The sequence below is a fragment of the Phocoena phocoena genome, chromosome 3, assembly GCF_963924675.1.
Source record: "Phocoena phocoena chromosome 3, mPhoPho1.1, whole genome shotgun sequence".
NCBI classification, from domain to species: domain Eukaryota; kingdom Metazoa; phylum Chordata; class Mammalia; order Artiodactyla; family Phocoenidae; genus Phocoena; species Phocoena phocoena.
The window spans coordinates 4,922,320-5,066,498 of NC_089221.1; positions in this window are offsets into that span (position 1 = coordinate 4,922,320).

Below are 144,179 nucleotides of genomic sequence, written 5' to 3' on the forward strand. Positions count from 1 at the left end.
ATCATCGTGGTGCATTTCTTTGAATAATTTGAAAAGGCAATCTGAGCAAACTTGGTTTATGTGTTGGAATAATTCAAAGCAGATGATATGTTTTACTAAACACCATTCTGATCTAATCTGACGTGTGCATATATATTTATACACAATGTGGTTGCTCCTGGGGTGCATGCATGCTCTCAGCAGCTCTCTTGCATGTTGATTACCCAGGAGAGTCCCGATCAAACCTGGCTTCACAGGTAGCTTATGCAGAGGTTTCCAGAATGACAAACTCAACCTCAAGATCAGCTGATCACAAGCTCTGTCAGACCCTCCCAGGAAAACCCTGAGAATTTCAGAGTGGAGGAGCTATGCACAGCAAGACCCGAACACACTTCTTAGCTGCTGTTAAAAAGGCATGTAACTGTCTATGTTTAGTCAAGTGCCATCAGCTTAGCTCTCCTAAAGGCAGTCCACCTGAGGATGCTCCTTTGCAATCTTACACCATAAAGTTGGAGGTAGAATGAAGATCTACTCACTGAGGTCAGAACATGTGTCAGATCTCACCATCATGAGACCAGGGGTAAGATAATTAGTGTCTTCTGCCAACTGTATAAATAAATTTTACCCAAGTTTGCAAATAAAAAAGCAGATTTATTCCATAAAAATACCACATTCCTCCAGTATTATCAAGAAATGAAAAGTTTCATATGAATCAATTCTTCAGTTAACTGAAGTACATGCTTTCCTAAACTAATATTTCTTTTCATGTCTTTTGCTATTTCTCTCCAAAAATGTAATATGCATTTTCCTGTGTCTTAGGCAGAGCTGTTGAACTGGTTTTAATCTTCCCCTGATGTTCAAAGTCATTATAATGAAAATGTTAATGCAGAGCCATGTTTGCTATTGGGCCCCTTGGCCTCTCCAATTCATGTCAGGTTGTCAGTTATCACTTCCCTACCTGTCATCATACCTCCCTCTAATTGCCTCCCAATTTCCACTGATTTGGTGCTTCCAGTCTGCTCTGAGCCAGGATTCCAGACCACACTGCATGTTAAGCATGGCATACTAAATAAGATTTGATTAGAATCTGGGTGAGGGCTCAGGCTTTGGGGAGCTGTTTTAGGGAGATCAGAGGTCTCTTCGATTATTTGTTGAGGAATGAGGCTTGCAAGACCTCCAATAGACAGTGTTGACTCTAAACTACTGGCCATCAACCTTGACTATGCATTTGAGAAGTTTTAAGAAATACTAGTGCCTGACCCCACATTGCCTGATTATAATTTAATTGGTTTAGGAGGCCAGCTGAGCATAAGGACTTCTTAAAGCCTACCAGGCAAATATAAGATGCAGCCAACTTTGAGAACCTTGGTGGTAAAACATCTTAAAAAATGTTTATTGATATGGGTCAGTTTTGTCTGGGGTAGTGATTGTTCTTCATAGGTATTATGAGCTGAATTGTGTCCTTCTCTCCAAAATTCATATGTAGAAATCCTAACCCCCAGTGCTTCAGAATGTGACCTTATTTAGAAATAGAGTTGTTGCAGATGTAATTAGCTAACATGAGGTCATATTGGAGTAGGGTAGACCCCTAGTGCAATATGACTGGTGATTTTATAAGAAGAAAAAATTTGGACACAGAGACATACCCATGGAGAATACAAGCTGGAGATGGAGACAGAGATCAGGGTGAAGCTTCTACAAGCTGAGGAAAGCCAAGGATTGCCAGCAAACCACCAGGAGCCAGGCGAGAGGCCTGGAGCAGATCCTCTCTCACAGCCTCAGAAGAACCCAACCCTGCCAACACCTTGATCTCGGACTTCCAGCCTCCAGAACTGAGACAATACATTTATGATGATTAGGCCCCTCAGTTGTAGGACTTTGTTATGGAAACCTTAAAAGCTAATACAATAGGCATGGCTATAAGTTCTCAGAATTTACATCTTAAATGTGCATGAGACATACTTTCCTATTGAGCATCTGCTATAGACGAGACCTAATGGAGGCACTAAGAGAAGATGCTGGAGATTCAAGAATAAGAGAGGGAGATTTGTTCTTAAACTTACCTGGTGATATTTGTCTCCCAGAATCAAATCAGATTGCTTTGCAGACAGGCAATGCACGCTGAGGGTGAGGGCTCCAAACACAAGATCACAGTAACACTTCTTTCTTGTATTTGCATGTGCAAATAGCATGAAGAGATCTGTTTTTAATAAATTCAATTCATAAGTGTAAGATGTACAAAAATTTGCATTGCAAAATATTCTTGCTCCAGATGCTGAGTTTGAAAGAATTTCTGTTGCTTTTTAAATTATTATCTTATCAATATTTTATAAGATCAAATACTACTGAATCAATTTTATTTTAGGATCCACTCAAAATAGTATTTTAGACTACTTATCTATGAGAGAAAGATAACTTGTGTCATTCCTAATATAACCACTGATCTTTTGTAAAATGTATTTTGCTTGGATACCTCTACTTGTTCATGTTTTGTGGAAGTTAGTACTGGGTTGGCCAAAAAGTGCCTTCAGTTTTTAAGTAAAAGACACATTTTACATTTTCACCAAGAACTTTATTGAACAATGTATTGACTCTTTTGTTCCACTACCTTCTACCATTTTTCAGGCAACTTCATAGTTCCACCTTCCCAAAATTTTTATCTTTTTAAAGGTAAAATTTTTATCTTTTTAAAGATAAAGTTTTTATCTTTTTAAAGACAAAATTTTTACTGTTCCAGGTGTCTTTTACAGTCTTCCAGGGAATTGGATTTTTTTTTTCCATTAAGAGAATTTGGTAGAAACTGAAATAAATGGAAATCTGAAGGTGCAATGTCTGGTGAATACGGCAGATGAATCAGAACTTCCCAGCCAAGCTGTAACAGTTTTTGCTTGGCCATCAAAGAAACATGTGGTCTTGCATTATCCTGATGGAAGATTATGCATTTTCTGTTGACTAATTCTGGACGCTTTTCATCAAGTGCTGCTTTCAGTTGGTCTAATTAGGAGCAGTACCTGTTGGAATTAATTGTTTGGTTTTCTGGAAGGAGTTCATAATAGAGGACTCCTTTCCATTCCCACCATATACACAGCATCACCTTCTTTGGATGAAGACCGGTCTTTAGTGTGGTTGGTGGTGGTTCATTTCCCTCGCCCCACAACTCTTCCATTCCACATTGTTATAAAGTATCCACTTTTCATCACCCATCACAATTTGTTTTAAAATTGGAACATTTTCATTACACTTCAATAGAGAATTTCATATGGAAATAAGATGAAGCAGGTTTTTTTCCACTTAAATTATGTGGAAACAAAACATCAAAGCTATGAACATAACCAAGCTGGTGCAAATGATTTTCAATGCTTGATTTGGATATTTTGAGTATGTTGGCTATCTCCCATGTGGTATAACATAGATTGTTTTCAATTAATGTCTCAATTTGATCGCTATCAACTTCAACTGGTCTACCTGACTGTGGAGCATCGTCCAGTGAGAAATGTCCAGCAAGAAACTTTGCAAACCACTTTTGATCAGTCACAGCACCTTCTCCATACACTGCACAAATCATTTTTTTGTACTTTAGTTGCGTTTTTACCTTTCTTGAAATAATAAAGCATAATATACAAAAAATGTTGCTTTTTTTCTTCCATCTTCAGTATTAAAATGGCTAAACAAAAATTCACCAACATTGATGTTTTTTTAATGCATGCTGATATGACAACTGTCACAATTCAATCTAGCAACACTGTTTCAAATAAAGTTAAAGACAACTAAGAGCTACTAGAGCCATCTTACAGAAAAAAATGAATGAACCTTTTGGTCCACCCAATATGTAGATGCAATTTTCAATTGTCTTTGAATAAAACAGGAACTGCTTTGGAGAAATTAAAATGAGATATTTTTTCCCAAGAGAAAAAAGAGAAAAACTGACATTTCATAAGGAGCAATTTTTTTTTACTATTTTCTCTAGATATTTTATCATATTACTGATATATAATAAACAATGGACACTAACGGCTGCCTCCCAAGCATCCATTTCTCTTTTCTCTTACACAGGAGACTCTGGCATTTGTTGGAGAACCTGATTCCACCTTCAGGGCTCTGGGGATGAGCACATGTACAGATCAAGCCATGCTGCCCTTCCCTGTGGACACAGGAGTTGGTTGAGGTGTGGGTGTGCTGGGAGGTTGTGGAAGTTATTTCCCCAAGGTTAACCAGTTTGAGAAAATATCAGTAGTTTTCTGGGAGGCTGAGACAAAGCCATTTATTTCCTGTACATTGGAAATGAAGAACAGGTAGCTCCAATCTGCAGGCAGTTATCTTAAGAATGTGGGAGAACTTTAAGGATGGATCATAGAATCAAAGAGAAAGAAACTGAGTCCTATGCTCAGCTGAGTTCTGGGTGAAGTTGTGCATGACTCTGTTTGTCTCCTGGACTGCTCATCTGCTCAGCTATTTAATCCAGGGTTAGGAAAACTTTTTCTAAAATGCTTCAGATAATAAATATTTTGGGTTTTGTATGTCTTGTGGTATCTATTGCAACTACTCACTTCTGCTGTTGTGTTGGGAAAGCAGCCATAGAAAATATATAAAAGAATGCACCTCTCTGTATCTTCAATAAAACTTTATTTATGAGCACTGAAATTGTAATTTCAAATAATTTTCATAAATTATAAAAGATTCTCTTTTTGATTTTTTTAACCCCCTAAAAATGTAAAATCCAGCCTTAGTTCTTACAAAAGCAAGCAATGGGCCAGATGTCCTGAGGACCACAGTTTGCTGACCCTTGATTTAAACCAATCAATTCGTATTTTCAGGGGGAAAGTTATGTTTTTCCTTATTTACAACCTAAAACTTCTTTATAGATAATAAAGATTGCATGGAAAAGGGAACATATAAATAGAGGTTTTAAGAGTTAGGAGGAATTGGATACAAATTGTAATGATGAAAATAAACAACTTGAAAAAATTAAAAATAAGAAAATGTTTGGTCAGAAGAGTATGTTTTCTGGGGCTATAAATGCATATACCCACTAACACACAATGAAAGCGTATGACCACGTAATTTAAGAAATCTTTAAATCCTGGAAATTCAGTGTGCTTTAATATATTAAATACTTTGAGAAGTCCTGGACTAAAGAAACAGTTTATTAATCTTTGTTTAATCCAGCACTTCTCAAGTGTCTTTGTTCATAAAACAACTTTATCATGGCTTGGCTATTAGCATTACTTAAAGCAACACCAATTTGAGTAACATGCAGATATGTGATGTGTTTGGACAAGTCACAAAGGACCATTGATGATTTTCCTTTAAATGGGAGAGATGAATGACCTGCACACCAGCAGAACAGTAAGTGTGAGCACCCTGGTCAGACAGGGGATAATTACAAAACTCCATATGGGAGGTAATGAGAGCTTGAATTAGAAATATCTGCATTTGAACCAGAAAGGAAAAGATCAAGATCAGATTTGGAGGACAAGGGGAGAGAGTGATCAGGACAATGAGACTCTCAGCCTGGAAGACTGAGAAGGGGAAGAGAAGCATATTTTAGGAGATTACTTAGATTCAGCTGTATTGACTCTGAGGCATTTATCAGGCATGTGGGCATTCCCTACTGACTTTTGGAAGAAAACCATGAAGAATATCACAGATTCAACCATTACTGGTATCAAATCTAACCTGGACCCATTTTCCCACCTTGCAGCAAAGCCAATCAACTGACACTAAGTTGTGATAAAGGAAAGTACAGTGTTTATTGCAGAGCACCAAGCAAGGAGAATGGACAGCTCATGTTCAGAAGACCCAAACCCCCCGATGACTTTCAGGGAAGGGCTTTTAAAGGCAACATTTGGGGTGAGGGTTGCACCCCAAAAGACTGTGACTTTTATAAATTTAATAATGAAAGTAAGGAATGCAATCCCTGGACCTTTGTGGGAAAAGACGCTTAAGGGGAAAACCTATTTAAGAAAAGGGAGATGTGAATAGTAGATGAAGATAAAGTATTAAGTAGAAGGAAAGAGAGAGATGGGAGGACATGAAATATCCAGGAGGGATGGAGGGAAGAGGTTGGAGGCACAGCAGAGTGATCACTTTGTCAGTGAGAAGAAAGAAAAGAGAGGAGAGAGTCAGGTTGGGATGGCAATGGGGGCACTGCAGAAGGTTATGTGGAATTGTCCTTCCCTCCTCATGAAATGGAGAGAAGAGGAATCCTTGGAAATGGAATCAAGTATCAGAGTGAGGTTGGTCATGTGGTGCCCTGGAGAGGAAACAGACTCCGAGGTCATACACACCTGCCTTCTACTACCATCTACGATGTAATTTTGAGTATGAATCTCTACTTGCTTATCTGGTTAATGGGGAGAATAACTCAAATAACCAAAAATACATATCCCATTAGAGATGAGAGATAATAAATGTCAGCATGTTTGCTATGGAGTCACTGTAAATATTAGTTTCTAATTTTCCACCCATCTTTGTTTCTTTCTTCCTTCCTACATTCATTTTCTCTCCCTTCCCATCTTCCTCCTTTCCTCTTTTCTTCCTTATATCCTTACATAGAAAGGAAAAGGTCTGGATTAGCCACTGTTAGGAATATTACAGTGAATTGGTGTTCTCCTTCATAAATCTGCCCCATGCCATACCCTCCCAACCAAAGCCGCATGGCTACTGAGATGTCCCACTTGCCTTCCCCTTATATTTCCCATTTATTTATACACAGCCTTCCTGCTAGTTCAGCTTCATAAATGAAATTCCAGAATCTAAAGGGTACAAGTATGCTTAACCATGACTTGCAGCTACCTTGTTGCTTTTGGGAAGAATTCCAATAAAATGTTCCAGGCAAATTAAAACCCATGTTCCTTTTAAAGACTTCCAGGAAAGGTTGATTAATGATTCATTCTGGTGTTTAATAACTATATATGTCAAGAAATCTTTCCTACAGATCCTCTAAATGCGTGTGCTAAAGAGGGAGTGGGTCCTTTTTAGGAGCTATGGTTAATTACCTGGGGCATCAATTTCTACTGAGCTCACTTTTGCCAATTATTATATATCAAATGTGTGGCCAAGGCACACATATCAAGTTAATGAGTTCTCTTCTACCCTTTTTTCTCCTCTCTCCACAAAGATAATTGACTCAGATTTATCATGCAAGTCAGCTAAGTTCCACATAAGTCTGCATGAAATTCTCATACACAGCTCACCCTCTCCATGCTGCAGAAGAAAGCTCCCTGGTTTGCTGAGAGTGGCTGTCTCACTGACATCATACTACATGAAGAAAAGGAAAAAACAAGTTTTTTCAGATTTTCTCAATTTCTACCACTTACTAAGTCCTTCACTATTCACTAGAGTCACACTGAAGTCCTTCTCCAAGTTTATTAGGCAATGAGTTAAACAAGGAAATAAATTGTTCTGCAAAATGCTGCCCAGCTTGAGATGGTATCAATTCTTATTCCTGAAGGTGAAGATTTAGAGATGTGTTTCCTTAACTTTGTTAATTCTCTCAAGATACATTTGCAGATACATTTGCAGACTACAGGCAGGACAGATCATGTTCCAGTCTGTGATGTGAGAGTCAGGATAAACTCCCTCCAAGTCCTGGGTATCTGCATGGTCCTGTACAGTGAACACTTGTTTTTAGTTGACCAAAGTCTGGCATCCATGTTTTTTGAAACACTAGCCGCACTTTTCATTTGTTTGCTCTACTCGGCAATGTTCTTGGAATGAATGGCCTTGGAAACCAAGTCCAAGGACAGAATCCCCTCGACATTCTTCTAGACATGGCTCATCAACTTGTGCCCCAAGGAATCTTACAGGTAAGACTCTCCATGCTGTCTGAGTGCACCACACCACTACCATCATGTTCACCTGTTTGTTCAGATTCTGCATTTCTAATGAGCTCTCCGGTGTGGCAATGTTGCTGGACCATGGTCCACAGATTGAATATCAAGGTTCCAGATGCTCCAGTCTGCCTGTATAAAGTGAAATATGCATTTTCAACAAGGGCCCTTGAATCATGTTTCTAAGGGATACCAAACATGTTTCCGTAAATTTCGACCTTCATGTGCAGAATTAGCATCAAATAAGCCATCTATTTTTTTTGTTTTCTCTTTTAGAAAGAGCACCCGAGATACCCTAGGACAGTGGTGTTCAATGCTTGCTGCACATTACAGTCAGTGGGGGCAGGGAACGTGGAGAGGAAAGGGAGATTTTAAAAATTACAAATGTCTCAGCCACATCCTTAGAAATTAAAGTAGAATATCTGGGGGTGGGGTGAAGGCTCTGCCTAGGTAGAAGGCCCTTGGGTAACTTCAGAGTACAATGAAGGTGGTGCTCCACAACTTTTAACCTTTGGCACTACATGACAGGTGTTATTACTACTACACACAGCACATGAGTTATTTAAATCAAAGTAATTTCCTAATATTAGTTACCTCAAACACCAAGTAATTGGTAAACATTTTCTTTATTAATTCCCAGTAGGTGTTCCTTCTTAAAATTTTCCTTCCACTGACAGTTGAGCAAAGGAAAATTTTACCTCCTAACATCTAGTTTTGCCACTATAAGGTTGTATAAAATAATTAAATTAAATTGCAATTTGCAGGCTTGCGGCTTTGTCTTAATCTTCCAATTTTCTATTTCTTAACATTAGTTGAATATTCTTTCCTCTCTTCAGAAGAGAGATACCATGCCACTCTCTCACTTCATCCCAGCTTACCCTTCCCCCTCCCAGTGTCCACATACTATATGTGTTAGCATATAGTATTTTTTTTCTCTTTCTGACTTACTTCACTCTGTATGACAGTCTCTAGGTCCACCCACCTCATTACAAATAACTCAATTTCATTTCTTTTTCTGGCTGAGTAGTATTCAATTGTATATATGTGCCACACCTTCTTTATCCATTCATCTCTCAATGGACATTTAACATGACTAAGTATTTATTTATTTATTTATTTATTTTGTGGTATGTGGGCCTCTCACTACTGTGGCCTCTCCCGTTGTGGAGCACAGGCTCTGGACGCACAGGCTCAGTGACCATGTCTCACGGGCCCAGCCACTCCACGGCATGTGAGATCTTGCCAGACCAGGGCACAAACCTGCGTCCCCTGCATCGGCAGGCGGACTCCCAACTACTGCGCCACCAGGGAAACCCAACATAACTAACTTTTAAAATAAAGTTATGAGATTTCTGGTCTGTCTGTATTTATGTAAAGATTAATTTTGTAAATGAATTCAATTTAATTGGCTTAAAGAAAAGTAAGGACTTACAAATCAAATATTTCCAAATACAACAGAAACTAACCCAAATGAATTCCAGGTTCACAAGATGTGAGAAATATTCAGTGTTAAATTAATATCTCATATTAAAGCTAGCTTAAGTTTGTTGGTTTAATTAATACAGACATGTCTTTAGAGTTATTAACATTCAGTATAATACTTTTATTGTACCTAGGTTTACTAAAAGTCAAATAGGATCATATTTTATATGTTGCAAAATTTGTCAGCAATAAAAAATTAACTTGGTACCATGATACTGTCATAAGTAATAAAAAATAGATAAAGAAGATAGAAGCTTTTAGGTGAACTTTTTAGGAATAGTTATGTTTTAGTTTTTCCAGATTTTTGGTAACTTGACCCTTTAGGGTTTTGTTTAATTAAGTGATGAGAATTAATTAAATATCTAGATCTTTTTAAAGTACTGAAACATTGATTGCTAGACAAGTTTAAATTTACCTATTTTTGTCTTCTTATGAAAGAAAAATTAAACATTTTGGGTTTATTAGACACATGTCTTGTACCACATTAAAAAATAAATTATGCTGCAAGAAAGTACATGTTTTTAGAGGGTATAAAATATATCCATAAGTTTGTCAATAAAAAAATGCTGGTATGCAAAACAGTTCACAATTGATTGCTTCTGGTGTTTTGCTAGAAATTAAGGTTTTTAAGGGTTACAAATTGTAATATATGTGTAATTAAAGCTACCAGAAATAATAAGGGAAACATTTCAGTGTGTAAAAAAAAGTAAGATATATGTTCTCAGTAAGAAAATGTACAAAAAATGCAGATATTTTTGTTAAGAAAAAAATAAAGTAGTTTTGTCCTAGAGGTGGTGGTTTCTGGGCAGGAAAAAATAAGGGTCACCCCTGGAGCAGGCAACCATGAGCACCATGGTCTTTTCTATTTTTTTTGGTGATCTGATGAGATTCTTCTAGCTGATGGCTGTGGTCATCCTGGGCTTTGCCTCAGGTACATCATCTGAGATGGCGGTCCTGGGCTGGAGGGAGAAAGTTGTGGGAGATTTGTAAGAAAGGAACCCTGAGAAAAAGTTTTATACATGGTCAAGATTGGATAAGATTAGATTGCATTTAATTAAATAAATATATTTTCTTATTTAAAGTAAGATGGTATAAGACTAGAGTTTGTTTTTTTCTCTCTCTGTCAAGAGAACAAGTTTTTCTTAGAATATTGAGCTGCTTTAGAACAAATTCTAATTGAAGTTTTCTGACCTCTGACTAACTTTGAGACATTTCAAAGGGCCCCTGAGGCATCTCAGAGAAAAATATTAAACTAATTAGGATTATTTTGTATGTTAAATTACATAAACATTGTCAAATGAGTGATAATAAACCTGCTTATGCTATACTTTATAGGTAAATGTCATTAATATGAATGTTCTAGAAATCATATAGAGTTCTTAAAATTTGAGTATGTCCTGATATTATGTTATCAGTAATAATTCTAGTTATTATCTTAATTTGTTGTATGTCACACAAGTTTCCCTGTCAATTGCATTGTAATCAGATCTCTAACCCTGCCTATTTAAGTCTTTTGTCATTCATAGACAGTTATTGTTTCACTCTGATGCTTTTGCAAAAATGCTTCATCTGTCAAAAGATTCATAGAAAGAACTTTTTGACAAGTACATGTTTCTGATACTTTTAGATCATACAGCTAAACTGGGTAAAACATTTTAAAATTCTAATGAAAACCCTGATGGTTTCATAAAACTGTTAACAAAAGATTAAGGATTAGTTATATAAGACTAAGTAAACTGATAAATATGGTTATAATTTTTATGGCTTTTGTCTGAAATGTTATTGACTTTTAATCTGTGTTTTCTAGATATAAGGAAATCTTTCCCTTTAAGCTAATTATGACTTACAGAAACTTGGTAAATTATACCTTTGTAAGCAAAATTGAAACATTTCTCTTTTCTCTCTATTGGATCCCTCCAGAAATTGGAAACTCTTACATTCCCAACACTTTATCAGGTGAATAAGAAAAGTCACCTCCTGACAAGTGCAGGAATCTCAAGATATTTTGAAGACCTTGAAAAGAGAGGAATTTACTGAAATTAATAGATATTGAAGGTGGAATCTGTGACTAGCCCTTGGTGTGGATTTTCTGTCCTTGAGAGGCTATTTATTTATTTATTTGGTTGCACTGCATGACTTGTGGGCTTTTAGTTCCCTAACCAGGGATTGAACCCATTCCCTTGGCAGTGAAAGCATGGAGTCCTAAACACTGGACCACAAGGGAATTCCAGAGAGGCCTTTTAAAAATTCAAGCTGAGATTCCCCATGAAAAGTTCTGGCACAGCCAATTTAAAAGAACCTATGTGATCAGTTAACCAGACTTATGGTCTTAATTTTGCTATGTTTGGGAAAATGAGGGTAATTTTAGAGAGAAAAAGATTATGTTTCAGTGGATACTAAATTCTAGTTTTGTTAATTGAGGTCTGTATTTACTGCCTAAAACTCACTTCCCAGATAGCTCCTTGTTGCTGTGTTATATTATTGTAAATTTTAATTGAGCTATTAAAAGGATATTCTAAGCTTGTTTCTGAAGCTAATCACAGTTAGCTATCTTTAGATGACCTCCAATCAGGGAATTATGCATACTGGAAAAGACATCATTTAAAGGATTCTTTCTCCAACCTAGGTTAAAAATCCTTATCAGGTATCCTTAATTGTGTCAGACACAGTGAAACTGAAGGAACTCTTAAATTCATATTTCCCACTTAAGAAGGGCATCTGCATTAAATTTGTCTATAGAAAGGACTGCTGATCCCAAATAACACCCACATCAGGAGAAGAAGAAGATAACAATAGTGATAGATAGCTGACCCAAGAATACAGACCAGGCCCATAAGACTCAGCCAACTAATACAATTGAACTGATTACCAAATGTTTGTCTTCAATGTTTGTTCCTACCAAAATGGAAAGTCATTGCTTTGCTTCTAACAATATTTTTGACCCCAGCGTTCAGAAAAGAAAAAAAAAAAAAAACTCCTTTGAAGTTGTCACAGAGTATTACTATTCATGACACGTATCCCTGCTTGCTTTAAGTCAACTGCTAAAAGCATATGTACAATGTTTGTGTGGCAATTTGGTAAAATTGATAAAATGTATAGCCTATAAAATATTTCCCTGTCAACATACCTCTGAACTTATTCACTATGTCTGATTAGTTTTCCCCAATGTGAATAACTAGACAAATATATAGATATATATATGTATATATATATAAACAAAATTTTGTATATATATATATATATATATATATATATATATATATAAACAAAAAAGAGGTCTAGCACCAAGTGAAATATGGACCCAGAGAAGGTAGAGAAAGTAATAACCACCTGGAATTGAAAGACAAATATTTTGATTATCAGTGCTTTTTACTGAAAGATTTGTAATCAAAGGGGAAATAGTGGGAGGAAATTTTCATATATTGAATTATGGGGATGTCATTCTGGCTTATACATGATTTAACTTAAATCAGAACAGCCTGTTTTGTGGCCTATATAATGTACATTGTACATCTGCTTTAACCATTGGGAAAAAATACATTTAAAAATAAAAATAGAGTGACTATAGTTAAGGTATCCAAAATAGATCTGGATAGCCATTGTGGACATGATTTTAGACACGTTCCTGTATTACTGAGGACTTAAATTTTCTGAACTGTATCCACTGCATTAAAGCAACCACCAGCTGCTCTCAAAACAATATCTGCTAGTAGCTGCCAGTAGCAAAGTTATGGTCTCAAGATGTCCTCTTATACCTATTAAATCTTTATTTTACTTTAGAAATAGTAGTAACAAATGAGACAGCTCAAGCAGTAGCCTCCCAACAGAAGGCACTAGATTCTTTAGCCAGAATAGTACTAGACAATAAAATTTCTTTAAATTACATTTTAGCAAAACAAGGAGACATATGTATAGTGATCAATAGTTTCTGTTATGTGTGTATTAATACCCCTGGAGAAGTTAAAACCCAAATAAATTAAATACTTCAAAAGGTTACTTAGTTACAAAATGTATGTAAAGAGGACAGACTCCAAAATTTATTTGCCTAGTTGCCATCAGGAATAGGAGGACTCTTTCAGAGAATACTACAAGTGTACATTTTGATCATTATCCTCATTGTAACATGTCCACTAATTTTGAAATGTTTGTCCAAGTTCTATGACAAAGCAATCAAAGGAAGAGGTAATGTTTTCATAATACTGGGTTGGACAAAAAGTTCATTTGGGTTTTTCTGTAAATGTTATGGAAAAACCTGAAAGAACTTTTGACCAGCCCAATACAAATAATTGGTGTAAGGCCTGGTACTCAAGAATTCTCTAAAATGAAAGTCAATGACTTTCCTCTAACCCTGAAAAATTGTCTTTGACCCCATTCAGCAAGAAGTAGCCAGAGCAGTCCTTGCCCCTGTTCCCCTCAGGATTGAGGAATATCAAAGAAAAGAGGGGATTTAAACTGAGCAGGACCCTGACGGGTCTTCCCAGGGACAGACACCCACCTCCACGATGTTCTATGCCTCTTGTTTATAAAAAAGCTTTAGCCTCCTAGGCTCTCCCCAAGTTCCAAAGAACAAATTTAATCAGAGAAGTGAGAAAATGAAGAAACAAAGAAAAGCAGTCAAGCAAGACAAAATAATAATAGTTTAGTCATAAAACAAAGTCAAGGACCTTTAGTTTCTCCTCAAGGGCTACAGATAATATCCTGAGCCATATCTTTGAGTTGTTTTGCAGGTACTAAAATCCCCACCAGGTGGAGAAAGTTAACTGCACGCTGACCACCAACACATAGACCCCAGACCAGTTGGAGTCAGAAAATTGGTAATTGAGATTCCTGAAATACCACTCTGTTCCCTCACCATCAACCAGTCAGAGAATCATGCATAAGGTGATCATACATCTCCCAACCTTCTCCCTCACTCTGTCTTTAAAAACCCTTCCCCAAAAGCCATCAGGGAGTTTAGGTATTTTGAGCACAAGCTGTCCATTCTCTAAGCTTGATGCTGTGCAATAAATGCTGTACTTTCCTTCACCACAATGTGGTGTCAGTACGTTGGCTTTGTTGCACATAGGGCTAGCTGACTCAAGTTCAGTTCAGTAACAAATAGTGGGGAAATGAGAAATACACAAAATTATGTGTAAAGGATTGAATTTAAGTGTTGTTCTAGATTGGGTTACAACGCTTTACAGCTTGATTAAAACTTTTTATGTGTTTTAATAATGACCTAATAATTATAGAAACAGCATAATTGAACAAAAAGCATTTTAATACATGTTGTTACTTTACCAAGTTTATTGGCAGTCAATCACTTCGGGCCAAAAGCCATAGCCTAGGCCTCATGGATACCCTTTTGGCCAGTGACCAAAGGGAGCCCTGGGCATTGACAGCCACACAGTAGACCCTGGAAGATTGAATAAGCCCCGCTCTAAGAGTGATGGCACAATGTTGAATCTTAGGAATTTTGTTAGTCAGGTTTCTTTAGAAGAGGCAGGAGCAGGTTCTCAGAGGGAGGGCCATGGACTTTGGAGCCAAGAGACCTGAGCTCAACAACAGGGTACAATGTCCACCACCTGTGTGACCTTGGGCAGGAAGTCACACCTCACTGAGCCCCAGACTCCTTACCTGAAAAATAAAACCATGATAAACTACACACACAAGTGCACACACATGTACTATGTGCACCCCACAGTACGCCCCAGTGAATGTTGAGTATCATTCTTCTCTCACCTGCTCCAACCTGCCTGTCCATCCCAGCTCCCTGTTTATGTCAGCCTGTTTCCACAGTCATCCCTCTCCATGTTTCCAACACTTGTCCCAACCCTTCCAGCTTACTTCTCTCCCCTGCTCCTCTCCAGGTCCCCCAACCCATCTCCTCCCCCAGCACACAGCACACTCACCCTGAAGCTGGTATTCTTCTCTCCCTGTTGCCAGCCTTTCTGCCATGAACCCTCCTGTCTTTACCCTGCTTCTCCCTCTGTCAGCAGCTCTTTCAGATCTGACTCTGGATGGAAGCAACTCTCCAGCCTTCATTCTCCTTTGCAAACTCAGAGTAGCAGGCAGTATTGGTACCTGAGAAGCTGGGAAGGACCTAGAGCTGACTGACTCAATCCCAGAAGGTCCATAGAGGTGATGGGATTTATTTAGGGCATGGCTATGTTCAAGACAGTTTTAAAAACTAAAAACTAATATTTTATTTAAAAAACAAACCAACAAAAAACTGATTACATGATAATCCACACTGTTAGCTAGATGTTTTTGTCTTGTTTTATTTTGTTTTAATTATTTGTCACTTTGCATACCTCTTCCAGAGCAGAGTTGAGATGATAAGTTGTCTAAGCTCTGTGCCCACTTAGCCTGGATGCACAAGGGATTTACAGCAGCTGATGTCCAGCACCTGGGGCTGCCCTTGTGGGGCTTAGCCTGGGAAGGGTGGACCAAAGGTGGAACCTGCTGGCCTTCCCAGGCAGACTGTGTTTTGGCCCCAAATCCTAATCACAGTCTTGATCACTGGGGTTTGGTTACACAGAGAACAGTCCAATGAACCTTGTAGAAACTTACTCTTTGTGACAACAGCAACATCATAGAGAAACATGCAGGAAGTGTCACTATCCCTGAACACAGTCACACAGACCACACCTGCAGTGGAGTATGCTGAGATGGAGGGATAGCAGGGGGATGACCCCTGGACTAAGCAGTTTGTAGACGTGAGGGCTGCGATTTGCCATGACATCTGGCAGTATCCTCACTGAAACAAAAAGTTCTTTGGGTCACCTCTGAACTACAACAGATTGAGGGAAGTCAACACTCAGAGGCCTGGAAAAACAGAGGTTAAATTTCAAACACCATAAAACTTACAACTCCCATGATCAATGCATTTGACACCAAAAAAAAAGGCTGCTAGGAAATTTACATCTCTTCCATTTTCAACCACAGAACAGATCATCCAAATGGCTCATGGTTATTTTTATGCCCATTGAGATACAACAGACCTTATTTTCCCCCAACTAGGAAATGAGGAATTTTTTTGTCCCTCAAGCAGATGAAACATTGGCTGCCAAGAGCTCTGTTTGGGGGTCATTGAAGCCACCCCTTTCAGCACCTAAGGCTGAATTTCCATTATAGCCCCGTGTCCGGAATGTTAGATCAAGTACTTCATTTAATGTCTTCTCCATACCCCAAAATGTGGCTCTCGATTCTTTACACATTCCTTTGAATCAAAATAGATCTCAGCTTGAATATTTCCCATTGATGTAAAAATACATTATGTATTATTATAAATGTCATCATCATCATCATTATTCAATGGTTACCGGTGCTGGGCACACTGACTTTAACATGTTTAATCCTTACAAAATCTCCATAAGGCAGGGCCAACTGTTATCTTCAATATGCTGATGAGGATGCACTTAAATGTATTTAGAAAATCTTAGCGGACAAAACCATGATTAACAAGATTAAAAGGAACATGTCTGTACTCAGGTATGATCTGCCCATGCTGGTTCACCTTTAACTACTGGTGCTAAATCCAGGAAAATAACGGCCGGCCTGGCCTCAGTCCCACCTCCCTGCAGAACTTGTCATACCCAGACTGCCGTGAAGGTTCCCGCAACACCTCTCTATCTGCTATGACTGACATAATCTGCCAGGACTCTCTGTCAGCCCCTGATTATCAAGGCCAGACAAACGCAGACCTCCACCTTCCCTACTTCTTTTACCATTTGCCTCCTGGCTCACTCCACCCTCAAAGGTGACCAGCACCCTCCAGTTTCCTGCTGAGTCCACTGCCTGGAACGCTCTTCTCACACAGGTCCCCATGGCTCATCCCTCACTGTCCTCAGGGCTCATCAGAAACAACCCCGGATGGAATTTTCCCCACCCTGCACTTCCTGCCACTCTGACCTGGCCTTGCTCAGAGCATAACACTCATCACCACCTGACACGCCTCTTCATGGATATCTGTGTATATCTACACCTGTGTCTCCGTCTGAGTCATCTATACACATACCTGTACATGGACTGCACTATACACACCTATAAGTTTATATATATATATATACACACACACATATATGTACATGTGCTATACTATATACACTATATGCTATATATATTATATATGTAACCTACATATACACAAACTTTTACTGTGCTATACATACCTATATGCTATATAAGATACATTATATATGTCATCTATATGCATATGTGTACATCTCTTATACTGTATACATCACTATGTCTCGATATATGATATACATTTGTCATCTACATGCATATACGTACATTTATGCTGTACAAGTATGTTTTATATATATATATATATATATATATATATTTGCTTATTGCTTTTCTCCCTCCTTTAAAATGCAAGCTCCATGAAGAAACTTCTTTTGTTTTGTTCTCTGCTATATTCTCCATGCTTATAATAGGCTCTGAGACACAACAGACTCTCAATCAATATTTGAAGAAAGGAGGAAATAGAGTAAAAGGAAGAAAGGATGGGAGGGGAAGAGAGAAGAGGGGAGAGAAAGAGAGAGAGGTTGATTCTTGTTTCCAGCCTATAGTTACTTAGGCACCTCCATGATTATCACTAAAACTGGTTATTTCTGCGATGTCAGAAAAAGGTATTCACAGGGCTTCCCTGGTGGCACAGTGGTTGAGAGTCTGCCTGCCGATGCAGGGGACACGGGTTCGTGCCCCGGTTCGGGAAGATCCCACATGCCGCGGAGTGGCTGGGCCCATGAGCCATGGCCGCTGAGCCTGCGCGTCCGGAGCCTGTGCTCCTCAACGGGAGAGGCCACAACAGTGAGAGGCCCACGTACCGCAAAAAAAAAAAAAAAAAAAGGTATTCACAGATAGCCAAGATAAAAAGATATTTCAAATGGGTAACCAGGTTTCTAAAGACTGGTAATTAGGGGAAGTGTTAGGAAATCATTTGGAGAGGCTTTCAATTTGATGAGCGAGATTCTAGTTAGAACAGATGGATATGAAATGTCTGGAACTACAAAGCACAGGAGACTGAGGACCAACCAGCATACATGTGAGCAGCAAATGGCTTGAAAGCCCATGAGAGACGTGCATAAATGGGAAACATGAAAAACAAAGAACCCTGGTGAAAAGGGTGAAAACAGTTCCTCACATCACTCCTGTCAAAGGCCATCACCCACGCTTGGGTGGTGCCTCTTTGTTAAGACGGGCAGCTGTAATTGCATTATTCTACACAGCCCATCAAAGAGCTTCCAGGGCAGAGGCAGGAGGCTAATTTGGGGGAGCAAGTGGGTTAGCATTTACTTCAGAAAGTCTTCTCCCAGCCACACACACTAGCCTTGTTCTAGCATAACTGTTCTCCTAGATTAATTGCATTTGCATGTGTGCCTTTTGATTCCAGTCAGGGAAATAGTTGGAGTTATCACCTCGTGCCCTGAAAAACATGCCCTGTCTTCTATACCTCACAAATTGTTTATTTTCTTTGCTTCCAAGTTCAAATAAAACACTTTATTCAGTGAGTTTTCCTTGATTTACTATAATATATGCCTAAAACTCAGCCAGGGCAGGACTGATCTCTAAAGCACTGGTGAAAAAGAAAAAACGTCACAAATAACTGTCAAGTTTTGTTGGCAGATCATTTTGCTCATGTCATGAGAGACTTTTTAAAAAAAATTCTCCCTGTGTCTCTTCAAGATTGCTGGCATTGTGGTATAATCCATTATATAACATGTGCCTTCAAAAGAATCAGGGAGAAATGCATCCTTCTGAAAATCACATTGAAATTTAACATGCAATGCAGTTTTCCTTCAAGGAAACTAGAACCTCTACTTTTCCAAGATGCAGTGAGTTTAGCAAGCTGCAAACAGATGTGGTCATATCAATGAGAACATCAGTGTTCCCTTCCCTTGACCCAAGGACAGAGGGAACCTAGATTCCAGTGAGCCGTGAACCCTGGCAGTCGAGAAGGTGACCCGAGATGGGCACTTCCAGCCCCCAGGATTACATCCATCACAGACCCCAAACCAGGCGTTTGTGGAGGACCTGATGGTCAGTACGCTACAGGGCATTCCAACCAGCTGATGATGGAAGATATTTTTTTTTCTTGCTTCCTTTAAAGAAATCAGAAGGTCAGAAGACTTTCAGGACAAACACTGAACCACATGCATTCTGAGAGCTCTGTTAGGTAGCCTTACTTGCATGTTTGTTTTTGATAAGCACACAGAGACACCAGCCTTACAGAAAGGCCAGGATTCAGCAATTCAAACTCCCCGCCTCACTTTACCCTTGACATCTGTCAGAATCACATATGCCGTCCTGTCTCAGATGCTCTCAGCTGACCTGCTCTGTGGCCTCTGCACACACATCCTCACACCTCTTCGCACCAGGGTTCCCCTGACTGTCTGTGGTTCTCCTGGCTTCTTTCTCATTCTCCTGTATAAACCTAGTTGGATTGAGCTTGCTCTAACTAAGTCCCAGGTAAGACATAATACTCAAGCACTTAAAAGTTCTGCGTCATAGATTAAAAAAAAAAAAAAATCAAATCAAAGCAAGCAAATAAAAATATCAAAACAGCCATAATACTTGCCCTTGTGATCTTTTAGTGGGTGAGGGGACCTGCTTTCACAAATCTGGTTGGACCCTGTGGGCCAAAGTCACATTGGACCCTTTCTTACACTTTTGAGGATACCAAAAGGTCTTTCTGTTAGAATCACATTAGGAAAAATATTCATTATTATTAATGTATTATGTTATTTCATTCATAACCATTTATATTAATGACATTTTAATAGGTTATGTTATATTTAGCTATAGATCTCACCTATTGAGAACTTATGAAATATCCCTCTCCTTGTCCAAAGTCCTTGGTACATTCTACTCTTCTCGCCTTGTTTTATCTCCACCTGAGCACACCCTTCCCTGGTCATGTGAACCTCTTGTTCTCAAGAAGTGAATCAGCTGAGATGGTGTGCCTATATGGAGCCTCGCTAAGAAGGTGGAGGTGACTTTGAAGAAAAACCGTGACCACCAATCATGTGATCCTTAAAAGAACCGAGGCAGAACAATGACGACTCGGCACAAGACTTAATGGAGGATAAAATTCCAACTCAGACACAATCCAGGAATTAATAGAGGAGTAGCTCAATCTGAACTTTCTATGAAGAAAGGATAATCATTTGGAAAACAGGGAACTGGAAAGACCACTGAGAAGCCTGCCCAGGAAATGATGCTCCATATTGAGAATCCCAGGGGCTGGAGGACATACTCCACTGGGGGGAGGGGTATCACTCACCACCTCCAAGATGAGATACAGATGGGCCAGGACAGCATGAACTGTCCAGAGGAACTCACTGCTCCAGAATCAACATGACAGGGAAGGAACTGGATGAGTCCTGTCCTGTAGATGATCCCCATCCCGGGCTGCCTGGGGTGATTCCACATGTGATCCATCATGTCAAGAGAGCCATAACCTTTGTATTTGAAGTCCTTAGCAGCCATGACTGTATAGAAAGACCCTAATGAATATGTCTCACAAGTCAGACTCTGCATTTAAAATACGAAGTGCCTTTTATTTCATGATTTTTTGAACTACATGACAAAAGGGTTACAGTGAGTAAATTTTAAATCACACGCCTAACTCTTGAATATACAGCAGAATTTGAAAGGTAACCTATTTCCACATGGACTCAGCTATTCTGTGGGTGAACCTATGACCTCATAGCATAATAATTAAAAACTTTTATAACACTTTTTGCTTAATCTTTTTCCCCAATGCTAGCATTATAAAGTGTTTGATGGTAAAAGATGTTTAACAAAACCTGATATCTATGGAAATATTCTATTGCAACTAAGACAGAACATACATTTCCTGAATATGGGCTGTACGATCTATAAGAAAATAGAATATTTTCTTATAGATGAAAATAGTTGGGAACCGTTTTTTCAGCCCAGCTCCAAGTTTAGAAATCACAAATGGGAGCTAAAATTTGGAAACTGTCCCCCTGTTAACACTTCTGCCCTCCGTGACTGGGATTCTGAGCATCTTCAGGTAATGACAGTGCAGTTGTCTGATCACAGGAAGCGACATTTGGGGCTTTATTTCACCTATTGTTACAGTGGACTGTTCTGCTCACATCTCCCCAACTGGGTGTGAAGTGAAGGAAGGAGAGACCTCTCTCAAGAAACTAGGCTCTGGTGGGAACTGTCAATGATTGAGAATCTTGAGAATCATTAACAAAATACTAATTACCCCCTTTCTTCCAGGTACAGAGGAAGAGAACTCATTCTTCTTTCTCACTCTCCATCCCTTCACTTCTCTGTGAAAAACAGGTGGCTAATTGGGAAAGGTCATTGCAATGTCTAGCCCTTTCACAGACTCTTCCAGAGCTGCCTGTCCAAGAGAAGCCAGCATTCTCCCCTGGTCTTCAGGGACTGCAGGGCCTGCCCTGTCACATCTGAGAGCCATGCTTCCTCTCACTGCTCTGCCCAAAGCTGATTTGGCCAAAGAGATTGAGAGCAAAGGGGAAGAGAGCAAACTCTGACCTTTATACCCAGTGTCATTCTGCAGTGCAGCTCTCCCAGTTCCACCTGTGTGGCCTTATGTGACAGTCACTCACCTGTCCCTACCTGGGCATCCATATTGGCAATGTGGGTTGCATAACAGCATCTGCTCCATGGGGTCAGTGACTTCTCCATGCCTTGCTGGTCTCAGGGTCAAATGGGGACAGTGACCGTGTTTAATCTGTGGAATTGCTATGATGTATAAATGAGTCTGTAAAGCTCTTAGAAGCATGTCTGGCCTTTGCAAGCATCGCATCAGGGTTTGCAATTATTATTATCTTCAATAATGTTTGATTCCTTTCTGGCTTCTGTGACTATTTCTCAATAAGTTCAGAACCCAGAGGGGAAAGGACATTGTTGCTTAACCCTCTCACACCTAACTGGCAGGCTAGGCCAGCAGTCAAAGGGTATTTCAGCTATGCTGGGCAAGAAAGCCAGTGAGAGAAGGCTGTAGTGTGCAGAGAAAGAGGGAGGGACCAGGGAACAAGAGGCCAAAACCTGCACTAATTATGCAATACCTTGCAGGCCCCAGTCCTCTCCTAGGACACTCTGCTCCCTGCTTCCCTGTCCAGGTGTGCTGCCCCTGCAAAGCCCAGGCTGACAGCCACCTGCTCTCTGAAACCTGGCCCCATCTGTACCCAGCACAGTGTCTGCCTGACCTCTACCAGGTCACAGGAAATATCTACTAGCTGCAGAAAATAAATAAAGGAATGTAACATATTGGGACGATTAGTTCAGATCTTTATTCAAGTGGAACCTTCTGAAAGGTAATAGCACTGTTATTAATGATCTAATTCTGCCCAGCATTTCATTTCAGAATATGCCAACTCTTCCCTAAACAGGAAGACTGATCACTCTTGGTGGGTGAACTGCCAGCAGTGTATACATGGGCAACGCTGGTACGCATGTGCATAAAAGGTGTGCCCTTCAGCTGGACAGTAGAAGGGTGCATCTGGGGCTTCTAGAACCTTCCTCAGTACCTCTATACTCAATAGATCTGCTCTCCGAGAAGAATACTATGTGGATTCCCATATCTACCCAAAGAGGACTATAGCTTACACAAATAAAGCTGAATTAACTGCTTATCTGTCTCAACCTTATCTGCAATCCACAGATAAACTAAAAGCTAGCAGGTAGAATCAGACACAAGCCAAAAATGGAGGAATCCTTAACAACAACAAAACAATGAATCACTCTGGGCACATTTCAAAGCGTTCACGAATCAGTGGGTGATAAAGATTAACCCAGCCACAGAAGATGTTAACAAGAATTATCTGTTTTCTGCTATTTGTGACCTAAACACCAAAAGCTTCTGGAAGTGACAGAGGATATTCCAAGACAACCTTAGTTTGCCTTAAATCATTTTCTGCTTTGATCATTAAAATATGGTATTTAGTTACACATAATTGTGCCTCAACTCAGAAGCCATATTTTAAATGATTATATATAGCACAGATATACCTGTCATTTTACCTCCCATAAAACATACACTGGTCTGTCCCAGAAGCTGGATTTATCACTGTTTTCCTAAATCCAAAAGATAACAAGTTGTGATAGGTAATCTCCAAAGCTGACCCAAGATAAACTACTTTCCTGATATTCACACCCCTGAGTAGTCCTCCCACTATGAATCTGAGCTGGCCTGTGATTCATTTTATCTAAAATAAATTTTGGAAATGACATTGTACCAGTTTCATGTCTAAACCTTAGGGAAGCCTGGTAGCTTCTGTTTTTGTGCTCTTGGGAGACTTGAGCAACCATATTGGAAGTTCAGCTACCTGGCTGGAGGGACCTAGAGCTATTAGGAGGGACCCTAGGGCTGCATGGAGGCCTAAAGAGGCCTATAAGTCCCAGCATCTGAAGTAAGCCTCCCTAGGACTCCAGCCCCAGCCACCATCAAATTACAACTACTTGGAAGACCAGCAGGAAGACCAGCAGAACAACCCACTAGTCTAGTCAACACATGGAGCCACAAAAGATAAAAAAAAAACAGCTAAAAAAAAAGAAAACAAAAAACCTGTGTTTTTCAGTTCAGATTTGTTACACAGCAATAGGGACCAAACCAGCAACAGCTGGCCACAACAGTGCAATCACTGGCTTACACCTGATGAAATATTTTATTCTGGATTCTCCAGAAAAGAATGCCCTTGGGATGCTCCAAGATAGCATGGAATTACTAATTGCAGACTCTCTTCTGCATGGGAGAAGTTTAAAAATGCATTTAATGACAGAAGGTAAGATAAATTGTCTACATAAACTGGTGCTGCAGAGGTGAGAGGGGTCTGCTCATTTTCTCAAGCCAGCCCCTTCTCAGGGCAGGTCCCTCTGCAGGACCACAGCAGTTCAGAGTGTGGTCTTCAGCTTTCGGAGGGCTTTCTTCCCAACATCAAGATACAAGTGAAAATCCCAAATGTACTGGTAAAGAAAGGATCAGAAAACAAATTTAATGATGCAGTTGAATGCTTTCTCGGGACTGTGTATCTGCAACGTCTGGATCACATTCCACACTGATACATTTCTGACTGTGTATCACTAATGTATGTGTGTGTTGTAGTTGTACATACCTAAGGTATTAATGTGTTACACATACAATAAGATAAATGCTAAAATAAAACCTACCAATACGAATGTCAGCATAAGTTCCATATGCTTTCTCCCACACCCAGCATATTGTTGTGTGCCCCCGCTTTGGAGACCTGCATGAGACTAGAGGGTGATGCTGCTCCATGGTCAAACACTGCACATGCTTCAAGTGGCCGAGACACCCATTAATGTCACAAGTAGCCTCTCTCTAGCTTGATAAAAACTGACAGTTTGACTTTGCTAATCCTTTCTCCTTCTTTGTTGACATCAGAATGTTCAGCCCTTTATATGGGCTTTGCTCCAGGTAAGCTGATAACATTTCTTCCCTGCCCATGACTGGCTCCATGCCAGAGCACCTTTGCTCAGTCTCGGCTTTGTGGAGCCCTGACTCACACTCCCTACATGAGTACTGGGATTGAGACAGGAGGGGTGGGTACAGCATGCATAGGGTGGGACCCTGCTCCCTGCGTCTCACGCATTGCCTCAGAAAGTGGCTTGGAATATACTCAAAGCTTCCTACCTTTGAGAATCAGGATGAATACAGGATCTGAACTGGATTCCTTTTTGTCCACTGTACTATTCTACTCCCATCTGTTATTGCTCCACTCCCATCTCCTTGTTTACTTGGACCATGACAACCAGATGCAGTACAAGTAAAGCAAAGAGAGACTTTTCTTTCAAGAAACTGTGCTCTGATCTGAACAGTTATCGAGACTTGTCAGAAGAATGCTAGTTAACCCTATTCCTTCTATTTCCAAGGGGACAGATCTCACTTCCCCTTCTCAAAAACATCAAGATTTGCCATCCTGAAAAAATATTTTTATAAAGAAAAGATTGAAAAAGCTAACAAACCAGTAAAAATTAATTATCCAACAACATAAAATGATCTTGTCTTTAGAAAGTCTTAATAAATCTACATGCTAAGGCTGCAGGATACAATGACAATATTTTTAAAAATCAGTTGCATTTTGTATACTAGCCATGAAAACTTAGATATGGAAATTAATACAATACCATTTACAAGGTCATCAAAATATGAAATGCTTAAAGATAAATTCAATAAAACATATACAAGATCTGTACACTGAAAAGTATAAGATATAACTAAGATAAATAAAGAACTCAATAAATGAAGATATATATGCCATGTTCATAGATCAGAAGATTCAAAAAGTTAAAAAGTGAATTATCCAGAAGTTGATCAATAGAGTCAATGTAACTCCAATCAATATACAACAGTATGCTTTGTAAAGTTGCCAAACTTATTCTAAAATTTATAGAGAAATGCAAATAACCTAGAAGAGCCAAAACCATTTTGAGAAAGAAGAAACTGAATTTCCCACACTACTTGTTTTAAAGACTTTCTATGAAATTACAGTGGTTGAGACAGTATTGGCATAAAGATAGACATATAGGACAATGGAACAGAAGATAAAATCAGAAAGTCAAGTCATAGATAATACATATATGATCAATTAATTTTCAAAAGGATTCTGAGGCAATTCATTGGGGAGAAGAATTTTTTTCAATAAATGGTGCTAGAACACTTTGACGTCCATATTAAAGAAACCTGGCCCTTAAAATATACCATTAAAAATTAACTCAAAATAATAGATCTAATTATAACAGCTACAACTATAAAATCTGTAGAAGAAAACACAGGAAAAAAGTCTTAGTACTTTGGGCGAGGCAAGGATTTTAAATAGGACACATAAAGCACAAACTGTAAAAGAAAAATTATGATATATGTTACACTTTATCAAATTTAAAAGTTTTGTGCTTCAAAAGACACCATTAACAAAATGAGAAGGTAAGCCAGACAATGAGAAAATGTTTGTAAAACATATATTCAGTAAATTATTTCTATCCAGATACGTCTCTCTCCCTTCCTCTCTCTCTCTCTCTCTCTCTCTCTCTCTCACACACACACACACACACACATACACACACACACACACACACACAAATTCAATAGTTAGGAAAAAAAATTAATTTTTTAATCTAATGTTTTATTTGTAAATACTTTTCCAAAAAATATGCACAAGTGCCAAACACATACATGAAAATATGCTTATCATATTGAGTCATTAGGAAATTGTAAATTAAACCACAGAATGGTTAAAATTTAAGACACTGATAATACCAAGTAGTGTCATGGATTTGGAGCAATTGGATCTCTCCTACCTTGCAGATGGGATGGAAAATGGCAGAACCATTTTGATGAACAGTTGGGCAGTATCTTACCAAGTTAAACATACACTTACCATAAGACATAGAAATTCCGCTCCTAGGTAGTTCCCCAAGAGAAATAAAAGCATATGTCTACCTAAAACTCTGTTTGTATATCTTCCCAGAAGCTTTACATCATAGTGAAAACCTAAAAAGAACCCAAATGCTCACCAACAAGTGTCTGGATAAACATATTTTGGACCATCCATATGATGAGATACTACTCAGTAAGAGAAATGAATAAATTACTGATACATACTACAACATGTTTGAATCTCCAAGGTTTTATGCTAAGTAAAAAAAGACAGACATAAAAGACCACATACATAAGCTTCCATTCACATGACCATCTAGAAAAGGCAAAACTATAGAGATAGAAAACAGATCGGTGTTTGCCAGTGCTGAGGTTGAGGAAAGAGACTGCTCACTAAGCGGAACCGAGAAACATTTGGTGGAGAAAATATTCTTTATCATGATTGTGGCTAAACAAATGAATATTTTCATCAAACCTCATCAAATTTTACACTCAACACTGTTGATTTTAATATATATATACCTAAGCTGACCAAAAAAAAAAAAAAAGGATAGCAGGTGGAATTTGATCTATTTTTATTACATTTAAAAGAGCTTGGAAGATAAATTTTAGACTGTCAACAGTAATTGTCTTCAATTGTTTCTTGTTTGTTTGTTCATTTGTTCTTGGGTTTTGTTTTGTGGTTGGGTTTTATTTTGGGCTAAATGTGTTTGTCTTTTTTCAGTTTCCAGAATGATTGCACACCATGTGAATAATTAAAATTTAATATTAAATATTATTATGGTTTTCAATTTATCATAAATCCTAATAAATCATACTGAGATAGAGAGTGAGCAAAAAGGATGCTCTCGTTTTCCCAGACCATCTTTCTCTGTCTACAACTATGTCCCCTAGGGATCAGGCTAATGACAACAGAGCCCTCCCACCTATACACCAGCCAGCATCTACTGAAACACCATTTATTTATTCATGGCTCCTTGCTTGGAGCTTTAGGAAACATCAAGAATCAGAAAGAGTGTAGGCAAAGGATCATCCTAGCCCATGGGCCTTCCCAGAACATGAAACACCCCATCCATGGACCTAACCACACATGGACCACTCTACAATATGGCTTTCCCCACCATATGGACCACCCCCACCCTATGGACCTCCCATCACATGGATCATCTCACCATATGTATCTCCCCACCACATGGACCACCCTACTTTAATGGCTTCTTAAAGGTTCAGTCCATATAGGAATTATATTTTCTGGACTCTTGATGAGTTTTGCCTCTCCCTTAATGTTCCAAATGCCAATATTTAAAAACTACTCTCTTGGACAAAAGTTGTATTCCGGTTCCAATTTATTAGTTTTTATGTTGTGTACAGTATCACATAGAAAGTTCTTTGACAGAAGTGTACTGAGGGAAATAGGGTGGGAGATGTGAGTGGAGACAGAGAGAGATTTCTCCCATGAGACACTTACTCTAAAAGAGATGCTGGGAGGTGGTAACAAGTAATATTACCTTCACTTGAAATGTAGAAAATATATGGCTGTGATAAATTGTAGAATTAGCATCATTTACACTATAATGAGTTAATTTTGATTCAGCATTCACTGTGTACTCTTCATGGGACATACAGTCTACTACTGAAGAAGGCATGGAGAATTCAAAAGGAATGGGAAGAATCTTAGAACACGTACTCACTCACAGATGCACAGACTCACAGAGGAAAACTGGAGGACCTGTAAGAAGTCCACACACACACACACTTGATGGAAGCATGTGGCCCTGAGGCTATGTGCAGTGGGTAGGAGAGTGAACTTTAGGGACTGACCACCTGGGGTTGCAACCTGGCTCTGCTACTCCTACCTGAGCCCTCTCCTCCATCAAGTGGACCAATGGCTGTAGGAAGACAGGAGTTAGTGGAGCCCATCCTGCTTATGATGCAGTGTTGACTTATGAGCTTTGGAAATTCATCAGCACAGAACACAGACTCTGAAATCACCATGGAAAGTCAACTTCAAGACCAGGAGGAACATGTGGGCCCCTACAGGTACTGACCAGGGACTGGGACTGCCAAGCTGTCCTATTACTGAGGCCCCTGCACTGTTGTGAGCGTCTTTCTAAGTCTCTTCCCATTAAACAAGAAAGCCCACAGACAGAGAGAGCAGAGAGGTCCACATGGGGACATTTCTTACCCTTCTGCATCCCCCACTCCCTGTCTCCAGGTCTCAGCAGTGCTGGGCTGGAGGAACCCAGGAAGAGGAATTGTGTTGGCTACAGCCTCACTCAGCATCAGCGTCCACTGGGTCTCAGCTTTCTCTGACGACCACACTCCCACCTCCTTCCCCAGTAGGTGGCAGAGACGGTCACCTTCCTGAGGTGAGGCCACAGCTTCCGACCCAGAACCCCACCTGCAGGCACCGTGGGGTTCTTCCCAGAGTCATTCACACCCCACCTTCCCTCTGCTCTCCTTCCCAATCACACTTTCCAGACGGCAGCTCTGGCTCAACCTCTCCAGACACAAGTTTTCTCAGAAATATGGAGGTCTTCCTGCTAAGACAGGAAGTCAGTGGAGTCCACCAGGTCCTCTCAGGAATAAAGACCATCAGGCTGAGGGCCCAGTGCACACTCTGCAGAGACCCCTTCATCTGTGCCAAAGCCCTTTAGCTGCGTCACTGCTGGTAGTGGGCTGATTGGTGACTCCCAAAAAATGTCTAGGGCTTAATAGGGGACATGTGACTGTGACCTCATTTAATAAAATGGTGTTGATATAATCAAGGTATGGATCTCCATATGAGAAGCTCATCCTGGATTATCCCGATGGCCCTAAAACCAAAGACAAATGTCCTTAAAAGAGACACACAGAGGAGAGACACATAGAGGAGAGGCCATGTGCAGACGGAGTCAGAGACTGGAGGGATGTGGCCACGAGGAACACAGGGGCCTCCAGGAGCTGGAAGGTGTCAGGAAGGATCTTCCCCTGGAGGCTTTGGAGGGAGTGCAGCCTTCCTGATACCTTAGTTTCAGACTTCTGGCCTGAGAGTCAGGAGAGAATATAGTTTTGTTGGTTTAAGCAAACAAGTTTGTGGTAATTTGTTAAGGCAGCCTCAGGATACCAATACATTGCTCAAGAGGAAATGATCTGAATGCAGCTCACCAGTAGGGCATGTCTGGGAACCCAGATGTGGGAGGACGTTGCAGCCTAACCTAAGGACAGGTGAGAGCTGATGTGTTTAGGAAACACGTTATGATAGTAGCAATCTCCGAGAAATCAGCCAGCCCTGCAGCTGACCCTCCTGCTTTCCTAATTCAAGGTGTGGGGTGCCTTCCAAGTCACGTGGGCATTGAAGCACTTGGAAGAAGAAGAACCAGCAGTATAGCTGATAGAGAAGGGGACTTTTAAGTGGGAGCGTCAATCAGGCAGTCAGAACAAAGCCCCTGCAGGCTCCCAAACAAGACTGTAATCTGGGTTTAGTGTGTGTGTTAACGGGCTATCCATCACTCCACCATCCGGTCACCAACTCACTCTCGTTTCCTCTGCTGCCAGGACCCCTCGTCTCCCACGTGAAGCAACTGCTCTCTCTTCTGGGATGCACTTTATTAGCTTTTCAGACCGGGTTACTGTGTTCCCTGGCAACTGCATCGCCCACAGACACCGTTGAACAGATGCCGGTACAGCCACAGGCTGAGCAGGGGCGTCATTACACTTCCAGAGGAGCCCCGGGACGACCTTCACCCCGCAGCCCACCGGCTGTGAATCTGTGCAAGCCCACAGCAGCTGGGACATCTCGTAATGTCTCCATAACTACTTTCTGTTAACTGTCTCATCTCCCCAGCTGCTCCACTTCTGCCTGCGAAGTCCTCATTTGCATCTGCAGTCTTGCCAAAATGATACCTTTTCTTTGTAAAAGCTAATTCTGAGATTCAATTGTGTCGAATCCAATTGTTTATTTTCAGGGATAGAAAGATGCCACCCAAATCTGCAGCAGGGCCCAGATTCAGTGCAAACATTTTGGGTGGCAGAATTCCTTAAACACAAGCTATTAGGTAACCAATCTGTAGAAGCAACAAGGGAATAATAATTAAATTGCTGGCAGGAGAGTCCAATGAAATAACCTAGATGTTGAAGAAACATTAAAGGAATAAACAAGTCTCATGGTTTTGTGGAGCTTGGGATTTAGAAGGTCTGTATTGTAGTACTATAGCCGTCTCAGCCTTGGTCCTGCTTCTCGACCTTTCCAGGACTTGGTTTTTCCATCCATATGATGGACACACTCATGGTAACCATCTCAGACTCGAGTTGGGCTGGGAAAGTTGCTTGGGCAGTGACTGTAAAAAGTTTGAAAAACACAAAATGTTCTTCTACACAAATCACAGTTATCCATTAAATATCTTAAAATCATCAAAGATAAATATAAATGTTGCTCTTAAAATCCCACTGGGAAGAGGGCTCTGGACCTAAGCATTAGCTGAACCCATGAAAATAGTGGGCCTTTGTGGGGAGAGCCCCCCATCAACATTAACCCATGCATATAATTAAAGCCTGGCTCCCAACTGGTCATTATTTTACCTCCAGGGAACATTGAACTTTATCTGCAGACATTTTTGATAGTCATTTGCTTTGCTGTGGGTTGCTAGTGGCAGGTACTGTTGGAGACCAGGGATTCTGCTAATCATCCTACAAGACACAGGAAAACCACCACAGCAAAGATTTATCCTGCCCGAAATGGCAATAGTGCCACAGCTGAGAAACCCTCGCCAGAGTGACCTCGGATCTCTTCAGTCTCTGTCCCAAAAGGGGCCCACTTTATTCCTGGGCAGTGCTTCACATGGTACTTCTCAGCTGGACCAACCCCAGACCTACCTGCTACCAGAGAGATGACACCCTCTCCTAGCCTTTCAGGTTAAGAGACCCGTATTCATGTTGCATCAACTGTAAACTACAGAGCAATTACTTGGGAAATACAAAATAAGGAGGGGAACGAAAGGGAATGAATGCTCTTTCCAGACACCAGCTGTCCCATATCCTAGGACTCTCTTCTACCAAGTGGTCTTTGCTCCACCTGTGTGGTCACACAGATATGGGGGACTGAAGACAGGAGCCTCTGTGACCAGGACAAGAAAGCAGCCAAGGATGGATCTGGAATTTTGCAGCTGATGGGGATATTATTCATTCAACCTTTATTTATGGAGCACAGACTGTATGTGTCCTGGGTCCTGTGGATGAAACCAACATGGAGCCCCTCTTGGGGAGCTTGCAGGCCAGCGGGAGAGAGACCATAAACAATTCCCACACGATGTGGGCTGTGAGAGGAAAGCAAGCCTGGCGAGGGGCCAGAGGGAGGGATGTGGTGAGGGTATAAACTCAGGGGTCAGACAGGCCTCTCAGATATGTTAGGATAGGATCTTCCAGAGACCGACCAAATCACCGATTTTCAAGGTCAACCTGAAGAATGGTCTGACTCAGGTCCCCAGTATGATGCATGTCGCTGTTGAATTACCCCACCACTTCCCACCGTAGTTCTGCCCACGTCTGTGTCACGTAAAGATGACGCCCACCCGTAATATTCTGCAGCACTCCACTCTGCTGGGGCGTCTGAGAACCATTTGTCAAGCCCGGGTTTGGCTCACCCCATTGTCAGGCCTCAGGCACCTAGCAGCCGCATGGGGGGTCACAGCCAGTCCTCGGCACACAGCTGGCATTTAGTTCATGGCTCTACTGCTCCCCCAAAGCCTGGATGCGTTTGGAGCCCATCCAGATCACTTAGCTAGGAAAAAAAACACATGGCACAAAGAAAAGAATTAAAAATTGAAAAGAGCTTAAATAAGTAGGCATCCATGGAGCTGATGCCTGTTTCCAGACAGCTTTATCTCTGTACTTCACGCCCTCTGGTTGTGAACAATTTCAAGGTTGATGGGGTAGCAACCGTCAGACATTCTTCTGGTTGTTGTTGATTTCTTCCTGTGCTGCCGTGGGAGCGCATCTTTGCCTCAGCAAAGAGATAGTTTTCACGCTCTTCTCCTACCTCATTGGGTCAAATCAAACCTTGCCAGGGCCAGGGCCCTGATCCCAACTGGGGAACCAGCATGTGTCCCATGTTGCCATGCTACTCCCATGCATCGCACTCTTGTTTATAAGGAACCCCTGGAGCAGAGCATCTGCATTAGGTGTAGAGAGAGATGTAGCCTCCAGATTGTCCCAGCCCTTGTCCATCTTGCCGGAATGTGAGAGACTGAAGCCATTCCCTCTCAGTTTCCTATCCTGAGCATGCTGTCTGCACCTCTGTACTGACCCCTTTCCAAGGCTCCAGCTTGGAGAGTAAAAGGTATTGATCTCGGGTGGCCTCGGCTGGCAGTGGCTTGAAGCAGGATCTCAGGTCCCCGACCAGAGATGGAAGCCAGGCTGTGGCAGTGAGAGCACTGAATCCTAACCACTAGACCATGAGGACCAGTGGCCAGTGACAAGTCCCTGGCTTGTCGGCTTACCAGAAATGAATTTCAACAAAGAGATGGAAAGTAGCGAAATGAGTAAAGTGTTTATTAGGAGGAAAAAAGAGTACATGTGAATAAGCACACACGGGCAGGCTCAGAGAGAGTCGCGCCCATGTGGTAGTTTAAATAACTTTTATGGGGTGTTTCTTTCAGGTTTCCTCTGGCCAATCATCTTGCTTTGCCTCGTTCTGAGTCCGTATTTGGTTTATCACAAGGTCCTCCCATGTGTGCACGTGCATCTCTTAGCCAAATGGATTCCAGTGCAGAAGCCTATGGGAAGGTTGACATCACTTATTATGGGGTGTGCCCCCTCCTTTTTGGCCCCAGAGGAGCCTTTCTGCACATGCGTAGTCGAAAAGCTCTCCTTGAGCTCGAGAATGAGAAATATGTGGTCTCTTTATCTTTTATCTGGCCAGGGTTCATCTCCTCCCTTCCCCTGACATTATTTTAGCTTGGAGTATCTGTCTACAGGGGACAGCTGTTCAGCCTGGGCCCATCTATCTCCTGCCTCAGTGTCAGTGACAGGGGCATGGAGGGTGGGTGGGCCCTGGTTCTGTCCCTGCCTTGGTGTGGTTCCCTAGATGAGCCCCAGCCTCCCTGGGCCCCATTTCCCCACCTGCCACCCCAAGGTGATTGGGAGGACCCACTGCAGGTCATGGAGCTCTGTAGATACACAAAGTAATTTCATTATAAACAGCAACTCTTTCCTCAAAACTGGCATCAAGCCCCATGCCTGGCTGCCCTATGGCCCCTGAGCCAAGCTGTCATGACTGTGTATTGCAAATTCCAACATAACTGCTTTTGTAATAAATAACCTTGTGTCCGTATAGAATCCCACTGCACACATATCGCCAACTTGGCAGTTTTCTTATAGCATACCATGATCTGCCACTTAGTGAGCACTTCCTGTGGATATTTAAGTTTTATGGAGAGAAACTCGATTTATTGAGGAGTGGGGACAAAGAGCAGTTGTCCCTGCTTTGTTGTGCCAATATTGCACAATTGGACTTTTTATGAGACAGATTGCACACATACAGAGAGACTCACAGATGATACACACATACACATAGATACACATACACACATGTATATTTTCATACATGGCATAGCTGTTTAAAAGGAAGAGCAAAAGAAGATTTGTCACGGTTTGCTCCATTAGACAGTGCCTTGTCCCAGGAAGCTACATTTAGATTTAAAAGGGCCTTAAGATGAGTGACACTGAGGACATGTCAGAGGTGGCCCTTTCCCGCTTACGTAAGTGGAGCACAGGCAAAGAGACAGTTTCTTGGGCTTTCCTGGGAACCTCCCAGGGGAATCACGGAGGGTCTGCAGCTGGTGCTTTGCCACCTGCTGGACAGCTGGACCCCCAGAGGAAGGCTCAGGCAGGGAAAGGTAAGGGGGCCCTGCTCCCAGCACCAAGTGGACCTGTCCTGAGCTCCCACAGTCGGCTCTCAGCTGCAGCCTGTGTGCAGGATGCTGGGTCCCTGATGTCCTGCCGGAACCTTCATCCTCTCCTCCCTCTCCCTGAACCAGCAGCCTGTCCCTTCTGCCTGCCTTCCAGTCTCTGAAGGAACCCCTGCCAGGCCCTTGTCCATCTTCACACTGTGGGTTCCAAGCCTGACTCGCTCTCTGGCTGGCTGTAGGCCTCAGACAAGCCAAGGGACCTCTCTGCACCCCAGATCCACATTCCCAAGTGCGAAATGAAAACTGCACCATCAAGCCCTCTGTCTCCCACAGGGACAGCTAACTGACAAGAGTTAACCAGGCAAAGGCAGCTTCTGAGCCCGAGGGAGGCTGACAAGGAGTCACAATCATCACCCATGTTTGTCTAGACCTCACTTTTGAAAGTACAGCTACAATCTTTTCTTAATCTTGTTATAGGGTTGTCCCCTGGGTGGGATCCTGAGGACTTATCTCTACATCCTCCATCTGTACCCTACAATCACTGGAGTCAATTGGAAACTCCCCTTCCTTGTTCTTTTTCAAGGACAAAATAAATGTCGACTAGGGCCTGAGCCAGCCTGAAACCCCAAAGGAGATGAAGGATGTTGGAAGAAGGAAGTGATTAATAAAAGAGTGAATCAAAGTGCCCAGTACTAAAATGGGCAGAAGACCTAAATAGACATTTCTCCAAAGAAGATATACAGACTGCCAACAGACGCATGAAAGAAGGCTCGACATCATTAATCATTAGAGAAATGCAAATCAAAACTATAATGAGATATCATCTCACACCAGTCAGAATGGCCATCATCAAAAAATCTAGAAACAATAAATGCTGGAGAGGGTGTGGAGAAAAGGGAACACTCTAGCACTGCTGGTGGGAATGTGAATTGGTTCAGCCACTATGGAGAACAGTATGGAGGTTCCTTAAAAAACTACAAATAGAACTACCATATGACCCAGCAATCCCACTACTGGGCATATACCCTGAGAAAACCAAAATTCAAAAAGAGTCATGTACCAAAATGTTCATTGCAGCTCTATTTACAATAGCCCGGAGATGGAAACAACCTAAGTGCCCATCATCGGATGAATGGATAAAGAAGATGTGGCACATATATACAATGGAATATTACTCAGCCATAAAAAGAAATGAAATTGAGCTATTTGTAATGAGGTGGATAGGCCTAGAGTCTGTCATACAGAATGAAGTAAGTCAGAAAGAAAAAGACAAATACCATATGCTAACACATATATATGGGATTTAAGAAGAAAAAAAAATGTCATGAAGAACCTAGGCGTAAGACAGGAATAAAGACACAGACTTACTGGAGAACGGACTTGAGGATGTGGGGAGGGGGAAGGGTGAGCTGTGACAGGGCAAGAGAGAGCCATGGACATGTACACACTAACAAACGTAAGGTAGATAGCTAGTGGGAAGCAGCCGCATGACACACGGATATCAGCTCGGTGCTTTGTGACTGCCTGGAGGGGTGGGATAGAGAGGGTGGGAGGGAGGGAGATGAAGAGGGAAGAGATATGGAAACATATGTATATGTATAACTGATTCACTTTGTTATAAAGCAGAAACTAACACACCATTGAAAAGCAATTATACACCAATAAAGATGTTAAAAAAAAAAAAATAGTGCCCAGTACTGGCTAGGCTGTGTTTTATGGTTGAACTCCTGTGGACAGATCAGGACAGACCCCGGGGAACACTCGGAATTCCAGACCAAGTCTAGACTTCATCATCCACTTGAGAATATGAAACAACCCCCATTCAGAGCCACAGCAAAAATGCATCTATTTATGACATTACTGAATCCCTTTTGTGTTGGGCATTGAAGAGACAGAGGCAGACAAAGGGAAGAGGCAGATAGAGGGAGAAGGATGTGAAGACAGGGAGTTTCATGTCAAGTAACTTGGGAGAGTGTATAAGCATTGGTCCCTTCCTTCCTTCGCCAGTGAGTAATCACTGAGTGCATCGGCCTTTTATTCTGTTGTACTGTCTCTTCCCATAGGACTGATCATCTTCCAAAATGCAGATTATTTTTTTTCATTTACTTTGCCTCTTTTAATTGTCTGTGTTCCTCTGCTGGATTGCAAGACCCCAGTAGGCAGGAACCTTTGTCTGATTCATTCATTGATGTTTCCCAAGCACCTAGAATATGGCACATGGTAGGTATGAGTTAATATTTCTTAATAAAATAAGGTCACCTCTCCAAGGTTGAAGCCATAGAGATAGCATTCAGTGTGTCTGGGTGCTGAGAGCTCTTTTCTCCCAAACCTTCAATCCGGCTGTTCTGTCTGATCCTGAGGCTTTGCTCCTGAGCTCTGCAGCTCTGCTCGGCCCTTCTGGATCACAGCTTGGGTGGCCTCTCCCTGGATGAGGTGCACCCTCACAGTACTGCGTCTGCCCACAGGTCTTCTGAGGCCCACGTGTGCAGCCCCCGTATCCGGCACTGCCAGTCTGGGGTGTGCACCCCTACCCCTTCCACCATTCTGGTCTTTCCAAACCTCCCCTCAGACTCCAGCCCAAACTTCCTTCAATGCTTTGACGCCCCCCCGAAAGAAAGAAAAGGGGTGGAACTGAAGAGAGAGTGCAAGGAGGGGTGCGGGGGTGTCACAGGTGCGGAGTCTGCTCCAGCCTTGGGGAGGCAGTGAGATGCGGGCTAACAAAAGACAGTACCCGTCTTCCCACTCCCATCCCTCTGTGAGGTGCCCAACCTCGGTCTTGAAGGCTCTTAAGGCACAAAACCACTTTGTCTCCTAGGTCACCAACCCCTCCCTGTTCATCCCCCTCACCGTACCACCACCCCCCCGCCCGTCAACTTTCTATGCTCTCTGATGCCCGCTGATGCCCACCGTGTGCTAAGCCCCGGGTCAGAGAAGGGGGCTGCAGAAACACAAAGTAAAGAGCCGAGGTCCAGGGAGGGCTGCCGAAGAGGAACAGCAGTTACAGCACAGAGGGAAGGTGTCGCCATCACCGTAAGCTCGGGGGCCAGAGGGACCCGGGATGGGGGGCCTGGCCCGACAGTGAGCCCAGGAAGGAGTCTGGAGGAGGTGGGAGCTGAGCTGCATCTTGAAGACAGAGGAGAAGAGAACAAGCAGGTTGTGGAAGGGCAGGTCCTGATGTAGGAAAGGGGGACCTGAGAGCCTGGGCACTCATGGAGCCCACAGAGCTCAGGGTGTGAGAGGGAGCTTCCAGGAGGACGGGGGAAAGGTGGGCTCCAGGGAGTGTGGAAACCGGATTGCAAGGGGCGATTCCTGCTCACTGAGAAGCTGGGGGTTTATCCTGAAAGGATTTTCACTCTTAGAGGCACATGATCAGACTGTGCTTTAGATTATCACGGTGGCTGGGGGTGCTTGAGTGGGGATGCCTCAGCAGAAGGAGACCTAGTGCTGTGTCATCTTCATGCCCATAAACAGGGAAAAAATGACCACCCGCCCACTTTCAGGACAAGACATCACTGGCCATGATGCTTACCGGGATTTTGCAGGAAAAGAAAAGGAATGTACAAATATACGTAAACCTCGTTGCTTCATGGCACTGAGCACAATTCATATAGAATATTTTTTAGAAAGAAAAAGAAATTGTATCTTAGGGACTGGAGGCAGCTACTTGCTCAGCATGAGTCAGGTACTCTGTTGTCTAAGAGCAAAGGACAATTTTGACCGTAAGTGTCCTGCTGAAATGGGTCTCCCCACTTCATAGCCATGTACACATAGAATACACATTAGGCAAACTTTCAATTATTCAGGAAGTAAACCAGTATTTCCTAAGGAAACCACTGAAATTAATGAAACCTTGTATTTTATGGACTGACCTATTACTATCATCCCTTTGAATTTACTTAGGTTTGTTTGTTGTCATTGTTGTTTTTTCTTTCATGAAGCTCAGAGTTTTACCAAAAGGTTCTGCTGTTAGACTGCTATTGCAGAATTGACCCTTGAGGTAGTTAGGATGAAAAATCAAAAAATTAAATCATAGCATGGATTGTTCACAGGGACATGCCTACTCCCATTTAAAATAACAAATTAAAAATAATATATATATATATATATATAAAACCCAGCACAAGCTTACCTATGTGTAGCAGCTGACACGTAAAATTTTCAGGGTTATTCATTTAATCCTCATGGAAATTTTGTAGGTTACATATAGCCTGTAGTCCTATACACTGTGAAATAAAATTTCTTTTTTTCTCCTTTTTGCTGCTTATCGTGAACTTTTTAAACCAGATTTTAAAGGACTGACTTGGGTGAAAGCTGACTTAGTAGTAATGGGCTTAAGGTTTAACATTCAGAAGAAATAGATTCAGTATCAGGAGGGAAACTCAAAAGCAATTTGTCTATAATTTGGTGCAAAAAAATAAGAGAGTTGATACCTAGAGCATTTTGACTCAAAGGGAATCTCCCTCAATAGGTTTTTGAACATTCTGGGAATGAGTGAGGCAGATTACCCCCACCATCCTAATTCTATGTGTGGATGGAGGTGAGGTGAGGGAGAATCAACCCATCTCAAGGCACCATTAGTCTTCTTGTTTCTATACCGGCCCTAGAGAGGAAGGCTTCATCCATCAAGTACAACAGCATGATATTGTTTGTAACAAATCAACCTTGACTGTTTGTCAAGGGCCATCTGAAGGCCAGCAGGATGGATGGGCATTTCTGGAGGTCCCAGGTGTGAGTCATAATGACAGTGCAATGGAGCCATAATTCAAAACGTTACTTAAACATCCTTGAATTTTTTATATGTTCAACCTGCACTCAAAGGACATGAAATAGAGCAGGAGGTGTTATTAGTGTTACAAGTTAGACTGGAGCCCGTTGCAAGTCCATGCTTAGCCACTGCTGTGTGACCTTGAGCAGGTTACTTAACCCCTATTTGCCTCAGTTTGCTTGTCTGTGAAATGGGGAACTGAGTCTCACCTAATTCTTAGGGTTACTTTGAAGATTGAATGAGTTTATAACAAGGCCTGGCACATATCACTGCCATGTTTGCTATTCTTAAGGTGAAGGAAAAATTAGAAGACATTTGCATGAGGCTTTATATTTTTAAATATGTTATTTTTTAAAAAAAAGATGGATGCTGACAGGAAGCAGGTAATGAGGGAAGAGTGTCCACTGGGTCAGATGTTCAACCTGCATGGGGGGTACAGATTTCTCTCTTGACTCCCTCACAAAGCCTGGTATACTGTTAATGAGTTAACACATCAACAACTGATGATCAATCACAGGTGACCGATTGTCCCAAGAAGTCAACCTTGGGAAAAATCTGCTTTGCGGAAATGATTGGACCTTTGGGTTCTGAATCACTAGGTGACGTTCCTGGTGGGTACTGTGGCTCTCATGCTAGCTCCTGCTTGATGGGCTTCATGTTCACCCTCCAATATCTGGGCATACAGTTTACTTGTACAACCTTCAAAGAGTCACCTATGTTCTAATCTCAGGGTCCTCGCCCTTGCTGGTCCTCGTGTTGGGGACCGCTGCCCCACACTATTTGCCCAGGTCTCAGAAATGACATCACTCCCTCTGAGAGGTCTCCCAGACCAGGTTGGGTCCCACCATCGCTGGCCATTCTATTCCTCCACACTCCACCTTGGTCAATACTTTCCAGTAGATGTTGAGCCCACAATGACTGGACTGTGGCCAAAATGGTGGACTAGATACCACATGTGGCATGCAACAGACTCCATGTGAATATCTGTTAAATGAACCGTGGGTGCCCTCCAGCCAAAACTCGCTAAGAATGAGCAGAGTTGGTTTTATTGACTTGTTGCCATAGGAAAGAACAAGCACTGTGAGGACCCCTGGCCTCCGCAGAAAGAGAGGTTAGAAAAGGCACATAGGATTTGAGTTCTCCTAGGTAATCCTGGGGATGTTTCAAGAAAGCTAGACTTTATTCTAGGTTGAAAGCTCTTGAGATGGGAGTCATTTATGATTGGGTGTCTCACGATCTTATCTAGAAGGTCAGAGCAATGCAACAAGGCTAAAGCTATAATTGTCAAACCAGTCACCCCCATCATGCAGGACTGGGGGCCCTAGTGGCTGGACAATGTCCACGTTGTTGTCTGTACTCAGACATGGTCATCCAGCGGTCCTGTGATTTCTGGCTCCATCCAGGTCACAGAGCTGCTTCTCTGCTGCTGCTGGTCTGGAAGATTTCTGTGTCCAGCAAAGGGACACCAAAGCCTGGCTGATCAAATCAGGCCAGTTCAGATGCCTGGGCTACTTGTCTTGTTCTCAGATTATCAGCTGGGTTTTCTTCCCCTTTTCTTCAGTTTTCTCTGGGCTCCTCTGCAAACCCCAGATCATTACCGTGGCTTTGGGTTTCTGAATTATACCTCCAGGAGAAGCTCAGCTACCTACTCAGTTCCCTCACGTTGAGGCTGCTTTTATCTTCTGCTGCTCTGACCTGTTCCCTCTTCCTGTCACTGCCTTTCCAATGCAGTAAACCTTAGTCATTGAAATCAAAGTGTAGTTTTAGAAACTTTCCTTATGGGCAATCCTACCATTTCCTAAACTCAACACCAGTAATGCATTCTCATACACCCCTTTTCAGTAGTGTGACATGCTATTCCCTTTTCTAAGTAAAACGGGCTCTCCTCAGCGACCTACTGTGCCTTTTCTAATGGTGAAGCAGCCACGACACTAAATGGCAAAGCATAGCAGGTTCGCAAGGGTGATGACTGCAGTTGTATGCTATTCATCTCTTTTACAAGCGCATTGAATTAGAGAGGCAATTTGTTTCTTTAAAATGAAGGCGAAAATATCTCCCCCGACTGGCTAATGCTGAAGTGAGTAGATTGCCACCTAGTCCTGCATGGAGAAGTTAGGGATGCTGGTAAGATTAGCATAAGTACATTCTGCTGCATATAAGGAAAGATCTTAGAAGCAACAGAAATCAGAAGAGAAATCGGGCTGTTTATAAGAATTCTATGCAAACCAGGGCCACGTCACATGCTATTTTCTCTACCCTATACCTAAAAATGGCTACAACTCTTACAGCTGGAGGGCTGTCCTCATCCTACTGGTGTGAGGCAAGCATGTGCATGTCGCACGAGGGGGGCAGGAAGGACTTCACAGGGTTGCCTTACTCTGTGGCAGACACACATGACCCCACAACTCTAGGGCTCTGGAAGGGGTACTTCATGGCTCTAAACACTCCCATCTCTAATGTCTCAGTGCCACCAACTATGATCTCTTAAATGAGAATAGAAGACTCCCCTAGTAGCTCAGGGGGACAGCCTCATCTATCTCAATTGATGGGTCATGAGGATTCGCCAATGCTTCCTCCTGGAGGCCAGTTAGATGGCTTCAGGGAGGGCAAGGGTCCATTCACTTTTGGAAGCGAACTCTGTTGGATTTGCAGGTTGGGGCAAGATCAGCTCTGGAAGTGGAGGCTTGTGAAGGGATGCCCTGCTCACCCCTGGGCAGCTTCGATTTGAATTTCCCTCCTTTGTGAGGGGCAGAACACAGGGCAGCATGCAGACTCTTCCCTCACCTTTGCTCTTCCTGTGCAGACTTTATGAGGCTGCAGAAAGGTGGAGGGGGGAGAAGCAAGGCAGAGATGGGGGGAGCAGGGGTCCTGCCTATGTCTCTAGGACCCGCTCCTCCCCAGCTCAAGTGTACAGCAATCCACTGTGGACTGTGCATGTACCATCTTCCCAAGGGACTCATGGCCACGACCCCATGGGGGTGCTATGTGGAGCAGACCCCCGGCCAGGACAGCAAAATAGGTTGCTGCTACCTATCAGAAAAAAGAGAACTGGTCAACCAGCTCAGGCTTTGTAGAGATCTGCCAGGAGAAAAGGCAACTACAGTGAGGATGTTATGCCCTTTGCAATTGAAATGGGTTAAATGCACTCTCTTGAAATTGTCCCTTTTCAATTTCCCAAATGTAATGAGCAAGAATAAACTATTTAAGAAAGAAATCTGAGTGACTTCTTGATTTGCAAGAGAATAGAGTACATTAGCACTCACACTTTGAGACACAGGGAACGTTCCTCTTCACAGACTCATTAAGATGGAAAATGAGTTTCTTTGCACTTTAGCCCCTAAACAAACCCTGCAATAAAAAGATAAAATTAATTTATGGAGGTTTGTTCCCGCTTTTGAAATTCAGAGCAGATCCGTATTTCTCTGCCGGCCTTCCAGAAGGCTTTTGCTTATTTAGGTTTGAAAACACCTTTGATGTGGCTAGTGTCTGACCAGAGGGGAGGAGAGTGATTGGCTCTAGAATCCTGCAGGATGAACTCTGAGTGTATTGGAGATAAAACATCGGCTTGAAGTCACGCATAATATAGGCTCTTAAAACCAGCTACTCATTTCAAATAGAAATGAAACTTTCCAACGTGCTGAACCTGGCATGATGCTGTGCTTTTGTAGAGTGTTAAACGCTTTGGTGCTGAACTTCACAGAGAAAAACAAACAAAAAAAGAAAACCCTGCTTTCTGTAATCAGATAGGAATTGCATCTAGGCTGCTACTTTTCCCCTGTGGGGCAGTTTGTTTCATCTGAATTTTAGTTCATGTGCTTTAGCAAAATATCTTGGTTTCGATAGTCACAGAGCAGTAAGTTACATTTAGGGAAACTAATACATACAGCATTCATATATTATCAATCTTTTATTATTGACTACTCAATGGATAGGGTGTTTAGAGAAGCAAATTAAGCGACAAGCATTGTGTTACCATAATGATACTCAAACATAATGGAAAATTTTTAAGTAAGATGGATATTTTAATAACTTAGAATGTAACATCTAGTGTTTTCTTTTTGGTGGTGTGTGTGTATTGTTGCTGTTTCTTTTCTTAATTTGGAAGGAGGCCTTTGAATTCTCAAGAGAAGCACACAGCCTCTCCTGCCTACATCAGTATGGTTGAACTTGTATTCTTTTCCAGAAAGAGCTAGCCCTCCATCATTTTGTTCACAACTATCTTCATTAATTAAATATACCATTAGGGAGAAATTCACATCATCACATCATTCACATCATTTGTTACAAAAACAAGCCAAAGTGTCAAGACAAAAGGACTTCGGATGTATGCCATAGCCATCCACTCAAGGGCAAATGGAGCTTCTTCATTAAATAAATCCTTTGAGATCATTAAGGAACGTCTAACACTGAAAGTCTATGATGTTAAGCAAAACCAAACAAGAAAAAATAGACACTGTTATAAACTAAAGCCAAAGTCTGTTCATAAGCCTTGATTTATATGCAATTCTTGCCATACCATATTTTAAATGTAATTAATGCATCAATATATCCCTGTTAATTGGAGGTACTCCTATTTTGAAATAAATATTGTGTAAGATGCTTCATGAACGTACAGAACACATTGGGATAGGTCTCCCCTCAGAGACACTCTGTATTTTTAACCTGTTTCTTAAAGAACTCCCATTTCCTCCCATATATGCATGGCTCTAGTCCCAAACCTCAGATGCTTTACCTCTGACCTTTCCTAAGCCTGAGGGAAAAGAAACGTACCCTGCCCTTCCCCTTTATTTTTCCCGGAGCTTGTCTCCCTGCTGTGCCCTGTGATCCTGCTTCCCGGCCTCCAGGAGACAGGAAAACATCTCCTTGGCTCTGCTCAGTGATGGGTCCTCTGACCCACCTCAAGAGTCTGTTGCAGGAAGAAGGCAGTGGATTGAGTAGCTATTGAGATTGCCACATGTGGGGAAAGTTCCAAGACATTCTCCATCCTGTGGGCCCTGGTCATATCTGCCTAAAAATCTAATCCAGTATAGTGAAGAAAGACCTGTGACTTCTATCCATCTGGAGTCTTGTACTGCTTAAATTAAGGAGCCTAGGAAGAATTTGGGGTTATATAAAGAAGACTGGAGACCTGGGAAGAATTGGGGGCTATAGGAAGGTGTGCCCAGGACATGGAGCCCAGGGTGGATGGGGCTACATTTCACATCCTAATGGAGAAAGTTAGGATCCTTGATGGACTGGAGGATGGGGCTGGGTGAGGAGTGTGTCTCTCTAAAGAAAGTGTCCAAGATCCTGCAATGAGCCAAGGCTTGAAGGTGGATGTGGCCAGAGGAAAGTCCCTGGAGGCAGAGGGAGCTAAAGGTGCTTTGAGGTCGGTGATGTATAATCATCGATTTGAACCTGCTTGCTGCACTGAAACATGATTCATTCCATCATTAAATCTAATGGTTAGTTATTTCTGGAACAAAACTCATACTCTTAGAAGATTTGGGGGATGCACCTATTGGGGGGGGGGTGTTTTCAGTTACATGAATAATCATGGGCACACCACCAAGCATGGGAACACCACTACATACAACAGAGTGGACACACAACTCACACACACACACTCTCCCCCATTCACACCCTTGCACTCTCTCACATATCACACACTGACACACAACCATTACGTTTATACTCACACACTCACATGCACACTCAAGCACACATGATCACACACTCACATGCTCAGACACACAACCAATAACACACACACTCACACACACTCACATGTACACTCACACTCACACACATACTCTTACAAGCACACCCACCAGTTACTATTATTAGTACAGTCCTAACGGTGTACGAAACACCTAGACACCCCTTGTGAAGCTGTTATTTGAGGCTTACACCATATGCATTTTATAGGGCAAGCAGCTGAGACAGGGAGAGGGTGAGGAACCCAGGCAAGGCTATGCAGCAGATCACAGAAGCTCTGGAACCAGCCTTCTCACCACCGACAACAGACCCAGACTCTGTCCCCTCCATCCAACTATACCTGACCTCAAACCACATGTAAGAATAATTATAATTGTATTGTGTGGGTGCTTACCTAATGCAAAATGGGAAAGGCAGAGACCAAAATGTGACAAATAAACAGAAGGCTTCCATGTGAATTCTCATGTGTTTGGGGTCAGCAGAGCCCCTGTTTTGCACTTCAGTTCTTCCTCATAAACAGAGACCTCTGTGCCCGGCAATTATATTCAAAAGGCAAGGTCACTAGAACCAAGAGGCCGAGCAATGCCTGAAACCACATAAGGGCAGCAACTTCCCAGGGAGGACCCAGGGGCCCGGCTCTGCGGTCCCACAGGACTCAACTCCAACTTCTGGCTTCCAGAGTCAGTTCCTGCCTGCTTCCACCCCGCCACATCGCCCTGCTCCATGTTCCTGGGGAGCACGTCCTGGGCAAATGAACAAGTGCCCAGAGCAGATCGATGCTGGTGCTGATGCTGACGGGCAGCCCCACCCCCCCCACCCCGACCCTGAATTGCTCATCTTGCTCCATGGGCAGAGCCCCGTATCAAAATGTCAGGGCAGAAACTGTCAGTCCTGACTGCCTCAAATTAAAGATGAGAAGAAGAATAACAAGTCTCTGCCCATAACTATCTGTAAATCACTTTTATTCCTCTGGTTCTTGTTACAGAAATATCATGTGTGAGAGCTCCAGAGTGATCAGTAGACAGAAGAACCTGCTGCCTTTCTTACACCTATGAGGAGGCCTTAGCTCAAGAACCCTGAATGTCCTCATTCATCACTGATGCCTCCCATGATTATTTTTGTCTCTAAATGCTCTTTTTGTGGGGGAAGAATAAACAGTCCTCTCTGAGGGCGTCCCTTCTAAGTCATCAGCTCAATCACCTTGTGAACCATCCAAATGGATCATCTCCGGAAGCTGAAGGTCTCTGGCCAGTGTCTTTCTGGCACTCCTTCCCATGCCAGGTCTCCTAATATCACTGAACCTTTCTGGGTAAACCTCACTGTGGACAATATCAGTAAGAGAGTTTCCTGGATGCCCTCACCAAGGAGGAATGAGGGAGAGAACCTATATTTGCCATCTATAAAATGCCAGGTGCCCAGGATGTAGGGATTGTTGCTCCCTACTCAGAGAAGGTGAATAATTGTCCCAAGGTCACACAGCTGGTAAATGACATGAGTGTGATTTGATATCTAGTCTATATAATTCCAGTTCTGCTCTCTCCAATAGTGCTTCCTTGTCCCAAATTCCTTTGGTGAAGCAAATACAGGACTATGATACCATTTTGCAAAGAAGCAAAGAGGGAGCATGCTTCCTGAGAGCTCAGGGCATCCATCACTGCCCAGGTGGCCCCTTGCGTTTATGATTTATTATGAGCAACTGCTCAGAATCACACAACAGAACAATGGACAAGGATCTGAGAGCCAAGAAGCACTTTTCTCCCCACGTCAAGACTGTTGGGGAAAAAACATCTCCTTTCTCCATCAGTTGTTCCTTTTTTGGAAGCAACATTTTGGACAGGACAGAATTCCTTGATTGAAAGTCACTATTACGTAGAGACACACTGTCAATTTAATGAGAGAATTAGGAAAAAAGTACACAATAATTGCAAGAATATCTCTTTTCAAAGGACTAAAATGAGGCTTATTAAACACATGCATCTGAGCATCGGGAGAACACTCCAGCATAGTTTTGTGTAAGAGGAAGATGGACACCCCCTGAGAACAGGTGGATACTTTTGTTAATAAAAAAGGGAGCTATGACCTTGCCTGGGAGATGAGCTTCTCCAAGAGGTGGAAGGAAACATGAGTGTTTTTAATATGAATAAGCAGGTTTCTGTGGAACAACGTTCAAGCCAAACTCAGCAGTCTGGAATGAAGAAATGAATCCTAGTGATCTGGGCTGACAAAGCAATGCCTTGGGTAGTCTTCCAGACACAGTTGTGCATTACCCACCATTGCTGAGACCAATAAGTTGAACACAAACCCGGTGTGTGTGTGTGTGTGTGTGTGTGTGTGTGTGTGTGTGTGTGTGTGTGCGCGCTGCCTATTGACTCTTCCAGGTTTTATTGGACTCAAATTATTTATTAGGCAAATTCTACTGAACATCTTTCATGGTACCCTACTCAGCACCTTTTGTAGAACAAGGTTGTTTTTAATGTGCTGCATTTACTCAGTACCTACGGTGTTCCAGACAGCAAGCTAGGTTTGGAAACACACGGGAAAGAAACTGAACTTTTGTTCTCAGGAAGCACAAAGTGTGCACACTGTAAAAGACTCTAATGACTATAATGTTGTGAATTAGATTCTTGACAAATGAAAGAGCTGTTTTTGATATAAAGTTTAAGTGAAAATAATCAGACATACTTGTAATACCTTTTAACTCAACAATTCAAGAGAATATTTTTGTTGGGATTATTTTGTTCAAAACTTTCCTCTTTAGCAGTCTTGATCATAACTCCCCTACTCCATGCTGCTTGTGAAGACCTTGCTTCTGAGGATAAGTAAATGTCCTGTCTATCCTAAGTCATGTGGGGTGATGCACATAAGGATTGCCGAACACATTTGTGGGTGGTACGAACTACTCTGAATTAGTGGGCATCTGCAGGTGGTAGGATTCTCAAAGGTATTCTGGTTTTGTTTCTGATTTTTGAAGTCTAGACATTGTTCAGGTTCCAGTCTTCCTTCCCTGACCCTTATCAATATTGTGAAAATGACTATAGTACCCAAAGCAATCTACAGATTCAGTTCAATCCCTATCAAATTACCAATAGCATTCTTCACAGAATTAGAACAAAAAATTCTGCAATTTGTATGGAAACACAAAAGAACTTGAACAGCCAAAGCAATCTTGAGAAAGAAAAATGGAGCTGGAGGAATCAAGCTCCTTGACTTCAAACTATACTACAAAGCTACTGTAATCAAGACAGTATGGTACTGGCACAAAAACAGAAATATAGATCAATGTACAGGATAGAAAGCTCAGAGATAAACCCATGCACATATGGTCACCTAATTTATGACAAAGGAGGCAAGAACACACAATGGAGAAAAGGCAGTCTCTTCAATAAGTGGTGCTGGGAAAACTGGATGGCTACATGTAAAAGAATGAAATTAGAACACTCCCTAACACCATACACAAATATAAACTAAAAATGGATTAAAGACCTAAACATAAAACCGGACACTATAAAACTCTTAGAGAGAAATATAGGAAAAACACTCTTTGACATAAACAACAGCAAGATCTGTTTTGACCCACTTCCTAGAATAATGAAAATAAAAACAAAAATAGAGACAAATGGGACCTAATTAAACTTAAAAGCTTTTGCATAGCAAAGGAAACCATAAACAAGATGAAAAGACAAACCTCAGAATGAGAGAAAATATTTGCAAATGAAGCAACAGACAAAGGATTAATCTCCAAAATATACAAACAGCTCGTGGAGCTCAGTATCAAAAAAAAAACAAACAACCCAATCAAAAAATGGGTGAAAGACCTAAATAGACATCTCTCCAAGGAAGACATACAGGTGGCCAAGGGGCACATGAAAGAATGCTCAACATCACTAATTATTAGAGAAATGCAAATCAAAACTACAAAGAGGTATCACCTCACACAGGTCAGAATAACCAACTCAAAAAATCTACAAGTGATAAATGCTGGAAAAGGTGTGGAGAAAAGGGAACCCTCTTGCACTGTTGATGGGAATGTATGTTGATACAACCACTGTGGAGAACAATATGGAGGTTCCTTTAAAAACTAAAAATAGAACTACTGTATGACCCAGCAATCCCACTACTGGGCATATACCCTGAGAAAATCATAATTCAAAAGGACACATGTACCCCAATGTTCATTGCAGCACTACTTACAACAGCCAGGACATGGAAGCAACTGAAATGTCCAATGACAGATGAATGGATAAAGAAGATGTGGTACATATATACAACAGAATATTACTCAGCCATAAAAAGGAATGAAATTGGGTCATTTGTAGAGATGTGGATGGACCTAGAGTCTGTCATACAGAGTGAAGTAAGCCAGAAAGAGAAAAGCAAATATCATATATTAACACATATATGTGGAATCTAAAAAAATGGTACAGATGAACCTATTTTCAGGGCAGGAATAGAGATGCAGATGTAGAGAACGGACACATGGACATAGCGGGGGAAGGAGAGGGTTGGATGAATTGGGAGATTAGCAATGACATATATACACTACCATGCATAAAATAGATAGCTAGTGGGACCATGCTATAAAGCACAAGAAGCTCAGCTTGTTGCTCTGTGGGTGGGATGGGGAGGTGGGAGGGAGGTCCATGAGGGAGGGGATATAGGTATACATATAGCTGATTGGCTTCATTGTACAGCAGAAACTAACACAACATTGTAAAGCAATTATTTTCCAATAAAAAAACTTTATTTTAAAGAACAGTGAAGCTTCTGCATCCCTATCTCCTATCCCTTTACACCCCATCAGCTTGCATTAAATAGATATGGGGGGTTGTCTGGCTTAATCTTAGGTGGACTGAGAGTTCCCCAAGGATGATTCAACTCATCTTTGCATCTCTAGCTGATGGTTTTGTAGCCAGTGCATAGTGGGTATTCAATAAATAATGTCTTGAATGGCGTCAAAGATGATGCTTTAGTCCAAATAAGCAAACTTCCTCTTCTGTATATTCACTGCTCTGTAGTATGGGTGACAAGTACAGGACAAAGGTGACCTGCTCAAGTAATGCCTACTCACCAGTGGGAAGAACTTACAGGGACTTCACATGGTAATCTTCTGTTCCTATTCTGGAGTGTGGTTAATAGACTTACACGTTGTCTGCCTCCAACATGCTTGACTAGAAGGAGCATCTCACAGAGACTCTGTAGCTCCCCTGGAATCATGGAAGTCCCTCAGAGAGCCACCAATTAAGTAGTTTAAGTAACATTTCTATTGGAGTGCCCTTCATGTTAAGGGACATTTGTAAGATGAGTGTCACTCTCACAGCTGGCATGGGTGCACAGTAATTATCAGAAACAAGTGGAGTTTGGGATGGGGGCAGTGGGGTTGAACTGTAGAACCCGGTTATTATTTTCTATGACATAAAATCTGAAAAACTTGCCGTTAGCTGCTGAAAATAACAAAAGAGGTGAGACCTGAAGACTGAGAAGCAGTTTAGACTTGGGGAACCCAGAGCACACATGGTAGGCATGAAGGGATGCATTAACAGTGGCCCCAGGAGTCCGAGAAACAACACCAACCCCACCAAGGGGCATCCGCCTCTGGTGGTGATGCTGTCAGAATCTCATGGGAAACTACTTGGGTTTCCTTTCAGCTAAAAATGAAAGTGGGAAGTGATTTGCTTTCTTACACCCAAGCAAAATTACTGATTTTGCTTTTCATACTCATGTCCCTCAAATTCCTAGTCTGTGTCCTCTCTCCTCCCTACTTCCCATCCTAAACGAACAAGTACTTAGTAGGATTATTCATTCCCACAGCACTGCCGGGATGACATTTATCTTGGCAGACATGAATCGGTTACAGGGTTTGTTAACAAGGAATGTGTAATGATTTGCTCTTTCCCATCGGGACATTTGGGACGCAGGTGTTGGGTGTCCAGGTATCCATTTGGGTGTCCACGTGTCCCAAAGGACACACAATAAGGTGGGGGGACAGCACAAAACACACCATGGGGTACCTGCTCCCATGACATGCACTAGGCTCACAGGTGAGGAAACAGCCCCAGCCCTGACCCAGTGAGGCCTCACCCCACAGCCAGGGCACCACCGGGTGGGTTTTAAGGACTTGGCTCTTCAGATGTAGCATCTTTGGGCCATGGACACTCCAGAAGACTGAAGTCAGGCCCTTCCCATGGGGTTGGGTCCAGGAAGTTCGATTATACACCCCAAAAATATGACCCCAGCAAGGGCCGATAGGGGATGTTCTCACCACCTTGGAAATGCCCATCAGGAGCTCAGGTGAGCTGAGTCTGAACTGCCGGTGTTGGAGCCCCAAGGAGGACAAGAAGTCGAAACATCAGGAGCCGTCAGGACTTGAACCTCTGATTGTGGCAGCACGTGCCAGAGGCCGCCCCAGAGAACATGCCGATGCCCCCCCCTCCCAGCTTTCCATTTTCCCCCAGGAATGGCGGGCCAGCCCAGCACCACATGGACCAGCACAGATGTGGGCGTCATCTCACTGCCAAGTCAGCCTTGAACTAAATGCGCCTGTACTTTCATGGACCCTTGGGGAGTGGGGGAGGAGAGGAGAAGGAACCAGGAGTGGAGAATTGCTGAGTGTTGAGTCAGGGTGGGGAACTGTCCTCAAGTTGCAGGGCCAGCCAGGGGGCCGAGACCGTGACTGCAGCTCCCTCAGAGACCGCAGGGCACCGGCTCTGCCGAGTCAGGTATGGGAAGGGAGCTCCCGTGAGGCCTGCCAGGAAAAGCCTCGTAACTGCCCGTGGTCAGGCTGAAAAATCAAAAATGGGACTTCAACCAGGACCAGACTCTGCAATCAGTGCCTAAAATTGATATGATTATACTTACAAAGTAAAGGAATGAAAAAGTGAGAGGAAATGTGAATGTAAAATATCAAAGTGAAGAATAGGATTGTTTTTGCATTTGAGTACAGTGAACAAAATTCAGACCTTCTCTCTCTCTTTCTGTCTCTCCATGTATATGTATGTATGTAATATATGCATACATACTACACATATGTACATATGTATACTGCATACAGGTATTTACTACCTGTATATTAAATATATGAGTGCACTACCTCATTACATATATGTATATGTGTGATGTATATATATTATGTGTATGCATGTATATTGTCATTGCATATGTACACATATGCATGTATATTTATGTGTACACTTATGTCTATATATTAAGAAATTGTGAAAAATACAATGTGAAAAGACGCACAGAGCTATGTGAGGGTCCCCAACCCCCTTGCCTTTTTCCCTTACCTGCTTTCCTTTTTCCTACTCTCTGTTCCCCCCGAACTTGGACTAACTGACAAATCACAAGTCTTGCAGGAGGTGCTCTCAAAGATATGTCTCTGGAGTTATCAGGATGGCATCAGTATCAGTGATCAGAGAAAGAGCCAGGAAAGAGAATAATATCCAACCATTCAAGCCACAAGATTAGCTCAGGATGAAAATCGCTACCTGAGCCAAACCACAAGGTCGCTTACTCTTTGCTTCTCCTTGTAACCCGCATCCACTCAGGAAGGTGCCTGGTGCTCAGGTGCTCCTCAGTGGGCTTCAGCTGAATAAAAACTTTAAGCTCTATTTGACTTATCTAAGGCATTTCCTTTTGACACGCTTCTCTTAAAATGGACCCAGGATTTGTTTTCAGTGCGTGTGGTAAGATTGGACATGGGACTGACTGTCTTGAAAGAAGTTGTTACACTCGCAGGTCCCCAGAAGCAGGAGGCACAATGCCATGCAGGGCCACAGGGGAAGCACCAGAGCAGGGGGGAGGGAGCAGGGGAGAGCCCGAGCCTTTATTGTAGTTTTTGAGGGAAAAAAAAAAAATGGGCGAGGCAGGGAAGCAGGCACAGGGCTAACCAGCTTGAATAATTTGGGTCGGCTCCAGGATACAGCTGTGTCCCTAGTTGTCTGCTAACTGCCCTGGGGTGGTTAAGGCAGAGGATTATTGCCTCGTGTAGGGTAAAATCCAGATGGGGAAGATACTTAGGGGTATGTGCTCTGGACTGGGTAATTTGCATATTAAAAGAATGCTCACAGTGGAGTAATTTGCTATCTATGAGAATTAGCCAGCCCTGGGAGAGGCAGCCTCTACCAGCCAGCAAGGCCCCCAAGATGTAGAAGCATCATAAAAAAAAATTAATGAGTAATACAACTAAAAAAGAAAGTATTTGAAGCTAAAAGAGGAAATAATAGGAAAACATCATGAAATGCTTCTTGGAGGATAGGATATTCAAGCTGAGGCTGAAAGATTGAGTAGACATCTAAGAAAGCAAACAGTGGAAGGGAAAAGAATTCCAGATTCAGGGAACAGCTTCTCAGATTGCCCTGTGGTAGACTAGAGTGGGGTAGAGAGGGTCTGTGGAAGGGACACAAGCTGATACCTCCTGGGGGGCTTTCACCGAGTGAATGTTCCCACCATGTTCTGCTTGCTTATATTTTTATGTCATTTTTTTGCTTGTTTACAAATATTTGATTGAAGTATAAAGTACATGCTGAAAAATGAGCAGATCACAGGTGTGCAGCTGGATGAACTTTTACACGGTGACCTTGCCCATGTGACCACCACCCACGTCAAGATATTCAACATGGTCAGCACTCCAAAAGGTGCCCAGGTGTCCCTGCCATGCCTTACCTTCCCTAAAGATAACCATTTATCTGACTCTAGCTCACATATTTGTTTTACCTGCCTTTTTATTGGTATAAATTGACACATGCCCGCTGTATACTTCTGCATCTGATGGTTGTCATACATATTATGTTTCTGCTGGGGTCAGTGCTTTCCTCTCGTACTTTGCTGTATCTAATTACATCTGTGAGCATACTCCAGCTTATCCAATCTACTGTTGTTGGACTTGAGAGTTGTTTCCAGTTTCTAGCTACTGTAAACAACGCTGCTATGAACATCCCTTTCTATGTCTTTTGTGCACATATATTCTCATTTCTGTGGAGTTTATTTATCCCTGGAGTTCAGATGTCTCTGGCTCATGGGGCCTGTGCAGGTAGATGCTTTACCTACATTAGAAAGATGCTGCCTAAGGACCAGTGTTCAGAATTCTTGGAACAATTTTCATTCCACCACCTTGGTGTCTGAGGAAAGTTCTCCTTTAAGTATTAATAACACTTAATACTGTCTTATTCATTTATTTGTAATTTCAGCCATTTCAGGGGTAGTGTGGTGGATCACATTGTGGGTTTATGTTCCATTTCCCAGATGATCTTCTTATTGGTTTAGTGGTTGTTTAGATATCATCACCCACTACACTTTATAAAGTGCCTTTTCAAGGCTTGTGACCATTTTTTAAAAATTGGGTTATTGACCTTTTGCTTATGATTTTGTAGATGTCTTTATATATCCCGGATATAAGTTTTGCAAACATCTCCCTCCTTTTGACTTCCTTTTCTATGCTCTCACCAGTGTCTCTTGGAGAGCAAAATGTCTTAATCTTAATGTAGTACAATTTACTGGTCTTTTATGTAATGATCAGTGCTTTTAGTGTCCTGCTTATGAAACTTACCTATCTCAAGATGTTAGAAAATGAAAAAAAATTAAACTCCCCAAAATGGAAGAAGAAAATAATAAAGATAAGAACATAAATCAACAAAATAGACATGCTTTTTAGAAGAATAAAATTAAATTTCTAGCAATAATTTTAAGAAACAGAAAGAGAGAATATACAAGTACCAATATTAGTAAATGTAGAAGTGATGCCTATGGGCCTCCCTGGTGGCACAGTGGTTGAGAGTCCACCTGCCGATGCAGGGGACACGGGTTCGTGCCCCGGTCCGGGAAGATCCCACATGCCGCGGAGTGGCTGGGCCCATGAGCCATGGCCGCTGATCCTGAGCGTCCGGAGCCTGTGCTCCATGACGGAAGAGGTCACAACAGTGAGAGGCCCGAGTACCGCAAAAAAAAAAAAAAAAAAAAAAAAGTGATGGCTATACAGATTCTACACACATTAAAGTGATAAAGATATGTTAACAAATTTATAAATTTGAAATGTTTCAAAATTTGAAAATTTAGATAAAATGGAAAAGTTATTAGAGAAAACATAGCCAAGGTTAACACAATATGGAAAATCTTAATAATTACATATTTATTAAAGAGAACCATCACCATATCTATAAATATTTTATTTAAATTTTTTAAAAAGATAAGGGTTAAAGAGGAAGAATTAAGCTGTCATTGCATTATTAAAAGATAATATGCTTTTTAAAAGGAAATCTAAAATAATCTACAGATAAAAAATATTAAAAATTATAAATAAATTTAGCAAGTCTGGTGGATACTACACCAGCAAAAATGATTAGAGAATAAAAATTTTTAAATATTTTTTATGTCAAAAACATCAAAAGATAAGACCTCCACATAGAAAACTACAAAATTACTACTGAAAAAATGTAAAGAAAACCTAAGTAAATAGTAAGCTATGCCTTCTTTTTGGTTTAGAAGACTCAGTATAGTATGATGTCAACTCTCCTCTAAAATAATCAAAGAATTTTATGTAGCTCCAATCAAGATCAAATAAATATATCTTTTTTTACTTGTTTACCCTGCTGAAATTTTGACTGGGATTGTGTGAACATTATAGAGCAATTTGGAGAGAATCAGGATCCTAACAATATTGAACTTTCTACTCCATGGATGTAGATTATATCTGAGCTTCTGTTGAGAGCCGGGAGTCAGGAAGGCAGAGACACTTGACCCTGTTCTACAACAGGGAAATCACATCACAACGGTGCCTCAGATGAAAGGCAGTAGGAATCATTTTGATGGTCAAATGTGTACATGCAGCAGAGAAGAAATCAGAGGAAAAGAACACAAGGCAATGGGTTCCCCGAGGAGACCCAAAATGAGCCGACATGATGGATGATCAATGGCCTCATCAATGATCACTGTCCAAGCCCAGGAACTGTGGGCTGAGGACCCTCCTGGGGACCGGGCACTGGCCATTACTGCCACCTGGACAGAAGCTTCCTTGGTTAATTGAATGTTCACAGAAGCCCCTGATCCCTGCTCTGTTTTCATTAGTTATTCTGAGCCAGAGACCAGGGTCATCAGCAGATTATTCACACAGCAGGTGGAAACAGTGCCTTGACATTGGAAATAGCTGAGTGCAAAATGCCATGCACCTAAAACTCAGAAGAGACTCCCAGGAGGTCACACTGAAATGAACAGGTCTTCTAAAGCCAGCACTCTGTTTTACGGAAGAGGAAGGTGTAGCAAGTGAAAGGCTGAATTCTCCAAGGTGACCCAAACCCACAGAGGGGTGGGACCCAGGACAAAAGACCAGGTCCCAGATCCCCAGGGCACAAGCATCCATCCTTCCCTCCCTCTTTGCCAGCTTTAGGCCTCAGAATCCTGGGGTGGTGCAGGATTTCCTGTACCAACTCTGTATTTTCTTTGAATTGAATTACACACACACACACACACACACACACACACACACAAACACACACTATATTTTTCAAGCATGTAGATGTTACTGTGATTAATAAAATATAAAATTATTTCAAGCTGTTACTGAATTCATATCTTTTATCATAATATATTTCCTCAATTAGTGTTTATTAAAAGTACAAACATCTAGGGCTTCCCTGGTGGCGCAGTGGTTGAGAGCCCACCTGCCGATGCAGGGGACACGGGTTCGTGCCCCGGTCCGGGAGGATCCCACATGCAGCGGAGCGGCTGAGCCCGTGAGCCATGGCCGCTGAGCCTGTGCGTCCAGAGCCTGTGCTCCGCAATGGGAGAGGCCACAGCAGTGAGAGGCCCACGTACCACAAAAACAAACAAACAAAAAAAAAGTACAACCATCTCATGAATTCTCACCAAACTGGTGAAATTACAAAAGAGGTCCTACCGGAAGCATTCAGAAACCACAGCCCTCCTCTTACATTTTCTAACTTCCCATTCTGAAATAAACAAGACAGAGGTGAAAAGCAAGAATTTTCAAGAATCTCTTCTTTTTCTGTCTTAGATGATAATAATGACTGTGGACTTTGTTCACTAGCCCACCTATACGGTAAACAATGCACACCCTACATTTCTTCTTGAAAGGTAGCAATTGCTAAATTAACTTGTAACCACTAGTGTTGCATCTGTGAATGATGTACAGGACCAAGTGAGCATTCCATTAAGGATAAAATTTGAAACTCCAAACTACTCATATTCTTTTTCAAATCACAAATTACTTTGAATGCATCTTTAAAATAGAAAAAAGGAGCAAATTCATGGGTGTTTTAGTTATTTGCCACTTGAAATCTACAGGACTGTCTTCTACAGAAGGATTGCATGTGTCCACATAGAATATCATCTTTATTTTCAACAGACAAAATTTAGCCCAACTGCAGCACAGAATGTCCTTGGATTGTGCAGTCTTAGATGGTGGATGTGTATTCTAGCTGAGACCATCCGATGACAGGTTTACAACTGGGAATGTAACATTTAAGTCAGCCAAGAACCACAACCTGAGAATCTGCTGTGCTTCTTCAACAGAGCTTAGAGTGCTTCCAAAGTCAGGCCAAGCAGACACAGGATGCAGCAATTCATCCATGTTGCTGAACAAACAGCGTTGAACTATTAGGTGAACTAATAATTATGTAAAATCCCAAGAATTTCTGTAGAATCTGTTGTTCGCTGACAGACCCTGTACTTGTGCAAATTCAACTTGATAAAACCTAAATGCAGGCTTTGTATTTATTTTAAGGTATCAGATTCACCAGGGAAAGAGACTCAGGGATGGGGCATGTGTGCAGTGGTTTACTGAGGATCATACCTGGGGTGGAGGGAGTGTGGGGAGAGGCAGGACTATGCAGAGGGGGGTGAACTGAGATTGTCACTGTTACAGTGGACTCAGCTGATCCCACGGGGAGCTCGGAAGCTGGGATGGGCCTGCACAGAAGTCCCTCTGCATACTGATCATAAAGGAGGGGCCCACTGATAACCCTCAAAGCATGTTCCTGCCACAAGGCTCGTCAGCAGCTGAGTAAAGGACCAAGAGCAAGCCAAGCACAGCCCACAGGAATGACCTGTAATAGTCAAATTAATGATGATAAGAATAGTCCCCTTTTACTAAGAATCTGCCTAAGTCTGGCATGGAACAGGGCTCTCTACAACGACTATGTATTCCTCACAAGCATTCCATAAGGTCGGCATGTTCCTAGGGCTACTGTAGCAAAGGCCCACAAGCCAGATGGTTTAAAACAACAGAAGGTAGTTTCCTCGCAGTGCTGGAGGCTAGAAGTTCAAAATCAAGGTGTGGGCAGGACTGTTTCTTTCTGAGAACCCTGAGGGAGAGTCTGTCTCATGCCTCTCTCCTGCTTCTGGTGACAGCTGGCAATCCTCTGTTCCTAGGTTTTCAGGCTCATCACTCCAGTCTCTGCCTCTGTCATGCTATGGTGTTCTCCACTCATGTATCTGAGTCCTAATCGCCTCTTCTTACAAGGACACCAGTCATATTGGATTAGAAACTCACTCTACTCCAGCAGCACCTCACCTTAACTAATTACACCTTCTTAAGTGAACTTATTTCCAAATAAGTCCACATTCTGCAGTATTGGAGGTTAGGACTTCTATATATGAGTTTGGAGGGAACCAATTCAACCCATAATAGTAGGCATTCTTATTGCCATTTCATATATGAAGAACTGGACAGTATCAGTCAGGGTCCACTCAGGAGCGTAGAAATTCCACCAGTTGTTTTAACAGAGAGAAATTGATATACACAATTGGTTAAATAAGTATTAAAGCATTGAAAGGTACAGGAAGATCTTAAAATGGAGGTATAATGTGCAGGAAACAGCTACCTCCCCTGAGCTTGGGACAGCCAAGGAAAGAGTGTGAGGCTGTTAGAGTTTAGAAACTTGGGTGAGCATGAGGGGAAATTGGACCCACTGGTACTGATGGCTCCATGGCTTTGAAGGTGGGAACTCACGATGCTGATACGAAAACCTTAGAAGTGGGGATGCTGTCCTGCTGGTACACTTATCTCTGAGGGGTGCACTGGGCCTGGCTTGGGAGATGTGGGTAGAACTGGAAATTGGGGCCAACAGTCACTGTCGCGGTGAAGGCATGTTCCTACGATTAGCAAATTGAGAGGATCAAGTCCTGCTCTGTCCCCCAGACTGATGGTCTCCCTCTGCTCCCACAGCCTCGCAGGGAGCAACTGGCAAAGCAGAGATGTGGTTTGAAAAGCCCCAGGCTCAGCAACACAAAACAGAGGTCCAGAAAGATGAGACACTAGCTTCACTCCAACCCACTGGCATTCAGAAAATCTCAGCGTGCATTGAGGGGCTAGGGTCTTAATCCAGGTCTGTGACTCTAGACTCAGATCCTAGTCATTGGATTTTCTTTCCCTTAAGACAGATATTTAAGAATAGCTGAGGGACTCCCCTGGTGGTGCAGTGGTTAAAAATCCGCCGGCCAATGCAGCAGACACGGGTTCAAGCCCCGGTCCGGGAAGACCCCACATGCCGTGGAGCAACTAAATCCATGCACCACAACTACTGAGCCTGCGTGCCTAGAGCCCATGCTCTGCAACAAGAGAAGCCACCGCTCTTCTCACTGCAATGAGAAGCCCGTGCACACTGTAATGAAGAGTAGTCCCTGCTCGCCACAACTAGAGAAAGCTCACAGGCAGCAACAAAAACCCAACACAGCCAAAAATAAATAAATATTTTTTTTAAAATAAAGAATAGCTGAATATGGCCTGCTTTTATTCTTAAATCATAATCCAAAAACTAATAGTGGAAGCAATTTATTATAAGGACCAGCCATGTTAGCCAACTGTGAATCCTAAGTAAAAAGTCTATTGTGCTCTCTTACACAGACTATATTCAATAGCAGGGCTTAGTAAAGAAAAAAAAATTAAAAATATACCAACAGAGGAACAGCAGCTACAAACTGCTGACCCTCAGAATAAGGAGGGAAGCATGGGGTATAAAAGCATAGTAAAGTCAATTAGCTGTTTTCAATCAAATAAGAAAAGATAGGATTTAGAATTGCAGCATGTAAAATGAAGTTAATAATCCACACTTTTCCGCAATTTATAAACCTTTTCTGAATTTGCAGGATCACGACAAAGTCTATCTGGGTCCCAGTTGTTTAAGGAAATTAAACCACAGCAGAAAACAGTTGTATCTTTGTTTAAAGGAGGAGATAAGAGTCATTAACTGAGACAGGGGGGAAGGAAGACCCTTTGCTTGATCTCCCACCTTCCAAATATGGTGGACACTTGGACTTGACTTTCCACAGAATGTCCAATTTCCTCTTGTTTCTATCCCAAGACATACACCCTGGCCATCAACCATTCCTGTGCTCCCATCAGGGTCACCTCAGTGGCTCTGGACTCCTGACTCATTCTCCTCCCTTCCCAGGGAGCCCACTGCTGCATCCTTCCTCTTCTCTGTGCCCCTGACCCACTACTCATAGCACAGTTGAGAAGAAGACAAATAGGCATCTGAGTTTGGTGGAAAGGGCTCAGACTCTCGCTCTATCACTTTCTACCTATCAGACCTCTCAGATGTGTCCATCTGCAAAACAAGAGCTAAGTTGATCATGCCAAGCTTGGAGGGCTTTTACCATGATTAAATGAGACTGTATGAAGATGTTTAGCACATAGCAAGTGTTTAACAAAGAGGCCCCTCACCTCAGCTCATTATTTTGTGTTAGTGACCCACTGTGACTCGGCGTCCTGGTTGACCAATATCTCAAATGGACAAAAGGAAAAAGCCCTTCAGACAGCTTGGCTACCACCTCTCTGTCTTCTGAGCTTCTTTTGAGATACTAAAGGAAATTTTGAGATAAAATCCAACTATGTTTGTACAAGTCACATTGTTAAATATAGACACTCAAACTCTGATTCTACAGTATTAAAGTCAGAATATGTAAGCACCAGAAGAAAATGTATAGACCATTTGCACCAATATCCTTGTTTCCTAGCTAGCAAGAGGCACTCTTGGATTAAACTGGTACCATGTTTCTCAGTCCATTTGGGTGGGAGGGTGCTATAACATATGATCTCAGACCGAGTGGCTATGAAGAACAGACACGTATTTCTCACAGTTCTGGAGGCTGGAAGTCTGAGATCAGGGCCCCAGCATGGTCTGGTGAAGTGAGAACCTGCTTCTGGGTGGAGACTTCTTGCTGTGTGCCCACATGGTGGGAAGGACAGAGCAAGAGCCAGCTCTAGGGTCTTTTCTTAAAAGGGGAGTAATCCCACTCATGAGGGCTCTGTCCACGTGACCTAATCACCTCATAAAAGCCCCACCTCCTGATACTATCACATTTTGATTAGGGGTTCAGCATATGAATTTGGGGGAGACACAGGCATGCAGTCCATTTCACCATTGGCTAGACAAGTGCTGGACGTACATGATCTCATTTAGCTCTCACAGCAACTCTAAAAGGTGAGAATTATCCCCAATTTATGTGCAGTGAAACTGTGCAGGATCATCCAACCAGTCAGCAGCAAAGCCAAGACCGAGGGTGGTCCAGGCTTTTTCCACCGTATTGCACTGAACCCTTCACACCTTCTGTAAGCTCCAGACAGAGCTGCCATCATCAATATTTTCCAGGGCTGGAAACTGAGTGCCTACTCTTGCCTGGTGTTTCTGTTCGTCTAAAAGAGGATCAAGTGAGAATGTGGGGCTGATCCCAGGCGGCTCAGACTGCAAAACAAACAGGCATATATGCACACATGCACACATACATAGGTAAATTGCTGACCCATGCGAGCCTGTGTAGGCACCTGGTAATGCAGAATACACTTTGGGCAAGATAGTCTTATAATGCTGTTCCTGGGGGGTTTGGTTCTCTACAGAATCCTCCTCTTAGCCAATATCAGGGACCTGGGATTGACATCCTCTCTAACAGCAAGCGCAGTTTCAGAAGAAAGAGGTCAACTCAAGGAAGAGCAAGGGAGAAGGGAAGAAAGGATGCCACGAGCCCAATCAGCTGAGCCAGCCTTGGGGTCCAAGGGGTGAAAAGGTCACAAACCTCCCCATACAGCTGGAAGAGGGTTGAGAACTTTTATCTACCTGAGAAATAATGGTTTCAGTGTATCATTCTCTTAGTAGCCTGAGAAACACAAGAGAATGAAGAAATAAGCTTAGTTGACTTGGAGAAACTTGACAGGCTGTGAGAGCCCTGTGGGTCTCTTACTGGTTCCTTACTAAGCAGGAAAAACAGCTGATTTCTGGAGTGCAGACAAATGCAGCACAGGTCAGAATGCCGACATCCTGGAAAGTCAGATGCGACTGGCTTTAACAAAGGGGCCTGCATGGATTGATGTATTAAAACTACTACCCGTGGGTAGACTTCCCTGCCTCGTATGCATCCTGGAAATCGATGGGCACTCTACATGGCTCACCAGGCTGTCTTTGAGCATAATTAATTAATCAGGGCATTAGGCTACTGAAATGAAGTCTACTTTTCATTACTTGTGTTCTTAATAAATAATGACTCCAGGGTATTTGACACTTGCAAGAGTTGTAAGGTCACTGTATTTTATAGAATACGAAGAAAACTGATTTCATGTTTTTGATGTTCTCATTTTATACTAATTTTCAAACAATGTGCTCAAATTACATGATAAAACTGAAAAGTTAACGTGCTTTTCAATTTAGTTGTGACTTCACAGCTCAGGCTTATGCTTCAGAGTATTCACCATGGTTACGGAATTTAAGAAGTAATATTAGAAATCTCCTTTTTAAAACTTTGTACTAGGAATTCAGTGAGATGTTGAGAAGAAAGGTAATTTATACACATTTTATGTAGCCTCTGAGTTTCATTCAGGCGTGACCATCATCAACTCTGAATTTTGTGCACACACACACACACACACACACACACACACACACACACCCCATTGCTCCTTTTCTAAGCATCTGGCCCAGATGGCATGTTTCTGTTTTTCATTCCTCCCTCCCACACCTTCTGAATATGATGGTTCCTTTCTTTGTGATATCTTTCCCGTAACTCTCCCTAGTCTCACAAACTATTTTGCCATAATTTACCTAAGTAGGCAAGTTCAAAAGTGCAACCAATTTCAAGCAGGAAAAATAAAAATAAATCCACATGAAGACAGATTATAATGAAACTTCAAAAACCCGAAGGACAGTAAAATCCTAAAAGCAGCCAGAAAAAACCACATCTGTATATATACATGTGTGTGTGTGCAAGTGTCTGTGTGTGTAGAAAGACAGAGATGAAGACAGTCCTTCAAAGGAATGAGAATGACAGTTGACTTCTTGCTAACAGCTTTGGTAGCCAGAAGACACGAAACTGACCTCTTCAATGAGGGGAGAAATAATTCTATACCCCATTGAATATATGTTTCAAGAATAAGGACTAAACAAACATTCCTTGTAACAAAAAGTGAGAGCACTGGCAACAGCAGCCTAAAGGAAATTCTTAAGACTATAGATCAAGAAGAGGAAAAATTATCCCAGGAAGAAGGTTTGAAATGCAAGAAGAAAATAAGGGCAAATAAAGTGGAAATATATGTATAATCTAAATAAAATTTACTGTATAAAAACAAGGTCTCCTGAGGACTAAAAACCTTTAAAAACAACAACAGTAAATTAAACAGGAGAGGATAAAAGGGTTCAAGTGTTGTAATTTCCTTACACTGTTCTAAAAGAAAGTAAAATTAATGAATTGTTTTAAAAGTGGTAAGTTAAGTAGGCATGGTGCAATTTCTAGGATAACTATTAAAAGAAAAAACAAACAAAATGCATGACTTTTAAGCCAGTACTGAGGAAAAATTGATTAAAAAAAAAAACAAAACTCTGTTAAAGTCAAAAAAGGAGAGAAAAATACACAGAACATATGGGGAAAGTCCAAATCACAAGGTAAGATGGCAGATTTAAACCCAAATACACCAGTAAATGTATTATATATAAAAAGAATTTTTCCATACTAAAGAGCTAAAAAATACCCTTGAAAGAAAAACTCTAGGTCCAAGTGTCTTGTCACACATTTTTTTCTCTAATATAAAAAAAATTACATACATATAAATTCATTTGGAGAAGAGAAAATATGTCATTTTCTGAGACTAATATAACATTAATGTAAAATCTGACAAGAATTGTAGGTGATAGGAAATTACAGATCAATCTCTCTCAAACGTGCAAAAAGTCTAAACAGAATATGAACAAATTGAATCCAATGAAAAATATAATTATCATGAATAAATTAGGTTTAGCTCCACAGTGCAAGGTTGGTTTAATTGTGGAAAGTCAATGTAAACCAACACGGTAACAGAAAAAATGAAGAAAGTTACAAATGCAGAAACAGCATTTGATAAAGCTTTTCATGAGAAAATGGTAAGTTGCCTAATAAACTAGAAATAGAAGAGATATTTCTCAGTATAATAAGTTCCTCTACCAAAAAAATCTATAACAAACATAGTTAGTGGTTAAAAAGTTAAAATCTTTTGTTTTGAGATCAGAAACAGGAAAAGGGTGCTTTATATCACAAATTTCTTTCCACATTGTACTGGAGGGCCCAGCTATCAGGGTAAGGCAAGAATAGCAAAGAAAGGAAAAGCATAAGAATGGAAACTGGAGATGATATGAATTTTATATATAGAAATGAATTCATAAAATTCATTAGAATTAAAAGGAAAATTTAGCAAAATTGAAAGTTTATAAAAGTTCAACATATAAAAATAAATTTCATTTCTACATACCAATTATGAAAAGCTACTAGAGGAACTTGAATATCCAAGTCACTCTTGAAGAAGATTTAGGAATGGAAAAACTGTTTACCACATCTGAAGCATTATTATAAAGTATGATAACCAAGGCAGTACGATACTGGTTCACAAAGAGACTAGGTGGAACAAAATAGGGCCTGGAAACAAATCTGTACATACGTGAGCTCTTAACATAAGCCCACGGTGACACTTACGACCAGTGGAGGTGTCCTTTCAATAAATGTTGAGATACTTATCTATATGGAAAAACATATATGAAATCAGAGCCGTACCTCATACAACATATATCAAAAACTTATTTTCAGTAGGATAAATGTCATAACTGTGAAAGGAAAATTCTAAAGCATGTAAATAATTACATAAAGAAACATCTTCATGACTTTGGGATAGAGCTTTCTTTAATGAGACCAAAAAAAAACCACATCATAGGTTTGACTACATTATATTTGAGCACTTATGTTTACTAAAAGACATGATACAGAGAGTGAAAAGAGAGGTCCAGTCATTTCCTAGGTTTCCTGTTTGCTGGCTTAGATGGTTGTTATTGGCACCAAAAACTGAGATAAGAACTAGAGGATGAGGAGGAAGAGGAAGGCAAGTTGAAACTGATGGACGTGGTTAAACTCATTAAATTGGAGGTGCCAGGAGATGCCCAAGTAAGACCTAAACTATTGCAAGGGGAAGAGTTTGTGCATGGGAGCTCCAGTGCCTTTGGAGAACAAGCTTTCCCAAAGTTGTTATTCTTCACCATCTTCTCCGTGATCTCACCACACAGGTGTAGCTTTCTTTCACTACACCTGCAGAAAGGTGACTCTTAAATCACTTCTCCTGCCTAGAAAGCTACCCATCTCTCACCACTCACCCCTTGCATCTGCGTATTGGACCTTCAGCTCCTAGAACACACAATAATTTTCCCACCCAGACCATCCCTCCTCCTGCCTTCACTTTTCATCATGTTTCTAATCATGCAGAGACAAAACTCTCAACTCATTTTTTTATTCTTTCCTCTCTTTCTCACCTCCCTACATAGCCAGTCAATTGCCTAGCCTTGGGAAGTTTTCTCTGTATGGTTAAGTCAGTATTTCTGTCCCTTTCTTTCTCTTTCCACTGTCCACCCTCTGGATTGCCACTCCTTCACCATCTCACTCCTGGATTCCCATGTGATACTCCTGACCATCTCTCTGCCCCGGTCCATCCATTACCAGACCATTTCTCCCATGAGTATATCACCTGAGGGCTCAGAAATGATCAAGAGCAGCCATGGCCCAGAGCAAACACTGGGGGATCTGGCTGCACCACTTCACACACCTGACCCCTCATATGTGTCTGTGTTGTCATCAGGCATTACTGGTTGCTGTTCCTTCCTTTTCCTACCTCTGTACCTCCTCTCAGGTAGTCTCTCCTGAATGGTCTCCTTCATATCTGGTTTCTTAAATTCTATTTATTTTTTCATCATCTCACTTAAATGTGACTTGCACTTGAATCACCCAAGCTAAAGCCGGCCCTCATCTGAAATGTTAGATCTTGTGATCGCTCCTTACAAAACTGGTTTTCCAGTGATTTGGTTGCAGTTTTCTGTGAATGTTTTCATCTTGACTCACTAGATAATGAGCTGTCTGTGGTCAGAGACATGAGGTCATGTTACTTTGTAGCCTTAGTGGGACTTAACAAGGTATTTTCCTCAGAAAAGATGACAAATATTTACTTAGTGAAGAGTCCATACTTTTCACTATTTTCTCATACCCAAACATTCACTTAATCTGGAATGGTAAATTGTTCTAAAGATTCAACTGCCACCTGCTTCTCCGGGAAAAAAAGAGTAACTATGTTACAAATTCCTCTGAACATCACACTGGACACAGAGAAATGATTAAATGTGCCCAGTTTTAAAAAGCTTTCTTATTCTAGATTCCTATATCTTGCGCATGTACACCTCACTAACAAGCATATGTTTTCCCCTAGATAATTAAAGGTTTCCAGAAATTATCCAAGAAAACTCACCCTCCTCCCAATATCTAGCGAGAGGACCAAAAGTGAGACATTTATTGCCAAAGAAATTACTAAGTCCACCAAGAAAGTATGATATACATTCGTTTCTGAGATAATTAATCTTTCAGTCTTCTCTGGTTGAGGATAATGCCTACTTTTTAAATTAGGGAATAAAACATTATTTGGTACAATGGAGAAGAGAAGGAGAAGAGGAAGAAGGGGGGGAGAACAAGAAGAACAAGGGCGAGAAGAAGAAGGAGAAGGAGAGGAAGAGGAAAAGGAAAGGAAAGAAGCTGTGAAACATGAGCACACTACATCAGATTTTACCTTCTCTCTTCCTTCTTTGGAAGCAAAATGCTTGCTGCAGTAGATCAGTCTTTGCAATGACAGATTCCGGGGATGGCCATGTTTAATTATCTGAACAATCAGGATGGAGAGATGATTAAAAAGCAAACAGAAAGTCATAGATCGTCCAGGACACTCGTTGCTGCCATTTACTCTGATTTGGTCACATCTTAGCTTGTCACCCAGCAACACTCAACCAGACACTTTTCTGTCCTGTGGGGCCTGTGAATCAGTTCACCAGAAGGTACTTCTTGCCCAGTGGAAAAAAACAGGTATAGACATCAGGATTCTCACACGCTTGAGGTCCTCTTGTCTACCCCCAAAGGAGGGTCCCATGTGTACCCACTTTTATTTCCAGAAGTTAGTGCATATCTGGATCAGTTTGAGATTTCAAACTGTCCTACTAGGGTATGCAACTCAACCGTGTCTGAGGCCTCTGAATACTTAATGTGGATTTGGGGTCAGTGTCTCCAGGACAGGACAACTTCAGCGCCGCTCACTGTCCCGAGTTCTCAACATGCTGTGCTCCCTGGACATCTGGAGTGGGCTACGCCTTCAAATCCTGCTGGGCCACTTCCCAATATAAAGAGTCACTAGGCTGGACTGTTCATGGCTTCCTCTAGGGCCTTTTCACCTTAACCTGCCTTATAGTATTTATCCACCTCATGGTGGTCCCCATGGCTCCCCATCATTCACCTGAATTCCTGTTCGCAGCCTCCTAAGGACACATGTCTGATGGTGAATACAGCTGGGTTGGTGCTGATCTCTGCTTCCCCCCTTTAAGTCACCCAGCTCCTAGATCAGTGTGGTCCAACACTGTGGGAGGACCCTCTCTGTCCTGATTCCAGCCTCAGTGCCCCGGGCCTTAGCCCAGGTGTCTGGCATCTTTGTCACTGTTGTGTCAACCCAGCTCAAGAAGCAGGCAGTCTTGACTCCATGAATGCCCATCTGTGACCAGTAACACTCAGCAGAATAGAACTGTCAGGCAGTTACTCTCACAAAGCTCTTGCGTCATTTCTTTTCAGTAAAGAAAAACACAAGTGCTGGGGAGTCTGTAAGTATTAAATCCATGCTGGGTGCACAATATCAAGCCCAGACTTTGCAAAGGAGTTAAAAGAGGTCTTTAAGACATTGTATCATCATAGAACCTTAAAATCAACTTAGAAGAAGTAAGATTTATGTTAACATTTCAAGTGTTTATCCAGGGCCAATGACAAGCATTGTGTGAACGTATAAGCAAGGGAGGTCTGGCAGGTAGATACAGAGCTAAACCCACACTGTATGATTAGCAGTAAATTGTGTAAATCAAACAATGTGCTAGAAATGTTCAGAGGCACTGTTATTCCACCAGGGTCCAAGTCTGCACCAGGCAGGAAGATAAAACCATCACCACCCTTCTTTGTAAAGGTTTAACTGAGAAATGAGTGTGTAGGACCTAAGGTGATTAAGAATGGCTCAGGGCTGGACGGGGGTCTTGAGCCCGTGAGCAGATTAATTGACACAAGAGTGCGCTCAGATCTCACAAAATCACCCTAGCTTAGGTGAAAAGCACGAACTTTGACCTAACGCCTAAATTCTCAGCAGAATTGCGACAGCAAAATTGCTCCCCAAGGGGAAAAATTGATTGTTGGAGGAAAAGAAATCTTATATATTGCAATGGTTTGTAAACCTTCAAAGCTCTATGCTACTTGACAAAAATCTGTTCCTTAATATTTATCTCATTAAATTAAATTAGAATTTTCTCCTTAGTGGAATGATACTGAAAACAAGTTCAGAAACATTGACCTAAGACTTTTGATTAAAGTTGACCAAAACTTTCATCAAAATTAAAAACTTGGGCTTCCCTGGTAGCGCAGTGGTTGGGAGTCCGCCTGCCTATGCAGGGGACACGGGTTCGTGCCCCGGTCTGGGAAGATCCCACATGCCACGGAGCGGCTGTGCCCGTGAGCCATGGCCGCTGAGCCTGCGCGTCCGGAGCCTGTGCTCCGCAACGGGAGAGGCCACAACAGTGAGAGGCCCGCGTACCTCAAGAAAATAAAATAAATAAAATAAAAACTTCTGTGTAAAAAAAAAAAAAAATTATGTGTATCAAAGAACACTATCAAGGAAGTAATAAGACAATCTAGAGAAGAATGGGGGATATATTTGCAAATCATGCATCTGATATGAATCTTTTATCTAAAATGCAAGCAGACCTCAGAGATATTATGGGTTCAGTTCCAGATCACTGCAATAAGGTGAATATCACAATAAAGCTAGTCACACAAATTTTATGGTTTCCCAGTGCATATAAAAATTATGTTTACATTACAGTTTAAGTGTACAATAGCATTATGTCTAAAATAATAATGTACATTCCTTAATTTAAAAATACTTTATTGCTAAAATTGCTAATCCTCACCTGACAACATGGGGTTGTCACACCCTTCAATCTGTAAAAACCACAATAACTATGAAGCACAATAAAGTGAAGAGCAATAAAATGAGGTCTGCTTGTATATAAAGAACATTGTAAAACTCCACAGTAAAAAAGATAAATAGTCCAATTAAAATATGGGCAAATGATTTGAATAGACATTTCCTCAAAGAACATATATAAGTGGCCAACAAGTACACAAAAAAGATGTTCAACATCATTAGTAGTTACCACAGTGACATACCACTTCACACCCACTTAGGTTGGTTATAATCTGAAAAGGAGAAAATAACAAGAGTTGGCAAGGATATGGAAAAATAGGAACACTCGTAATTTCTGCTAAGAGTATAATACGGTGTACCCACTGTGGAAAGCGCTTGACAGGCTTCTAAAGTTTATCGTAAAATTACCATATAACCCATGAATTCTACTCCTAGGTAAATACCTAGGAGAATTGAAAACATATGTTCACACAAAACTTGTATACATAAGTTCAAAGCAATATGACTCATAACAAACCAACATTAGCAAGGAGTGGAAACAACCCAAATGTCCATCAGTTGATTGCATGGATAAACAAAATGTGGTAGATCCATAAGATGGAATATTATTCAAGCATAAAAAGAAATGAAGGTTTGAAGCTAAAAAACATTATAATAAATGAAAAATGCCAGACACAAAGGGTTATATATTGTATGATTGCACTTATACGAAATGCCTAGAACAGGTAAATCTACAGAGTAGATTGGTGGTTGCCAGGGACTAGGGAAGGAGGGAATGACTGCTAGGGGTACAAGGTTTCTTTTTGGAGAGGTGAAAATGTTCTGGAATTAAATAGAGGTTATGGTTGCACCACCTTGTGAATATACTAAAAACCACTAAAATGATGACCTCAAGCGCTGCATTTTATGATATGTGCATTATATATTAATTTTAAAAAGTTGACCAAAGTGTTTTTCCTGGACAAACCTATAAGATGCAGGTTTGCATCCTATTTAAGATGCAGAGGGAAAAGTGGGGCCATGACCTTCTTAGCTCTTGGACCGATGTAAAGAAGTGATGTCAGCCTGGTTATAGCATCCCCAGATCACCTCTTCCTAGATGCCACACCATCCTAGACCTTGCAACTTTTCCATGAAAACAAACAAAATAATCTCAAGTGAAAGAAGCATTTGACCAGGTAGGATGTCATTTCTGTCATCTAATTACACAAAGCTCAGTGATTAAACCACTGATTGCTCCCCGCTCCTCCATTAAGCAAGCGTGACAATGCCTGGTAACTGCTGAGAAGGTTAATTGCTGAGCAGGTCTGGTGATATTACCGATGAATGCCTATGAAATCAGAGAAGAGAAGAGCTCAGATTTATATGAGAATTAGGCAAGAAAAGCAAGCAGTGGCAGTATTTACTCTCTGCCCACCCTTAGCAAAATTTCACTAAGTAAAGTTCTATCTTCCATTATATTGCTCCGAAACAAGAAATATTAAGACAAGAAAAGTACCATAAGAAAGTGATAGCCATCAAGAGCCCAGGAGGAATCCTTTGCTAATAACAACCTCTGTGGCAGAGACTTTGAGGCATTGCGTGGACTGAATTTACAGCCTCTGTTCTCAAAAGGTTAGAGAGAGATTATTCCTAATATAATCAGCAGCCAACCCCTCTAGAATCAGAGAACTCCACATTTGCTACTTCAAAGGGGGTTCTGAGAATGGGTCTGTGACTCCATTTTTGTTTTTTATTTTTTTTTTAGTGGAATTAAGATATTTGCTTTGTTTCAGTTGGGCTGCTGACATTATTACCGAGTTACTTCAAAGTGTGTGCCTTGGTGGTCTGACTGGTGGCAACAGGGAGGGTGAATTGAACTGACCCTGGTCCTGGAAGTGGGGTAGGAAGGAGGTGGAAATACAGGTGAAAATCTCAGGGTTGCTGGAAGACTTCATCTGGAATGGGAGGCGGGGAGGTCTGGGCTGGGAGTCACCTCCCCAGTAGCCGTGTGTCAGCCATCCCTGAGGCCTTGCACACTGAGAACAGGTCAGCTCTTGACCTCCGGGGCGGTGCCTGCCCTCCTGCCCAGCACTACCAGTTTCCCCAGGGAGCCCTTGCAGAGGGCGTCTCCAGCCCCTCTTGGCGTGTGTCCTAAGATCTCCAGGCATGATCATTTGCAGGTCCCCCCTGAGACCTGCCTCTAGGCTTCATCATTCTATTGCTGGGTATTCATCCCCATCCCTGCAGTCCCCATCTCCCTTCTTCAGGCCACATGCCATCTCCCCCCTTCCCTATCCCCTCACTTCCTTTTGTTCCAGCCTCACTGGCAGGAGGGGACAGCTGGTCACCCTCCTCAGCATAACGGCCCCTTTTATTCTTGAAAATGGTTATTACATCACTTGACTAAATCATCCTATTCCACCTTTTCCTCAGATTCACAGCTTTGCAAGCTCTAAAGCAGAGTCACTGCCCTCTGCAGGACCTCCTCCCTGAACTGCCCCATGCACTCAATTTGTGCACTCTCTGGTGGGACGCCTCTATTTATCGGCCTCTCATTAAGGGAATGAGTATAATGATTTAGCCGAAGCCTTTCTGTCTGCATTTTAATACCGATTTGTCACTAATTTCCCTTGTCCCTTCCCTTTAAAAGGGCTGTTGCCTCCTTAGCTTCCCAGCAGACACCCCTTCACCACTAATGAGCTGGCTCTTCCTGCTAATTAATTTCCACCTGCTCCCTCCCTCCCAGCTGACTCTTGGCCTGAGAGATGCTGGTGGGGTCCCTACAGATGCACAGCAGCTGTTGCCACACCCAGGGGAATCAGCTGGCTGCCACACTGAGAGCTGGAGATAGAACAATAGTTAGAGTTGATGGGAGGGAAACTCCCAGCTTCCCCCCCCACCCGCCCACTCCACCGCCAAACCTCCTAAAAGAGAAGGAAAGTGAAAGGTCAGCAAGAACTATCCACTCATATTTCAAAAGTAGCTTAAAAATAATAGATTTGCAACAGTTATAAAGGTTGGGGAAAAAAGTCTAGATTCTTTTCACAATCATTTGAATGATTTCTCCTGGTATTATCGAGAGAGTGTGTGCCATCAACTCTCAAATCCTCTCCCCCCCAGGAGGACTATCTGAGATGCTGCCTAGTTCATTCCCCACCATTATGCACTGAGGACCACACAGCCTCTCTCTGATTATCCTGCATCTTGTTCAGGACACTTTCCATCACACATTCCTTACAAAAGGAGCCTCTTCGTACTCAGTCAATATTGATATCCTGTCTTATAGACTAATGCTTTCCCCAGTGAGGTACTGTTCTATCTCAGGCTCAATGACTTTTTTCCTGAAGTTTATCTAAATCTATGTAATGACATAAAGTGGGTGTCTTTAGATACCCCACACTCTTCAGCCTTCAGAAGCACCTTCCCCACCTTTTCTTTGTTTTCTTAATGCCCGAAAAGAACAGCAACTTGGTGAGTTCTGTCGGCATCTATTTTTCCAAAGACTTGAGTATAGCAAGTCATTCCTTCCTGAAGTCTTCTGCTCAGGGCTTTCCTACTTATTCAGATGTGGTCACCGGAATGATACATCCATCATTCACAAGAACACAGCCAGGTGGTAAGTTCTCCTAGTGAGTGGTGGTTAATTTGGGTTGACTTTTGTGCATTCTTTTGCTTTACTGAAACCAAAGGCATTGACTGGCAATAAACTAGCCAGGGGTGAGGTGCTTTCTTTGGACTGAAAGCTGAAAGAGTGTAACTGACCCAATATGAGATGGTACTGGATGGTCCACACTCCAACCAATTAGCTGGCATCCAGCCTTGCTTTGTCTCAGATGCTGGAAAAGGTGTTATAATTAGATTTTCCCGTCCTTGCTGCAAAATAAGGGTCAATTGTCTTGCATGCCCAGTCATGGTTGCACCATCCTTATTGCAGGTTTAATCCATATGCCGAGAAATTATATGGGGATCAAATGCACACTGGCATTAGAGAACGACTCCAGATTGTTCTCAATGGTTGGATTTCATCTGAAAATAAGTGATGATTTACATGAATTTACATCTAAAATGCAAATCACAGTGTTCCCCAATGGAGAGCAGAAGGTGAAGGCAGCTAGCTTCTTCCTTTATCTCAAAAGCAAAGTCCCATTGGTCTTTAGAGTGGAAAACCCCCAAAGATGTTTCCATCAGCAGCTCCATACACAAAATGTAAAACACCCGATTATGTGAACACAGGCCCCTTTATGCTCCCTGGCGGCAATCCTGAACCTTGCGTCTTCCATCTGCACTTGATTTACAGGCAGGCGGTTGCCCCTTAGCCACTGCGTGTTAACAACACAGAAGACAGAAGCAGTGCTGGGGGGATGGGGGCAGAGACAGTTCTTTTTCAAAGAAAACCATGACTAGGGAGCAAATGGTAACAGTTGGCCGTGTCATCTGGTCACTCCCAGGAGTGGATCAGGATAAGCCAGTTTGGGTGTCTAATTCAACATTCACACAGCAGCCTAGGAATAGGCTACGGTGTCTGGAATCAGAACTGACATTTAAGGTAAGGGATTGGCGTGTGTGTGAACACACGTGTGCATGTGCATTGCACGTGAGCATGTGTGAGAATGTGAGTGTGCATGTACGTGCAAGTGAGTGTGTGCACACTCCCATCCGTGTGTGTGTGCACGTGGGTGGGTGTGTACAAGCACTTGTGATCAAAGTCTTCTGTATCTTAAGTGATACGTTGAACTTATGGCAAGTGAAAAGAAAATCTAGTTGTAAAAAAAATTTTTTTTTTTTTAGTTAAAGAAAATAGCCCACGTACATGACGTGTAACAGGTTATATTCAGTACCTCCTGTCTCGGGCCCATTCCTCCAGGCCCTCTAAGCGAGGAACACAGGATCCCTAGGGAATTCCGCTGAGCCTTGCTGGGCAGCACAGGAAGGAGAAAGCAAGCGTGCTACAGTGACTTTATTATTGCAGCAGACAGAGCGGAGGTGGGTGCGCCTTATTAATTAGGCGCCATTTCTTCTTCAACGCGGATTTAATATTTAGACTGAAAATCAATACCTGACCTTGAAGGATTGTGTGTGGGCTTGTTCTCGGGGGCTGAAGACTTACAAACAGAGGAGCGTGAAAATGCAGCTCAGACTGACGGTCTCGGTGAATCGGCCAGGCACCCATGCCACGTGAGGGAGGGGACCTGCCACCCCTTCTCTCCAGACACAAGAAGCGAGGAGCGGCATCCCTCTGGTGGGCTCTGGTCTCCAGCAATGGGCATTGTCCTGCGGACCCACCAGGAGCTGTGGGAACAGACGGATTGTTTTTCTCAAGTTGTCCGCTCTCTGGAGTGAGTCTACCCAGGGGTCTCCAGAGCTGTGACACCAAGGGTTCTTCCTGCTTCTCCCAAATTTCAGAGACAGCTGCCTTCTGAGAGCACAAGAAATCAGATGTTTGGAACACATGTGTGCAGAACAAAGATGGGATGACTTGTGGAAAATGTAGCTTTTTTTATGTTACAGCATTTCCACAACTTTCTAGCTGGAACTTCTGTTACTAAAAAGTAAACTCATGGCCTGAAAAATATCTATGCTCTGCGACTGTAAGTTACTGTAATCATAGCATATCTTTCTTCCCCCATGCTCTGGGATGTCAGCTTGACCCGGTCCTCACTTGCACTTCAGCCCTCAGCATCTTCGAGAACCAGCTCTCTATCTAGTGAGTGCCTTTTCTCTGGAAGCCAGTCTCCATCCTTTCTGCTCAGCCTGCTGGAGCTCACAGCCCTGCCCTGAGCCTGGAGGGACCAAACAGGCAACCACACCCCAGTGGGGCAAGACCCATGGGCTCTGTGACCACATCAGGGTGGAAGGCGTCCTCCTGAGCAGGCCTGGGGACCCCTGGTAGAGGGCGGCAGGGGGTGGGGGTGGTCCATCCAGAGTCACCCAAGACCGCCAAGAAACGTTCGACTGAGGGGCAAGAGGTTAGCTGATTCAGGACGGCCGTTTTACGGTCATTACTTTGAAGTGTGGGTCTTGACCTTTCTCTTGTCCTTTAAAATGTGTCTTTATCATTTCTGAAATTACAAAATGAATGTGCCTGGATATTCTGAGTGAAATAAGATAAAGAAGAGCTGCTTTTCTCCCTTGCCTGCCTGCTCCCGCTTGGTCTTGGAGGGGCACCAACCTCACAGCCTGTGTGGATGTACAGACATATGGGGAAGGGGTGTCTCCTGTTGCCAAAATACGCTGGTATTACGCACATTAGCCCACGCCTTGCTGTGTTCATTGATAGGGACGCCCTTTTTGGTCAGTGGGCAGAGAAGGCGGTGGATGGCGACCTAACACTCTCCCTACAACATGGCTTCAAGGACTCACAGGTGTAGTTTACATAAGTTGGGTTGTACTAGTACGCTGATTTAAAGGGCAGTCTTTTTCTTTCTCCCTTTCCCTTCTTTTCCTATTCTTCCCATTCTCCCCCTCCACAGTATGGAAGCCCTTGCCCTACCTCCATCCTGAAGAATCAGGCAGCAGCACTGCATTCTGAGACAGTCATGCGAACACACAGAAAATACACACTACTTGTTTACAGAAATAAAAACATACTGTACAAGCTTCCCTGCAGCTCACCTTCCTTCCTCCACAGTACTTTGTAGACATCTTCCCAATCTGTCTCAGGTAGCTTCTAATGCATTCTTTTCAGTAACCACATGCTAATTTATGCAGTGGATACCTCATAAGTTATCCAGCCATTCAGCAATTACCCTACTGACAGGCAATTGGATGGTTTTCAGTTTTGCCACCTCGAAATAATATGTTGGTCCACATGTGCCTGTAAGACTCCTGTGTTCCCATCTGTGAAATGGTTTCCCAAGAGGGAGATTCTGGGGAGACAGATACCATTTTTTTTCAACTGTAACAGCCCTCGCCAAAGGAGGGTGCGTTTCACACCCACCAGAAAAGCCCTTTCTCAATCTCTCTCTGCACCTTCCCTAGCAGTGGGTCCCTGGCTCTTTGTTAATTTTTGCCTGTCAGGTGTGTGTAAAGTGATAGTTGTTTTTTAAGTTAATTTGCATTCCCCTGAGGTTAGTGAATCTGATCTTTTCATATGTTTATGAATCATTTAGATTTGCTCCCCTCTGGATTTGTGATTCAAATCTTCACCCATTTGTCTTTTGAGCTGTTTGATTTATAAAGCTCTTTATGCTTTTTTAATGCAGTGAATTGTTAAACCCAGAAGCTCCAATGGGAGGGCTTACATCTCAGCTCTGCCTCTTAGGAGCAAAACTGCCTGCTCCTACCTCAATTTCCTCACCTTAAGTTTCGGGATAGAAATCCTATCTCACAGGGATATAGAAAGACATGTTAGGGAGATAAAAAATATTTATGACCCAGGTGTGGTTTAACTCAAACCATCATTTCTATTTATTCAGTGTATGATATCTCAGGATTTACAAACTTTTTTTATGTTATAAAAAGGTGTACTTATTTTTTGTTGTTGTTTTTTCCATTTTTTTTTATTGGAGTATAGTTGATTTACAATGTTGTGTTAGTTTCAGGTGTATGTGTTAGTTTCAGGTGTACAGCTAAATGAGTCTGTTTTATATGTATATATGTATGTATATATACATATTCTTTTTCAGATTCTTTTCCATTATAGGCTATTACAGGATATTGAAGATAGCTCCCTATGCTATACAGTATGTCTTTGTTGTTTATCTATATTATATATAGTAGTGTGTATCTGTACAGATAAAGACAAATATCATATGATATCATTTATATGTGGAATCTAAAAATAATGATACAAATGAACTTATTTACAAAGCGGAAACAAACTCACAGACATAGAAAACAATCATATGGTTACCAAAGGGGAAAAGGGGGTGGATACATTTAAAGTGTCTTTATTTTTATTTTAAGGCTTCCATGTTTCCTGACTCTGATAGGGAAGTTCCCATCTCCTCTCAGTCTGTGACACACCTGTCCCAGAGGGTCACAGACTTAACCCCAGAAATGCAGTTTCCTCCTCTTAAGGCTTAAGTCCCATCCAGTTCCTGCCTGCTTGTGGTCCCACCTATAATTAGTTTTTGTGTTTTGTCCCAAGCTGATCCGTTCCCCGTGGTTGTGTTGGTGGAACCCTGTGCGATCCCTTTGCAGCCAGGGTCCTGGGAGAGGTTGAAGCCCTAAGATCCTAAGGCAGCATCTCATGCAGTGCAGCAACTTTGTTTCTACAATGCAGGCAGGATTTAGGGAATAAAGTGTATGCAACTGAAGTTAATTTAATTGATAATTTTATTTCTTTAATACTACCAATAGCTCTCTCTTGGTTTAAAGTTTTGCTATTAAATAAAATAAGGGGTCAATGTTATATTTTTCAAGCATTTAAATAGAAAATTACATTTTTGCAGTGCTTTCCAATTATTATTAGTTATTCTTTCTAGTATTGGTATGAGATAAGTAGGATGAGAATCCCTGTTTTGCCATAAAATAGAGTACTTAAACTCTAACATCAGCAATTGGTCTTTGGGCAATGACTTTGTTTTATCCTTCCTTGGGCATCTTTCTCACTGCCGCTCATACTTTGATCAGTATCGATTTCTGACTAATTATTCTACTTTGTAATTAACTGCTTTGGTAAGTTAAAGCAATACAAATTAATGGAGTTTCTTTGTATTTAATTGCTGAATGACTGTTTTCACTGAGATTGCAAATCATGTTGGCAAATATACATTGTTATGCTTTTATTGCCAGTGACTCAAGAAATTGATGATTTAATTGATTACCTCTAATTAATGACGATAATTGATACTGGCTGCGCAGTCTACAGATGAGCAGAAAGCACATCTTTCCATGTCATTGGGTTTCATCATATTCGCTTCTGTACTCAAAGTGGGGGAAAAAAATATACCAGCCTCCAAAGCAAAAGCCACTAATCAGTCATTCTACGAGTGCTGCATAGTCGCTTCTTTGTAGGCTGGAAGTATATATCTGTAATCTACACCTATTTGGTATTTAATTCCTCATACATCAGAAGATAGAGTGAAAACACTTAATAAAATGGCATTTGCTGTCCAGCCCAGGGTCTGGGATTTTAACATCCTCATGGCACTCAAGCAGAGGCTTTGAAAGTGCCTGTTGATCCATGATTGGGATACTGCTAGAGCTCTGGACCATCTTGTCTTGACGACTCTTAACAGTCCAATGCCATTCTGGGTCATGCTCTTCCAGACCCAAAACTTTGAACAGTTCTGCTTTGGGGCCAAATAGATCCCAAACCACTAAGTCTGGCGTGTGAGACCTTCTGCCACTTTACCTCCATCCGTCTTTCCAATCCCATCTATTTTACTAGGTATATTTTGTACCTGGGATTCCAGAACTACTGGTGAACTGGTCTCTCTACCTCCCCCCTCCCCCGGGGGCCAAGGCTCAGTTCTGGTCACGTCATTTCACTCTGAGTCAACCTTTCACATCTCTCCGTATCTGGTCTCAGCTTGCCTCTCCAGGACTTTCTCACTCTTCCACCAGCTCTCTGTCTCCACTTTTGGCCGGGGCATGTGATGTGCAAAATAGTTTCCATGGTCCTAGGCCCATCCCAGAAGCTAGCCCTCATTAGGTCTTTCCTAGGAAATTCTTCTCTGGCTTTGAGGTCTCCCAGAGCATCTCTGGTAGATGGCATATTACTCATGCATGCACCATAATGTGCTGGGCTGCAGTGCACAGCCCAGATCTCACTCCTGTGATGCTGGCAGCTGGCAGCTCTTTCAGCAGAGTCCAGCTTTGAGATTTGCTTGTGACTGAAGACAGCTACCTCACCCAAGATCATGTCCCATTGCCAGGAATTGTCCATGAACAATGACTGGCCAGTGAAGCAGTATCAAGGCCCAGCCCCCTCATCCAAATAAAGGACCACACAAAAGGACGTTCTCAGCTCCAGGGCTGCCCCCGTGATCCACTGAGTCCTTGACCGCATAACAGCCCAACACCCCATTCTGCCAAATCCTGCTGCCTTCCTCCCCCTCAGGTGTGGGTCCCAAAAGCACTTCCCAATTAGCTCTCTGCATGCAGAACATCTCCATCTCAGAGTTAGGTCTCTTAGGAAACCTGACCCAGGACACAAAATTCGGACCAACCCTTGAGGTCAGAGAATACCTCAAGGTCACTTTTCATCCTACAGAGCAATGATTGCCTTAAATATTGGAAGATTCTATTGACGTCTTTCAAAATGAGGGATTCATGACGTAATGAATAAAGGTGAACTACTTCATGGGGCAATTTCAGACTGTGCTTCTTCTTCTCACAGATAAATCAAGAAGAGTCAGCAAAAGGGTAGAAAGATCAAAATAGCCTAAGTGATGTTTCCACTTTTCACACACAGGACTCGGAGTGTTTAGAACTATTACTGATGTCACCATAAAGCAAGGCAGCTTATTCAAAATATGCAGGTAAGCCAGAAACCTTCATCAAGTTGTACAGCTCATGCACTGACTACTGTATGCTTTTCCAACTTTATCTCTGACAAACAGGCATTCTATAGAAGTTTATTCTTATTTCATCTGGAGAAGCAGAGATGGACTGGATCACAGTGTTATTCAAGGCTGACTGGGCTCCAGAGAGCAGTGCTGGAAAAGACCTGCTGGCTCCAGACTCCTGTTGTGAAATATGATGTCTGCAGGATGCAAAAGTAGTTGTGGAATACACCCACATGGACATGAACCCGGGGGTTCAATGGTCCATGCTACAGATAGCTGTCATCACACAACGAAACTTTTGGGGACTCACAATTCACAGAAGACAAGGAAACATTTAGATAAAAATACCCATCACTCCACAACCTCGACTCCTCTAGGTGCCACAGTCTCTTTCTCCACCAAATGTGCAGTTGGACACACTCAGCCAGTGTCTCTTCCACCAGCAGGACTCAGTGTGTTCTGTTGTGAGAATTTACCAGCTGTCACATTGAGCACTTTCCAAGGGCCAGGAATGGTGTTGAGTGTTTTACATGCATCTACCTTGGCTCATTTAATTCTCACAAAAGCCCTGTAAGATTAGTATCATTATCGCTATTTTGCAGATGAGAAAATTGGGGCTTAGAGATATCCAGTAATTGACTCAAGTCCCCACTGCCAATAGGTGGGGCAGGGGTGATGCCTGGTTGACACCTGTGTGCTCAGCTGCACTGCCTCCTGGCTTATTAAGCTCCCTCCACCCCCAGCGCCCAATGTCAGCAAGACGGTGCATTCCTCATGGCAGGAAAAGTATCCTATCGGTCATTTCCATAATATCTCCTCCATATCGAGTACCTAAGGCACTGAAGGAAAGGAAGAGGAATAAAGAGTGAAGGGAGGGAAGACAACAAGTGTCTCTGCCTGTGTCCCAGCACATTTTTAAGAGAAAACTCCACTCTGAGTGGATATTATCCATCACCGATGCCCATAATAATACTGTGCAACCAGACCCAAAATTTAACCTCATAACAATAAACATTTACTTAGCTAACACACCTGTGGGTCAGTGGATCCCAGATGGGCTCCATGCATCTCGCATCCTCCTCCTAGGACCAGGGCTGACCCAGCATGTTCTTCCCATGGCAATGACAGAAGTGCCAGGGAACAAGCCCCAAAGCACAGGCACCTTCCGACCCTTTGGCCACATCCTGTCTGCCAATGTTCCACTGTACAAGAGAAAAGTCAAGGGATAGGCAGGGCAGGGCAGGGTACAAGAGATTCTGAATGACGCTCTCACCTCCCAGGAGACTGGAACTGTATCCCAGCACGATGACAATTGCTGCTGCTCAGCCAGTCCTTCAGAGCCTCCCTAGACCCTCCTCTGCCTGTGACACCCAGCATCTTCTCCCAGAGTGGAGTCAATAAGCCACTTTACACAGAGTAGCATGAGGACAACGCACCAGTTGCAAATGCCAAAAAATATTTCAGTCCAAAGCGTAAAATATTTTTTATTATTCATTGCTTTGGATTATCCATGTTTCTGCTCCCCTTTATTTACATGATTAGTCAAGATCTGTTCTGGTTTTGAGTTATCCCTTTGTCCTATTTAAGGCCAGTTCTCATACAAACGCTTTGGCTGTGGTCATTCCTAATGAATCAAAACTCATAAATGCTGAGGAGACTTATTTATAGTGTCATTTTTCCAGCATCAAAGTCTCCTTATTTTGGCAACTCTAAAATATTAATGGTAGACACAGGATAAATACAGAGTAGAAAAATCACTAAGCATATAGTGAATAGCCAGCGATACTTGTGTAGTTTTGTTAGCACAGAGACATTTATAAAGGTCTCAGTGCTGTAAGTTTATATAACAAGAATGTCTATGATAAACCAAGTAAATAAGACAGGATAGAATGTACCCCAGCTAACTTGGAGCCAGAGGCATAGAGAGTAGTGGCACAGCTTCCTGCGACCTTCTCATTGAAATATCTTGTGTCTTCTGCTAACACCAGCCAGTGCCAATAAGAGAAAGGGAGCCCATTTCTCATAAGAGAAGGAGGCCATGAGTGAGAGCCGGACAGAGAGAAGAGAAGTCTCTGACCTAACAGGTACCATGTCGTGAGTTAGTGCAGCAGGGAAACAGAAAGTGCTGGTTGTGCAAAGGCAGAGGCTGTGCTGTCTTTAGGGTACACGGTGGGCGGGAGAGGGGTAGGGGAGGCCCCATCACAGAGTGTGCCCACTGCAGAGGGAGCCCAGAGGTCCAGACTGGCAGCAGCTCTGTGTGGTCCAGGTCATCTGAGAGCCACACCCACTCCCCCCTCAGTCCAGCCCAGATTCCCCGGAGAGAAGAACAGATAACCTGGGGTTGGAACTTGGGACTATGAAGGTCTGGGGAGCTACAGAGAGCTACTTGGGCTTCTCTGAAGTGGAGAGAAGTAAAAGGGGGATTACTGCAGCACCATGGTTGTCATTGGCAACGTTCAACTTCCTTTAACTTTCCTCTGTCTGAAATGGCATTAGTTACGTGTTCACTTGGTGTTTCATTTTATTTGTGAGGCTCCGTTACACAAGATTACACAACAGGAAAATTGCTCCTAACCTCCCCCGTCCCACTCCACCTCCCTCTTCCTTTGAGGATCCCTTCTTGGTTTTTCTCTGTTCTGTAACAATGAACCACGGGGTCTCTAAGTCTATGGGTAGAAAGATGGAAAGATCTAGGGGAGAGTGTGGTCAGACATTCCACTAAAATACCAGCTGAGAGGGGAAAGGAAAAGCTGCTAGGTCTCCCAAGACGGTGAGAAAAGTCTGGCTGTGCAACATCTAAAGCAGTGAACACAGGACAGGCTGACCCTGGCAGACGCAGCTTTAACAGAGGGACACATGACACTAACAAAATAAATATGGACAAAACCACAAATCATTCCAACTGCCTGGAAGGTAAGAGAACAGGCCTGACAAGCAAAGGAGCTGAAAGCAACAGCTCTGTTGACTGTATGCTCACATCTTCTACAACGTAAAGGGCTAAAATAAGAAATGATTAGTCCCGTGGTGCCCATATACCAAGGTTTGAGCGAAAGCAATAAAGAAGATGGATATAGGAGCTCTGGGAGAAAATTATGGGCATACTGTCTTACAAATATAAGGTGATACACGTGTGTGTAATTCTAAGATAAAAATAAAAAGAAACTTGGATGTGGGGAAGAGAAAACATTAGAATCAACTTGATCCTGCAATGTTTTCAGATGTAAATGCTGGGTAATGAAATCCGATCTCTGTCGGTGTCACACAGGGGGAGCTTGGGAATCCAGCCCACAGGGTTCTGGGACACGTCCCCTGAGGCGTAGGAGGTACAGCCTCCATGCTGAAGGCACACTGGGCTCTGCAGCATCTGCTCATTTGCAGCTGCTACCCCCAAACCCTTCTAAACCACGTCGACTGAGGCAATTGCTCACCCAGGAACAAAATAGATAAATCTAAATTTCAGAACTGGACCAATACCGAGGAGAGAACATTTTAAACGGATAAATTTGTGGCAAGATAGCCAGAGGGAAATGCTCAGCCTTTATACAGAAAGAGGCACTGCACTTTGGAAGAAAAAAACATGGAAAATGCCCAGGCAGGTAAGAGAGTAATGAATTGTGTGGGAGCACAGCCCAGCTCTGTTGCCAGAGATGACGGATTCCCTCCTGAGGCAGAGTCAGGAAGGCATTTAGAATTAACGTGCAGTAATGGCCCCTTATTGAGTCTTGGTCAGTCTACTTTGAAGTGGTGTGTTCTTCTTTGAACCTCCTGTTATCAAAGGGAGCTTCCAACATTAGTGGAAAGGCCAGTGTCATGAGAGATTATGTGAAACTTGGATCTCGCTGGAGCAAATGTCCCCAGCAAAAGGCTTGATCATGGGAGAAGATCTAGAGAAGGATGAGAGCAAAACCACTCTTTCAGAATAAAGGTAACGCGGCCATGAGCCTGCTCTGCTGTCATCAGGACTGAGTTTTGGCTGTGTCCGCACAACAGAGTCTGGCTGACAGTTGGTGGTCTGCATGCAATGAGGTTAGCTCTTCTCAGGGTCCCAGAAAATCAGTCTTAGCACCTGAGTACTTTCTGTGCTATAATGGACTGTCCAGGCCAATTGTTCCCAAACCTGTCTGCACATTGGAATCACCTGAGGAGCTTCAAAAAGTGCTGGTATTTGAGTCCCAAACCCAAAGATAGGGATTTTGTTGGTGTGGGGAGTGTCTAGACTTTAGATTTTTTAGAATATTCCCAGGAGAGATTCCAAGGTATAGAAAAGTTTGGGAACCATCACTCTAGACACATCCTTTCTTTAAAAACAATTACTGAGTGCCTCCAGCAGGACATCACACGAATACACCTGTGGCCACAGAGGTAGCAGAGAAAGCGTCAGGGCTAGCGGCAGCCACAGAAGGATTAACACGTCTCCCACATACCAGGTACTCCTACCAGACCTTCATGTAAGGAAGTCCTTGGGGCCTATTTCACAGACTTATTGTAGGCTTATTATTAATAACAGGATGAGAAGACCAATGAACAGATGAGAAGACCCGGACAGAGCGAAGCACTGCCACCTGCCAATGATTACAGAGCCAGGGATTGGAGGGCAGATGCAAATCCAGCTTGGATGCTGACCCACAGGACATGCTGGAGCCGGCACCCCTGCTTTCTGGAAGGCAGCTCTAGGTCCACTCCCTTTGGTTGCACTCCTCCTGCAGCCACCACTGTCCCTTCCAGTGTGACCCACATCCTGTCCTGGCTTCACTCCATCAGTGCCCCACCCTACTCCTCCTCTCCATTCTGAGGATGGTGTGGGCAGCCCTGCTCTCAGGTGAGCACGGTGGACATTGCTCTGTGCAGCCCTGCAGAGACCAGGCAGTCCCCATCCATCATCCCCATTGCTGGCTTCCCTAGCTGAAGTGTGCCTGGCCCCTGAGGTCTCAGCTCCCTGACCTGTGGCCCATGTGTCTCCTGTTCCCACTGGTTGAAACCACCTCTGCCTCCATCTCTGGGTCAAATGTAGGCTGAGTGGCTCTTGTCCTCCAGCCTGTGCCTGGTGGCATCTGGGCAGTGAATGCCCTCTGCACACTGGGCCTGCCTGTCCTCCTCGGGAGCAGAGCACCTGCCCTGACAGGAGCTTCTCTGCTTGTCAGGCTTCCTTTGTTTAACCATAGAATATGAGCTTTTAACCTTTAATTAATTAATATTCAGGACAGGATTATACCATTTTGTGGTTTGCACAGCCCATTAGTAAATTGAAATCCAACCTTCCGTTTGGTATAACACACTCTCTGCTTGAAGAAATTTACTTTCTTTGAAGCTTCATCTATTAAGAGACTGAACCTGGAGATGGATTCAGGGTGTGGAACTGCCAAGCTCCCCTCAGTACTGGGGACAGACAGAGCCCAGCTCAGAAAGTCTCGGGGAGCTGGTGGATGGAACCCTGACATGGAAGGTGCAAGGGTGACCAGGCTGCTTCAGATGTTGCCCTAGGAAAAGAAACTCATTCTGCATCCAAGACTGGATTCTGAACCAGAAAAGACTAAAAGGAAGTACAAATTGACTAAAAGAACAAAGAGTTTGTACTGGCATTTCACACCTTCTTCCACTGGAGGGCCATTCCTCCAGTTTTCCAAGGCTTATGGGTAGTGTGGATCTCTGACCACCATGGACCTGTGAATGTGAGGGCCTAATCCCACAGCCAGCTGTGTCAGGAGCTGTCCCCAACCAACAGCAGTTCAACACCAGCTCTGGGACCCCTGGGCCCTGCAGCCAGACCCCAGGACCTAGCTTTGCCTGCCCTAAGGCCTGGCTTCACCAACCAGTGGGCAGGCACCAGCCTCAGGGTCTCCTGGACCCCAACTCCACCCACCAGGGAGCCAGCACTAGCCGTGGGTGCCCCTTGGATTCCACAGCCAGCTGCCTTGTGACCCAGCCCCAACAACCAGTGGCAAGCAGCCTCCACACAAGGCAAAGGCCTGGCAACCTAATGGACCAGGGCCAACCAAGCCTTCCAGATCACCCACTGTAGCCAACCTGCCACAACAGAAGTACACATGCAGCCCACATAGGGAGAACCCCTGGAGCATATAACTCTGGTGACAAGAGGGGAATGTGTTGCTGGGACACACAGCATGTCTCCTATAAAAAGCCACTTCTCCAAGGTCAGAAAATATAACCAACATACTAGGTACATAGAAATAAAAACAACAAGTTAGGCAAAATGAGGAAACAGAGAAACGTATTTCAAAAGAAAGAAAAAAGATAAAACCCCAGAAGAACTAAGTGAAATGGAGATAAGCAATCTACCTGAGAATGTGCTCAAAGTAATGATTGTAAAGATGATCAAAGAGCTCAAGAAAAGAATAGATGCAACTGACAAAGGATTAATCTCCAAAATTTACAAGCAGCTCATGCAGCTCAATAACAAAAAAACAAACAACCCCATCGAAAAATGGGCAGAAGACCTAAACAGACATTTCTCCAAAGAAGATATACAGAATGCCAACAAACACATGAAAGAATGCTCAACATCATTAATCATTAGAGAAATGCAAATCAAAACTACAATGAGATATCATCTCACACCAGTCAGAATGGCCATCATCAAAAAATCTAGAAACAATAAATGCTGGAGAGGGTGTGGAGAAAAGGGGACACTTTTGCACTGCTGGTGGGAATGTGAATTGGTTCAGCCGCTATGGAGAACAGTATGGAGGTTCCTTAAAAAAACTACAAATAGAATTACCATATGACCCAGCAATCCCACTACTGGGCATATACCCTGAGAAAACCAAAATTCAAAAAGAGTCATGTACCAAAATGTTCATTGCAGCTCTATTTACAATAGCCCGGAGATGGAAAGAACCTAAGCGCCCATCATCGGACGAATGGATAAAGAAGATGTGGCACATATACACAATGGAATATTACTCAGCCTTAAAAAGAAATGAAATTGAGTTATTTGTAATGAGATGGATAGACCTAGAGTCTGTCATACAGAGTGAAGTAAGTCAGAAAGAAAAACACAAATACCATATGCTAACACATATATATGGAATTTAAGGGAAAAAAATGTCATGAAGAACCTAGGGGTAAGACAGGAATAAAGACGCAGACCTACTGGAGAACAGACTTGAGGATATGGGGAGGGGGAAGGGTGAGTTTTGACAGGGCGAGAGAGTCATGGACATATACACACTAACAAACGTAGTAAGGTAGATAGCTAGGGGGAAGCAGCCGCAAGGCACAGGGATATTAGCTCGGGGCTTTGGGACAGCCTGGAGGGGTGGGATGGGGAGAGTGGGAGGGAGGGAGATGCAAGAGGGAAGAGATATGGGAACATATGTATATGTACAGCTGATTCACTTTGTTATAAAGCAGAAACTAACACAGCATTGTAAAGCAATTATACCCCAATAAAGATGGTTAAAAAAAAAAAAAAGAATAGATGCACAGAGGAAGAAGTTAGAATTGTTTTAACAAAGGGTTAGAAGATATAAAGAACAATCAAACAGATGAAAACTACAATAACTGAAACGAAAAATACACTAGAAGGAATCCATAGTAGACTAAATAATACAGAGGAATGGATCAGCAAGCTGGGAGATGGAGTAGTGGAAAGCACTGATGCTGAACAGAAATAAAAGAATAAAAAGAAATAAGGACAGTTTAAGAGACCTTTGGGACAATATCAAGCATACTAACATTCCCATTATAGGGTCCTAGAAGAAGAGAGCGAAGGGAGCAGAGAACATATGTGAAGATAAAATAGCTGAAAAATTCCCTAACCTGGGAAAGGAAACAGACATCCAAGTCCAGGAAACAGAGAGTCTCAGATATGATTAACCCAAAGAGGAACACACCAAAACACACTGTAATTAAAATGGTAAACATTAAAGATGAAAAGAGAATATTAAAAGCAGCAAAGGAAAAACAACAAGTTACGTACAAGGAAACTCTCATAAGGTTATCAGCTGACTTTTCAGCAGAAACTTTGCAGGCCAGAAGGAAGTGATGCAAAATATTCAAAAAAAATCAAAAGGAAAACACTACAACCAAGAATATATTACTCAGCAAAGGTCTCATTCAGTTTTGATGGAGAGATCAAAAGTTTTACATACAAGAAAAAGCTAAAAGATTTCAGCACCATAAAACCAGCTTTACAAAAAATGTTAAAGGGACTTCTCTAAAAAAAAAAAGAAAAAGGCCACATTAGAAACATGAAAATTACAAAAGGAAAATGCTCATCAGTAAAGGCAAAAATACAGTAGAGATAGTAATCAATCATGTTCAAAGCCAGTAGGAAGGTAAAAGGCAAAAGTAATAGAATCATCTTCAATCATAATTAGCAGGAAAGGGATCCACAAAACAAGTAGAAGTAAAATTTCATGTCAAAACCAGTAATCATGAGGGCAGGAGACTACAAATTCAAGGCTGTGAAAATGTGTTTGAAATTAAGAGATCAGCAATGTAAAACAATAACATAGATAGATAGATAGATAGATAGATAGATAGATAGATAGATAGATAGATACCACACGGTAAACACATACCAAAAATCTATAATAGATACACACACAAAAGAGAAAGGTCTCCAAACATAACACTAAAGATAGTCATCAACCTCAAGGGAAGAGAACAAAAGAAGAAGAAAGGAACAAATAAAATCTACAGAAACTATCCCCAAACAGTTAACAATCCAGCAATAAGTACATACATATCAATAATTAGTTTAAATGGAATTGGACTAAATGCTCCAATCAAAAGACATAGAGTGACTGAATGGATACAAAATCAAGACCCATATATATGCTGCCTACAACAGACTCAATTCAGATCTAAAGGCACACACAGACTGAAAGTGAGGGGATAGAAAAGGTATTTGATGCAAATAGAAATCAAAAGAAAGTTAGGGTGGCAATACTTATATCAGACAAAACAAACATTAAAACAAAGACTGTTTAAAGAGACAAATAAGGACACTACAGAGTGATAAAGGAACCAATCCAAGAAGAAGATATGACAACTGTAAATATATGTGCACCCAATATGGAAGCAGCTAAACACATAAAGTAAATATTAACAGATATAGTGGGAGAAATTAACAATAACATGTAATAGTAGAGAACTTCAACCCCCCACTTTCTTCAATGGACAGATCATCTAGACAGAAACTTAATAAAGAGACACTGGCCTTAAATGACACATTAGAATAGATTTACTTAATAGATATATTTCATTCAAAAGCAGCAGAATATATGTTCTTTTCAAGTACACAGGAAATATTCCCCAGGAGAGATCATATGCTAGGCCAAAGCTTCAGTAAATTTAAGAAAATTGAAATAATATCAAGCATATTTTCCATCCACAACTCTATGAGACTAGAAATCAACTACAAGAAAAGAAAACTGCCTAAAACAAGCACATAGAGGCTAAACAATAGTCAAGTAAACAACAAATATATCAATGAAGAAATCAAAGAGGAAGTCCAAAAATACCTGGAGACAAGTGAAAATACACCAATCAGACTTCCCTGCTGGCACAGTGATTAAGAATCCACCTGCCAATGCAGGGGACATGGGTTTGAGCCCTGGTCCAGGAAGATCCCACATGTCATGGAGTAACTAAGCCCATGTTCCACAACTACTGACCCTGTGCTCTAGAGCCTGGGAGCCACAACTACTGAGTCCACGAGCCACAACTACTGAAGCCTGCAGTCCTAGAGCCTGTGCTCTGCCACAACAGAAGCCACCGCGATGAGAAGCCCGTGCACCGCAACAAAGTGTAGCCCCACCTCACCGCAACTACAGGAAGCCCGTGCACAGCAATGAAGACCCAGTGCAGCCAATAATTAATTAATTAGTTAATTAATTGATTAATTAATTAATTAATTGAAAGAAAGAAAATACACCCATCCAAAATCGTTGGGATACAGCAAAAGCAGTTCTAGGAGAGAAGCTTATAGTGATAAAAGCTTACCTTAGAAAACAAAACAAAACAAAACAAAAGCTCAGATAAAGAGCCTAAACTTATACCTAAAAGAACTAGAAAAGGAAGAAAAAAAAAAAAACAACTAGTAGAAGAAAGGAAATCATAAATATCAGAGATGAAATAGAAACTAAAATAAAAATAGAAAAGATCAATGAAACTAAGAGGATCTGGGCCTTTGAAAATATTAACAAAGTTGATAATATTTTAGCCAGACTCATCAAGTAAAAAAGAGAGAGCATCCAAATCAGTAAAATCAGAAATGAAAAAGAAGTTACTATTGACACCACAGAACTATAAATGATCATAAGAGATTACTATGAACAACCATATGCCAATAAAATGGACAACCTAGAAGAAATGGGAAAATTCCTAGAAACGTACAATTCCCCAAGACTGATCCAGGAAGAAATAGAAAATATGAATAGACTAATTACCAGTAATGAAATTGAATCAGTAATTTGAAAACTCCCAAAAACAAAGGCCCAGGACCAGATGGCTTCACAGGTGAATGCTACCAAACATTTAGAGTTAACACCTACTATCAAACTACTTCAAAAAATCGCAGAGAAAGAATGTTTTTGAACTCATTCGATAAGGCCAGCATCATCCTGGTACCAAAACCAGACATAGCTATCACAAAAAAAGAAAATTATAAGCCAATAACACTGATAAACATAGAAACAAAAATCCTTAACAAAATATTAGCAAACCAAATTCAACAATTCATTAAAAAGATCATAGACCATGGTCAAGTGAGATTTATCCCAGGGATGCAAGGATGGTTCGGTATCTGAAAATCAATCAATGGGATATACCACATTAACAAATTCAAGAATAAAAATCATATGATCATCTCAATAGATGGAGAAAAAGCTTTTGACAAAATTCAACATCCACTTATGATTAAAAACTCTCCAGAAAGTGGGTATAGAGGGAACATACCTCAACATAATAAAGGCCATATATAATAAGCCCACAATTAACAACATATTCAATGGTGAAATGCTGAAATCATTTCCTCTAAGATCAGAAACAAGACAAGGATGCCCACTCTCACCACTTTTATTCCCCACCACCTTTCCCTCCAATGCTCCAGCCCATCCGCAGGACTCTGGTCCAGGATAGATCAACACAGAGAGCCTTGGAGTTTTCTAGAGACTGTAGAGTAAAGAGGCAAAAGGCTCAAGCTTAAGGTACTACAACTTGACCAGGGTTAAGTAGGCTTCAGTTGGTTGCACTGACTCTGTACTTCCAAACAGCTGACTTCCAAACAGCCCCTACGGTCCAGGCTCTGTCCATCAGGGGCCCCAGCTGAGCTGTCCAGCCAAATGACAGCAGGTGTCCATCACGTGGGAGCACTTAAGGATACAGGCCATAGGACCAACTTTGTTCTTGCCAGAATTATTCATTTTTCATTCCATTGATACACAGAGAGTAACGGTAGCTTGTATCCTCAAGCTACGCATGTGAGAGGAAACCATTTTTAGTCAACACTTGCAGAGTATCTGGATCAACCCAGGAAGGTCTAACGTTCAGTCCTTTAAGAAGGATGTTGAAACTTGAAGATGCGTCTGGGTTGTGTGTGCTCATGGGGTGCTTCTGTTATCTCCTGGGATGGTTCCTGGCTTTCCTGTCAGCTGTTGAGAACCACTGTTTCATCTTGACTTCAGAGATGGAAAAGCTGACCCTGACCTAGAGACACAGTACAGGGACTCAGCAGATGACCTGAGGCTGCCAATCCAGGGGCATACATATGATCAAGGAATATACTGTTATGGCAAACAGCAAAGAACAACCACCTTTGTAGAGAAAAATTACCTTTTTACCTTTGTCAAAAAATAAATGTAAGACCTTAAGGTAAGTAGATATTTTCCAAAAATGGCCACAACAGTATTTCCAGTCCTATGTGCTCTTTCACAACCTCTTGTTTCATGAAGAATTAGAGTCTATTTTCCTTTCTCTCTGTATTTGGTTGTGTTTTCACAAATGTCTCAGAAACTAAAATGTGACAGAAATGGTGCTTGTGACTTCTGGGGCCAGATCATGAAAGACCATATGGATTCCACTTGCTTGTCTATCTGTCTGTCTGTCTGTCTCTCCTTCAGGATAAGTGCCTCTGGAGCCCTGAGCACCACCCAGCTTGGCCATGCTAGAAAGGCCATCTGGAGACACCATCAATGCCTGAGGGCCCCCAGTTGTCAGGGTGCCCCTAGCCCAGGCACCACACATGTGAGTGAAGAAGCTTTCGAGGTGACCCCCCCTAACAGGGACTGTCTGACTGCAATTTTATGAAATGCCACAAGCCAGAAATTCCCAGCTGAACCACTCCTGAATTCCTGACCAGAGAAACTAAGCCCATCATTGTTTTACCATTACGTTTTGGGTGATTTTTATCACCCAAGGGTAGATAATGAACACAAGGCAGATGTGCACACTCTTGGCTGATTTGTCATTTGTTTAGGGAAAGACTGGAGACTTCCTTCCAGCTTCCCAGCACTACCTTTCCCCATCTGACTCACAGAAGTAGGCCATTTCCCCAAAATAAGTTCTCCACTGTACAATAAAAGTTTTTAAAACATAAATACGTGGACATGGAGTTCAGAGGCCACAATGCACTTGTGACTGCAGCACGGACATCCTGCTGCTGGTGCAGGGGGCTGGCCCCCTGACCTGCGGGACCAGTGGACTCATCATAGGCAGAGCTCAACAAAGCACATCTCCCTGGGAGCCCAGTGCTGTGAGCTGTCTGGTGCATAACTGTGGGGACAGAGGGCAGCTGGGGCAGAAGCTGTCACAGGATTGTTGAGGAGAAAGACTCAGCACCATCAGGGAACAGGTGAGTTTTATTCACACGGTTTTGCATCCAGTGTGATCATGGTATGATGCTGAGCACTCATGGATCCTAACCTGCTTTCTTTTCATGAAACCTCACAACTACTCCACACATCAGTGCAAGTATGGCTGTTCCTGTTTTCCAGCTAAAAGTCATGGAATAAGGAGTGACTTGGTGCAACAGAGTTCCTTAACCTGCAAATGTGTTTGTGATGCACCGAGACATATTATCTGTGGTGGGTCAGTTATTATTGTAATTTAACCTTTATCTTAGTAATGAAAAGGTTATGCTATATAAAATGCTTTGGGCTTTCCAAGAGAGACACTGAAATAGGTTGCAATGATCTATGGGCTCAGTGGAAACAGCTGAAACAAGGTGACAGCTTTCATAAAGCTCAGACACACATAGTGAGGAGAACAGGTTGAATTGTTGAGTAAGAAGTTTAGTTATTTAAGAGCTCAGTGCCTTCCCCATGACACCACTACAAAGAAAAGCCATATTACCTTTTTAATAAAATGGACCAAATCATCTTAGGTGACTGGGAGCTCAAAAATAAGAAAAGGTGATCAAGTCTTTTTCTCTCCTCTTCCTACTGAGACATGAATAAAATGAGAGTAAAATGATTACCAGAAAGAAAAGAAAAGAACAAAAGAGAAAGACAGAGGAATAAACTCACAATGGCAAAGATAACAGAAAGAGACTCATCAACAAACGAGAAATTTCAACACATTCCAGCAAGCTTAAAAAGTGATAAATCTGGAGAGTCGGCGGGAAGATGGCGGAAGAGTAAGACGTGGAGATCGCCTTCCTCCTCACGGATACACCAGAAATACATCCACACGTGGAACAACTCCTACAGAACACCTACTGAAGGCTGGCAGAAGACCTCAGAGCTCCCAAAAGGCAAGAAACTCCCCACGTACCTGGGTAGGGCAAAAGAAAAAAAGAAAAAACAGAGACAAAAGAATAAGGACGGCACCTGCACCAGTGGGAGGGAGCTGTGAAGGAGGAAAAGTTTCCACACACTAGGAAGCCCCTCCGCGGGCGGAGACTGCGGGAGGCGGAGGGGGGAGTTTCGGGACCGCGGAGTGGTGCACAGCGACGGGTGTGGAGGGCAAAGCGGGGAGATTCCTGCACAGACGATCGGTGCCGACCAGCACTCACCAACCCGAGAGGCTTGTCTGCTCACCCGCCGGGGCGGGCGGGGCTGCAAGCTGAGGCTCGGGTTTCGGTTTTGGACGGAGCGCAGGGAGAGGACTGGAGTTGGCGGCTTGAGCATAGCCTGAAGGGGTTGGTGCACCACAACTAGCCGGGAGGGAGTTCGGGGAAAAGCCTGCACCGGCCGAAGAGGCAAGAGACTTTTTCTTCCCTCTTTGTTTCCTGGTGCGCGAGGAGAGGGGTTTAAGAGCGCTGCTTAAAGGAACTCCAGAGACGGGCGCGAGCCGCGGCTAAAAGCGCGGACCCCAGAGACGGGCGCGAGCCGCGGCTGAGGGCGCGAGCCCCCGAGACGGGCGCGAGCCGCGGCGGGAAGCGCGAGCCCCAGAGACGGGCGCGAGCCGCGGCTGAAACCGCGGACCCCAGAGACGGGCGGGAGACGCTGGGGCTGCTGCTGCCACCACCAGGGGGGCTGTGTGCGAGCACAGGTCACTCTCCGCGCCCCTCTTCCGCGGAGCCTGTGCAGGCCGCCACTGCCAGGTTCCCGGGATCCAGGGACAACTTCCCCGGGAGTACGCACAGCGGGTCTCAGGCTGGTGCAGCGTCACGCCGGCCTCTGCCGCAGCGTCACGCCGCCTCTGCCGCCGCAGGCCCGCCCCGCACGCAGTGCCCCGCCTTCCCCCATCCCCCAACCCCCGGCCTGAGTGAGCCGGAGCTCCCGAATCAGCGGCTCCTTTAACCCCGTCCTGTCTGAGCAAAAAAACAGACGCCCTCCAGCGACCTGCGGGCAGGGGCAGGGCCGGGTACAAAGCTGAGCTCCTGTGAGCTGTGAGAGCAGGGAGGAGAGGGGGAGGTCTCTCCCGGCAGCCGCGGAGGCGGAGGATTGAAGCTCCACAATCAACTTGATGTGCCCTGCATTGTGGAATACCTGAATAGACAGGGAGTGATCCCAAATTGAAGAGGGGGAATTTAGGAGCGAGATCTGTGATTTTTTTCCCTTTTCCTCTTTTTGTGAATGTGTGCGTGTATGCTTCTGTGTGAGATCTTGTCTGTATACTCTTGCTTCCACCATTTGTCCTAGGGCTCTATCCGTCCATGGTTTTTTTTTTTTTTTTTTTTTAAATTTTTTTTAATAATTAATTTTAATTGTAATAACTTTATTGAACTTTACCTTCATTCTTTCTTTCTTTCTTTCCTTCCCTCCTTCCCTCCTTTAGACAGCGAATCACCCCAGGTTGAGGGGGTGGTCTCTGGGAGCAGGATTTATGGTTTTTCCCCCTTTGCCTCTCTTTGTGAACGTGTATGTGTATTCTTCTGTGTAAGATTTTCTCTGTATAGCTTTGCTTCCAACAGGTGTCCTAGGGCTCTATCCGCACATGGTTTTTTTTAAAAAAAAATTTTTTTTCTCAATAATTAATTTTAATTGTAATAACTTTATTGTACTTTACCTTCGTTCTTTCTTTCTTTCTTTCCTTCCTTCCTTCCCTCCTTTAGACAGCGAATCACCCCAGGTTGAGGGGGTGGTCTCTGGGAGCAGGATTTATGATTTTTCCCCCTTTGCCTCTCTTTGTGAACGTGTATGTGTATGCTTCTGTGTAAGATTTTCTCTGTATAGCTTTGCTTCCAACATTTGTCCTAGGGCTCTGTCCGTCCATGGTTTTTTTAAAAAAAAAATTTTTTTTTCTTAATAATTAATTTTAATTGTAATAACATTATTGTACTTTACCTTCGTTCTTTCTTTCTTTCCTTCCTTCCTTCCCTCCTTTAGACAGCGAATCACCCCAGGTTGAGGAGGTGGTCTCTGGGAGCAGGATTTATGATTTTTCCCCCTTTGCCTCTCTTTGTGAACACGTATGTGTATGCTTCTGTGTAAGATTTTCTCTGTATAGCTCTGTTTCCAACATTTGTCCTAGGGTTCTATCTGTTCTTTTTTTTTTTTTTCTTTCTAAATATTTTTTAGTACAATAACTATATTATACTTTATTTTATTTTTACTGTATCTTCTTTCTTTCAGTCTTTTTTCCTTCTTTCCCTCCTTCCTTCCTCCCTTCCTCCCTCCCTCCCTCCCTCCTTTCTTTCCTTCTTTGCTTCTTTCTTCCTTCCTTCCTTTCCTCCTTTCCTTCTTTCTTTCCTCATACTTCTACTAATTCTCTCTACATTTTCTCCTTCTTTCCCTCCTACCTTCCTTCCTTCCTCCCTCCCTCCCTCCTTTCTTTCCTTCTTTGCTTCTTTCTTCCTTCCTTCCTTTCCTCCTTTCCTTCTTTCTTTCCTCAAACTTCTACTAATTCTCTCTACATTTTCTCCTTCTTTCCCTCCTTCTTTCCTTCCTTCCTCCCTCCCTCCCTCCCTCCCTCCCTCCTTTCTTTCCTTCTTTGCTTCTTTCTTCCTTCCTTCCTTTCCTCCTTTCCCTCTTTCTTTCCTCATACTTCTACTAATTCTCTCTACATTTTCTCCTTCTTTCCCTCCTTCCTTCCTTCCTTCCTCCCTCCCTCCCTCCTTTCTTTCCTTCTTTGCTTCTTTCTTCCTTCCTTCCTTTCCTCCTTTCCTTCTTTCTTTCCTCATACTTCTAATAATTCTCTCTACTTTTCCTCCCTTTTATTCTGAGCCGTGTGGATGAAAGGCTCTTGGTGCTCCAGCCCAGGAGGCAGGGCTCTGCCTCTGAGGTAGGAGAGCCAACTTCAGGACACTGATCAACAAGAGACCTCCCAGCTCCACATAATATTAAACGGTGGAAATCTCCCAGAGACCTCCATCTTAACACCAGCACCCAGCTTCACTCAACGACCAGCAAGCCATAGTGCTGGACAACCTATGCCAAACAACTAGCAAAACAGGAACATAACCCCACCCATTAGCAGAGAGGCTGCCTAAAATCATAACAAGGCCACAGACACCCCAAAACACACCACCAGACGTGAACCTGCCCACTAGAGAGACAAGATCCAGCCTCATCCAGCACAACCCAGGCACTAGTCCCCTCCACCAGGAAGCCTACACAACCCGCTGAAACAACCTTAGCCACTGGAGACAGACATCAAAAACAACGGGAACTATGAACGTGCAGCCTGCAAAAAGGAGACCCCAAACACAGTAAGATAAGCAAAATGAGAAGACAGAAAAACACACAGCAGATGAAGGAGCAAGATAAAAACCCACCAGACCTAACAAATGAAGAGGAAATAGGCAATCTACCTGAAAAAGAATTCAGAATAATGATAGTAAGGATGATCCGAAATCTTGGAAGTAGAATGGACAAAATGCAAGAAACAGTTAACAAGGACCTACAAGAACTAAAGATGAAACAAGCAACGATGAACAACGCAATAAATGAAATTAAAAGTACTCTAGATAGGATCAATAGCAGAATAACTGAGGCAGAAGAACGGATAAGTGACCTGGAAGATAAAGTAGTGGAAATAACTACTGCAGAGCAGAATAAAGAAAAAAGAATGAAAAGAAGTGAGGACAGTCTCAGAGAGCTCTGGGACAACATTAAACGCACCAACATTCGAATTATAGGGGTTCCAGAAGAAGAAGAAAAAAAGAAAGGGACTGAGAAAATATTTGAAGAGATTATAGTTGAAAACTTCCCTAATATGGGAAAGGAAATAGTTAATCAAGTCCAGGAAGCACAGAGAGTCCCATACAGGATAAATCCAAGGAAAAATACGCCAAGACACATACTAATCAAACTATCAAAAATTAAATACAAAGAAAGCATATTAAAAGCAGCAAGGGAAAAACAACAAATAACACACAAGGGAATCCCCATAAGGTTAACAGCTGATCTCTCAGCAGAAACCCTACAAGCCAGAAGGGAGTGGCAGGACATACTGAAAGTGATGAAGGAGAAAAACCTGCAACCAAGACTACTCTACCCAGCAAGGATCTCATTCAGATTTGATGGAGAAATTAAAACCTTTACAGACAAGCAAAAGCTGAGAGAGTTCAGCACCACCAAACCAGCTTTACAACAAATGCTAAAGGAACTTCTCTAGATAAGAAATGCAAAAGAAGGAAACGACCTATAATAACGAACCCAAAACAATATAGAAAATGGGAATAGGAACATACATATCGATAATTACCTTAAATGTAAATGGACTAAATGCTCCCACCAAAAGACACAGATTGGCTGAATGGATACAAAAACAAGACCCTTATATATGCTGTCTACAAGAGACCCACCTCAGACCTAGAGACACATACAGACTGAAAGTAAGGGGATGGAAAAAGATATTCCATGCAAATGGAAACCAAAAGAAAGCTGGAGTAGCAATTCTCATATCAGACAAAATAGACTTTAAAATAAGGACTATTAAAAGGGATAAAGAAGGACACTACATAATGATCAAGGGATCGATCCAAGAAGAAGATTTAACAATTGTAAATATGCACCCAACATAGGAGCACCTCAATACGTAAGGCAAATACTAACAGCCATAAAAGGGGAAATTGACAGTAACACATTCATAGTAGGGGACTTTAACACCCCACTTTCACCCATGGACAGATCATCCAAAATGAAAATAAATAAGGAAACACAAGCTTTAAATGATACATTAAACAAGATGGACTTAATTGATATTTATAGGACACTCCATCCAAAAACAACAGAATACACATTTTTCTCAAGTGCTCATGGAACATTCTCCAGGATAGATCATATCTTGGCTCACAAATCAAGCCTTGGAAAATTTAAGAAAATTGAAATTGTATCAAGTATCTTTTCTGACCACAACGCCATGAGACTAGATATCAATTACAGGAAAAGATCTGTAAAATATACAAACACATGGAGGCTAAACAATACACTACTTAATAATGAAGTGATCACTGAAGAAATCAAAGAGGAAATAAAAAAATACCTAGAAACAAATGACAATGGAGACACAACGACCCAAAACCTATGGGATGCAGCAAAAGCAGTTCTAAGGGGGAAGTTTATAGCAATACAAGCCCACCTTAAGAAGCAGGAAACATCTCGAATAAACAACCTAACCTTGCACCTCAAGCAATTAGAGAAAGAAGAACAAAAAAGCCCCAAAGCTAGCAGAAGGAAAGAAATCATAAAAATCAGATCAGAAATAAATGAAAAAGAAATGAAGGAAACGATAGCAAAGATCAATAAAACTAAAAGCTGGTTCTTTGAGAAGATAAACAAAATAGATAAACCACTAGCCAGACTCATCAAGAAAAAAAGGGAGAAGACTCAAATCAATAGAATTAGAAATGAGAAAGGAGAAATAACAACTGACACTGCAGAAATAAAAAAAATCATGAGAGATTACTACAAGCAACTCTATGCCAATAAAATGGACAATCTGGAAGAAATGGACAAATTCTTAGAAATGCACAACCTGCCAAGACTGAATCAGGAAGAAATAGAAAATATGAACAGACCAATCACAAGCACTGAAATTGAAACTGTGATTAAAAATCTTCCAACAAACAAAAGCCCAGGACCAGATGGCTTCACAGGTGAATTCTATCAAACGTTTAGAGAAGAGCTAACACCTATCCTTCTCGAACTCTTCCAAAATATAGCAGAGGGAGGAACACTCCCAAATTCCTTCTACGAGGCCACCATCACCTTGATACCAAAACCAGACAAAGATGTCACAAAGAAAGAAAACTACAGGCCAATATCACTGATGAACATAGATGCAAAAATCCTCAACAAAATACTAGCAAACAGAATCCAACAGCACATTAAAAGGATCATACACCATGATCAAGTGGGGTTTATTCCAGGAATGCAGGGATTCTTCAATATACGCAAATCTATCAATGTGATAAACCATATTAACAAATTGAAGGAGAAAAACCATATGATCATCTCAATAGATGCAGAGAAAGCTTTCGACAAAATTCAACACCCATTTATGATAAAAACCCTCCAGAAAGTAGGCATAGAGGGAACTTTCCTCAACATAATAAAGGCCATATATGACAAGCCCACAGCAAACATCATCCTCAATGGTGAAAAACTGAAGGCATTTCCACTAAGATCAGGAACAAGACAAGGTTGCCCACTCTCACCACTCTTATTCAACATAGTTTTGGAAGATTTAGCCACAGCAATCAGAGAAGAAAAGGAAATAAAAGGAATCCACATCGGAAAAGAAGAAGTAAAGCTGTCACTGTTTGCAGATGACATGATACTATACATAGAGAATCCTAAAGATGCTACCAGAAAACTACTAGAGCTAATCAATGAATTTGGTAAAGTAGCAGGATACAAAATTAATGCACAGAAATCTCTGGCATTCCTATATACTAATGATGAAAAATCTGAAAGTGAAATCAAGAAAACACTCCCATTTACCATTGCAACAAAAAGAATAAAATATCTAGGAATAAACCTACCTAAGGAGACGAAAGACCTGTATGCAGAAAATTATAAGACACTGATGAAAGAAATTAAAGATGATACAAATAGATGGAAAGATATACCATGTTCTTGGATGGGAAGAATCAACATTGTGAAAATGACTCTACTACCCAAAGCAATCTACAGATTCAATGCAATCCCTATCAAACTACCACTGGCATTTTTCACAGAACTAGAACAAAAAATTTCGCAATTTGTATGGAAACACAAAAGACCCCGAATAGCCAAAGCAATCTTGAGAACGAAAAAAGGAGCTGGAGGAATCAGGCTCCCTGACTTCAGACTATACTACAAAGCAACAGTAATTAAGACAGTATGGTACTGGCACAAAAACAGAAAGATAGATCAGTGGAACAGGATAGAAAGCCCAGAGATAAACCCACGCACATATGGACACCTTATCTTTGATAAAGGAGGCAGGAATGTACAGTGGAGAAAGGACAGCCTCTTCAATAAATGGTGCTGGGAAAACTGGACAGGTACATGTAAAAGTATGAGATTAGATCACTCCCTAACACCATACACAAAAATAAGCTCAAAATGGATTAAAGACCTAAATGTAAGGCCAGAAACTATCAAACTCTTAGAGGAAAACATAGGAAGAACACTCTATGACATAAATCACAACAAGATCCTTTCTGACCCACCTCCTAGAGTAATGGAAATAAAAACAAAAATAAACAAATGGGACCTAATGAAACTTCAAAGCTTTTGCACAGCAAAGGAAACCATAATCAAGACCAAAAGACAACCCTCAGAATGGGAGAAAACATTTGCAAATGAAGCAACTGACAAAGGATTAATCTCCAAAATTTACAAGCAGCTCATGCAGCTCAATAACAAAAAAACAAACAACCCCATCCAAAAATGGGCAGAAGACCTAAACAGACATTTCTCCAAAGAAGATATACAGAATGCCAACAAACACATGAAAGAATGCTCAACATCATTAATCATTAGAGAAATGCAAATCAAAACTACAATGAGATATCATCTCACACCAGTCAGAATGGCCATCATCAAAAAATCTAGAAACAATAAATGCTGGAGAGGGTGTGGAGAAAAGGGGACACTCTTGCACTGCTGGTGGGAATGTGAATTGGTTCAGCCACTATGGAGAACAGTATGGAGGTTCCTTAAAAAACTACAAATAGAATTACCATATGACCCAGCAATCCCACTACTGGGCATATACCCTGAGAAAACCAAAATTCAAAAAGAGTCATGTACCAAAATGTTCATTGCAGCTCTATTTACAATAGCCCGGAGATGGAAAGAACCTAAGCGCCCATCATCGGACGAATGGATAAAGAAGATGTGGCACATATACACAATGGAATATTACTCAGCCTTAAAAAGAAATGAAATTGAGTTATTTGTAATGAGATGGATAGACCTAGAGTCTGTCATACAGAGTGAAGTAAGTCAGAAAGACAAAGACAAATACCGTATGCTAACACATATATATGGAATTTAAGGGGAAAAAATGTCATGAAGAACCTAGGGATAAGACAGGAATAGAGGTGCAGACCTACTGGAGAACGGACTTGAGGATATGGGGAGGGGGAAGGGTGAGTTTTGACAGGGCGAGAGAGAGTCATGGACATATACACACTAACAAACGTAGTAAGGTAGGTAGCTAGGGGGAAGCAGCCGCAAGGCACAGGGATATTAGCTCGGGGCTTTGGGACAGCCTGGAGGGGTGGGGGGGGGAGAGTGGGAGGGAGGGAGATGCAAGAGGGAAGACACATGGGAGCACATGTATATGTATGGCTGATTCACTTTGTTATAAATCAGAAACTAACACACCATTGTAAAGCAATTATACCCCAATAAAGATGTTAAAAAAAAAAAAAAAGTGATAAATCTGAAAAAAAAAAAATTCCCTGAAATTCACAGAAATAGGATAGAGCAGAGAATAAGCATAATAACAGTTCTAATGACAATGATTGCAATGACCGTAATATCAGCTAATATGCATTGAGTGGGGATCATGTGCTAAGCCCAGTAGTAAACCTCGGACAGACATTTTCACATCCAGTGCTCACAACAACCCTTAAAGGTCGGTGGGTTACTATCTTCATTTGTCGTTGAGGAGACGGAGGCACAGAGAGCTTACAGAACTTGTCCAAGGTCAGAGGGCTAGTAAACATAGAAGCCAGGATGGGTACCCAGGAAGTCTGGCTTCCAATTTCATGCCATATCACATATTTTAGATCATAGCTCATATATCATGTCCCCAGAGGGGGTAAGCTGTCATTCACAGAACCTAAGAAAAGCTCTAGACTCAGAGATGGCGAGGATTATGGGTGGGTGTGAAAGGGGAATGATAACCAGGGTTGGAAAGTAGAGGAATTGAAAGCATAATCATGAAATGTCTGCCTGAGTTGCTTCTCAAACTCTCTGCTCCTCGTCCCCAGATTTTGGTGAGCACAGAGCTCCAACATTCCAGACTCCTCCAGGCAAAGTAGGTATGATAGATGCATAGGGGGATGGATGGACAGGTCAACAGATGAATGAATGGAAGGATGGATAGTTGGATGGGTGGAGGATGGATGAAGGATGGGTGGGTGGATGGATGGGTACATGGATGGATGGGTTGATGATGGATGGATAGACAAACAGATGAATTAATCCCTTTCTTCAAATCCAGCCATACATGCATTTACTCGAAGCTCTGTCAGTCAAGCCCCGCCCCCCCCACCACATACACAGAACTCTCCAGAAGTTTTCATATTCAGGGTCCAGATTTCTACACAAAACAGCAGAGGAAAGTTTCACCAGCTGTCAGGATACATTAACTCATCCTGCCATCCTTGAAATAACTAGACTGCAAGGATCATGAGACACATGAAGAAAATCACCAACAGAAAGAAAAGGGGCAGACTATGGTAACTGACAATTCAATTGACCTTTGGGGGAAGGTGTGGAGGATGTGATATTTCAGAGGAGATCCCCGCCAAATAAAACACGTCCTGATTGGATTGCTCAGGGTGATCTGGAAAAGTATTGCATCCATCAAATATATTGTCATGACTTTCTCCCCCCGACCACTTCCTTCAGGCCAGTGTTTCAATGTCACCATATTATCAGGGCTTTTCCCGCCTACAGTCTACGAAACAGCCACCCCTCCTCGCCCTCCCCTGTCGACCCTGGTGCTCCCCACCTACCTCACCTGCACGTCTGCCCCCTTAGAGCTCAGCACCTGGTGCAGCCCTAGTATCACCTTATTTGTTCACTTCCCGTGGGTCCCCCACATACTACGTCTCCACGAGAGCAGGGGATTTGCCGGACTGGCAAGTCTGAAACATTTAGGGCAGGCCAGCAGGCCGGAGATCCAGGAAAGATCAGACGCTGAAATGCAAAGGTAGTCTGGAGCAGATCCTCTCTCCCTCGGGGGACACTAGACTTTTCTCTTAAGCTGATTGGACCAGGCCCACCCACAGCATGGAGGGCCATCTGCTTCATCAAAGTCTACTGATTTAAATGTTAATCTCATCTAAAAAATACCTTCACAGTGACATCTAAGTTAGTTTTTGACCAAATATCTGGGTGTCCTGGCCTAGCCAAGGTGATACATAAACACTAACAGTGTTCAAGGATCTCAGGAAAGAGGCACCAACCAGCGGTCAAAGAAGTGGGGTGACATGAAGATCCAAATCCCAAAGGACCCTTTGTGCCTTACGAGACAGAGGCTAAGGGGGACGCTCACAAGAGCAGTTTCTGGAAGCTTTGAAGTCCTACCACAAACACAGACAAAATCTAGACCCAAATGACAGTCTATTGACTCTCCCTATGAAGTGCATGTCACCTGTCCCTTCCCGCCCACGCCCCTGTCACCACTGCAGTTCAGACCCCTGACCTCTTCCTGCACTGAACGACCTCAGCATCCCCTGAGCTCCAGGCTCTCTGGACTTCAGCCCCCCTTCCCTCTGCCTGTCCCCCTATTGCCAGAAGGAAGTCCCCATGTCCTCCACAGCCCCATTCCTTGCTCTCAGTATCATCACATTGCCACTTTCTTCACAGCATCCTCCAGGCTGAAATGCCTCCATTCTTCCTCCCCATCCAGGGTCCTGGATGCCTGCAGTCCACACAGGCTGTGTCACCACACTAAACATTTCCTCGTGTGCCGTAGTGTGTTCTGATCTATTGCTGCATGCCTGTTAACTTGTCCTCCACGTTAATGAAGATGGTGTCTTCCCTAGTGCCATACATATGCCAGTCATGTGATTCACTGTCAGGGCAAAAACAGTAGAAAAGACTAACTATTGCATCTTGGTCATGGTGTCTTCTAGAACCCATGTTTATGTTTACTTGTGTCAATATATTAGATGAATGTATATTTCTATTTTAATTACAGGTTTCACCTCTAATTTCTGCAATTTTTATAGCCATACTCAGATGCTATTTGGATATTACTAAACAACTAAATTCCCTACAACGATATGATATATTTAAGTATTTTTAGATGGTAAGAAAACATATAGTACCTAAGGAGGCAAAAGTGGAAGGAAGAATACAGACAGCCTGATTTAGAGCAGGCTGGCTGGGTCTGGCCATCAGACTGCAAGTAGACGGGTGAGTGAGTCTCAGAGTGCATCCAAAGATTCCAAATGTCAGCCTCATAATTCCCCCATTAGTGCAAGCGGAAAGGACTCTCAGTGGTCCCTGATCGTGTGTCTTACATCCAGGATTTTGACAGCAGTTGGTTTCTCCCAACATCTTTAATGAGCAGCTCTGGGAGAGGGTAAGAGATAATTCTCACCATCACCTCCAGTGCTTTTAATCAGTGCTATGAAGCCTGCTGCCAAAATGGGCACTAATTACACATCCCTCAGAAACAGGATTAGGTTTGCTGCAGCCCTGTGCCAACAAGGCTGTAAACAAGTGTATTTCTTCCTTCTGTGCAGAGAGAATACCTGTCTTTGTGGTCGAACAAAGCCAGGGAGAACAAGGGGTCCCTGGAGGAGGAGGGGGAATGGGGTGAGGACTCTGATGGAGCCAGGAGAAGCTGGAGTCAGCAGAGGACTGCAGTGCAGCTCCACGGGGGATTCTCACAACCGATCCAGGCCGCCCCCAGTCACCAGGACCCAACCCAACACCATGCCAGGGTCTTCCTGGGGTCCAGCTTTATCCAGCTTAATGCCTCAGCCTCACAAACTGCTAGAACTTTTCTCTGCCATGAACCTAAATCCCTGGCTCCTGTGTCAGCAGCCCCTGCACCTGCTGGATTGGCTGCACAGAGACCTTGCATCCCCAGACGCTCCTCGGGGGATCTTAGAGGAGGTCACTAGACCCAGGAGCAGGGGTTGCCAACCAGAAGACACGTCTGCTAACCTAACTTGAACCTTTGTGATTTCTATTCAGCAACACTAAACATAGGACTAAAAGGAGGCATCTTCTTAATCTGTCTCTCATTTCAGTCTAACCCCCCATTGGACCTATTTATAATCTACCCATTAATTATCTTAGGGATCGAGTCTGATCACAACTGCTTATTGAGATAAAAGACAGACTCCTCGCTGAGATGTTCAATGTCCTCTAAAAGGGACCCCAGCATCATGTCCAGTTCCTTCATGTTATGGACTGAATGGTGCTCCCAAAATCCATACATTGAAGCCCTTAACCCGGTACCTCAGAATGTGACTGTATTTGGAGATGCGTCCTTTAAAGAGGAAAGTTGGTTAAAGTGAGGTCATTGGGGTGGGCACTAATCGAATGTGGCCAGCGTCCTTATAAGAGGAGGAAATCAGGACACAGAGACCAGGGGAAGGAGCACACGGACAGAAGACCTGTGGGGAGGCAGCAAGGGGACAGCCACCTACACACCAAGGACAGAGGCCTCAGGAGAAACCAACCTTGCCCACACCTTGATCTTGGACTTCCAGCCGCCAGATCTGCTGTTGACACTGCCCGAGCAGATTAAGATGTCATTTCCCTACACACCCAAACCCTAGCTCAGCATTTCCAGGTGGTCCTCAGGCTCCTTCCTCTTCTCACCCCTTCTCAAACCATTCTTCCCACTAGAGTGCCCTCTTTCTACTGCCCTCGTAACCCTACCTGTTAGAACTTTTGTCCCCAAAGTGTGTCATTACTTGCCACTTTTTCATGTTGTCCGACCATCCCAGGAGGTGTCTCACTCCCTTGCAGGACGCCTTCACAACCTGGGAGAATCTCATGGGAATGCATTCCTGGAAAAAACGTATTTCACTCATTCACTCATGTGGCTGGCATTCATGAAGCCTGCACCTCAGGCTCAGTTCAAGTCTCAGCTTAAAGCTAAAAGTTATTGGATCACTTGGTTCATGTGCCCCTAAGTTCTCTCACATGGATCCTATATCTCTCACTCCATCCTGCACTTTCTCCCCCAGGTAGGTGTGCACATCACCAGCGACTATCATTTTCATCATCCGGGGCCCCTTCTTCTGAGGGCAGCGTCCCCTCGAGGGGCTTCTCCTCCCACTTCCCTGCATGGTTCCCACAGGACTGGCCATGTTCGTGGGTGCCCATGCCCCCATGCTGGCACCAATAAATTATTATTCTCAGTTCCCTGATTCAGGACTAGAGGTCACGTCCAATGGCCTCACTCCGCGGCTATAACTGTAAGATGTGCAGTCCAGGTGCTCTCATTCATCAAGGTGAAAAGAGGCAGAAGCTCAGAGAGAGGAGGAGAAGGGGGGAGGGGAGCGGGGAGGGGGAGAAACAAGCCCACAGGGAGAAGCCAACCAGAGGGGCTGGAAGAGGAGGTCCTGAGAGGGCCCCACACTTGGTTCTCCATCCTCCGAGCTCCTGCTTCATTTCTGCTTCTCTCATTGCTCCTCAGGCAGCTGAGACCTCCCAGTGACTCACTCTTTGTTGTAAGCTAGTCATGTTGAGTTTCTATCACTTTTAGCCAAAAGAGTCCCTTCCTATGACAAGACACTCAATGCATTCTCTAAATTGGATTGAATTATAGTTGTTTTAGATAAGTGCTGTTTTTACAAATTTCAAAATAATGAAATGCAGTTGTGTTGCTTCCACATCCACATCCCTGCTAGCCGGAGGTCCCGGCATATCTGTCTCACAGGTGGCATCCACGAAGTCTGAGGCCTCACTATTTATATACAAACGGTGGCCCTAAGACACTTGGAAATCTGTGAATACATATTCCAGTCATTCGATTCACAGCATCAAATTGTTTAACAGCACTGCCTGGATGGATGATGCAAAGTGAGGTTTCAGCCCCTAGCCACGTTACTGTAGGTGTGGAATTGGAGGGGGCGGGGCAGCACCCACAAGAATGCAACTTATTCCATGTACCTCTTCCATTTCCTACTCAATCAGCCTGGAGCAGGCTTCCTTTCCAACTGGCTGTGTTGCAGAGGACTGGGAAAATTAATGAGTTCCTTCCTGAAAAACATCTCAGAGCTTCTGATGAAAGGTGGGAAATAAATACATGTTGTTCTTCACATTTTGAACTGAGGAAGGATGGATTCAAGAAACAAACTCTCCCTCCTCCCCTAAAATCTGGAGTGGTTTCCCCAAAGCTACCATTGTCGGGAGAGTACAGGGGACTGGGGGTGAGGAGGAGGGACTAGGGAAATCACTACAGACTTGGGGGATGTCACAGCAGGCTGCATCCCCTGCTTCTGGCCAGATGCCAGTCCATTAAAAGCAGAGTCAAGATTTATTCCTCTGCTTGCCTTATATCCACACATAAAATTCGGTTCTGTAACCACAGACCAGTGCCAAAAGCTGTTCAGTTCATTTAAATTTTTGTATTTATTTTAATTAAGTACTAGCAGAATGCCATTTGCACTGGCATCTTGAATACCTTTGTAATTAACAGCACCAAGCCAGAGAGATGGGCTTCCTCTACATTCTTTTAATTAACTGAAATAGTTCAAGGACAGAATCAGAATCAGGGATAATTTCTTTACCGACGCAGAACTAGGGACTATGCCATTCATTGACAATAACTATTTTTTTTTTAATTCAAGGAATTATCAGAATATATTTCTGGTTTTATAGTCATTGTCAGAAGTAGGAAAGCTTAGCAGTTGTGTTCAATATTTCAAGTAAAAAAATCCTCATTCAATATGGAAGAAAGGTAGAAATTCTAATCTGCTTGAATGGGGTAAATGGCAGAATGATTCAAACAGTTATAAGTCACATGGGTCCTGCTAGCCACGTGAAACCCAAAATGCTGGTCCCAAGTCTATTCTGAAGGCTTCCTACAATTAGGCAAGTGCCCCATCTCTCTTTACTTTGCCATTGTTCCTTTTTCTCTAACATCTCCTAAACTCTGCCAACATTTAAAATATTTAAAGGAATTTTTTTTTCTGTCCGTCTGTTGAGGGAATTCATTCCCCTGTGTACATCAGATGCCATTCCTCATTAGTCCAAAGAGCAGCTTTGGAGTGCTAATGCCACCTCCCAGCCTTTTGGAGACATTAGTGCATCTCCTGCTTGACTGGTGGGTACAAGGAAGCCATGAGTTTGCATTAGCGCTTGGAAGCTCAGGGGAGCAGGTGTGTGCCTCTCCTTCACACACAGCCCCAGCCCGACTCTGCTGCGTCTCCAGTTAGTCCTCAAAGACATTAGTTACAACCTCACTGAATATTGTCAGCTGCCGCTGAACACAAAGGAATCAGCCAGTTCATCTGCTAAATGCGTCCTCCCTGCTAAAACTGCAGAAATGCACATGTGCTCATGCTTACCGTAAGGCGAAGGGGGGGCGCATCTCAGGCTCCGAAGGGGAGTGGGGGCTTTGATTCACATTCTCTGTGCTACATATAAACTCTTAAGATTCAGCAAAATTTCTTTTTTCATTTGAGGAGTTGAACAACCTCGTCTTTTTCTCCCTTTTAAGCACCTCAACCCCGAGCTGAATTTTCACAGATGCAAACTGCCAAGTGAAATCCCTTCAATATTAAATTCCTCAACCGTCAAAAGAAAAGAGAATCGTTTGCCGTGCTAAGGAAATGAAATACATTTTAGATTGGATAACCTCATGAATATGCTAAACAGTCCCCAACAATTTAATAAAAATAGATGATCTTGTCTTCATGTGGCCTCTTTCCCCCAGTAAAAATTGACAGCACTTAGTGGTGGGGTGATGAACACAGCCACCCCATTTTACAAAAATACAGCCATCGATCCAGCTGGAACAGGCTGCAAGCACCACCAATTTGTCCATTTGTGTTCTCAAAATAGCAGGACTGGGACTTTGAACTTAGGAGCCCTTTCTCTATTCAGGCAGCTCTTCCATGGGGCCTCTCTCTTCCATCTAATCCCAATTAACGCAGCTCTGGGAACAACTCGTGTGTTGGCCAAGATCAGCCTGGTAGTGAAGATGCCAACACCATTATCTTAGACATCGCCCTCCAGGGACACAGGACTGGGTCTCAGCTCAGCTAAGCAGTCAGAGCAGGGTCTCCTCCTGACTGTTCCCAGGCACATCTCTGGGCCTCCTCCCAGCTAGTTCCCAGCCTGCCTCCCTTTGAGGGAAGAGACATTAGTGCATCAGCATTCACGGGACTCAGAGCCAGTGGGAGTCAGTGTGACCGCTGGGGCAGAGCCACAGGCAGGAAAGCAAAAAAAAGACTGGATTAGCTCTAAAGAGAGGGCAAGTGTGCTACTGAACCCCAGGCACATTTTAGCCTTCCCCTGAGCATTGTTCCACTGTGACCTTACAGGGATGAGGGTCACACTGGAGGGCTGGGGAGGGGGGGGTTGAAGGCCAGGAGACCAACAGGGAACGACTCTTGCAGCCTTCAGAGCATGAGGGAACCGTTCTTGATTATATCCCAGGATGTGGGGTTGGTCTCAAGTGGAAACGTGTGCAGGGTGAGTGAATGAGTAAACAAGTGAGTAGCTCTGGATGGGATGGATGCTCTGACAGCCTCTTTGTAGCTCCTTTCCTCACGAAGAGTTCAAGAAACCCTGAACCTGTGATTTCGGTACTGCAGAAGCTGCCCATCTCTGCTGGGGAGCCCCCCACACCTGGCTGCCTCTCAGATGCTCACTTTGCTGATGGACAACCTCCCCAGGGAGGGCCACTCCCTCCTGGTCTTAGCCTGAGAAGACCTTACTTCCCTCCTTATTTCCCGCCCCCTTTGCTGGTAGGAACTCCCCCTGCGACTGCCCCCAGCTCAAGGGGAGAAGGTGGGATTTACAGAGAAGCCACCAGAGTCTCTCTGGCCATATTTTGACAGCTGATTAATTTATTTTTTTATTTTGGGAAAAGAAGAAAAAAACAACTGAAAAAGACTGTGCACTTCCGAGGGGACACTTTGTATGTTCGCTTGTCAAATCCTTCCTTTCAAACAGTTTGTTAACAATTGTAGGGAGATCATGTGATTCAGAGATAGAAGGGGAGAGTCTGAAACAGACAGAGACAGAGACAGAGAGATCATTATGAATACTTAGTGATATTTCTGGGGATGTCCCCATCCTTTTGCTCTTTCTTACTCCAGAGATGGTGCAGGTCCATAGCCTGCCATCTATGAGGGTAGAAAAATGTCTGGTATGTGTCTAAAACCCCACCAGCTTTGGAGGCAGAAAGACACAGGGAATGTGAGTCCAACATGCCCCCTCTGGTATGGCAGGATGGTCCTGTCTTCGTGACAGGAATCCTTTTTCCCGCAGCCCACCCTGCTCCAGAGACCATCTTTCTATTCTCAGACATCCACGACCTATGAGATAAAAACCAGACAAGCAAGCCTGTGTTCTCCCATGCATGGCACTCTGGGTGGTTTCTGACAAAGCCAGCCTGTCTGGTACTCATTTCTCATTCCTCCCTGGAGGCCGCAAGGCTGGCCTTTGTGTGAAACAGGACAGGCTACCTCGGTACCGCCTGAGAACCTCACTGGGAGCTGGGCCCACCAGGGCAAATCATGGACAGAGGTGAATGGCTTGCCCTGAGCAGGGAGTGTGTGCCAGGCATCTGTGGGCCTGGCAGATGCCGGAGCCCAGGCCGCAGGGGGCAGCCTGCGTGATTAACGAGGCCCTCACCTCCTCTGGGTCCACCACATCCCCACTTGGTGCACCTCATCGGTCCATTCTGGGATCACCCTTAACACCCCAGCAGGGGCAAACAAGACCCAGCCATGGGAAGGGGCAACCTCTCAGTGGCTGGGTCAGTCCCAGATGCTTGTTTGGTATTGAGCCAGCTAGCTGGCCTTTGAAAACAGAAGATTTTTCCTTGAAAAATATAATCATTTATACTCCACATCTCATCCAAACTTTCACTTCTCAAGTCTTACATTTTAAAAGATGATATTTATGAAGAAAGACCAGATGCCTCCACTTCCAAGGCACAGCATGCACTGTGGTATTTCGAGGCTGTGGTGGACCTCAGCACCGAAAGTGCTGGCTTTTAGGCCCCGAGAGTCTGCCACGAGCTGCCTTTCATCCACTGTCCCGCATCCTCCATGGTTATGGGCCCCTCCTGGAGGAACTAAAAAGGATTTTGATGTTGGACAACAGGCACTAGGACCACTTGCAGGGCTACTGTGTGATGATTCTGGGATCTTACTGCTTCGTCTATGAAAAGCTGATAACCAAGCCTTCTGCCTCTGTGTTCACAGGCCTGGCACGAGGGTTAATGAGCTCCTTGTCCAGCTCTGAGAGGTGCCCAGGTAACACGTGGCTTCCCAGCTTTTAGGGGAAGGTTTTCCTTTGTTAGATCGAGCTGCTGAGGTCTCCACTGGGGACAGAGTGCCATCCCAACCCATGCTTTCTGCTCTTTAAAATAATCACAGGTTTAAGGAGATATCTCCAATACTCTTCCTGGTTTTACAGTTCTTTTTTTTTTTTTTAATTATTGTTCCACTTCAATTTTGTGACAATCATTCGGAAGACCTCTCCTATTAATTATATTTTTTACACAAACCAATCTCTCTGATTTTATTCAGTGGTCCCCTGCCAAGTGTGCAGATTTGAATGTTGCTATCAATAGCCCCTCAACATATTAGCATCTTCTTACACAAAATCAGAATTTGCTTCAGTATTAAAATTAACAAGGAAAGTGTGGCCTCTTTTATTTCACTTCCTTTGCATCAAAATATTTTGTGTAAATGTATGGCTCAGCTATAAGCAATGGGGGATACCAGCTTAAGTTCCATAGCCCAGATCTGAACTTCCTTAAGTAGAGGGTCTTCTCAGATCCCACGGACAGCTTGCATGATTGTAATTCCAGCAAACACGGGGGTGGCATTACCTTCTGTTCTTTCCAGGATTCTTGGCAGCTGAGACACTAAACCATGGACTGAAGAGGGTCCTGCAAACATTCTGCAGGCGGTTTGTTCTGTGCCCAAGGAGCGGTGCATCCAACATGCAGATACAGATCTAAGAAATTGGTGAGACCCCACAGCTGGTTTATAGCTGCCCCTCTGAGAGGTCAGGGGTGTTCACCAGAGCAAAGAGAGACTCCGGGGTGATTCTCAAATCCTCACTCCTCAAGAGAGAGCCTGAGCCTGGATTGGGCTTGTACTGGAACCAATTCGAATCCTTTGGATCAACTCTGGGCCACATTGCTCTCCAAGCTCACTGAGAGCAGGAGTGAGGAGTATGTGGTATTACAGTGACTCCAAACTGGCCAAAGAAGCAACGAGAATTTGAACACAGGTAAAACCTGACTATACTTCATCTACACCCCACCTCCACAACTTCGACTCCCATTATGTGCAATGGGACATCAAGAGGCCATTGCTGGGAACACATACGAGAGCAAAACCTTACATCAAGGGAGCTCTCTAAGATCTAAATTTTGGAAGAGTTCAGTCAATGTGCTGGGACACAGACTACATCTGGAACCACTGACACATGAAGCATGGCCAAGGTTGATTGTTTTCTCTCTCACAAGTATAAATTATGACCTGAATTTTTGTCCTTGTTTGGGTTTTGGTTTGGCTTGTTTTGTTTTACATTTTGCATTAAGTTGTTTTTGCAAAACTAGTAGCTTTTATTTCTTTGCCTATATCTATGTCCCCTTTGCAATATGATTTTTCACCTTCTCTCATTAAGAGGTGAAATTTATGTCCCTAATCTCTGGATCTGGAGTGCCCTTGTGATGTGAATGTGGCAGAGGGATGGTTTGCCAGCCTCAAGCCTAGTTACCCATCTGCTTGGGTCCCTGTACAGCACTTCTTGAACAAGCCTGCGCTCACCACTCACCTGGTAATGATGGGAGGCTGTGTGGAAGAGACCTGTGACGGGAGGGGACATCCTACACTGCCTAGTGTCTGGCTGATTCACATGTGTGTACCCAGCCAATATCAGCCAAGCCTGGCCCCGGCTGGAAGAACAGCCCAGAGAAGTAAAATCATTTGACTGAGGTCACCCCACTAGTAGATGACATGGCCAGGCATTGGAAATCAAGTTACTCTGATGCCATGCTAAAATGATTCTGCACCAATTCCAATATCAGGGGTGGGGTTCCCACATGGTCAAGCAATTCTAAAACACCAGCTAGGTCTCCTACAATTCAACTTAATTCTGAATTAGAATTCATAACCTGGAGATAGTGTCAGATCCCCCAGGTTGAGGGCTCAGTCTTATAAGACTGCCCCCCCACACACCTCAGACTCCAGTCCCAAGCACAGGTCATCTGTGCTTTTGACCGATCTGCTAAATATTGGAGGTTCCAAAGTCCCCCTCTTTACTTTCCTAGAATGGCTCACAGAACTCAGAGAAACATTTTACTTACTAGATTACCGGCTTATTTTAAAAAGATATAACTCAGGAACAGCTAGATGGAAGAGATTCATAGGGCAAGGTATGGGAAAAGGGGGTGGAGCTTCCATGTCCTCTCCTGGCACACTCCCCAAATCTCCACATGTTCACCAGCTGGGAAGCTCTCCGATCACCATCTTTTTAGGTATTTTTGGAGACTTCATTACAGAGGCATGATCCATCAAATCACTGGCCATTGGTGACTGATTCAACCTCCAGCCCCTCTCCCCTCCCTGGAGGTTAGGAGGTGGGACTGAAAGTTCCAACCCTCTAATCACAAAGTTGAGTCCCTTGGCAACCAGTCCTCATCCTTAGATGAGGTCCAAAAGTCACCTCACTAACATAACAAAAGACACTTTATAGTTCTCATCACTTAGGAAATTCTAACGGTTTTAAGAGCTCTGTGCCAAAACCCAGAATGAAGAGCAAATATATATATATTTCTTATTATAAATCACAATATCACATATGACCTATATTCTTTTCAATTACTTCAAATTAAAGGCATCTGGACCTTAGTTCTACAAGCCAGTCTGGGGTCTAAAGCTTGTACTACGTTTCTGGATTCCAAAGACGGTTACTTTTGTGAACCATCTCAGTTTCTAGAAATTGAAATAAGGATACTTCCCTAGGGAATCCTTATTTCTGAATAGTTCTCTTCAGATCTCTCTCTCTCTCTCTCTCTCTCTCTTTCATTTTATCTCTCTCTTACACACACACACACACACACACTATCTGTGGATTATATTTTTGGTCTGTGGATTATTTCAGTCCTAGTGAGATCACCTCCCTTAAATTCCCACTGCCAAAGTAATTTCCCAAATTATATGGAAACAATGTTTCTGATGGGACTCCAAAGTGGTGACCTCTTGTTTTACTGGAAATATAGTTTAGTTATTATTTCAGTGAAAGTAAAAGGCTTTGCTTTAGCAACACTAAAACCAGAAGGAATCAGTGGATTTCTCAGTGGAGCGGATTACTTTGAGAACAACCAGAACCTAAGAGCTTCTATTCCAAGAATGCATGTGATGTATCTGTTGTGTGCTGAGAGGCTGGATCCCTCCCTCCAGGTGTCCAAGGGCTCACTGTTCTCCTAAGAGGCAAGACCCTGATGGAGCCACAGCCCTGGAGCTCTCCAGAGCAGGACAGCCTTGCCAGTGCCAGCAGGTCCCTGGTGACTGTGACAAGCATGAGTCTCTTTTGAGCCTGAGCCAGAACCATATGAAATAGCTCTAGCTCATGTTGAAGGGGAGGGTTGCTGTAACCTAAGGATGGAGCCCAGAGAAGAACAGGAGGGTTGGAGATGCAGTCCAGATACAGGCTCCACAATCAACATATTTCTGAGGAAGTAAAATCTAACACCTGTCAAATTCTGAAGAGTTCATAAAATATTTTCTTGAAAATGCTCTCTATGATCCTGCTGACAGCCCTAAATATAAGTGTGTTTATAATATTCTCACTTTACGCAGAAGAAACCTGAATCTTACCGAGGTCAAGCAACTTCCTTACAGCAAGAAAAGAGCAGAACCACACACATTTTCTCTGCCTGAAAACTTACATTTTTCCTTGTAACGCGAAACTGAAATCAGGTTGAAACATTCTAAAGTTAACTGTCAGACCCAAAAGAAAGGAACAGCCACAGTTCCACATACCACAGCCCACTAGTGAGAAGTTGAGGAACAACAGTTAGGAGACAGCTGCGAGTTTCTAGAAAGGAAATGTGGGACTTCTACAGGACTCCAGTTGCACCATGATGTTTGATTTGGCAGAGTCCCTTGGCATGACACGGCTGCTTCCATTTGTGCATCCAGCCACATGAATCCAAACCACCGCTCTCCCCACAGCAGGCTGCTTGTTCCCTACCAGCATCTGGCATCCACCTGCCGTCATGATTTTTGAAGCATTAGCTCTCTCAACTTTGTCCTTTGTTGTGTAATAAAATACCTCTTCCTAAGACCTTTCTTTCAAACTTCTAGCTAAACAGTAGGGGAAATGTGGTCACCGAATAATTGAAAATGATAACTTTTTCAATCTCACCAACTGGTCTTGTGAAGATCCTTTTGTAATGTCTCACCGATGAGTTGGCTAACAGCTGACAGCTGGAGAATAATGCTGCCACTTTACGCTGCAACGACTACTTATTCCTCTGAATGTCCCAGGCTGTCACAATTCCCTTTGTGCCAACACAGAGGAAATTCCTGCCCTGCTGGAATCACTAGGATCTTCATATTCCACCTGTTTACTTTGATCCAAAGGGAACAGATGTCAGGAGCTGTGTTTTCAACTTCCCCATGAGCTGGTTCCTCTGAGTTGCAAAGCCCACTAGTCCTTCCAAACCACGCTACATCTAAAAAGGAAACTCTATATACCTGTTCACACCTGGAATTTTGAAGTCTTCCTTTGTAGAGAAAATTAACTCTCCAGAAGAGTGTGTGGTTGCCTGGCACAGCTCTGCTACTCATGCGTCCATGAAGCCAGCATCATGTTAACATCTGTGAGCCTAACCTCTTCCCCCTAAAACACAACGGAATCCTTTACTCCCAGCTGTCTTGAGTGTTCTGTTTTGAGTATCGATGATCTAAATTCTCACACTACTCCCAAAGGGTTAGCTCGTCAAGCAGACCATTTGCTGCATTTAGGTTCCCATTACCTGCTAATGCAGACCCACTAACACCTCCGTAGCTAGTGGAGGATCCCTGCGTTCCACTCCATCTCTTATTCATGTTCTCCTTCTCCCACAGACCCTGAGTGCTTCATAAGACATATGTTACTTTAAGAGTGTTAATGGTGCTTGTCAGCTTGCAGGCCAGGCTTGTTCAGTATCTCAGAATGGGCAGTTTGGTGATGACATTCAGCCATTCCCTAGCCACATGCACACCATCTTGCCCTCCCAGGCTCTGCACCCATGAGAGCAAGGGCAGAACTTGCTTGTCCTATTACCTCAGCTTGCCCTGCTCCTGTAATGGAGCAGGACCCTATGGGGCCTTGCAGGGACAGACACACCCCCTTCATACCTCTGCCTGCCTCTTGTCTATAGAAAAACTTTAGTCTCCTAAGCCTTCTACAAGTTCCAAAGAGTAAAGTTAATCAGAGAAGTGAGAAAATGCAGAAAGAAGGGAAAACAGTCAAACAAGACAAAATAACAGTTTAGCTATTAAACAAGGTTAAGACCTTTAACTCCTCCTCAAGGGCTATAGATAATATTCTGAGCCATGTCCTTTGAGTTGTTTTGTAGATAGTGAAACTCCCACCAGGAGGAAGAAGTTAACTGCATGCTGCCCATGAGTACGTAGACCCCAGACCGGTTGGAACCAGAAGGTTGATGATGTTGACTTCCGATTACCTAGCCTGATTACCTCACCACTAACCAATCAGAAGAATGTCCACGTGCTGATCAGGTACTCGGCAACCCTCTCCCTCACTGTCTTTAAAAACCTTTCCCTGAAAGCCACTGGGGAATTTGGGCTTTTTGAGCATTAGCTGCCTGAACTCCTTGCCTGGTGCCTGCAATAAACACTGCACTTTCTTTCACCACAACCTGGTGTCAGGAGATTAGCTTTACTGCACTCAAGCGATTGGACCCAAGTTTGGTTTGGTAACACTCCTAGCTCAGAGCAGGTTTGCAGAACACATTTTCTGAGTTGTCCCTGAATCCATCAGCTCTATCTGGAACAGTTTTGAAAATCCAAAGGGCTACAGAGGCCTCTATGGGGACCAATGAGGTGATCATGCAGAGGACAACAAAGAGGGTGTGGGTGGATGGAAACACTGTGCTCAGGCCCATCCAACACATCCAGTCCTGCTGCTGCTGATGCCTCCTAGCAGCTTGGGGCCTGTGGTCCAGGAGGTAAGAGCCAGTGGGAGTGGACATGATGGGAGTTACCCTCAGACCTGCACCTTCAAAATGGAAATCTTGTCATTCTGTGACAGTTCAGACAATTTGGATTTCACAGGCACTGGATGACTCTGGGGACTAAGCCATTGCAGGTAAATGTCAAAGAAGTGATTTCAAGAAAATGGGTGTTTTGGGTTTTTTTTTAAATTAATTTATTTATTTTTGGCTTCATTGGGTCTCCATTGCCGTGTATGGGCTTCTCATTGTGGTGGCTTCTCTTGTTGTAGAACACAGGCTCTAGGTGCACGGGCTTCAGTAGTTGTGGCACGTGGGCTTCAGTAGTTGTGGTGTGCAGGCTCTGTAGTTGTGGTGCATTGGCCTAGTTGCTCCGTAGCATGTGGGATCTTCCTGGACCAGGGCTCGAACCCATGTCCCCTGCATTGGCAGGAGGATTCTTAACCACTGTGCCACCAGGGAAGCCCGGGTGGTTTTAATATTAATAATAATATTAGCCTTATTTTTAAGACAAATAAGGCTTATGTATGGAGGAAATTGGCAAGAGCTGAATGCCTTTAAGATTTTTCCTTGATCTGTGATTACAATATCACATTACATTTTTAAAAGAAGTTTTTGTTTCCTTTAATCTCACTCCAGGGATAGTGATATTGGTCATTAAAAAAAAAAATTTGCACTTACAAAACAGAAATAGACTTTTCAGACATAGAAGGCAAATTTATGGTTACCAAATAGGAAAAGGGGGAGGGATAAATTAGGAGTTTGGGATTAATATGTGATTAACATGTAACACTACTATATATAAAATAGATAACCAACAAGGTCATACTGTATAGAATAGGAAACTGTACTTGATATCTAGAAATAACTTATAATGGAAAAGAATCTTAAAAAGAATAGATTTATATATATATATATATATATATATATGTTTAACTGAATTTCTTTTCTGTATACCTGAAACTAACAATCTTGTAAATCAACTATACTTCAGTTAAAAAAATAGAGACAAATTTTGTTTTAAATAAAAAAATAAAAGTTTGAAAGGAAGAACAGCAAGTTAGTCCTGCCAACCTCTTGGGCTGTCACACCGCATATAAGCCATGAAACCCCAGCAGGTCAGGTGTCCCAGTGGTGTCAGGCTCCTTTTCAGTCAAGTAGGGTCTTGACCCCTGATTTCCCCATAGGGCTTTCACGAGGATCAACTGAGATAACAGGTGAGCAATGCTTTGATGACAATAATGTTGCAAAATGTGATTTTATCACCCAAAGTGGAGCACTCCTTCCATGTCATCATGTTAGCACCAACTATTACACATTTGTGGATGCAGTCAGGTCTGCTCGAAGCTGCCACATGCCAGGGACGGGATGGGATGGCTGCTGACAACTCTTCAAGTTTTATAAGGAGAACAAAGCTAAATACCAGGAATCACCTTGTCCTAAATTAGCTGAAGTTTTAACCAGTAGGCAATTAGGAAACTGACACAATTCTTCTATGATTTGTCAAGTACAGAGCTAAGTATGATGTAATTGGTGTTCATTACTTTACAAGGGGGTCAGGAACTGGAACTGTAGATTAGAACCCAGGCTCTGCTCACTGAGAAAACACTATTTCGTAAAATAATAATGATAATAATAACAATAATAAATGTGCACTGAGTGCCTATTTCAGACCAGGCCCTGAGCCAGATGAACAGCATCACATGGAGATTTTCGTTACATGAGAGATGCCCTGATGGTGGTGGTGAGCTCTGTGAAGTGTGATTTTTAATACAGCCAAAATCACAGTAGGTGCCGGGTAATGTCTGTATTGTTTAAATGTACAGAAGTACTTGTTAATATCTAATCGATAAATTGTGTTCATACACTGACTGTATTGGGGAAAAACCATAAATTTACCATGTTTCCTGTTTTCATCCCAAAAAGGAGAGTCCAGGGCAAAGTTGTAAATCCCCTTGTTAAATCCCCTTGTGTGACCCCCACTCACTGTGCCACGAATTCTTCTTTCTTCCGTGGACACCTGTGCTTCTATGCTGGGCCCTCTTCCCAGGATTCCCCTCTGAGGGAGTCCCCCTTCTAGGTCCCCTCTCGCTGCCTCAAACAAAACTCGGGTCTCCTATGCCCACAATTATAGTAACACAATCATTGCTCTGACGTCTTTGAATGATATTCTCAAGTCACATCAACCACCAGCGACACTCCCTGCTTGGTTTGGGGTTCTCCAGAAACTCATTCTTGTAGTCAGGTATTTTCTAAGTCAATGGAACGTTCTGAAAAGGCAAATTCTGGTCAGGTGAGAGAAACTGGATCTCTGACAGGGAAGCAAAGGCCATCTGGGGAGTGCTGAGGCCTGCTGATACCTCTTCAATAGCTCAGGGCTAATGCCCCCGGGACTGCAGATGTGCACAGCATACCTGTCCTCGAAGTGGAGTCATGATGAGCTGGAATAAAAGAGAGCTGTGTCAGAATCACTTACCCAGCAGTGCCAGAACCCCTTGGGGAACACACTGGAATGAACAGCACTGGCTGTCTGGACTGGCATTTCCCACGTGGACCCTCGCCGCCTCCATTGTCCTAAGGGAGCAAAGGGAGACAAAAGAGTGGAGAGAACGTGCACTGGTTCGTCAGTGGCTGGAAGGACAGGAACACATATCTCTCCCCTCCCTGCCTAGCGCTCCTGCCACTTCATCTTATTATGACTTGTTGCTACGTAGGATTGTGTGAAATTTGATAAACCGTCATCTGTCTTCATCTTCATCCAAAGTTCCAGTTAACAAGGTCCTAGAATAACTCGGTTATACGCGGGTTTTCTCAGAAAATTTTACATGATGGTGATTTGAGGATACCATAATGACAGTAATCTGAGTTTTTCTCAAAGTAAACAATTCTTTTTTTTTAACATCTTTATTGGAGTATAATTGCTTTACAATGGTGTGTTACTTTCTGCTTTATAATAAAGTGAATCAGTTATACATATACATATGTTCCCATATCTCTTGCCTCTGTGTCTCCTTCCCTCCCACCCTCCCTATCCCACCCCTATAGGTGGTCACAAACCAACAAGCTGATCTCCCTGTGCTATGTGGCTGCTTCCCACTAGCTATCTATTTGGTAGTGTATATATATCTATGCCACTCTCTCGCTTTGTCACAGCTTACCCTTCCCCCTCCCCATATCCTCAAGTCCATTCTCTAATAGGTCTGTGTCTTTATTCCTGTCTTACCCCTAGGTTCTTCATGACATTTTTTTTTCTTAAATTCCATATATATGTGTTAGCATATGGCATTTGTCTTTCTATTTCTGACTTACTTCACTCTGTATGACAGACTCTAGGCCTATCCACCTCACTACAAACAGCTCAATTTCATTTACTTTATGGCTGAGTAATATTCCATTGTATATATGTGCCACATCTTGTTCCCATCTCTGGGCAATTGTAAATAGAGCTGCAATGAACATTTTGGTACACGACTCTTAGAATTACGGTTTTCTCAGGTTATATGCCCAGTAGTGGGATTCCTGGGTCATATGGTAGTTCTATTTGTAGTTTTTTAAGGAACCTCCACACGTTTCTCCATAGTGGCTGTACCAATTCACATTCCCACCAGCAGTGCAAGAGTGTTCCCTTTTCTTCATACCCTCTCCAACATTTATTGTTTCTAGATTTTTTGATGATGACCATTCTGACTGGTGTGAGATGATATCTCATGATAGTTTTGATCTGCATTTCTCTAATGATTAATGATGTTGAGCATTCTTTCATGTGTTTGTTGGCAGTCTGTATATCTTCTTTGGAGAAATGTCTATTTAGGTCTTCTGCCCATTTTTGGATTGGGTTGTTTGCTTTTCTGTTATTGATCTGCATGAGCTGCTTATAAATTTTGGATATTAATCCTTTGTCAGTTGCTTCATTTGCAAATATTTTCTCCCATTCTGAGGGTTGTCTTTTGGTCTTGTTCATGGTTTTCTTTGTTGTGCAAAAAATTTGAAGTTTCATTAGGTCCCATTTGTTTATTTTTGTTTTCATTTCCATTTCTCTAAGAGTTGGGTCAAAAAGGATCTTGCTGTGATTTATGTCATATAGTGTTTTGCTTATGTTTTCCTCTAAGAGCTTGATAGCTTCTGGCCTTACATTTAGGTCTTTAATCCATTTTGAGCTTATTTTTGTGTATGGTGTTAGGGAGTGATCTAATCTCATACTTTGACATGTACCTGTCCAGTTTTCCCAGCACCACTTATTGAAGAGGCTGTCCTTTCTCCACTGCACATTCCTGCCCCCTTTATCAAAGATAAGGTGACCATATGTGCGTGGGTTTATCTCTGGGCTTTCTATCCTTTTCCATTGATCTATATTTCTGTGCTTGTGCCAGTACCATACTGTCTTGATTACTGTAGCTTTGTAGTAGAGTCTGAAGTCAGGGAGCCTGATTCCTCCAGCTCCATTTTTCAGTCTCAAGATTGCTTTGGCTATTCAGGGTCTTTTGTGTTTCCATACAAATTGTGATTTTTTTTTTTGTTGTTGTTCTAGTTCTGTGAAAAATACCAGCGGTATTTGGTAGGGATTGCATTTAATCTGTAGATTGCTTTGGGTAGTAGAGTCATTTTCACAATATTGATTCTTCCAATCCAAGAACATGGTATATCTTTAATTTCTTTCATCAGTGTCTTATAATTTTCTGCATACGGGTCTTTTGTCTCCTTAGGTAGGTTTATTCCTAGATATTTTATTCTTTTTGTTGCAATGGTAAATGGGAGTGTTTTCTTGATTTCACTTTCAGATTTTTCATCATTAGTGTATAGGAATGTCAGAGATTTCTGTACATTAATTTTGTATCCTGCTACTTTACCAAATTCATTGATTAGCTCTAGTAGTTTTCTGGTAGCATCTTTAGGATTCTCTATGCAATGTATCATGTCATCTGCAAACAGTGACAGCTTTACTTCTTTTCCGATTTGGATTCCTTTTAATTCCTTTTCTTCTCTGATTTCTGTGGTGAAAACTTCCAGAACTATGTTGAATAAGAGTGGTTGGAGTGGGCAACCTTGTCTTGTTCCTGATCTTAGCCGAAATGCTTTCAGTTTTTCACCATTGAGGACAATGTTGGCTGTGGGTTTGTTATATATGGCCTTTATTATGTTGAGGAAATTTCCCTCTATGCCTACTTTCTGCAGGGTTTTTTATCATAAATGGGTGTTGAATTTTGTCAAAAGCTTTCTCTGCGTCTATTGAGAGGATCATATGGGTTGTCTACTTCAATTTTTTAATATGATGTATCATGTTGATTGATTTGCGTATATTGAACAATCCTTGCATTCCTGGAATAAACCCCACTTGATCATGGTGTATGATCCTTTTAATGTGTTGTTGGATTCTGTTTACTAGCATTTTGTTGAGGATTTTTGCATCTATGTTCATCAGTGATATCGGCCTGTAGTTTTCTTTCTTTGTGGCATCCTTCTCTGGTTTTGGTATCAGGGTGATGGTGGCCTCGTAGAATGAGTGTGGGAGTGTTCCTCCCTCTGCTATACTTTGGAAGAGGTTGAGAAGAATAGGTGTTAGCTCTTCTCTAAATGTTTGATAGAATTCGCCTGTGAAGCCGTCTGGTCCTGGGCTTTTGTTTGTTGCAAGATTTTTAATCACAGTTTCAATTTCAGTGCTTCTGATTGGTCTGTTCATATTTTCTATTTCTTCCTGATTCAGTCTTGGCACGGTGTGCATTTCTAAGAATTTGTCCATTTCTTCCAGGTTGTCCATTTTATTGGCATAGAGTTGCTTGTAGTAATCTCTCATGATCTTTTGCATTTCTGCAGTGTCAGTTGTTACTTCTCCTTTTACATTTCTATTGATTTGAGTCTTCTCCCTTTTTTTCTTCATGAGTCTGGCTAATGGTTTATCTATTTTGTTTATCTTCTCAAAGAACCAGCTTTTAGTTTTATTGATCTTTGCTATTGTTTCCTTCATTTCTTTTTCATTTATTTCAGATCTGATTTTTATTCTTTCTTTCCTTCTGCTAACTTTGGGGGCTTTTTTTGTTCTTCTTTCTCTAATTGCTTTAGTTGCAAGGTTAGGTTGTTTATTCGAGATGTTTCCTGTTTCTTAAGGTAAGATTCTATTGCTATAAACTTCCTTTTTAGAACTGTTTTTCCTGCATCCCATAGGTTTTGGGTTGTCCTGTCTCCATTGTCATTTGTTTCTAGGTATTTTTTGATTTCCTCTTTGATTTCTTCAGTGATCACTTCGTTATTAAGTAGTATATTGTTTAGCCTCCATGTGTTTGTATTTTTTACAGATCTTTTCCTGTAATTGATATCTAGTCTCATAGCGTTGTTGTCAGTAAAGATACTTGATACAATTTCAATTTTCTTAAATTTATCAAGGCTTCATTTGTGACTCAAGATATGATCTATCTTGGAGAATGTTCCATGAGCACTTGAGAAAAATGTGTATTCTGTTTTTTTAGATGGAGTGTCCTATAAATATCAATTAAGGCCATCTTTTTTAATGTATCATTTAAAGCTTGTGTTTCCTTATTTATTTTCATTTTGGATGATCTGTCCATGGGTGAAAGTGGGGTGTTAAAGTTTCCTGCTATGAATGTGTTACTGTCGATTTCCCCTTTTATGGCCGTTAGTATTTGCCTTATGTATTGAGGTGCTCCTACGTTGGGTGCATAAATATTTACAATTGTTATATCTTCTTCTTGGATCGATCCCTTGATCATTATGTAGTGTCCTTTTTTGTCTCTTCTAATAGTCTTTATTTTAAAGTCTATTTTGTGTGATATGAGAATTGCTTCTCCAGCTTTCTTTTGGTTTCCATTTGCATGGAATATCTTTTTCCATCCCCTTACTTTCAGTCTGTATGTGTCTCTAGGTCTGAAGTGGGTCTCTTGTAGACAGCATATATATGGATCTTGTTTTTGTATCCATTCAGCCAATCTGTGTCTTTTGGTGGGAACATTTAGTCCATTTACATTTAAGGTAATTATCAATATGTATGTTCCTATTCCCATTTTCTTAATTGTTTTGGTTTTGTTATTGTAGGTGTTTTCCTTCTCTTGTGTTTCTTGCCTAGCGAAGTTCCTTTAGCGTTTGTTGTAAAGCTGGTTTGGTGGTGCTGAACTCTCTCAACTTTTGCTTATCTGTAAAAGTTTTAATTTCTTCATCAAATCTGCATGAGATCCTTGCTGGGTAGAGTAATCTTGGTTGCAGGTTTTTCTCCTTCATCACTTTAAATATGTCCTGCCAGTCCCTTTGGCTTGCAGAGTTTCTGCTGAAAGATCAGCTGTTAACCTTATGGGGATTCCCTTGTGTGTTATTTGTTGTTTTCCCTTGCTACTTTTAATATGTTTTCTTTGTATTTAATTTTTGACAGTTTGATTAATATGTGTCTTGGCGTATTTCTCCTTGTATTTATCCTGTATGGGACTCTCTGTGCTTCCTGGACTTGATTAACTATTTCCTTTCCCATATTAGTGAAGTTTTCAACTATGATCTCTTCAAATATTTTCTCAGTCCATTTCTTTTTCTCTTCTTCTTCTGCAACCCCTATAATTCAAATGTGGGTGTGTTTAATGTTGTCCCAGAGGTCTCTGAGACTGTCCTCAGTTCTTCTCATTCTTTTTTCTTTATTCTGCTATGCAGTAGTTATTTCCACTATTTTATCTTCCAGGTCACTTATCCGTTATTCTGCCTCAGTTATTCTGCTACTGATCCCATCTAGAGTTGCTTGTTTCATCTTTAGTTCTTCTAGGTCCTTGTTAAATGTTTCTTGCATTTTGTCTATTCAATATCCAAGATTTTGAATCATCTTTATTATCATTATTCTGAATTCTTTTTCAGGGAGACTGCCTATTTCCTCTTCATTTGTTAGGTCTGGTGGGTTTTTATCTTGCTCCTTCATCTGCTGTGTGTTTTTCTGTCTTCTCATTTTGCTTATCTTACTGTGTTTGGTGTCTACTTTTTGCAGGCTGCAGGTTCGTAGTTCCCGTTGTTTTTGGTGTCTGTCTCCAGTGGTTAAAGTTGGTTCAGTGGGTTGTGTAGGCTTTTTTGTGGATGGGACTAGTGCCTGTGTTCTGGTGTATGAGGTTGGATCTTGTCTTTCTGGTGGGCAGTTCCACGTCTGGTTGTGTGTTTTGGGGTGTCAGTGGACTTATTATGATTTTAGGCAGCCTCTCTGCTAATGGGTGAGGTTGTGTTCCTGTCTTGCTAGTTGTTTGGCATATGGTGTCCAGTACTGTAGCTTGATGGTCGTTGAGTGAAGCTAGGTGCTGGTGTTGAGATGGAGATCTCTGGGAGATTTTTGCCATTTAATATTATATGGAGCTGGAGGTCTTTTGTGGACCAGTGTCCTGAAGTTGGACTTCCCACCTCAGAAGCACAGCACTGACTCCTGGCTGCAGCACCAAGAGCCTTTCATCCACACAGCTCAGAGTAAAAGGGAGGAAAAGTAGAAAGAAAGAAGAAAGAAAGAATGAAAGAAAAGAAGGAAGCAAGCAAGCAAGCAAGGAAGGAAGGAAGGAAGGAAAGAAGAAAGAAAGAAAGAAAGAAAGAAAGAAAGAAAGAAAGAAAGAAAGAAAGAAAGGGAAGAAAGAAAGAAAGAAGATAAAATAATAAAGTTCTTAAAATAAAAAATAATTATTAAGAAAAACAAAACTTTTGTTTTAAAAAGAAAACAAAAACGGATGGATAGAACCCTAGGACAAATGATGGAAGCAAAGCTATACAGACAAAATCTGACACAGAAGCATACACATTCACAAAAAGAGGAAAAGGGGAAGAAATCATAAATCTTGCTCTCAAAGTCCACCTCCTCAATTTGGGATGATTCGTTGTCTATTCATGTATTCCACAGATGCACACAGATGCAGGGTACATCAAGTTGATTGTGAAGCTTTAATCCACTGCTCCTGAGGCTGCTGGGAGAGATTTCTCTTTCTCTTCTTTTCTCACACAGCTCCCGGGGCTCAGCTTTGGATTTGGCCCCGCCTCTGCGTGTAGGTCGCTGAATGACATCTGTTCTTCGCTCAGAAAGGACGGTGTTAAAGGAGCAGCTGCTTTGGGGGCTCTGGCTCACTCAGGCAGGGGGGAGAGAGGGGCACGGAGTGCGGGGTGAGCCTGCGGCACCAGAGGCCAGCGTGACATTGTACCAGCCTCAGGCACACCATGCGTTCTCCCAGGGAAGTTGTCCCTGGATCCCGGGACCCTGGAAGTGGCAGGCTGCACAGGCACCCTGGAAGGGGGGTGTGGTGAGTGACCTGTGCTCTCACACAGGCTTCTTGGTGGTGGCAGCAGCAGCCTTAGCATCTCATGCCTGTCTCTGGAGTCCGCATTTTTAGCCACGGCTCGCGCCCATCTCTGGAGCTCCTTTAAGCAGCACTCTTAATCCCTTCTCCTCACGCACCAGGAAACAAAGAGGGAAGAAAAAGTCTCTTGCCTCTCTGGCAGGTCCAGACTTTTTCCCGGACTCCCTCCCGGCTAGCTGTGGTGTACTAACCCCCTGCAGGCTGTGTTCACGCCACCAACCCCAGTCCTCTCCCTGCGCTCCGACAGAAGCCTGAGCCTCAGCTCCCAGCCCCACCTGCCCCGGTAGGTGAGCAAACAAGCCTCTCGGGCTGGTGAGTGCCGGTCGGCACCGATCCTCTGTGCAGGAATCTCTCCACTTTGCCCTCCGCACCCCTGTGGCTGTGCTCTCCTCCGCGGCTCCAAAGCTACCCCTCTCCACCACCCACAGTCTCCGCCTGCGAAGCAGCTTCCTAGTGTGTGGAAACCTTTCCTCCTTCATGGCTCCCTCCCACTGGTGCAGGTCCTGTCCCTATTCTTTTGTCTCTGTTTATTTATTTATTTATTTATTTATTTTGCCCTACCCAGGTACATGGGGACTTTCTTGCCTTTTGGGAGGTCTGAGGTCTTCTGCCAACATTCAGTAGGTGTTCTGTAGGAGTTGTTCCATGTATAGATGTATTTCTAGTGTATCTGTGGGGAGGAAGGTGACCTCCGCGTGTTACTCTTCCACCATCTTCCCCTCATCCTAAACAATTCTTTTTTAAGGTAAAAGTCATTTTTAAAGGTCAAGTTAAATAATATTTTCTTGTGCACTTGAGAAAACTATAAAATAAATGACATGAAATTTTATACTATAAGGCATGAGAACAAAAAGTTATTCTAAAAGTCCAAATGAAGAATGGAGAGAAGAAAAATTCAGAAATTCAAAAAAATATGAAATTGACTGAATTAATATGTACTTTTATGGTATATTTATTTTGGATGGCAGGATAAATGTCAATAATATAGAAACACCAGCCAGACAGAATTTACTTAAATTGACAAAGCTTACAGCTTTCAGCCACGTAATGAACACAAAATTTAGACCAGTCAGGAGTTTTCTAAGCTTTCAGCAATGCTATGGAGTTGAATATCATGATGGCCTCTTTGGGGGCAGTGCACCCCATCACCCACTTGTGAGGGTGTCACCTGCCAATGGCTCACTGCTGTAACCTTCCTGGGTGTTATGGGTTGAGGTGTGTCCTCAGCAAAATTCACATGTTGAAGTCCTAACCCCTCAGTACCTCAGAATATGGCTGTATTTGGAAATAGGGTCATTGCAGACGTAATTAGTTAAGAGTAATGATGTAATTAGGGTGGGCCCTATAATTCTGACTAAACACATCCAAGCAAATCTAGGACACAAACTGGGTATCCTACAATTCAATTCAATTCTGACACTCTCTACCCTCTACCATCAGATCCTACAGGTTAAGGGCTCAATCCTACAAGACTACACCCCCAACCACTTCAGATGCCAATCACAAGTCCAGGTTGCCACTTGGGCTTCTGGCCAACTGGCTATAGATTGGAGGTTCCAATGACCCCGTCCTTGGGTTCTATTAATTTGCTAGAATGGCTCACAAAGCTCAGGAAGCCAGTTTACTTACTAGATTACTGATTTATTATAAAAGTGTATAACTCAGGAACAGCCAGATGGAAGAGATACTTAGGGAAATATATGGGGAAGGGCACAGCTCTCCCATGCTCTATCCAGGTGCACCACTCTCCCAGGTGTTCACCAACCTGGAAGGTCTCCAACCCAATTCCTTTGGATTTTTATGGAGGCTTCATTACATAGGCATAACTGATTAAATCATTGGCAACTGGTGACTAATTCAACCTCCAGCTCCTGTTTCCTCCCCAGAAGTTGGGGGGTGGGACTAAAATTTCAAACCTCCAATCACAGGGTTGGGTCCCTTGGCAACCATCCTTAGGTGTTTCCAAAAGTCACCTCACTAACAAAAGACACCTTTGTTGCTCTTAACATTTAGGAAACTCCAAGGGTTCTAGGAGCTCTGTGCAAGAATCAGGGATGAAAATCAAATATATATTTCTGATTATAAATCACAATATCACAGCCCTAATTCAATATGACTGATATTATTATAAAAAGGAGAAATTTGGACACAGAGACAGACATGCATAGAGGAAAGATGAAGAGACTGCAGGCCAAGGAGAGGGGTCTGGAACAGATCCTGTCCTCGCAGCCCTCAGAAGGAACCAACCCTGCTGACACCTTGAACTTAGACTTCCAGCCTCCAGCCTGTGGACAATAAATGTCAGCTGTTTAAGCCACATGTCCTGTGGTACTTTGTTAAGCAGTCCTGGCAATCTAATATGCCTGGTGATGCCCCTGGCCACAGAGAACAGCTGCTCTGCCCAAGGTAGCACCCCCTGAGGGACAGTCTAAGGCCCACCTGCTCACCTCCAACTATGATAACTCGAGAGACCACTCGGGGTGACAGCTCCCTTCCCGGGGCTCAGCTGAACCCACCCTGTGAATCAGCATCTCTCGGACAGTCCTGCCACCCTCACTTCCTTAGAGCCTCACTCCCGGGGCAGACAGCTCTGCAGACAGTCTTTCCTCAGTCTGTCTCCCAGGAACCCACACATAAGAGCTCTAAAACCATAACTCGATCATTACAGATATTGGTTCCTATAGGGAGTTGGTTTTGTGAGATTTATGTAGACACAAATGCCCTGGAGCGAAACTGCAAGATAATAGTTCTGAACTCACAGAGGACAATTCCCAAGGCCACCTGGACACGCTCTCAAGTCTGAACCCTCAGGGTTCAGCCGTGACTGGCGCCCTAAGGACAGCCATGAATCAGCAGCTCAGGGAGCTGGAACAGGAATATTTCTGGCAGCTAAGAGGGAGGGAGGTGCCTCGGTGCGGACACCAGCCACCAAGACGGATGGCCTCCTGTCAGAGAAGGATGCTCACTCTTGCTTTAACCTAACACCAGGACGCAGCTGGAACAAAACTGACCAACATCGGTGCCGAGGGGTACTGAGGAGGGCGGGGCCTCCTTGGAGCCCCAGCAGGAGCTCCTCTAATCCTGGGACTTCACCAGCTGGGCACTCAGAGGAGGGGCCCTCTAGCCCTTCCTTTGCCAGAGCCCAGCTCAGCAGCTACACTTAGAAAGGAATATTGGGTCCTTGTTCTTTGTACTCACATGCTGAGGAGGGGCTCAGGGTCTCAGGAAGCGAGTGGCGGCGGGGAGGGGCAGAAGGATGCAGGAGGGACTGACAGAGGGTGGCTGACCTGAGGTCAAGCCCAGGGACAGCATACTCACCCTCTTCCTTCCACACTGGACCCCCTGGAGCCAAAACTGCTTCCCCAGTTTTAAAACCATTGTAGGACTTCCCTGGCGGTCCAGTGGTTATGACTTCGCGCTTCCAGTGCAGGGAGCACGGGTTCAGTCCCTAGTTGGGGAACTAAGATCCTGCACGCCCCACGGCAAGCCTTGAAAAAAAATGTAGAAAGAGGAAACCTATATAAAGAGGGATGTGTAAAGATGGTCACCTTCATGATAATGATGGTTTTCTCAGGGTGGTAACATTCCAAATGATTCCACTTTTGTAAGCAATGTTTATTAAAGGTATTGCTTAATTTTTTTTTTTGCAATAAGCATGGATCAATTATATGCTCAGAAAACCAAAAGAAAGTTATTTTAATAGCGGGGGGGAAGAAGGTATTTAGAGAGCTCCAAGGTTACACTGGATGCTGCACGTGGCATGGATTCCCATGTGCCATACCCCTGGTATGTGGGTTTTGACCGCAAAGCCTGCCTCACACTGGTGGTGGGGCGGATGCTGGGCCACAGTGGGGTCAGGATGATGGCACTGATCCAATGCTTTAGGGGTTGGGCACTGCAGAAAGTGCTTCCAGGCAGGAGGCATATTCAATGAGGGCTGGGAGGCAGAACCCCTAGTTCCATGCAGTCCCTTGATCTGACGGCAGACCCCAGCCCTCCCTAAGCCCAGTCGCATGTGCTGTGTACTGCACACCTCTGGGGAGTTGTTGAGCAAGTGGCATCTGTTGCCCACCCCCAGGAGTAAATCACTGCTGCCCACTGCATCTCAGTGTCGGAGTTGCCAAGGAAAAGCTTGCAGCCAAGCCCTGGATGGGACAATGCTCTTCCCCCGTAGAGACGAGACAGAGCAATGTCAGCTTCTGCAGTAAGCGTTGGCCTCCCAGGGCCGGTGGGTCCCTCCTGCAGCTGATGCAGGGCTATTGGCCTGCATGTACCTTTCTTGTGCCACAGTGGAAGGTCCCGGTCCACTCCCCACAAGGGACAGATAGAGCAGTGGGTTGGCCAGATGCCATATGGTACACACTGAAGAGGACCAAAGGAGCACACACTGCATCTGAAGCAGGGACTGACATGCCACACAAGGTCACAGGTCTAGCACGGGCTGTGAGGACTCTACCTCTTGGTGAGGAAGCACACCAGGCCCAGGGCCCATTCTTAGGCAGCCTCCAGGGGACCTAAGGAATGAATGCGTGAGTCTGCCTCTCCGCACTGGGGCATTACTCACTTTGTCTCAGTGCACCTGCCACCACCCCCGGACTGTGACCTTGATGGCCTTGCAAATGCTCCCTGGTGCCAGTGCATGGGGGCCTGGTGGGTGCTGTGCTGCCGGCGGGCTGGGGTGCAGGACCAGGCCCACAGCACTCTCTGCACAGAGCTGCTCCCAGGGCTGTTCAAGGTAAGGTGGGTGCGCTCACAACCAGGCCCACAGGCTGGAGGGGGAAGAACACTGCCTGGGGAGCTGGCTGCCCAGAAAGGAGCTGCCTGATTCAAAGGGATGCGAACATCTAAAGTTGGTGACAATCGGCTCCTGGCTGGGAAAGCAGACAGCAGCTCTTGAGAGACACAGAAACAAAGACCAGCACCTGCCAGGCCACGGGGGGCTCTGTCTGGCTCTTGACACAACATCCACATGCATCACCCAACCACCGGAGGCTGGTGCCTCTGAACACACATCTGCCGGAGGAGGGGACACGCCATAGGTCAAAAGGCTTCCTGGAGGCTATCCGCCTGCCTGAACCCTGGCCCTGGACCTGGCCCTGGCTTGGCAACCACAGGTGGGATGGACCCCTGCCCTTTCTGGCCCCTCTGGAGCCACCTGTGACCCCGGCTCCCACATGCTGCCCATTAGTGGAAGCTGCCCGCCTGTCCCTGCTTCACATCTTGTGAACGCTGGCAGGAGGCTGGTTCTCTCAATTCTTAGCCCAGCTGGGGGGATGGGAGAAAGAGGACATTGGAAGGGCTTCAAGGCAGGCCTTCTAAGCTGACATTTGCTACCAATAAGAATTTGGTTATCGGTGGTGGGAGGGTGTCTCTAAAGACCCGTGAGCCCTGCTCCTGGGCCACGTGCTGGGCAGACAGCAAGCGTTCTCCACACTTCCCATAGTCACGGGGTGGAGCACAGGCCTGCTGTCTGCTGCTATAAGCTGTTCCTGGTGCACAGAGCGAAGTAACACTCAAGCAAGGAACAAGTCAGCTCTGACACCAATGAGAAAGATGATAAATTGAAATGATGAATTTCTGATGCCAGTGCAAAATCAGGTAGGAGGCATCATTTATCAAGTTTCCAGCACAGCCTACAATGGAAAGATCTTTGAGGTTTTTGGTTGTTTGTTAGGGAAATTGAAACCTTAACCAAGGGTTTAGATAAAAATTCAGCGTGAGATGTTAATTTAGGAACCCATGGTTAGGAAGGTATTGGGCTGACTCGTATTAGCTAGGTGCTATTCCTTTGCATTTGTGGTGACACATAAACTATTGATCACATTTGCTGGTACGTGCTGACATGTCATTTAGCACAGCACAACCTGGCTCCCTAAGAAGTACAATTCATTGTAAGCTTAAAAAGTGATGCCTGTCTCCACAATGCTTCTATTTCCAATGCAGCTCAAATCCAAAGCAAGATCCCAGAATCTGCGTGGATTTCGGAGGTGCTGATCATGCCTGGTGACCCACCCCCACTGTTGGATTCCAGCCCCATCTCCACCAGCACCTGTCAACAGGCTTTAGTGATGACGCATCTGGCCTGCTGGATTTAAGTGTTTGGGAACAGTGATGTCCTGTGATGGAGTTTTCCTGCTCCTTCTCAAGCTGTCTCTATCACTTCCCTGCCCTGGCTGGACCCCATGTTTGTTAATACTCCCTCCCCAGGTCAGGACTCTTGGCGTTTTGTTTGCTATTAATCTGCGTCTGATACACAAAGATGTGTCTCTTGGTTGTGCCTCGATTCCAACCTCAGAGAAGAACAAGTGTATGATAAAACTGAAATGTTAGACCGGAAGTGATCTCGCTGTGCAGCTGGGTAAATGAGGCCCAGGGGCCTGTGTGACCAATTCAGTCACCAGAAGCTCATGGGCTGGAGTGCAGGTCTCTGGACTTTCAATCCTGGGCTCGTTCCACAATTGTTCAATGTCCCCCATCCTAAAAGCCTGGAGACCTCGCACTGCACACCTCTCCCTCAGTGTGCTGTGCCCGCACTGAACAAGCTAATTAAATGGAGCAGTAAGCACCCTGACAGACTCAAAACCCTCTGTATACAACTACTCTGCAGACAGAGAACGAAGTTTGTAATCTGCTTTTACAAGTCACTTCCATCTATAGGCTCTGGGCTCCTAAAAACATCCAGTCCCTGAAGGAAACTCCCATCTTTCTGGCTCCCATTAGGTCTGGGGACCCCCGTGGGCATCATATGTGCGCTTGCAAGAGGTAGTCCAGTGTCACCTCTACCACCCGCCCCCCACCTATGCAGAGGTGTCCACCGCATCCTCGAGGCTGTGCACAGGAGCTGCATTATGGCGTCCAGCGTCAACCTGGACCACCTCTGAGGCCCTGCTCCTCCTACCTCAGCTGGGCCCACACCTCGCCCAAGACAAGCTTCCGGCCAGGCTGCTCGTGAGCCAGCACCTGGCCCAGAGTCTGGGAAGTACCAGCACAACACCACCTTCCAGTCACAGCAAGGAGAGCCCCCTCCCTCCCCACTTGGCCAGGGCCACTCTCCCCCTGAGCACCAAAGCAGCACTGCTTGTCAGGGCTGGGCCCTCAGTCAGCTCGGGCTGCCTGAAAAAGCATCACAGACTGGGTGGCTTGAACAACAGAAGCTGATCATCTCCCAGTTCTGAAAGCAGAAGTCCAAGATCAAGGTGTCTGAAAGGCTGGTTCCTTCTTAGTTTGCTGTAGGCTCCTCTCCTGGCACCTGGTGGTCTGCTGGCTATCTTCAGCGTTCCTTGGCTTGTAGAAGAATCACCCCAATCGACTTCTGTCTCCATGTTCAAGTGGCCTTCTATGTGTGTGGGTGTCCAAATTTCCCCCTTTTTCAAGATACCCACCATGTTGGATCTGGGCCATCCTAACGACCTTGTCTTAACTGGATTTACCTCTGTAAGGACCCTGTGTACAACACAGGTACTGGGGCCTAGGACTCCAACACATCTTTTCTGGGAGGTGGGGACACAATTCAACCACAACAGCTGCTGTTGGGTTAGTCAAAAGGGGGCCTCATACTCAGGGCCTGAGGCTTCCTCTTGGGGCCCTTAAGCTTCTTCATCTCCCTTCCTCCAAGGCATGTTCTCTCTTAGGAGACAGCACAGTCCCTTGGGCCACCCCTAGTGACCACCACCTGGCCAGCAGGTGGTCACACAGACATCTCCGAGTCCAGGCTGGGAGTGGCTTGGGCTCTAGCTGGACCCCTGCTGCCCTGGAAAGACTGAAGGACAAGCAAGGTGAGATGGATTTGGGTACCAAAAAGGTGCCATGTTCCTTGGTGTGGCCAGTGGAGCAGGGGGATGTCCAGATAACTAGGAGGAGAAGAAGCATCCTTCCAAACAGCCAAGAAAAGTCTTCCTGGTGGCACATCACAGTCCACATGACCAAGAGAGGAAAGCAAACAGAGGAAAAGAACCATAAGGGCATTGCCACTGAATCTTTTCCTGGAAACCACCATAGAAGGACCGAGTAGGGAAATCAGAACGTACTGAGAAGAGAAGTTGCTTGGTGCATCGCCCTTAGGGTTCAGTGAAGACCTTGCCCCTGCCCACCATCGGCACAGATGGTCATCTTCACCACACTGAGGTTGTACTGAGGAGCAGGGCTCTAGGGCAGAAGGACCCTTGGAACCCCAGCTCCGCCCACTCCTCTCTGCCTGGCCTTGCTCACATTTGTTTGCTTCTCTGTGCCTTTGCCTCTTTACCTCTAAAATCTGGATAACAGTAGCTCCCACCTCACTGGGTTGTTATAAGGCTCCAACGAGGTAATACAAACTAGGGACATAGAACAGTGCTTGCCCAGGACAGAAATGCCCAATAGCTCTTAGCTATGATTATTACTGCATACCTTTCTTTACACCTTAAATCATTTAAAATTGTATTTTATTTTTAATATCAAATACTCTATAACCAACACTCAAATCCTTTTGGAAAGAGAATCCACACAGGGCAACCTGCAGTTACCTAGCAGCAGGATGCTGAGGATGTACCACTGTGGTTACACTGAGCAAGGCCAGAGAGCCCACCTGCTCTGGCTTTGCTCTCCCTGACGCCCTGGTTCACCCAAGAGCAGACTAGGAAATGTAGTGCCACCTGGCCCCGAGGACTGGGAGTTGGTATCTTCTCCCAACCCTTCCAAATCCTCTTTTTCCCTCAATCTATTCACCTGGTTGTTTTACTTTAATGCAAATCCATGAATGCAGAATTTCTCATGAGAAGGCTCTGAGGACTTATTACTTGTTCTGAGTTTTGCAACCATTTCTGTTATGGAGTTTCAAGAAATCTTTTGGGTCCCATTTTTCTTTTCATCTCCTTCAATTCATTTCACTACAATCCAGTTCAATCTATTCTAGAGATCAAGTTATAAACCTTGATTCTATTCTTGATTTTACCATCCTCATGGGGTAAACTGATGAGTTCTTTGTTCAAAGCATTGTGAAGATGGTGGCTTTTTAATCTACCTTGAGTCTGTATCTGCACCACTGTCAACTGTATGCCCCACAGTGTTCATGGAGAAGCATCTTCATGTGGCACACTTGGAAATGGGAATTGTATAGCATAGAAAAGAACTATATCCAGAAAAAGAAATACAAATAGAGGAAAGTTGAGAAATTACCTTTTTGAGACAGGCTAAGAAATCCAGATTGGAGAAGGGCAGGCTGAGTGGGGAAAAGCCCTAAGAACATGGTATAGCAGGTAAAGGAAAGTTGCAGAAGTGACAGAACTCATACTCATGGGTCACAGGAGAGGTCAGTACCCTGGGCATACCTAACTACAGGAGTAGCTCCAGGTGCCCTGGGAGCATGCAGGATAAGAACAGAAGAACCAGGGCAAACAACACTTATGCTTTGTATTAGTCTGCTTGGCTGCTATAACAAATACCACAGACTGGGTGGCTTAAACAACAGAAATTTATTTTCTCACAGTTCTGGGTATCAGCATGGTCAATGTCTGCAGAGAGGTCTCTTCCTGGCTTGCAGAGAGCCACCTTCTCACAGTCCTCACATGGCCTCTTCTTTGTGCCAGCATGGAAATAGAAATCTCTCTTCCTCTTCTTATAAGGCCACCCATCCTATTGGATTAGGGCCCCACCCATTATGAATTCATTAAACCTAATTACCTCCTAAAGGCCCTCTCTCCAAGTATGGTCACATTGAGGCTGTAGGGATTCAACTTAGGAATTTTGAAGGGACATGTTCAGTCCACAGCATGCTTAAAAAGAGGAGAGATTAAAGAAGGAAAACAATGAGTTGAGTTGAGTTGAGTTTATATGAAACTAATAAGCACAGAGATAATAGGTAATAAGTGGTTAGATAGTCATTGAAATGTTTCTGTTTCAATTTGTTTTCTTGGAGGAAACTTGTAAACATGAATTACATATGAATACCATTCTGAAAATCTTGTGTAACTCCTTTCCTGGACATTTAAAAGAGAAGATCAGCTTTTGGTAGGATATGTGCGCATAGCTTTGACTGGGACTCTGAAGTGTATTAAACAGTTTAGAACATAATTATGAACACAGTGTGTGTGTTGCACCCATGCTTTCAGACAGGTGTGTGCAGCCTGGGACTCCCACACACTTTCTCTTGTTCAGCTTAGCAGTCTGGCTACAGGAAGAGGAACCCTCAGTGGTTCTCCCAAAATGGATAAGAAGTCTATGCTGTATGTCTGCAGCCAAGACTTAGGAGTGAGCTTTCCAGGCCAAGTAGGTGACCCAAATCCATCCATCCAGAAAAGGCAGGAGAACTCACAACCTCAAAGAGCATGTGGTGTCTGTGGGGAGCTTTTCCTTGCTAAACAAATTGATTTTGACAAAAGCATTCAGCATCTACTGGGGAATGTGTCTTGTCTTCATGTTACCAAACCAAACTTGGGTCCACTCACCTGAGTGCTGTAAAGCCAACCTATGGACACCGGGTTGTGGCGAAGGAAAGTGAGGCATTTACTGCAGGGCACAAAGCAAGGAGTCCAGGCAGCTAATGCTCAAAAGACCCAAACGCCCTGATGGCTTTCAGGGTGAGGGAGGGGAGTTGTGGGGTGCATGATCAGCTTGTGGACATTCTTCTGATTGGTTAGTGGTGAGGTAAATGGGAGTCAACATCATCAACCTTCTAGTTCCAACTTGTCTGGGGTCTACGAGCTTGTGGGCAGCATACAGTTAACTTCTTCCACCTGGCAGGGTTTCAGTATCTACAAAACAGCTCAACGGACATGGTTCAGAAGATGATCTATAGCCCTTGAGGAGGAGCTAAGTGTCCTTGACTTTGTTTAATAGCTAAACTCATTATTTTGCTTTCCTTGACAGTTTTCCCTTCTTTCTGCATTTTCTCACTTCTCTGATTAAATTTATTTTTTGAAACTTGGGGAAACCCTGGAAGCTAAAGTTTTTCTACAGAAAAGAGTCAGGTGGAGGACATGGGGGCAGGGTCTTGTTCAGTTACTTTCATACAGCTCCACCCTGACCTCTGCTGCTCCTGCTCCTGACCTGGACCAGGGGTGTCTGTGAATGCTTCACCCAGCTCTCACTTCAGGAATGAGGTGATATTTTGCTATAACTAAGGATGCCCACTGCATACCATCTCCTGGGCTTCAGCACAAGCAGGAACTGGGAGAATGGGCTGGCTCTGTTGCTGCTGCTCCTGGAGCTTTTCAGGAGTGGCTCAGCGCCTTCACTTGTTTTTTTTTTTGTTTTTTTTTTTTTCCTCAGCATCCTCTGCACAGCACCCAGCCTAGTTCCATGGACTGCACAGCACCCAGCCCAGTTCCATGGAAGCATGTCCTTTTCAGAAGCTTTTCCATGAAAAGAAGACCTCAAAGAGCTTTTGCTTTTTAAAACATTCGACTGTCTCTCCCTAACCTTCCTTCACACCAATATAATCCCCTAAGGATGGTGCTTCTGAGTTGGCTTTTATCATTACTTACCCTTAACTAGGCAGACCTTAATGAAATCATCAAATCAAATTGTGTCTTTTGCATCATAATTATGATTGTCATACAAAAGAGAGCCATGATTTATTCTTTTGTTGATCAGATATGTATGGGTCCTCATAACTGCCAGTGCATTTTACATTAAGTGATGGTTTGATCTTGTCTGGGCTGAATCACATTGTACCTTTTACCCCCATGATCTTTTTTTCTATTTATTTAAAACACATTTGTTTGTGTCTGGAAATTGGCTAGGTAACTTGACAAATTTATCCAATTTATAAAGGTCTCTTGTAGCGTCTTGTTTATGTGCACTAAAAGAACACTCTCACTTTCTCTGGCCCTGTTTCTGTTGCTGTTTGCTTTATCGAGTTTTGCATTTGGAATTGTCACCCGAAACGGTCCTGTCATGAGCATTAGTCATGCATACCTTCCAGCACTTCTCCTCCAAGAAGAATGACTCCAAAAGTTTCATTGTAAAATTTTGCCCCAGGAATCTTCCACCCCGAGTAAACATTCCAGATCTAGAACAAACTATCCTTTACCACAAAAAAAAATGTGGTACAGCATCATTTCTCAGTATCCTCAAAAAAGAAGGATGGAATTTACTTACTATATGAATTATCCTTTTTTAAAATAATTCTAACCCACTAATTAAAATTAATTGAATAAAGACTCCAAACAGAACAAAGGTGTTAGCTTTTGAAATTATTTCCTGAACTTGCCTTTCTGGGAAATAAATTTCAAACTATTTCTAAATAACCTTTTCCACCTCAAACACAATTTCTTAGATTAATGCAATTAATGTCTACAAAAAAAGTTAAATATTTTGAATAAATAATAACTGGTTTATGGTTCTGAAAAACAAAATGGAGAAAAATTAGGACTGCTAAATTTTGGTCCGTACTTGGACAGCAGCCAGCATTTATTCATTCTCGTTTATTTATTCATTGGATTTTTTGCTCTAAGCCATGAACAAATTCATATTTCTAAGTTAGATGTTACCAAAATATTCATTTTGCACTTTGAGCTTTTTTGTTGTTTTTTTTGTTTGTTTGTTTGTTTTAGTGAAATGAGTGGAAGCTCAATTACATTTAAAGAGCATGAAGGCCTGTTAGGTTAACATTAACATCAGTTCTCAGTGACCGAATCTCAGATTATTGTTTAGTAAAAGCAACGTAGCCAGTGGCTGCTCACACCCAGTCGTTTGCTATGCTGGGCTGCATGTCCTTCTGTGTGATTTCTTGAGGATGCTTTCTATGCCATCTGCACAGTGCCTTCCAGGGCATGGCTCTGGCCTCTACAGCCTCTTCCAGAACTCTGCTCATTCATTTCTAAAAGCACCTGTCACTTAGATAAAGTATGGTAACAACATCTGCAAATGGAGGCTGATCTCAGAGCATGAGTGGTGCTGATATTTCCAAGGTCCTGGCGGCATCTGCATCCCATCCTCCTCACCGTGGCTGTTCCCGGACACCATGACACGGACGTCCCCATGAACTCCCTGCCCCGGCTCACTGTGAGCCTTCTGTGGCCCCCCGTATGTCTGCACTAAGATTCTCATGGCATAAAACTGGTGTGTTTCATCCCTGGACCACAGGCAGGAGAGGTGCCTGTCTCACTTCTGTCCTCCCTGCCCATCTCATAGGGCAGCAGGAACATAGACAGAATCAATGCGTATTGATCAATGAATGGATTAATGAATGGACCAAGGATGTTGTCTGGAAAACAATGGGATTTTCTCAGCCTTTAAAAAGGTTTTCCAGGAACTCATTTATGAACCCAAATAATCATACTCCCCAAATTTTAATCAGATACTGTCTGACGTTGGGGACAAAGACACAAGCATTGGGGAAATTCAGTTGCTGTGATGGTTATTCCGCATCCCTCTCACTCACCATAGACCCCTCCTCTACCCAGCTGTGCCCTGCTCTGTGCCTTGGGGGTGAAGTCTTTGGCTGCATCATCAAGGCTGCCTCGACTTCTGGCTTGAGATGAGGTTTAGCCACGGAGTCACTGACAGATCTGGGAATTGGAAGGAAGAAAGTTCAAGGCATTTCTTCTCCACCCTCTCCCTGCCTTGGCCACCTTGTTCTGCCTCTTCCAAAGTTCCAGCCATCACTGACATGGAGCGATGGTTGGGAACAGTTCCCTCTTCCCTGGGGGATTCCATGCACTCGCTGGCTGTCTTAACCCTGGCTGCACCTCTAGAGCCTGTTTACTAAGGACTCTGATGGACACAGATCCCTACTTCTCACCTGACATCCAAATGAACTCAAGATTTATATATAAAAATTTAGACCATATGAGCACTAACCTAGAATGTAAGTATCAGGGGATCTTGGGCGTCAAGAAGGCTCTCTGGCGCTGAAAATGGAAACTATAAAGAAAAACAAGACAGCTGTGTCTAAGAAAGTTTAACTTCTATACTCTAAAAATACCGCCTATGGTAAACATAGCAAAGAGCCATTTACCCCAAATCTAAATCTCATTCCTCCCTACTCTTGATTCCTAACAGAACCCGGTTTTGTTCAGGGATGCATTTAGCCAGTTGTTCCTGGGGAGAAGGCTCACCCCAGTCCCTGGTCTGGGTACCAATGGGTCTACACCCACTACTCTCACCTGTGTCCCTGGCTGATGCTTTGTTTTGACACAGTCATGCTTTGTTTGACACAGTTGGCCAAAGAGACCTGTTGCAAAATCGTCCCTCTCCTCACCCCCAAAATTAGGTTTCCCTCTCTCCTTTTGCTCAAAATGATGGCTGTTCATTCATTCATCACTCATTCATATATTGATTCCATCTGTACATACATTGAATACTGTCAACAAAGGCTTCAGTGTCTACATCCAAAACAATATTTATTTAAAGGTGTTTGAGAGCAGACTTGAGACAAACACCTTCTCCATCAAAGGAGATCAATCCTTTAAAAGGAAAGCAGCCTGAAACATCAGTGAAACCCCCAGCATCTCTCTTGACTGTGGTCATCTGGGTCAGGGGCTGCTCAAAATTATTTAACAAGATCAAAATATAAAGAAAAAAAAAAAAAACAAGAGAAGCTCAGATACTGGGGCACTCCATGATGTCTGTTTAATATGATAAGGAAAAAAAGGAGCAGAAGAGAGACATTTTCTATTATTTATTATATCCCTCAGGCAGCCAAATCAAAGCCCCAGCTTCCTTTAAAAAGAGCAGATGCACTGGCAGCAAACTTTCTGACCCACAGACGTGGATGTGGCTACTTGACTGCCAAACAACTTTTTGCCTGTGGTCAGCACGGAAGCCTTGAGAATACCGTGTTTTTCCACACTGGTGAAAGACACAATTTCTCATATGTCAGATGATTCCCAGTTTTCAAGCAATAGAAACAAACAAAGAAAAACAAAACAAAACTTGGAGTGCCCTGCTGAGGTCAGAGGAAGGTAGACATATTAACCAACTGGTCCACAAAGAGGATGAAATCAATCAACCACGCACATTGTCCTGAAGGAAAACTCAGGCTACTTGATTCTTCTCCTTAGGTCAGAATTTCAAAGCCACCTTTCCACATGCCGTGTCCTGCCCCCTCCCAGTTCTCTTCTGAGGGCAAAGCCCCTCGCCCCCCACCTCCCTTACTACCTCCCCTTCCTTCTGGACACTGTCCTGAGGTCACCACCAAGAGCTTTAGCCCATCCTGGTTTTACCCAAACTCCTGTTTTCAACCTTGGCAACATGAATATCTGTGGCATAACACAAGGACAAATTGTTAAGAAGAGTGTATATTTAGCAGAAAATTGTTTAAAGCCATAAATAATTAAAATAGATACATTCTCACAAATTATGCATATGTGTGTGTTCTTTTAAGCATAATAATTATTACTCATTTATTTTTATGTTATTAGCATGTCCAGATATTCTAAATACACATATTAGGTTATTTCATTTATCAAAAAGTTGGTATTCATGGCATTCAGCTAACATCTACTGTTTTGCTTGCCTCTTTCCTGGAATAGCATCCCTTTCTTTTGGCAAACTGACCCCCACCTCCATGTGGTTCTACTGGAGATGGTTAATCAGAGAGAGACAGAAAACAGCATGCCAGTTAGGTGAGGGCTCTGGAGGCAGACCCCATGAGGTTGGTACTATTATTCTAATGAAAACGATGAGGAAATTGAAACCTAGAGAGGTTATAAAACTCTCCGAAGGTCAGACAGTGTTTAACTTTTTTTGTAAGAAACTAATACAGGCCCTGCTTCTCCCAGTTTCCAACTATCAAGGTCAATTCAAACCATACCTCTCCATGTTCAACCAGAGAGGGGAAAAAAAGCCTTACTTTTTTGAACTGCTGAATTATTTTCCTAGGGCTGCCTTAATAAATTATTGCAACACTGGTGTCTTTAAACAGCAGATCTTTATTCTCTCACAGTCTGGAGACCACAAGTCAGAATCCCCCTGAAGACTCCAGGGGAAAATCTACTCCATGCCTCTTTCAGCTTCTGGTGGCTCTGGACGCATCTAGGCTTGAGGATGCATCACTCCAAAGCTGCCTCTTCCTCTCATTTCTTCTTCTCTGTCTCTCTGTGTGTCCTCTCTTGTAACCTTCAGGCCACCATCAATGGACTTAGGGCCCATCCTAAATTCAGGATGATCTCATCTCAAGATCCTTAACTTATTTACATCTGCAAAGACCTAATTTCCAGCAAGGCCCTGTTCTGAGGCTCCATGAATTCTATGGGGACACCATTCATCTCACTACATATGCTTACAGCTGAAAGAGAGATTTCACTTTCACGCTGTTCGCCCCATCACACCGAACTCAATTACAGGGACATGGCCCTTCCTTGAAATCACACCACTTCTTTGGGAGCCCTTCTTTGACCCACTTTGTTTCATATTCACTCCCACACTTGTCTAACGTGATCAGCCAGTGCAAAACGGCTGGCAGTCCCCCAGAGGGACTGCCAGACCTTCTTCAGCTCTGTAGACCTCTGTAGGCCCCTCCAATTACATAGTTTGTTGAATCCCATATGTCTTTGTGCATCTCATTGTAATATACAGAATTTTCCTTGGGTTAATAATCAAACTATAGGTGCTGAAAGCAGTGGAGAATGAAAAGAGTATATTGTGGGGGTGGGGGTGGGGCGTCTATCTATCTATCTATCTATCTACCCATTTATCCATTCATCCATCCATCCATCCATCTATACAACATACATTTACATATCTATTTATGTATCTAAGCTATCTATTACTTACCTTTCTGCTCAAGAAATGGATGCTTTATTTTGTAAGAAGAACATATAAGCTTTGTGCAATTTCAGTTTATAACAGTGCCTGGAACACAAGTGTTGCTTAGTAAATATCATTGAATGAATAAGCTTGATATCTCAGATTTGTGAATTTTATAAACCTTTCTTTCTCATCTACTCTCTCTGAACCACAAAAAAGATAAGATCTATTAAAATTCAGATGAAAAAATATCCTAGATATGGATAAAAATTATAATTGTGTGTCAAAATTAATCTATATTATAAAAAAAATTGTAAA